The 144,179-nt window shown below is 44.1% G+C and overlaps 2 protein-coding genes across 10 annotated transcripts in view; one reads left to right on the top strand and one right to left on the bottom strand.

Annotated features, from left to right (window-relative positions):
• Window positions 1–56,382, bottom strand: part of NDRG3 (NDRG family member 3) — a 64,737-nt gene extending 8,355 nt beyond the window's left edge. For 2 of the 4 annotated variants that reach the window (XM_074887971.1, XM_074887973.1), the window contains exons 1-10: window positions 56,250–56,382; window positions 26,397–26,502; window positions 21,343–21,378; window positions 5,472–5,577; window positions 4,646–4,766; window positions 4,058–4,120; window positions 3,698–3,758; window positions 1,849–1,935; window positions 1,241–1,297; window positions 1–83 (exon numbers count right to left, since the gene is read on the bottom strand). The exon at window positions 1–83 is cut by the window's left edge and continues 21 nt beyond it. In XM_074887971.1, coding sequence (XP_074744072.1) covers window positions 1–83; window positions 1,241–1,297; window positions 1,849–1,935; window positions 3,698–3,758; window positions 4,058–4,120; window positions 4,646–4,766; window positions 5,472–5,577; window positions 21,343–21,378; window positions 26,397–26,453 — 671 coding nt within the window. In that variant the 5' untranslated portion in view covers window positions 26,454–26,502; window positions 56,250–56,382. The remainder of the gene's footprint in view (window positions 84–1,240; window positions 1,298–1,848; window positions 1,936–3,697; window positions 3,759–4,057; window positions 4,121–4,645; window positions 4,767–5,471; window positions 5,578–21,342; window positions 21,379–26,396; window positions 26,503–56,249) is intronic. The other 2 variants (XM_074887972.1, XM_074887974.1) reach the window with 1 other exon arrangement.
• A 20,470-nt stretch (window positions 56,383–76,852) lies between these two features.
• RALGAPB (Ral GTPase activating protein non-catalytic subunit beta) lies at window positions 76,853–143,938 on the top strand. 6 transcript variants are annotated; one of them, XM_074887825.1, is made up of 31 exons: window positions 76,853–77,043; window positions 83,848–84,060; window positions 84,725–84,927; window positions 89,196–89,359; window positions 90,009–90,195; window positions 93,297–93,428; window positions 94,587–94,765; window positions 97,948–98,096; window positions 98,214–98,430; window positions 103,469–103,504; window positions 105,310–105,511; window positions 106,888–107,055; window positions 108,121–108,235; window positions 108,473–108,620; window positions 111,316–111,380; window positions 111,582–111,714; window positions 113,725–113,846; window positions 116,327–116,509; window positions 119,119–119,270; window positions 120,945–121,132; window positions 123,252–123,358; window positions 124,981–125,133; window positions 125,759–125,968; window positions 126,958–127,116; window positions 129,908–130,073; window positions 133,154–133,276; window positions 134,001–134,137; window positions 134,906–135,014; window positions 137,233–137,311; window positions 137,874–138,022; window positions 139,755–143,938. In XM_074887825.1, exons 2-31 carry the CDS (start codon window positions 83,878–83,880, stop codon window positions 139,946–139,948), a joined length of 4,512 nt encoding a protein of 1,503 aa, XP_074743926.1. In that variant the 5' UTR covers window positions 76,853–77,043; window positions 83,848–83,877; the 3' UTR covers window positions 139,949–143,938. The 6 variants fall into 6 exon arrangements, with proteins under 6 accessions (XP_074743926.1, XP_074743925.1, XP_074743928.1 ...); XM_074887824.1 differs by having other exon boundaries at window positions 113,713–113,846; XM_074887827.1 differs by lacking the exon at window positions 103,469–103,504.
• The last annotated feature ends 241 nt before the right edge of the window (window positions 143,939–144,179 follow it).

Genomic DNA, 144,179 nt, shown 5'->3' with positions numbered 1-144,179 from the left:
AGCTGAAGGTTATCTTGGTTAATGTCCTGTGCAATATGAAGCCTGTATGTTTGGATCAAATCTAGATTTGCCTGCAGTTCCTCCTGTACAAAAGCAGAAAAATTGAAAGACAGGGAACTTCATTTTTTCACAAGCAAAGAAATGATACTCATAAAAATACTGAAGCATTAAACTGTCTCCATACACATCGTTCCCCTGTGAACAGTAACAGAGAGGGCAGCGACTCCAGACTGCATTAGTACCTAGGCTACATGGAGTGTTTCTGTGACATGACTGTCAACGTGCCATACTTTGGTAGTGTGACTACACCTTCACAAATGGCAGCGCACGTGCTGCAGCAGGAGTCCAAAGGTATCTTGAGATGGGATAAGTTAGCTCCCGAGCCTCAGTAATGCTTACACAGATACAAATCACTCTGGTTTAGGAAAGTCTTCTGCTTATCCTTCATATTAAAGAAGCAAAGCTTTATGGGTAAGCCCCAAGACTGGGACCAAAGGAAACTTTAATCCTAACACTCAATCTATGAAGAAGCTGCATTCCAATGAGAGCTAGAGAGACACGGAGAGAAAAGGGAAAGCAAGGAAGCACTACATAGAATGAAGGGGCCTGAAGTGGGGAGAGAACAGCACATGCTCTAAGCAGGAGGAAGCTACGTGACCCCTTCCAGTGCTGATGTGTGCTGTGGCAGGAGGGCTTCAGGTCAGGGACTGATCTGCTGCATGGCATATACAGTGTGCATGAGGCACGGACCCTTCCAGCTGCCCAGTAAGCTTGCTGGTTGGGAGCCAGCAAATCCCAGACAGAAGGCATTGCTGTATCCAAAGTTTTCAGGAGGGGCTGGTTTGCATGTGCTGAAACTGAAGGGAAAGACGAAGAGCAGAATGCAGCAGTTCAACAGCTGGACACATGCAATATCCCACTGCCAACTCCCAGCTGATCTGTGTTCTACCCACAGCCACTTGCAGACAGTTCCCTGGACACCACAAAGACAGGAGTTCTAGCACTAGTGTGTGGGACACTACTTCCTTAACACGTCTGGAGACAGTCTGGGCAAGCGTGAGGATGGACATGCTCCCTGCAGTGTGCAAAGCCCTGATGCGAGCCTGACACACAGAGAAGACAGTACTGTCTGTGGCAACCCTTATTTGATGGATCAGAGCTATTTCAGAGTGGGTGCATTCAGAAGTTATACCTCCATGTACACTTGCATGGGCAACGTTAATACCTGCTGGGTACTTACATGACCAAAATGATGCGCCAAGACAATATCCACTATGTTGGTCGTCCAGCCTGAAAACTGAAGAGTGACCATGAATGAGGAGGGAGAGTAACTGGAAAACGCAGTTTCATTACAAATTTCAAAGCAGCTCCTCAAGAGTAAAAAAAATAACAAAGAAACTATTCAAGCAATATAAGAAACAAACACCCGAAGCTTGGAATGGGCATGCAAGGCTCCAGAGAAGCCTGTGCACACCCAACACACAGCTCTCCTGAAACTTGGAACCCTGAGTAACAGCAAGTGGCCGGAATAACAGAATAATTAAAAGATCCATTCAACCTCAGCCAAATGAAGCCTGCAAGCATGAGTACCAAACCAGGGGAAAGCTGAGTGTTCAACAGCCACCCATCTCCAAGCAGTTTAACAGGATTTCTCATTCACATATGATCACACCCACCCCTGGTCCTATGGTGGAGGCTGTACTACACACAGACTGAGAACACAGTAGGGACAGAAATGAGGTTGTACAGTTTTTGCCATAAAGTGACAAATTCCCTTTTTATTCTTACTCTACACACTGTTCGTTAAGCACTGTGGAGAGGAGATGTGCAGGGGAAGGAGAATCTCACCTTGGATGCTGCCCAGTCAATCCAGCCCTTTGCACATGGATCAACATTAATAAGAACGAGTCCCTCCACCAGGTCTGGGTGGCTGAGCTGTGGGGAGAGAGCACAAGCACACTCAGAAGGATGATTCAGCCCACATGTTGGTCACAGAATCATCTAGGTTGGAAAAGACCTTGAAGATCATCTAGTCCAACCATTAACCTCACACTGACCGTTAAAGGGCAGGCACAGCAGCTGGAAAGCTTCTTGCAACAGGAATAGACAGTAAAATGAAGACTAAGTGGGGAGCTCCTTCTGTGTGGAGCAGCCAGTGGCCTTGGCTCCCAGCCAGACCTTCCTTGTTCAGTTGTCGGCACTGAGGGGTTTGACTGCTCACACGGCACCTGCAGCCTGGGCAGACCTCAGCAATGTCTTCTGGTGAGCCACACATCTGGTGCAGCCACAGATCCTGCTCAGGCTCCCGTGTACTACAGGGCTGTGAGCAGTGACTCTGCTCCAGTCTGACACCTCCAGGAAGGACCTGGACAAACTCCTGTGCCTGGAGAGCACCTCCTTCCACTCCTCAAGGAAGAGGCAGTCTCTTCCCCTCAAGAAAGGGGCAAATGGCAAGATTTGGCAACTGGCACAGGAGTTGGTGCTGAGGCCCCACAAACACCTGCAGCCTGAGCAGAGGCCTGGGACGTCCCAGCCTCAGGGACACCCGGCTCACACATCATGGCACCCCACACTGCCCCCCGCACGCAGACACCCCTTCCCCTGCTCCAGCCTGGCATCACCAGCACCCTGCAGTTTACCTTGGGGGGGGTGTGTGGGGAGCACGGGTACAAAATACTTTGAGAACTGCTTGCAAACACAAACCCAGCGATCTAACACAACCAGAGAACTTTGATCTCTAGGCTCGCTCCAAGGCTGAAATTTTACTCCAGCTCTTCTGCTCCACTGTATAGATTAGCACCGGTTAAGCAGAAGGAAACAACTCTGTCCTCAGCAGGAAACTGTCTGCAATCCAGGTAGCACCGCAAGGGCTTCCTGGGACTTCACTGAGCTGAGATCAAAGGCTTATTTGTGTGATCTTCTCTTTAGCAAGACTGCAAACTATGCAAGGCAAGGAACAGAGCAATCACCAGTGCTCCACGCTGCCCCAGGCTCAACCCTGACTGGAGGAAATGGGAAGCAGAGAACGTTTTGTAGGAGGGGCAACTGCACGGTGAAGTGGCTTTAAGAAGCAATAATGGCCTAAATCATCAGCAACTCTCTGCACTCAACAACATGAAGCAAACTTTACCGAGAATGTCAGATTTCTGTGTTTTTTTAACACTATCTCCGAAAGACTCAGGCAAATTTCTGGGCTGCTAAACTTTGTCCACTGATTTCACATGCTTATAAATGCTCCACTAGAGAGAAATGTAGAAGTACATACCAAGATTAAGCTAGTACTCTCTTGTCAAACCACAGAGTGCAAAATCTACTTCCTTCCAGTGAAAAAGCACATTCTTCATGAGTGGTTCACCGCACATCACCAAATCAATTATTTGGTGTCACAAACACTGGAAACAGCATACAGTAATGCAGCCAGTCTTTGTGAAGACACAAGGCTGGATATTCCTAGCAGCCAGGATGGGCTCTGCTAGCTCAAAGATATCACATTACAATCTTTCCACGTCTGGCATGGCTTCAGAGTAACCTTGGCTGCTCCAATTTAACCATCCGGATGCAAAGTAGCTCTCACAAGGCTCCCTGCAGGCCTACTGTAATTACTGACTGCTACTTTGCTCGTGCCCCACAAATGGTCTGTTTGATCAGTGGAAGACCACAGCTCGTATAAGTCCCAAGGAAATGAAGAGATACTTACTGCACACCTGCTGAGGACATAAGCACCAGCTCCCAGTCCAATCCCAATGAAGCTTTTCAGGCTGAAACACAGGCATTTCACAATCAGCAAGGCTAACTTAAGCTCACAGCCAAAGCACCCCTAGAGGCAAAGCCTTTCCCCTCTCTGCATCCGGCTATTCACTTATGGTTCATTTTCAAAACATTCCAACAACACAGCAGCCATAATGATACAGAACCAGACAGTGCTAGGTAGGATAGGAGATGCTCAGGCCTCTTGGGACAACTCAGTGAGCATATCAGATGTTGCAAGCAGAGAGAGGGGTAGGTGCTGGAATGGCTGTACCCAGCTGGCTCACCCCATTTCCTGTCAGAGACTTACTTCAGGTGTGTCAGAACAGCAGGCAGCATTTCAGCCAGTTCATCCATACTGGGATACTGGTACCTGAAAACCAAGAGAGACTGAAATCAAAGCACCTCCAAATACAGCTCAACAGAGGTTACCTTCCAGTTCTACCCAAGGCAGGAGAGACAAGGAACATCTGACAGGCATGTGCATAGGTGATTATTTTGCAATGATACTGTATATTGCAGCCAACTGCATGGATCTCATCCCTCAGAGCAAGACTAACACAAAGCTGTGTTTTTTTGGGCAGTCAGACTTCAGTGGGAGGATGGACAGATGAAGTAAGGAATGCCAGCTAGACTGCAGTGTGCTGGGCTTATGCTCAAGTCAGAAAGCTGGTACCAGCACCCACCACTAGCGAGGGCTTTACCCATGCCTCAGTAATAACAGAGTTCCCTGAATGCTCCCTGGGAAGCCTCCTCATCTTCCCATTTCCTCCGCTCCTAAAAGCTGCCTCCCACTACACTCAGCCTGGCAGTCCCAGCTGGCTTAAACTGGGTGCCACCCCAGTCTAGACTGCAGTTCAGACCATGTCTGGAACAAGGGTCTCTGCAGAGCTCTTACCCAGATGGGAATGGGGGGGCTCCTTCCTGCTGGCCTGGTGCATCCACATGGCACACAGCAAAATGCTGAGTGATCTCCTGCATGTCTTCGAAGTTAAAGAATGTGTTAAAACAGGATTTGTCTACAACAACAACAACAAAAAAAAGAAATGAGACATTTCCTGAAGTTTTATTGTGATCCACCCTCCAAACACCACGGCACACACCTGCATGAGCCCAACCCCCCTGCTGAGTCTGAGGGGCAGTGGGTGCTGGGTGACACACGCTGCTGTGCCCCGCTGACTGCAACGCCACAGCGAGTCCTAGCAAAGCAACTGCCACGACTGGAGGGCAGGCAGACAAGTGACACCCCAGCACGTGTGCCCAGGAAAACAGGGCCTTGCAGCACTTAGGTACTCACAGTACATACTGAGGAGCACCTGTGTGAACATTAACAGTACATGTTGGGTAGGAAGACATGTGGAAAGAGCATCTGAGCCCGCTAGAAACACTACACTACTTCTGCAGCCTTGTAGAAGGAATCTGCTCACCTGCCCAGCATCCAGGGAACAGATGCCTTGAGGCAGCTCTATCACACAGTGCAAGAAGTCAGTCAGAGCACTCTAGTGTGGTGGGTGGACCTATTTCCACCTTGGCACTACCTTTCAAGGGCTGTTGGAACGGACAGGGGCGTGCCGCATGTTTTCTCTCCTGCAGACCTTTTTATCTTTTTACCCTGGAATGGCCTGTCTCATCTCAGCTCCAGGCCAGTCCTGCTGGTCCCCACACTCAAAAGCAAATACCACGAACAACCACTTTTTCAGGGTCCTGGGAATGCAAGGGCTTACGGTTGAGGCCAATGTCATGGTATGTGAGGATGACAGGTCTGTTCCCCTTGGGTGTGCCCCGCATGGTGACATGGACCACTCCAAAAGCTGTCTCAATGTCATGTTCCTGCAGAGAGAGAAGAAGGAGCCTCAGCGTTACATGCGCTGCCTGCACTCCAGGGAACCCTAACCGAGGGAGAGCAGCAAGGGCCTCATCCACACTTGAACATCGCTCTCCTATCCACAGTTGGTGGCTCAGTACAGCTCTTGCAACCTTGTCAAATCTCTCTCCAACCACTGCCAAAAGCAGGTTGCTTTTGTACAGGTGTGTGAAGGGTTTGGGACTGTGTCTTCCTGTGACCAAGATCTCATTACAATGGCCTTTAGTGATGTTGCTGCACAGCAACAGAAGCTGGGTGTCATGTGTCCATCTGTCTCTGGGGGTTCGTAGCATCATGAATGCAGCTCCACGCCCACAGCCAAGCCCTCGCTCCCCAGCTGGTACCCTTCTCCCTCTGAGAGGGGTGGCTGAGCACTGGGCCTTAACCGAACGCTTTTTTTCCCCTGCTACCAGCTTTGCTAACATGACAGTAAAACACCCTCAGACTCTTCCAGCAGCTGTCACAGATACAGGAGGTTATGCTGGTTTCCAGCTAGGTATCAGGTAGAGCAGTTTCATGACCTGTTTCATGGATTATTTGCCAGCAAATCTATGTGCCTTTTCCCAAGCAAAATATTGAGGGCTTTTTGCACTGCGCTTTGCATAAGAGAACAAGAGAACCACGAGGCCTCTGGGTACTGCTCCAATACTTGTCCAGTGCAGAAACAGAATCCACAACCCCACATGACAAACACAGAAGTGCCCACGAAGTTGTCTGAGTGTAACTAAAATAGCTGATCTGGGATAACTACGGACTTTGGAAAAGCTGTGGAGATGGCAGTGAGGCTGGGTACACAATGTCATCTGTAAGTCCTTTTTCTTATCTACAGAAATCAAAGAGAGACATGCTCTGACTTAGAGACACTGTAAAAAGCACCAATTATTTTCTCGATATTAAAATATCTTCTTAGGGAATAGCTTCATGGTTCAGCCTAAAGACAGGACATTACAACCTCAAAAATCTTTTTTACTAGTTTACCCAAAGTATGTGAATTTTTTTTTTAAACAGTAATTTCCAATAACCTGAAAGTGATAAGAACAAATACAGGACAGGTGAGAGTACGTGGCTTGCAGCACATCAGAAGTTCACCTTGGCCCTCCCTTCTGGGCACTCCCAAGGGCTGGCTGTGAGCCAGACTGATTTAGGTCTTGCAGTGAAAGATCCTCCTCCCCGTACCTGTGCTTCTTTTCGGGGGGGGGCTCCAAAGGCTCTCCCCCTCCCCCTGAAGTGTGGCAAAAGGAGCAAGCTGTCACAGCCAAATCACCCAAGGTAGCCTGAGGCCTTCTCTAACTTGGCTTTCAAGGATAAAAACACACACCTCTGACTGCTCTCGACCTCAGAAAGGGGCTGGGTTTTACTTGCACGCAGCTGTTGCATTGTGCACCAGGAGAAGCTGGAGCACCTACAAAGCAGCAGTGACCTGCCTGCATTAGAGGCAGCAAGAGAATAAGGCAGTGAGGTTGTCGAGCCTGATGCTCCCTTTTCCTTAGGAGGGGGCTGGGGGCCAAGGTAGGAAATGACTAGTCCCTGTGTGCAAAGCGAGTCTGAGTCCGCACAGCAGGACTGCCTGCCCTTACAGCAAGGGTGCACAAGGAAGCCCGGGACATAGCCTCCGTCTCCTGAACCTCCAGAAAACCACCAGGCTCTGCCCCTTGCCCATCTTCTTGGCTCTCTGGACTGCTCCAAGCTGGGCAGTCCTGTTTGGTACTCCAGAGGGACATGGTGTGCAGCCATAGCAGTGGCCCTCACTTCAGTGTTCTCCAAGTTCACAGGTGTTAGTTAAGGAGTCCTTTAACAAAAGTGGCAACTTCTGGATGATGCCAAGGGTGGCCACTGGCAGTGCAGGTGGCTGAAACAGCAAAGTGCAGCACACTCACGGAAGAGCCCAGTGAGTGCCAAAGCAGCCGGAGCTTGCAACCCCTGGCTGTAATTCCCTGTGCATCTGAGCTAATGAAACGGTTCACTGCCATTAAAAGCAGGTGCCTCTGCCAGCTCTGGCAGTTACTGGTCTCTTCCATAAGCAGCTTTAACTCACTGACCTGGCAGGACCAAAACCAGCTGCCTTTTTTTTTTTTTTTTTTAAATCTTCTTCATTAGATTTCTGCCAGGTCAGTGAGTTAAGAGACTCACAGAGAGGTCTCACAAATGCTGATTCTGGCTCAGAGCCTGAGGGGAGTGCATGGGGTGGTACAAGAAATAACCCTGCCCTGAGCACAAGGCCAGTTAAAGTGACTCATGTCTCATGCACCTCTGGAGAACTACGGGGGGGTTTATAAGCAGCAGCAAAAGGTCGACTATCATACAGAAGCACAAAACCCAAACTGAGCCAACAGTGAGAAAAGCACAGAAATTAACAAAAGAGCTGATGATATTTTAAAAAGTCAGCAATAGTGTCTTTACTGGAATTACATTCAAACCTACTGCTAAGGTCACATATGCTTCCACTAGGTAGAATACTGGACAGGGTTCTAGAAACAGAAACACCCACCTCTCCTCAGAGCTTCTGTTCAAGCACCTCAGTGTGCTTCATATTGCAACACCCTGCATTTTTGTTTTCTGACGTTGACCTTGGGTCTTAGCTCTCTAGTGGGGAAGGAAAAGCGTTTCCTTGAGCTAAAAATCAATCCTTGCCCTCCTACTTACTTTGACTTTGCAGATTGTGTAAATTGCGATTTGGGGAAATGAGTTTGTCAAGAAGAAGTTTTTCATGGCACCAGCCTAATTTCAAGGGTACTCACCTCGCTACTCCTTCAATCATATTAGTGATTCAAATACAGGGAACATCCACTGAAGATAGAAGCAACTTGAGAAATCCCATCTTTCACAAATCTCAGTGAGCAGCACTTTAAAAAATTTAAGATGCTAAATCTGCAAACTTCTTACTCTGCCCTGTACAGTGATAAAGCCTTAGACTGGGAGTGCTTAAGGTTATTTCTTTTTTCTCTCGCTAGTTCCCAGGAAAGGTGTAAATCCTCCTTCTGGGAAACAGCTTCCTCCTTCTGCTTCCTCTGGTTAAAGCCTTTCACGTTTTTAAGGCTTTTTCCAAGCTCTACAAAGCAAGTAGCAATCGCTACATTTGAAATAAGGGGTTTCTACATTCCCTTCACTTTTCAAGCTACACATTGCAACATCATGCTGATCTCCTTTTCAAGATTACCTGGAGAGATAAGACTTTTGCCCCTAGCTTCCCTACAGGTAATTCTATCTCCATTTTTCCAGTGAACTTTACTTTCTCTGAAACTTTGCCCTGCAGCTTTAGGGCTTTAATCTTAACCTATGATTGCAAAGAACATTTTCAGGCATCACACAATTACAGCACACATGAACCTCCCTGTCACCTGCTTTCCTCCAAAGCAGCGCTCGCCCACATACCAAAGCCAAAGGACAAGCATGAGGCAGGTGCTTAATGCAGAGCTTAGGTATCATGCTTAAGATGGCAGTGATGGTCTCTACACTTATAAGATACAACTGCTACCTTGAATTGGTCAAAAAAAGGTTATTATTTCATTACATCATTACTGGTTTATTATTCTTCCAAACATGGAGCAGAATAACCCAGTTACGATGGGTACCAGCGTACTCAGTGGGAGGACAGCAGCTTCGCAGGCTGTAGCCTCTGCCTTTGCCAAACATGCTTTCTTCACGTCCTTCTCGTAGATGCACCTTCCCTGCCAGCCACCCAGTGAGATGTCCTGCCCATGTCACACTGTCTCCATAACTGCAATTCTGCATATTCCCTCCTAGTATTTGCCCACTGCTATGTAGAAACGCAGTGTTGGAAAGTATCAGACACTCATCATCTTTACTTCTCAGACACTGGCACACTTTGTTTCTTGTCTCTGTTCAGGCCAGCTTTGACACACTGCAGCAGCGTAGCTTGAACGGAGATTCAAGGATCGTTACCTTGCAGCTAACTCCAGCTATGGTCTGAACACTGATCTGGTCCCTAGTGCAGGGAAGCAATGATAGGAGAAGGCAGGTGGTAAAGACGTGGCCAGGAGACAGCCAGAGTTTAACAGATGCGTGGTCTGCAAAATAAGGGAGATGAATGCAAGAGAAGAGGATGATCTGCAGTTGTGTTTTGAAAAGCTTGATAAAATTTAATTTTCACTTAGGGACTGGAAACTTTATCAGAGGTTTCTCTGAAAAGATTTTATCTACTGCCTTATTTGTACAGTAGCTAAAAAAATAAACAACAGCTGCAGACAACCTGCTGTAAAGGGGAACCCAACAGCAGAGGCAGCCCCGCTCTCGGCAGCCTGCTCTCACTGGCCACAGGCACAAAGCTTGTGACACGCACATGCTGAACAGCAGCGTGCTGCTGGGAGACAGAGCAGAGAGACGAGCCCTGTGCAGGCAGCTACTCTGATCAACCCAAATAAGCTGGGAACCATCGCTTCAAAAACCAGCAGTTCCCTCAGGGCATGGATGAGAAGAGCAGTGATGGAGGAGGATCAGAAGGTATGGGGAGCAGTTGTAGCTGGTCAGACCAAAGGTCAGGCTAGCCTCCTAGTCTGACTTCAAGAGCATGTGCTTGTGGAAAAATAAAATAGAGCAAGTGCGTAGTGATAGTTCCTCAAACACCTGCATCTTGTAACAGTTTCCCTTAATTTTCCCAACCTCCAACAATCTGTAGGTCAAAAGAGACTTTCTGAACTGGAGGTATGTGACTTTGACTTTCTCTTCTGAGAACTGGGCAGTCATACCCTGCGATCTATGCCTTTGGCTTCTGCCTCACCCTTTGAGCAGAAAAGCCAAAGCTTAACAATGCGCAGGGTCAAGAACCACTTCACTCCCCACCTTGTATCTGCTGGTTTTGCATGAGATCCCTCAGTTTGGAAGATGGAGAACAACTGATCCCACCTCCACAACCCCCAGCAGTGATGACCTAACAGCCGGTTGCGATTCCCCTCCGCGTGCCCCTTTCTTGGCTGATGTGCTCTGGACTATCTGGCCAGTCCTGGTACAGCAGCTTTTTTCTGAACATATTGTTGCTCTCCAAAACAGCCCCATCGTGCTCTGTCCTTTCTGAGACAAGGGGGCTGGCAGTACATCAAACACATGTGGGCTTGCTGTGGATTTATACAGAAGCACAATGAGGTTGCTTTGTTCTCTGTTCCTGATAAACAAGAACTGATTTGCTTTGTTGAAAGGCATGCGCCCCGTGCTGACATTTTCACTCATCTTTTGCAATGCTAAGGTCTTATGCCTCTGGGTTATCACCAGCCCTGAGCCTGCCCTTCTATATTCCACTGTAGGATGGTTTTACTTGATGTGCATCACACTTTGTTTGCCCAAAGGCAGATAAAGTTTGCCATTGCACCTTCCATCCCCTTTTCCAGATCATTTAAGAAGCACAGGTTCCAACACAGATGTCTAAGGTGCTCCTCTAGTGATCTCAAAGAAACGGTGAAAATAATTGCTGGGGTTTTAACCAGTATTTCATCCATGAAAGGACCTTTCCTCTGACCGTATGGCCACCAAAGTCCCTTAAGACTTAGGGGTCTTGGGCCGCCTTTGGTAAGGGGTCTTGACTTTCACAAATCCAAGTAGGCTGCATCCACTGAATTGCCTTTATTTATACGGTTACTGACTCCTTCAAAGAATTTCAACAGCTCTGCAGAGCAGGACCTCCTCCCTTTACAAAACCTGCACTGATACTGTCCCAATATTGATCCATGTAATCCATCCACTGTACTCCTTGCTAGCTTTATCGGTCTGTCTGGCACAGCTGGACAGTGAACTCCCAGCACTCCTCTGGGAGCTGTTTGAAAACTGTTACAGGTGAAGCACTGCAGTCCTTGGGCACCACAGCAGCTTCAACAGAGGAGCATAACCTCTCACTGAACAACTCAACTATTGAAGGACTAAACTCATTTCAGTCTCCTAGGTTGATACATCCAGTCCTGGCAACTTCCTCTAAAAGCATGTATTTTATCTTTTTTACAGCCTCTGCACAGGCACTGTGGTTGAAGGCAGGGTCTCTGCTGGCTCCCCACAAAGAGCATTGCAACACTGTTGTAACCTCTCTGAGCTACATTGTGGCAAGTTTGCGTGCAGAAAAAATTAAACTTAGTTTTTCTGCTACGGCTAGGTCTTCCCCGAGTCCTCCTTTCAGAGCCTGAGAAGTCAGTAGCACTCTCCAAACTCTCTCACATGGTTCCATTTCTGATAGGTCTGAAAGAGGACTGTTACTTTTTTCCCCTTTGCAAGTCTTTGTTCCAAATCCCCTTTGGCCTGCTTTGTTCTGTTCATATATTTAATCTGCTAGAGTTTGTAACCTTTTCCATTTTCTCCAGCTTTTTGAAAAATGCTTTATTTCAATAGCCTCCATGCCCTTCTGCTTAGTCACGCTGGCTTCCCTGCACCATTTCTCATGTCTGCTGTGATAGATGGTGGGCATTTGCTCTCTCTTTAGCTTATTTTCAATAAACTTCTCCATTTCTGTCCAGTTCTTGTTCTGAACTTTGAGTGCAAAACCAGTGAAGTTTTCTATGGTTTGGTGTTTTCTTCCTTTTCCCCCAAGGATGTTGATCAGGAGCACATTATAGTTCCCATCACAGAGCGGCTCTTTGAAGACACTGTTCTGAACACATTTCTCTGTCTTTCTCAGAATCACGTCAATGATGGCTTCTCCTCCCTGGGGCTCCATAACCTGTTGCTCCATAGAAGTTTACAGCTAAAATGGAGTATTGGTGTCATGTCCCACAGCCACATCTGAAGCTTTCTACCCCTGTCCTGACTCCTAGCCTTGTAGCTTCTCTGATCACCATCTTGGGCACGCACTCACACAATTACAGACAAAATGTAAGTTTCTTATTTAGGCCTGGGATTTCAGTCTAAGGGGAATCTAAGGTATTCACTGACATCAGTTAGAACCAAATCAGATCAACAAGTTTCCTTTACCACCCACCTGCATCTACCCTCTCCTTCCTGTACACTGTATCCAAGTATTAGTGTTCCACTGTCAGTGTCCACCAAGAGGGACCTCAACTCTCTTCTGTGATCTCACACAAGAATACAATAACCCTTGGCAGAAAGAAAACAAAACTGAGATTTTGGGTGCAACTTCTTGTTACAGATTGGCCGACATGAAGTGCTATCAAAAAGAGTCCCTCTGCCCTGCGCCATGTCCAGTGAGCTGATGGTCTCATGGAACCCTGCAAGCGGGAGCGCAGGGCTGGGTTTGCTGTCCCAATACATCCAGACACCACAGCAACTGACCCTGCAGCCACAGGATCTCTCATTCGGATGGAAGGTAAGCACTGTGAGCGTACACACGGTGGCAGAGGCACTGACTTGCCTTAGCTATACTATACTTAGCTATATGTTAAGATATACTTTCAGGGGTTGGGCAGAAGAACAGATAGTGGCCAGGGAAAGGCCACCAATGCTACCGACCATCACTGAAACCCTGTGATTTTTGCTACATGCTTTATGGTCCCAGCTCCTGAGAACCACTGCCCTTAGTCAAAGAGCCCTACACTTTAGAAAATGAAATGTGGGTGAACCATAAAGGCTCAGACACCAGAAGGTGATGACAGAACCCAACATCAGCTTTAAAACATTTGAGATTAAACACAAGCAGGAACTGCTGGCAGGTATTCCTTGCTGGGGATTTGCAGAAGGTCAGACTAGACTGAGACATCATCCTATTTGGCCTTAACATCTTTGAATGATTCTTAAACTGAGGAGGAACACACACCCCCAACTATGACTGCCAAAGTCTAAATTTACTGTGAGACTGATTATGGGAAGAAGTGGGTGCATGCCCAGGTGTCAGAAGGTTCAAATGGGGGATTCACCTCTGACTGCCACCCTCTGCCTTTGGCCAGAAAGGGAAGCAATGACAGTGCCACTGACAGGTGCCACAGAAAATGTATTAAGAATAAACATTTCTGAGTGAAGGAACAAGGCATCCAGCAGCAGCTCCAGGGGTGCTAAAGCCTTGAGCACCAGAGACTCCCAGGCAGCAGAGGTACCCGAGTGCCAGACTCCAGCAGTGCAAATTCCAGCCACGCTCCATTAGCTTCAGGTCACAGTGTGATCCAGAGCTTAAGTTTTAAGTTATTAAAGTCTTAAGTTTCACAGTGGGAATGATTAGTGATGAGAATTCATATTACCAGTGCTTTTCACGACTAATTTATTAAGATTTTTTTTGGCATTACCAGAAGGAGTTTTACTCCCTACATGAAGCTGCTCAAAGCTAAAAATTAATTCCCTGGAAAAAACTGAGAATTGATTTAATTTGGAGACCGACAACAAAGAACACATCTGTGAAATGCCTTCAATTTATTTTTTTAATATTCAAATCTGGCAGAACACAGAGCAACAAGGTGTCTGTTGCTTACATTCTGCTCAAGCTCGTTCAATGTCTGTACTAGTAGACAGGTAGAAACATCCCAAAAAACCTTCCAGCATAAGGACACTCAGATCCTGGTTCACCTAAGTCAAAGAAAACTGCCACTGCTGCTTTGCTGTGATGTGGAGAAGATGCAGATTACTCAGGTCAGGTCTTCCTTTTTTTCAGTGATACTGTAGCTACAGCTATTACTTACTTTATGTTGTCTCTGCCAGACTCGGCAAAGGTGGAAAACAACTGCAGCATGCTCCTTGGGCAACCTCACAGCTATTAACCACGAAGAAATTAGAGATTCCATTGTCCTGCTTTTTCAACAGCTGCCCTCAAATTTCTACACGTTACTAAAACAACAACACAAACCATGCCTATAAGCTAAGAAAAAAATATTGTAAGACTGTAAAACATCACCATCTGGTAACTCTTATCATTACATTACCACCGACCTTAATGCAGTTGGTAGGTAAGTGCTTACCACCTCCTCTCTCTGCAAAATTATTTTGGAAATAGTAGAGCTGAAGGAGACGGCTGCGTGGGAAGCAAGCCTAAATCAGATTTAAAGCAACATCTTGAACTAAATTATTCATTTCCATACAGAGCAGAAATGTATTAATAGAAAACACAATATCATCTATGCGAGCAGGCAATGGTTTCTACTGCTTTGTGTAACTGGATTAAGTCTTAAATTAGAGAAATGCTGGGTGAGAATCAAGAGCAGCAGAAGAATGGGATATGTAATCTGGTTACACAAACGCAAAAGCATCAGGAGACAAAGGTGCTGCTGGGCTATCCCCAGCCTACTGCTCTATATACAAACACGGGTACCTGTTCCAAAGGCACACGATGCTGGAGGACAGACCCAGTGCCTGTCTATAAGCCCTTCTCACGCTGTGTCAGCCAGAGAGAAATGGCAAGTCACCTCCAAAACAGCGATTCTGCCAGAGAACAGATACTGGCTCTGCAGTCAGATGAAGTCAAGTACTTCTACAGAAGTAGAGCTGACAGGTTGGGTTTGTGCTCCCAAATCAGAGACCCCAAACTCTTACAACCACACAATATTGAGACCAATAAGCAATCAGTGATCACACCTGCATGTCGGAGATGGAGCAAGATGTACTTCATCTCCTGCTCTGCCCTGTGTTATAAGAAGCAGCTAAAGCACAACTTTCTCGCGCTCCAGTCAAGTGTCCAATGTCATAAGCAAGGCACCCAGCCACAGGTCTAGGAATACATGGTGCTTCTTACTCCTGCTCGGAGGGTGAATCCCTCCCTTTCCCAGCTAATGCAGGAAACTGGACTGGCCTAGAGCTGTAATAGTTCAGGGTGAATTAAACCACTTGCAGATCAGTTCTCATCTGCCCAAGTCTGTCAGTGGGTTGGTTTTTTCCAGCACTCTGCACCACTACTTTGAGTATCAGGTTGTAGGCTTCCCCATGGGCTGCAAATATAACAGGTTGATGGCTCTAACATTCTTCCATCCCCTGGACAGTAGGCTCAAGGTGCCACAACCTGCAGACAGACAGCCCTTGTAAACCTGAACACTACACAAGAAGATCCGAATGTGCTAATACACGGGCAAGTCTAAAAATATTTTGCATGACTCCTAGATGCCAGATCATCTTAACCCCTAAAGGCAACCTGTAAGATAAGCCAGGGGCCATGTTTCCAGTCAAGGACAGTCCACCTGCTGGCATGATGTGCCGCACTACATTTCAGTATCTTGCTGAAGCCCACGGGCATCTTAAAATCTCCTGCAGAAGAGAAAGCAGGGCCATGTTCTGCATCTCCAAACCTTCAGTGTCCCTGGGAACTAGAACTGAGTCTAACTGCACTGAGTTATAACTAATATTGCAATTACTCATTAGCTGCTCTGAAATACCATTAATGGGTGTTGCATAACAGATGGAAACAGATCAGCCACTGTTAGTGGAAAGGCACCATTCATTTTTCTGAAGGCAGGAAGAAGGCAAATCCCTTTCCCAACCTGAAGTGCATACATTTGCTGTGCTATAAGAACTCTCTGACAAGAACAAAAAAAGCACAGGAATTTCAAATACCACATCTGCATAATCAGCCTCTTCAGCACACTGTTGTTACAAGCATACAGAAAGCAAAAATAATGTTTAAGTAAATCCCATGGAAGGATTATGCTCATACATTTAAAAATAAAAATCATGTTTCAGTCCAAGTCCAGATAGCAAAAGCTTTCCAGAACTCAACACTGCAGTTTTACAGAAAACACGAGTTTTTAGCTGGAAAGCCAGTGATGGGAAGAATCAGAGGAAAAGCTTCCCAAGAAATAAGAATAATTAAAAATACATTCCAAAATAAAATTCCATTTTAATAATTTTTAGCTTTACAGTATTTGTTGCTGTGATGTCAGCAGAAGTCAAAACCAATACTTTAGTGGTGACACTAGTTTTAATAAGATTAGGGACAGCTCCTAATTTAGCAGGCATTAAAAAAACTTGCTTCCTAGATCAAAACATCTTCTGTGTTGTAACTAATTTCACTCTAGCACTTTGAACAAGATAACAAAAGAACTCATTGTACAAATCAGAAGAACAATGGTCCTCAATATCCTAGACAAAACATTTCAATGCTGGTGAGAACAGCTCCGCTATTACTCATGCAGAGAAAGCAAACCCTTCCTCAAAGTGCTAACGTTTCATGTTATTTCATTACAAAGATGCTTTAAAACATCTTGTATTCAATGCCACTGTGTAGCAACCGCAAACCAGCTTTAATGATTTAATTAAACAATAAACACAATTTTGATTCAACGTCTGTGACATCCTGACACATGATGGGGTATTTCAATAACCTCTCGATAGCAGAATACCATCTCCTACTGCACAGCAAGCAAAAATAAAGCAAAGAGATTGGGCAAGAATGAGCAAACTTAAAAATTCAGATTAAAAAGTTTCAAACAAATGTATTTGTGGAAGAACTTCTCCAAAATTGAATCAGTAAAAACATGGGCTTATTGAAGAGTTATACTTTCAGTGAAAAAGGCGCCAAAACATTCCTCATGGAAGTCTGTTGTTAACTCTTCAAACATTTTGCTGTGTTTTACTCTTGGACACAGGTAACACTGAGTAACTCTATATTTTCAATTAATTCCAGCAAAGCACAGCAAGTTGTTGTAGGGGAAGCTTTAACTTTCCTCCATGGGTTTACGCACGTCTTGTCTTTTCTGTTTCAGCTGAACTCTGCATGTCCTGAACTTCCTTCTTCCCACCTCTTCCATACCTTGTGAGCCTTCTGCAAATAGTCTGCCAAATCCCAGACCCATCTCCACACCCCATGTCCTCTCCTGCACGGTGTGTGCTGGCGAGCAGAACACTCCTCTCCCTTCACATGGGTAGGAGGCAGCAAAGAGGAAGTACTAGCTACAGATCAGATCAAATGCTAGTTTATGTCAGACTGAAACATAATGCAGATTTATTTGGATAGTTTTACAAATGCATCAGTATATTCCTTCATTGGTATTTAAAGCAAATCACCTGGAAGAAGGGGAGAGATTTAGGCTAACACAGAACACCTACTTCTCAAAGCAGCTGAAGAGAGTCTACAGATAATAATAAAAGCCCAAGCACAGCTCTGTTAACTGTGCAGGTCACCACACCATCTGCCCAGCAGGAACCCAGACCATTTAATCCACCATCTGCCTGCAAACATTAGAAGCCACCAAGCCTGGATTTCATTAGGGTTCACCGAGCTTTCAAGTAAAATGTAGGTCTCAGATTTAGGTTAATACATTTTATTTCTGAGAATAACCTAGATTCATATTGATAAAGACCCCTAAGCCAGCACGCGAGCTCTCCTCTTTATGTCTATTGCAAGCAATTATCAGATTACATGGGGGTTGCTTCAACTGATGTCCAGGCAATCTGTTATTTGTCAGGGTTAACTGTGGTTGCTTGTAGATAAACAGTTTAAGAAAACTAGGGCACCTGTATATGAAAGTCAGCTGTATCAGAAAAGCTAAAAGCTTCTTCACACCACATTAACCCAGAGTAACAAATTTCAGAAGCAAGAGGATGCTTGCTCGATTGACTTTGCCCAGATCTGATCCTGGCAAGTTATTCAAAACTAAAACCAAACACACCGGGAAATTAATACAAATTCACAATGGCATCGCCCATTTCTTCCAAAAGAAAGAAAGATCTTACAAACCTTAAATATACATATTACCTTGAAAAGTAACACATGCCAGGCTTTACAGAAAACAGCATGCCTAACCTGTGTGCCTGACACTACACAACTCACAGAGTCAATGACAGTGCTAATGACATGCTCATGAGCTAGGATTAAACTAAACACTTCTCCCAGTCACAAGCAACTGCAGAAAATATTTTGAAACTCCAGCTTCCAGCCAGAAGGAAGTCTAGCGGCACCGCAGGATGAGCAAACGCTGAGGCCAGCGTTATCCAAGGCAGAGCTCTGCAGGGGCATCGGTCAGTCCTGGAAGGAGCTGGAATGGACTTAGAGCAAATCACCTCATGGCCGAGGGCACAGAATAACACAGGTTGAAATAATGCAGGACTCACTCCAGTATGTCAATGTCTTGTACTGGGGAGCTCAAACTGGACCTGCACTGTCAACAGGGTTGCCACCAGTGCTGACGGAGGTCACCCCGCTTCCCTCGCCCTGCTGGCTGCAGCCTTGCAAGCACAGCCCAGGATGCAGTCGGCTCCATGCAAAGCCACAGCTTTATCTCCATATAAAACAGCTTTTTGTGGGCTATTAGAAAAATAAAAAGGTCTGAAATGCAGGTCTTGCATCACTGATGCCATGGTCTCACTGCAAACACTACGCTGTATAATATAATCCACCCCACAAACCCCCTAAATTTTGTCTTAAAAACCCACCAGGACCCTTGCAGATGTTACTGCTACTGGAAGCTGATCGAGAACTTCACTGCACTGGAAACCATCTTATTCTTCACAAATTCATAGCCAGTTTGTGCCTGTTCTTGTAAAATTGAGATCCTCCCCAAGGCTCTTCCTCCCTGTGAAATTCTGGACAAATTAAATCCCCACCTCAGCCTAAGTGCTTTTAAGTGTCTCTTTACACAACAGGATCTCCCTTCCTCTGAAAGCCCTAGCAAACTTCTTCACTTTGAATTCCCCCTTCACAAACACTGGTAAGGAAAGTCACACCAGTTCCGCACAGGCCTGAATGTGGCAGCTGGACATGCTTTGCCAGATTAAAAAGCAGTAATTTTTCACAGGACAACACAAAAGCTCAGCCTCAAGTTTCAAGTACCATTCCTGGTATTAGCAACTGAGGCAGAAAATCCAAGGACCCAGTGCACCATCTATCCTCTCTGACAGATTTCAGAGACCCAATCCAACCCTTGGAGGTACTTTCCAGGTAGGACAGCAGGCCAAGCCAGGTGTGCCCTGATGAAACCACAGCCTGTAGGGAGACACCGGAGAAAGGTGAGGCTGGGACATTTACACAAGAGACACTATGTTAACTTCTTGCTAAAAAAAATATTCTAAATGAATTACCAAGAAGGCTCCCGGAAGGAACATCTTGTCTCCTGCCCAACTGTTGCCATGGCCACCAGCTCACTGCTGATCTAAATCAAAGCACAGAGAAGCAACAAGCACGTCCTTCCCTGGCCCAGCGCTCCCGACAGCCCCTCTCCCTGGCTGCTGGGCAGTGATTGCCACAGCTCAGCCCCGGGGCGGACAGCGAGCCGAGACGTCAGCAGGGCATGCTGAGTGCACAGGAGGTGGTGGTTGCAGCACCATGTTTCTTTGGGGCTCACACAGCCTCAGATTTGGGGCATTTTTTAAAAAGAAGGGTGCAAAGAGGCTTTGCTTGTTGAGGGAAAGCGTTAGAGCGAAGAGGCAGTAGTGATGCACAGCTCTGTTAGAGGGACTCCTTCCTACCTTCCCACTCTGCTCTGGCTCCCAAGACCATACTGCTCACAGACAGGCAGGGCGTGGGCAAACCAAGAGCTCTGCTGGGTCATTAGAGAATGTGCAGTGGAGGCCAATACACTGAGACACTCAGGCACTGTATATTCTTTCCAGTCATGGCAGACAGGTCTCAGTAGTCAGTGTCTGTACTACCTAATACTCTTACTCAAAAGCACTGCACCTATTTTCACCCATTACCCATCTGACATGGGAGCACACTGTACCTCTAGAAGAGATGGAGAAGATGCAGAAAGACAGATGGAGACAAGACAGTACAGGGAAGTGTTTTAAACCCACTATCTACCTTTATTAAAACAGAAAAATCATTGCCTAACACTGTTGCCACTTCTTAGACTAGTCACTAAAATTACAACATGCTTAGTAATTTTTATACTTACAGGCTTTAAGATAATACTAAAACTCACAACGAATCAAGCTAAAGCAGTAGTGACATGTGCCTGCCCAGATGGGGCATACTTTCAGTCTCAGATATCAAGAGAGAGAAAAAATACAAACTATCTTCTTAGACTGTATTTATTATATTCCTGTTCTGCACAGGCTTGCATAAGGTTTTCTGGAATCATCTACATCAACAGACTTTTAATAAAAGCTATGGTGTGTTGTTGACAGCTCTACCCCCTAGCCGCACAACTGGTGTAATACAGCAATAAAAGCCTGTCCTGCGCTAAGCAGAGCGCTACAGACACAGCAGCCTCCTACAGCTGAAGGGAAAGAAAAGCCACTGGCTGCATACCAACATGCTGAGTGGGAAGTCAGCAAGGTAATCTGGCATGGTAAACGAGCCTGTGCTCTACAAAACGCACCCTGCAACCACAGTGCTGTGCTCTGCCAAACAAAGCACGTGTCCTCTCTGTCTTGGATGTTGTGGTGCAACCGCTCCTCTACAAGGATTATTCCTATAGCAACCACAGCAACCAGGCTCATCTCCACACTGCTCTGGCAGGTGAACAGCCTCCCAGAAAATGACCACGGCTTTGTCATGACCCAGGCCCAGCAAAGCAGGGGTGCTGTATCTGGGGCAGCTTGGTGACTTCAGTCTCCTCTCAACACAAATAGACAGAGCATGCAAGCTCCTCCTTTCCTAGCCAGTGAACCAGATGGGATGTGACAGAGCTGCAGCTGTTCAGCATATTGCATGTTTCCAAGAAACTGCTTTTCAGGAGACCAGCCATCCTGTGAGATGTCGTGGAGCCTCGGCAAAGGAGTCCAGGTCTGCACCTCAGAGCTCAGAACAATGTGCTCTGCGTGAAAGGGTGAAGGGCAATTTCTGCCAACTGGACATACTCAAATTCTTATGGATTAAACCTTAACAAGAGCAAAAATTAAGATACAAAGCTTTTTCATCTCTCTCTCAGCATTACTGGCAGGCCATGGGGAGTCTGCCCACAGATTCTTGTCTCCTGCACGTGTCTTACCTGACAGTCGAAGTCCTGGAAGTTGCGAGCCGCATTCTGTTAACAAAAACCAGAAAGAAAAAATAAAAATATAAAAAAAAAAAAAAAGAGTTCAGCATAGTACCCAAAAACATCCCCAGCAACATCGTGAAAGTTCCCCTCAGAGACCCTTGCTTCAGCACAGTCTACCCTGACTACAGTCAGGACAGCAGCAAAATGTGAGACCCATACAAGAAAACTCCATGCAAGTTCTGCCTGTCACTAGTCGGCAAGGCTGCCAGGGGCTGTCCCAAGGCTGTCAGCTAAGGGGTGCACCTGTGAACACAGCTGAGAGTTGAGAGCATTTGAGCAGGGACAGATGCACATGGGAAGGACCCTGACAAAGTCAGGCTGGTTATGAGGTTGGGTTTTGTCTGGTCCTGGTGCCCATTACCAATTTGAAGGCATGACTCTTGAAAGGACTACCACTAGGATCTCATGTAATGAGTGCAAGAAAACAAGCCATGCAGTCAGTTACTCTGCAGTAACTGCAGCGTTCCACAGCAGATGCAGTGACCTGTAAGCTACTGAAACCAGAGCGTGTGGTCACTGGGCTCAGCAATTCACAACGGACTTTTCCCAGAGGGTGACACCACGCACACAGGCAAGCACAGCACACATTTGTGTACCGCAAGTTCGAAGGTCTGCAGTAACTTGTCTGTATGCCCACGTGCTTCGTAAGGCTCTGTCTCTGCCCACAGAGTAGGTTATGTTACTGAGTGCTGTCAAATGCTGCAAAAGGCTGAGCAAATCATCTGAGACAGCATTCTAGCTTGTGTGTTTTAGGCATAGCACCTTAGTGCTAAAATTACAACTAGGACCACACATGCACAACAGAAACACCCTGAACATTTCTTCTGGCTGAGCACCCTAACTCCTCTCCATGTGTAAACAAATGGCCCTGTTCTCCTCCCCCCAGAGCTTTGCCACATTAGTAAGAACACAGGTTACTACCTATGTTCTTCAGACCAAGGCATTTGAGATATCTGCAAATCTGTTTTAAAAATGCCCCTGATTTTAAGTATTGAACTGTGTCTATGTTCTGAACATCATGTGGCACAAAGCACCAAATCCTCAGGACAGAGGAAAAGAAAATAAAAAGCAGCCCCCTCTTATTTCAGTTTGAATTAGTTGAGATTCCTGACAACTCTGTCTATGCCTCTTTCCCTGCTCTGTTAAATGCAGACAGTGGAGCCTTCTCATCTACCAGGTCATAAAGAGGGTCAGTTCAGTCATCCAATACCACAGTGATTAAGGACTACAACAAAGCCTATGAAGAAATGAGAAACTTCTGTATCCAACAATGGACTCAGATGGAGCATGCTAAGTAAAGAAAAGGCTGATCTGAATTTGTACCAAAAATAGCACAAGATTCCCTGAGCAGGGAATAGGGAGGAAATGACACAACACAAGAATGGTCTGCAATTGTGTTGCTTGTTGTCAGGGTATAGCATGATGCACAAGTAGCATTAGTGCTGACATGCCCTGCTCTTGGATACTTGATTTTAACACACCAAAATCTGACCTTAAACCATTAATTTATTAATTGTCTTAAGAAAGTTTAAGATTAAGGCAAGTTTTTCAGGCTTCTGAAGGTGTGATGGCTGCACCTCAAAGACAAATGACCCAAGGCAGAAAGGACAATCCAGGAAACTATAGACCTGTCAGTCTGACCTCGGTGCCAGGGAAGGTCATGGAGCAGGTCATCTCGAGTGCCATTAAAAGTCATAAAATGGACAACCAGGGGATCAGGCCTAATCAGCATGGGTTTATGAAAGGCAGGTCCTGCCTGACAAACCTGATCTCCTTCTGCAACAGGGCAACCTGCTCATTGGATGAGGGAAAGGCTGTGGATGTTGTCTACCCTGACTTCAGTAAGGCCTTTGACACCGTTTCCCACAGCATTCTCCTGGCAAAACTGGCTGCTTGTGGCTTGGATGGGCACACGCTTTGCTGGGTAAAAAACTGGCTGATGGCCGGGCCCAAAGAGTTGTGGTGAACGGAGTTAAATCCAGTTGGTGGCCGGTCACGAGTGCTGTCCCCCAGGGCTCGGGTTTGGGGCCACTCCTGTTTAACATCTTTATTGATGATCTAGACGAGGGGATCGAGTGCACCCTCACTCAGTTTGCAGATGACACCAAGTTGGGTGGGAGTGTTGATCTGCTCGAGGGTAGGGAGGCTCTGCAGAGAGACCTGGACAGGCTGGAGCAATGGGCTGAGGCCAACTGTATGAGCTTCACTAAGGGCAAATGCCGGGTGCTGCCCTTGGGCCACAACAACCCCCAGCAGCGCTACAGGCTTGGGGAGGGGTGGCTGGAGAGCTGCCAGCCAGAGAGGGACCTGGGGGGGTTGATTGACAGCCGGCTGAACAGGAGCCAGCAGTGTGCCCAGGTGGCCAAGAAGGCCAGTGGCATCCTGGTTTGTATCAGCCATAGCGTGGCCAGCAGGGACAGGGAAGGGATCTTGCCCCTGTGCTCAGCACTGGTGAGGCCGCCCCTCGATGAGTGGGTTCAGTTTTGGGCCCCTCACTCCAAAAAGGCCATTGAATGACTCGAGCATGTCCAGAGAAGGGCAACGGAGCTGGTGCAGGGTCTGGAGCACAGGTCTGATGGGGAGCGGCTGAGGGAACTGGGGGGGTTTAGTCTGGAGAAGAGGAGGCTGAGGGGAGACCTCCTGGCCCTCTACAGCTACCTGAAAGGAGGGTGCAGAGAGGGGGGATGAGTCTCTTTAACCAAGTAATAAGCGATAAGACAAGAGGGAATGGCCTCAAGCTGCGCCAGGGCAGGGTCAGACTGGCTCTTAGGAAGTATTTCTTTGCAGAAGGGGTTGTTGGGCGTTGGAATGGGCTGCCCAGGGCAGGGGGGGAGTCCCCATCCCTGGAGGGGTTTAAGAGTAGAGTCGACATAGCGCTGAGGGATCTGGTGTAGTTGGGAACGGTCAATGTTAGGTTAATGGTTGGACTGGAGGAGCTCCAAGGTCTTTTCCAACCTAGACAATTCTGTGATTCTGTGACCCAATCCAGCCTAAGGGCTGCCCACTCAATCTCCAGAATTAAGCTGTCACATTTCAATAACTTTTCACTGAGGCTACATTAATAGGAGTCAAAGGTGCCAGAATATGAACCAGACAGAATAATAAAGTCTCACTGACTTAAGTTTTCTGGTCAGGTTTTTCTCTCTCCTTCAACTAAATGGGAACACTTGAAGTTGTTTTTCTTTCCCAGTATAAAGTCACTGCATTTTAGTGAGCCTGAACATATATAATCTAATGTATTTTACTTCTCTACACTTTCTATTAGGCTTAACATAAAAGTGTTTGTATTCTTTAAAAGTCAGGCTTGCCATTTTTTGCTGACTTAGATTTGAGACAAAACAAAGCCAGGACTCAGTGGTCCCCAGCACCCTACAGTTCAGCCAAGTGAATGAGGTATGACCCATTTTCATTTCCCAGACAATTCCACCAGTTTTAGAGTTTAAGACACCAGAGCTCCTTCTCTCCGTACAGTAGCCTTTGTAACTGAAGAGTTCTTGAGCACTCGCCCATTAGCACCTTAAGAGTTTTACTGTACTATTTCTGGCCCTTAATCCATGCTGGCTCAAACTCCTACATCTAAAGTGGGTTGGTCAGTAAAAATCTTAGTGAACTGCCTGCTCAATACTTTTTGGACTCTGACTTTGCACAGAACAGCACATTATGGCACCACACCCATATGCTCCATACATGTGTATTATTTCAAGCTTGAAAGCATTAATAAGGACCAGACCTCAGAGATGGTAGCACCCTGAGGCATTTCTTTTTGTTTAACAAAGTGTAAAAAGGAGAACCACAGCACACTTCTCTTCCCATGCTATGCTGAGGACGGTTCTGGAGCCACTCTTCATATTTTTTCCTACTAAGATAGAACATACTTCCTGTAACTTCAAAACTGAGTCAAAGAAACCAAAGATCACTTTGTATGTGCCCTTCTGTATGCTGGTTAGCACCACTGGGCTGTTCAGGTGAGCACTCTGCATTTAAACCAGAACTGTCCCAGCTATAAGGTAAGAGAAGTGGCTGTGTAGATGACACCATGGCAAGGACCTGATGGGACTGATCAGGCAATACTTGACAGAGAGCCTGAAAACTTATCAAGTGAAAAACACCTCATTTTGGCATGCTTCAATACCTCCTACTTCAGTCAGCTCACTGAAGCAAGGGAAATCTACTCTCTTGAATCCAAACAGAGAAAATCCTAGGAGAATCATAAGCAAGATCTGGGGCACTGCATTTAGGAAGTTTGCCTTCTGTAAACGTTTATCTCTCATTTTGAAATCATAAACTGTTTTCAAGGCCTTTCTGTATTTTTATCTGCTGGTCTACACCAATTTTGTTCTTCCAAGGCTCACCCTCCCTGGAAACATTTTAAAAATTACGTTTAAACTATGGTGGAAGCCTAGTAGTCAGCATTAGACTGTAAGAACAGGCAGCTGGTCTGCAGATTTCAACTGAATTTTTAGATTTCACAGATACTAAACAGATATGCTAGCACACTAAAGAAAAGAGCAAAAACTAAGCAGCACAGATTAGAACATAGCAGAATTTCAGAGATTTCATCCAGTTAGTGTGGGAGTCTGCACTAGACAGCGCAGTCTTCTGCAAACACACAGTGAGTGGACAAAGTACCATCTCTCTTTGGCAACACAAGCTAGTTCTTGATGTCAGCTATTCAACAGCAAAGCACTGGGAACTGCTTCACACACCAAACTTGGCTGTGAGGTATGGAAAGTGAGCAAACTGCATCATTCATAATGACAATTTGCAGATGCAAGATTCTAGATCTTGTTGGGATGGGACTCCCAACTTACCTGAACTGTGGTGGTCTGCCTTTCCCTGAGACTTTGTAAGAGTATGCGGTGGTGGATTATCAGAGTGGGGAAGCATTTATAAGTACTTAAGTTTACTTCAAGCTGTAAACAGATTGTGGCAATCATGGCTCCTTGCCAGACACAAAGTCAGCCAGCGTACACCTGTGAGAGCGAAGGAGCAGCTAGCATTACCTTATCATTCAGGAGCGGTTTGATCTCTGTCAACTGAACATCCTGCAGTTCGTCCATGGTGCTGTAAGTGGAGCCAATTAATCCTCAGAGCAGCAAATAGGTGATTCTGAAACAAAGGCATATTGTTAGAAACAGTATTACAAGAGATGCTAGCCAAAGAAAGCTTCAAGGTCTTTCATTAGACTTGCATATGCTTAAACTGAAGCCTGAAACAAGCTGGTTCTCGGTGCAACACAAAGCACCTGTAACCACAGAAGGCAAACCCCATGCTTGCACTGTGTCCCTACCTGCACGTGGCCTTGCCCACTGAAAGCTGTCCCTGAAAGCTCAGGCCCTTCTATTGAGAAAGTCTGGATTCACTTCCATGCATTGCTGGTACTTCAGGCATATTCTGCCTGGAAATGGACTGGAAATGACTGGATCAGCAGAGTGAAAAACTGTGTTCAATCTGCAGGAATACTGACATCTCATTGCCGTGCCTGACACCCTCACCACAGCATCCAGCCAGTAAAGACAAAGCTGTGCCTGTAATCCACGAGACATGCAGCCAACACTGCATTTGCACATGGGAGACAGAAGTGTGGAGATTGAAGTACCTTGCTGGCAGAACATAAGACAGTCTGGAACCCAAGACAGCCCTTGTTTTATGAGGTGGGATATAAAAATAGCCACCAGATAGTCCCGTTCCAGCTGAACATGTGCAGGGTAACACTGTTAACTGTGCAGCCCAAACAATCATTCTCCATCAGGTGGTGCAGAGTCATCAAAGGAAAGAAAAAAATGTAATCAACGGTACGTGAGGGTGCCATATGTCTATGGGAAATCATTGCTGCCACAGAGTCAGAGAAGAAAACTTCTACTATAAATACAGCAACGAGGATGAAGATAAAATAAGACAGAGTTTACCATTAACTTATTTTAGAGCCAGAGGCTCTACCTGTGTTTCCAGACAGGAGAATTTCTAGAGCAGGCAGTTGCAGCAAGATGAAGACAGCTCTGGCAATAGGAGATGATCATGCCTGGTGGTGCAGATTATTTGGTTGTTCAGGAAAACTATACATATTACTGTAGATGAAATAAAAGAAGTCATGGACATAAGTAGGGACAGGAATAGGCATGTGGTGGGCTTCCTGGGCGTTAGCTGAGCATGCTAGAAAAAGACTCTCAAATACTGTCACAAATCAAATTCTTTGTCCAAGATAATATATTGCTGCTAACCACGGAAGAAAAAAAAAGTAGAAAAATAATACTGCAACTGTGCTTCTCCAGCCACCTTAATTCCACACAAACATGCACTGCCCCTGGAAGGAGGGGTTCCCCTCACCCCAAATGCTGTGCAAAGCTGTGCATTCTCATCACCCCTCTACACCAGCACTAACATTGGCATGGCTGAAGCCAGCCTGGCACAAAACAAATCACAATGTCTTTTCCCTCTGAAAATCAGCCATAGCAACTCCTTCTCTTTTAGCTCCTTTGCTTTGGGAAACTTGAAATTTTTTTTATTTTTTTTTTTTTTCAGATTTTCTTGCTGTAAAACACGTCAGTTGTGAGAGTTCCAAGAAACCAGTTAATTTGCAGGTAACATCCTCCTTACCCCACGATGAATTTTTATTCAGTAAAGGTCATTATATAATGCACTGTAAGCCCCAGAGGAAGAGCTAGTTACTTGTCACCCAAGAGACCAAGAAGTTGTCCACTCTACTCAAAGGGATTAAAAAAACTGTGCACACACCGGCCACCTCTCTCTGTCAGTTTTTATACACAAGGGAGTGGTAAGTTACACTTGTTTTGTGGTTCATGAGTCTTAGGCTCACACCTACCACTTTTGCCTATAAACCAGTCTACAGTGAAGCAGGGCATCTAATAATCACTCTCTATCAAACTTCGACTGACCAAAGAACAACTCAAGAGTACCAATTGCTCTGCATTAGATTGCTCAAAGATATTTTTGCTAAAGCTTTGCAGACACTCCTCCTAGTTAACCCTGAGCTATATGAAGATCAATAACTTCCAGAAAGCCCTGGGATGCATCCTGCATAAACCTGCCCCAGGACATTGTTTGCTGCTGATATAAGCATGCCAGGCAGTGAAGTGTGGAAAGTCTAGAGAGAGGGAGACATTTTGTAAATCCCATGCACTACTTTGTTAATCATTTGTTATACGAAAATAATAAAAAACTAAGTAGGTGTTCAAAGCAAGGATTATCAAATGCTTTTATCTCATCAACCTCGATTTCATACTTTGTCTCTAGATCCAACTACAGTGCACACAATAAACAACGTCACTCTAAAATTAATCTGGTACTTATCTTCCTGGTCCACTATTCTCCAAATACTGTTTAGGGGAAGGAGGGTCTCTAGGAGCTAAGGCATCCATCTGCTATATTATATCTGCACTGCGTGTTCCTTTTTTATAGCAAGCTGGGCAGCCACAAGAAGAGCTGCTGTTTTGGCTGCTGGACTCAGAATTAGGTGAAACTTCCTTGAAAGAGAAGAAACCACCTTCCTTAACACCAACTGGGCTCACGTAGCTGGGAACACCTCTGTAGGAGAGCACGCAGGAGTAGGAGACATGCTCTGCATGCAGTCTGCAGCACAGTCAGCCTGGGAGACGCTGGCTTGGAGCAGGCCCTCACCCAGGCTGCAGGAGCGACAGCAGGACTTCTGGAGGGGCCAAAGGGGACCGAATGCTGAGATGAGCCAGGAAGCCACTGAAAATTGCTGAACTGAGAGCAAAATCAGACAGAAAGATTAAACCTGTACAGCCACAAATGGCCAGATGGTGGATTTCTTTTCTAAACATTTTGATTCTAATCTGCTCATGCAGCAAATCTGATTTTTTTTCTGCTTTCTTAGAAACTCAAAGCTTTTCAAAGGTTTTTCGAAGGAAAAGGTACAGGGGGTCCCCATCACTGCTTGCGAGCAGCTGTTTTTAGACTGCTGAACCAGCTCTTCTCAATCCACTCACTTGTGAACTCTCCAGAAAATGGCTCACAGCCTCGGGACTTCATTTCAATCCATTCAGAGGATATTCTGTAGGCAGATGCACACACTTTTCTCTTCTCAAGGTCTTAGCAAGCTGAATGTGATTGCCCTGGACCAAATCTGGGTAACTTGTTATTACAGCAGGAGGTCTGACTCCCTCTACTCACCACAACTTCACCCGAGCACCCTGCTATGCTAACAGCAACACAGCTTTCAGCTTGAAACATAGCAAAGGGACACATTTGCCAAAAAAGGCCACAAAAATTTCTCAAAAGAGAATGCTTTGTAGCAGACAGACCTGGTAAAGTACATCTCCAAACACAGAGGCAAAGGGAAGGGTGGGGTATTGGTGAGCTGGGCTAGCCTCTGCTCCAACCATGTTCAAGACTCCTTGTAAAAAGATCTGCAGACATGTCTGCCCAGGAAACAATCAATTCTCTCCCTCCACTCTTCCTATTATTTAAAAGAGACTAATATGTCATTTCATAAGCTGAAAACAAGTTTAAAATACCACAACAAAGCAGCATAAATATTCACAGCACAGAGAAGAGCTCTGTAGAAGACAGGCTACAGGCAAAGCAAAAGGTTTGCCTGGAATGATCCCTGCATAAATTATATATTTTTCTATAAATGTCCCAGTACCACCTGCTTTGCAAGTATTCCTCTTGCCTCCATTTGTATGACTATAAATACACGCAAATACCCCAATTTAAAGCATCCATCCCTTTCCAAGGGCTTCCCAAAGATGGAATAGACTCTATGCTCTTTGAAAACCAGTAAGAATCGAGGAAAAACATTTGGTGAATCATTAGCACGAAGACTAGAACTCAGGGTAGGGCACAGAGGGCTGCAAAAAAACATGGCAGTTGAGCCTCAGAAAGAAACCATTTACCTATAAGATCTGAAATATGTGCTTGCTTTCTTACTTCAAGATAAGGGTGCTCTCAATTCACCTAATTTCAATATACAGAAAAAGAAGCTGTGTTAAGGTAAATTCAGTAAGTCAAGAGCGTGAGTGCTACAGACCTGCACCCACAGAGCCGCAAGCTTCAAGAGCTGGACCCTGAATCCAACCCTCTGGGCACCTCCATAGCAAAACACAATATTCAAGGAGGTGCAACCTCTCCATGCCATTTAGGAACTCAGTGCAACAAAATCTTGTATTCAGAGGCTGAAAATTCTTCTTCATTCATCTCTACACGACTACAGCTTCTAATTTGTTAACTCTGTAGCCCGTTATACTCCTGCTTTGTATGTTAACTGCACTGAGGCAAAATTACACAAGACAGTTATCAAGCTATGCTACAAAATACGGCATTAAATATACTTAAAAATATGGTCCCTGGTTTGGAAGCCAGCAGAGGCCAGCTGAAGAAGCCTCCTCCCTCGGAACTGACTCCAATTACAGCCATGACAATCTGGGTTAGGTTTCCAAGAACTGCTCTCTGACACAGCTATCTGCTTCTTACAAGATGGAAAGAAGAAATGCTGCTCCAGGGTGTGCAAAGGAAGATGGGAACAAACCCAGAATTTGCAGCCAGTGCAAGAACAAGCACACCATCCACAGTCCTCAGGTTTGCAGCTCAGACATTTATTCAGCCGCCTGTGTTGTGTAGCTTTACACCACAGCTTTTTCCTCTCTACAGAAGGGGATTCCTGCTTCCTGTACCTCCTTTGCTTCTCTCTCGCACACACGCTGGAAGACAAGCTGCCTAACAAGGTTCCTCAGCCTGGCTAGGCAGACCACAGTTAAAATAAGATCTATATGCCAGGACTAAGTTTCATTTATGGCCTTTGAGACCCTTGGGCACTCCTGTTACGTTGCTCCTCAGTGCTTGTAAGCCTCTTGATAGCACTGTGCTTCCAAACCACCTGCATCAGCTACTCTGTTTTCTATACTGAAACGCTGGCTAACACAGTAAACTTCCAGCAAAACAGGCAAAGGGTCCAAATTCACTTTCAAAATATTTTCCTAGGTTACTCGCTTTGCGTTCCAGCTCATATATTTTTGGGAATGCACCACATGGCGCTCCACCTCCAAGACAAACTGCGAGCCTGCAGAGAGAAATTACGTTCTGCTTAACCAGCACAGTGCCAGCTACTGCACACGAGCGACAGCAGCTTCCTAACACAGCATGCTTTTACCTCCTCGAAATCTGGGTTACACCCGGGACAGAAATGCCAGCTGCTAAATATACTTTCTAAGGAGTTTAAACAAGACCTACATTTAACAATGGTTTTGTAAGGAAAAGGTCCATGCCCAGCTTTCCATTAATTTTGGAGAAGGAATCCAATTCTAATTACAAGGAGCGTCACACTGCCATGTGTGTAACTGAGCTCAGCCAGCAGGGCACCATCCTTAGTCCCCATGTGAATTAACAGGCATCAACTATAGGGCTGATTAAGCAAGAATAATGTAAAAGTCTTCAAATTGTTTTGGGTTACCCAGACCAATGCCCATGAAAACACTGAACGATGCAGAACTCCCCTGTACTGTACAGCCCAAGAAGTTTTAGAGTAGGGGTATCCAGGATAAAAACTGGAATGGGAAATTTCCCCCATGAAAACAACACAAATTATTGTCTCCAAAAGAGCCTTTTCTGGTCACAGTATCTCTTTCAAATAGCTTTGCAGCACTTCCATTAATAAGCTGTTCTCCCCACTGCAAATGAAATAAGCAGTGGCTATTATTACTGATCATGTTATTCACCTGATTTTTCCATGTCCCCTTCTTGCCCAGTGGCACCACTCTAAAGCAGTACCTGCATCATCCAGCGTCAGCAACTCACACAGCTCCAACTAAACCACAGGGCCATTTTTACCAGTTTTATGGTGAAGGACATGTGGAAATGGATCTGTTCGAAGACGCCTGCCCCTCTGCTGAGCCACCTGCTTCCACAACCCCTGTAGTTCAGAAGGTCCCACCCAGGCATGAGTGAGGGCTCTTGAAGGCTTCAGTTGGACATTTGCCCCAACCAAAACATTCATCGCTCTTCATCAGCACTGTCTACCATCACTGCATCCACCACAGCTTCTCCCCATGCCATCTCCTCCATCCACCCCGTGACAACACCTTCAAGCTCTCACCCACACACATGCAATATGTGCAGCTGAACACAGCTGCTCTGCAAGCACACATCCTTGGTCTGACACAAGCCAAATGGGGAAACTGGTCTCCTCGACAGCAACTTACTCGTAACCAGCTTATGATTAAATCCGAATGCTTTCCACCAGATCCTTCGGTTCCCTCTGCAGTTTGATTTTCGAGCTTGTTTCTGCTTTAACTATGCTTGCTACTAATTGACTGTGTGTTTTTACATTTTAAGTAAAAAAAGTTAATCAAATAAAAATATGTATCCCATTGAGCAAAATAAAGTGTTCCAGAGCAAGATGGATTGGAAATCTGTTTAAATGAGATTTTAACAACGATTTTTATCATCAAGCTGCACATTTCAATTTACTGAAATTTAATGCTGATTTTGCATTTTATCTTATTGAAAAAGTTGCATTTTCACTGGCTACCATACTTTACAATGCATTGATAAATATAACCTTTACACCCAACTGAGCCTTCTTGCTGTGTGGGAGGAATTGACTTTTACGCATGGTATAGCTAAACAAACATTTAGTCAGACATCAGTTTTCATAGTTTGTAATGCAATTGTGATTGATCTTTTCTAACTCATTTGTGTGAATTGCTATTGGGATGGAAGAAAAATATTCAGATCAAATGTACAAGACAAGTGTGTAGAGTCACTTTCATTTTAAAAATAAAGCTACGTTAAACTTCTTGTGTTCACTCATACAAATTGTACAACCTAAACCTGATGTAGTAACATACAATCAGTGGTGAAGGAATTGCACCAAGTATTTTTGTTCATTTTTTTTTGCATGTACAGTTTAATATAGTGTAGCCTGGATAAACCTAGCTTAATGTGGGTACAGAAATCATCACAGACATGTCCAAAGCTCAGGAAGAACAAATATATTCTGCTCCTCAGCAACTAAGACAACACAACTGCTTCTAGTATCAGCTCATTCAGGTTACTAACACCCTTTCATTGTGCTGTGTATATATACAGAATCACAGAATTATCTCGGTTGGAAAGGACTTTGAAGATCATCTAGTCCAACTGTTAACCCAACACTGACAGATCCCAACTCCACCAGATCCCCAAGCGCCATGTCAACCCGCCTCTTGAACACCTCCAGGGATGGGGACTCCACCACCTCCCTGGGCAGCCCATTCCAACGCCCAACAGCCCCTTCTGCAAAGAAATCCTTCCTAATATCTAGTCTAAACCTTCCCTGGTGCAGCTTGAGGCCATTACCTCTTGTCCTATCACTTCTTACTTGGTTAAAGAGACTCATCCCCCCTCTCTGCACCCTCCTTTCAGGTAGCTGTAGAGGGCCAGGAGGTCTCCCCTCAGCCTCCTCTTCTCCAGACTAAACCCCCCCAGTTCCCTCAGCCGCTCCCCATCAGACCTGTGCTCCAGACCCTGCACCAGCTCCGTTGCCCTTCTCTGGACACGCTCGAGTCATTCAATGGCCTTTTTGGAGTGAGGGGCCCAAAACTGAACCCAGAAATTGGAGTGTGGCCTCTCCAGTGCCGAGCACAGGGGTAAGATCCCTTCCCTGTCCCTGCTGGCCACGCTATGGCTGATACAAACCCAGGATGCCACTGGCCTTCTTGGCCACCTGGGCACACTGCTGGCTCCTGTTCAGCCGGCTGTCAATCAACACCCCCAGGTCCCTCTCTGACTGGCAGCTCTCCAGCCACTCCTCCCCAAGCCTGTAGCGCTGCTGGGGGTTGTTGTGGCCCAAGGGCAGCACCCGGCATTTGCCCTTAGTGAAGCTCATACAGTTGGCCTCAGCCCATCGCTCCAGCCTGTCCAGGTCTCTCTGCAGAGCCTCCCTACCCTCGAGCAGATCAACACTCCCACCCAACTTGGTGTCATCTGCAAACTGAGTGAGGGTGCACTCGATCCCCTCTCTAGATCATCAATAAAGATGTTAAACAGGAGTGGCCCCAAACCCGAGCCCTGGGGGACAGCACTCGTGACCGGCCGCCAACTGGATTTAACTCCGTTCACCACAACTCTTTGGGCCCGGCCATCAAATATATGTGTATATATGCACATCTAAACCACTTCTACTAACGTCTTCGTAGAGCAAAACCAAACTTTTCTTTTTACTGCATTCAAGCTTGAATAAATGGATTTTGGCCATCAGAAAATAGTATACTTGCAGGCAAAAGCTGATCAAACATTTCAACATCTCCAATTCCAAGTTATCCACCAGACACGGGAGAGACCTTTTAAACTTTATCACAGCAAATACATATTGTTTACTATTAAACAATTTCATCTATTGAATATAAGATTACAGATGTACACAGAAGACAGATTTAACTCTCAGGATGCAGTTTCACTATTTCAATTTGCTCTAACTGCAGACCGCTTGCAAAAGCAGCATTCACAGAACTGATGTAAATTGTAAGAACACATGTATATTGTATGAAAATCAAATTGCTAAAATTAGATTTTCCTTATATGCTTTTGTCCCCCTTCTTCCTCATTAATTAAATGCATCTTTCCCTTACCCATGTAACACTGTCCCTTGGAGCTTCCCAGAACAAGCTCTTTTAGTTTGGCTTATTGCCCATCCTGCATCATCTGAAGGACAATCTCTTCTCAAGTATCAGTGTCATTACTTTAGAACCATCACAACTGCTGTACTGCTGTCCCTTCCACCATTTCCAGCCTGTGAATTAAAACATCCTTGTGTGTGTCAGGCTGAATTTTATGCCTCTTCTCGGGCAGCTGGCCAGCACAGGAGAGGCATCTCAACACAGCTAAAACCAGCAACAGATATAGGGCAACTCAGAATCATTTCAGGATGTAATTTCATTATTCATTTAATATAATTGTGGGTTGCTGCCAAAAGGGATGCCCCCTATGCCAGCCAGAAATTCTTTCTTCTTCCCTTGCACCAGGTTGATGATTATGCTGTAACGTGGCAAGTCAGATCTGCTTACTGCCTCCTCAATTGTTTTTTCCAGGACTAGTTTTCACTTGGATCAGTGAACTGACTGGTGAAAAGGCTCCTTCAGCTCCTGTGTACCACCTTTTTCCCAAATCTGTTTAGTATAAAGACCTTGCTTTGAGATTTGACTTAAGAAACTGGGGTTTTTGGCAGTGTTAGCTCTTCATTTGAATCACTGAGCAGATAAAGTATGTGCTCACAACACTGCCAGATGATACACAGGGGCCTGCACTTAGCTTCAAGATATGCTAAGTCTAATCAATTTAGATAAAGTGTATACAGAATATAAGACAGATCTCAGTTTGCTTGTCTGCATTGCCTTGTTGTAGGGTATTATTTCAGGATACAGAGAAACTAAAGTTTCACCTCAGCCTCCGAAAAGGAACATCAGACCTTCCAGTTCTCTTCTCTGCTCCTCCATCCCCTTGCAGCCGTGACCCAAACCTTGCCTTAGGCAGTGTCTGGCATGCTTGACTGCAACGTGAGCAGATTTAATGCTGACTTTTTGCCAGGCTAGCTTTCTGCTGTTTTAGTGAACTGAATGAGCCTATCAGACAATCACATGAACATCTTGACTGGCTCATGTAATCAGGACTGGACACATAATGAGAACTGGAGTCAGCTCCAAATCCTGCAGTCTAAGTTGACGTGCACGTACAACATACAGAGTAGGCAAATACACCAATAAAGTAATTAACTCACTAGTCTTCATGGTGCTCCCTCCATACAAGCAACCAGGGCTATAAATTAACATCTAGCACACATCAGCATGGGCATTCATGTTATAAGTTTCTGAAATAGATAGAAGCCTTTTGATAAAATAGGTAATAATGTCTTATTTGAGAGAGGGTGGAAACACAGATATGGAATGCAGCAATTGACCACGTCTTCTTCCAGCCATTGTGATCATCCTCCCTTATGAGTTATGGGAGCAGTTTGTAAATGCCTCCATGAATGCAACAGAGACATAGGATGGAAAATGCCAACTGCTTCAGCAGTAAATCAAGACTGCTCAGTGTGCCTGAAGCTATCAGCTCCCTGCAGGGTACATCTGCCCAGGTTCTGAGATGTTAACTCCACCGAGTTCACTGGGCTGTACTCGTGTCAGACCCCATCTCTTCCCTTAAGTGACACTGGACACACAAGTGCTCCAAGTGACCTGTTTCTCAGAAGAAAACTGAAGCAGGGCCCTTTACAATTGCTCTTTTAGGAAGCATTATCCTGTAGAATAGGTTACACTGGAGTGACCCTTTGAAGGATACTAACGGAAGATCTGCTTTTCAGTAGAAAACAATACAATTAGTCTAAATCTGTAGTGTGACAGAAAGCCACCAAATCTGACTCATAAACACTCAATTTCAAGAAAAAGAACTATATAAAAAAATGAGGCAACTTGTCAAAACAGAATAAACAGAAATAGAAAAAGCAACAAAAAGAAGGAATCCTACAAGGATCCTGGAGAATGTTAAAAATGCTGTATGGGAAGCCCAGGTAATCTGTATGCCACTATGCAAGCATAAAGACAGAGCCACTTTATACACAAAGCTTGCATGACTCAATAGGATGTTTAAGGAGGCTATCCTGGGAACAGCTGGAATTTAAAAGGAGTGAGAACTTTTTCCAGATGAGCAAAACAGGAAATCCCATAAAGCATGGCAAGCCAAATGCAAATGGAAAACTAAGAGTACTAAAAGAAAGAAAGAATTTGAATAGTCCCTTGGCAAACGATGCTCAAACTGATAGTTTGTGTTACTTGTTTAACTTGCTAACTGTGTTACTGAAACATGTCACAACCGAGAAAGCCAGCTACAGAGTGGATGAGATCACCCGACCACCCGATGTACAAGTGGCACTGCAGAGTGGCAGAGCCATCGCAGGCACCCAGTGAATACTTGGCATCAGCCATCACTTCCAAAGCTGCCAGGGAAATCCCACACCAGCATGTTTCACAGTGCAGACAGAGCACAGGAGTTAGAGCAGCCACAAAAACATGGTGGTTCAGTACATGTGAAAATGCCTGAAAGTTAAAACTCATTGAAGAGATTAATTTAAAAACTACATTTTTATTCCTGCTGTATTTGTAAAACTTGGGTGTGGGGGATGTTTTTCCTAAGGCACAGGTCTGCTTTCTGCTGTTTTAGTGAGTTGAAGTAGCTCACCCTGTGATCACAGGAGCAATGGAGCCAGTGCGATGGTGGGAGTGAGGAGAAAGGAGAGGGGGATACAACCCACCATTCAAGAGAACCTGGCTTTGGAGGTAAATAATTTCATGAGATTCAAAAAAAAATGGTTTGATAAATTCAGGAGAACAGGCCCATAAACAGACAGTAGACAGGGAAAAAATAGTAAAATGGATATATCCTCCAGTACCCACAGCCCAACCTTTGTGGATCCTGGGAGAGCAATGGGGAAGAGCAGCAGAAAGCTGCCCAGCTCACAGCTTCTCCCTAAACATGTTCCTTCCAATGCCACTGGTGGAGAACTGGATGACCAGATGCACTGCTGGGCAGGCCAAACAGCATCTCTCTTATGCCTGTCCTTATCTAACAAACTCTACATGAAGCCCTTACCATGCACTTCTCCACACAATGAAACAAGCAAGTAGCAGAGAAGCTCCTTGGCACAGCCCAGGGTGCTCAGCCTGCAAGGAAACTACAGAATTACCTGCCTACCAGCCCAAATTGGTTTTGACTGGGCATGGATTTGGCCAGTTACTCTTCAATTGTGAAACAGCATCTCCTGAGCAGGGAGCCACTGCCCTGTAACCCCCACAACCATATACAGCAAGATGGCAGGTTTTGCACAGCTGAGTCCCTCTCTACCACCAGATTAAGTCACCTTGTGGTGAAAGGCAGAGGTGAGAGAGATGAATTCCACCATCAGCTGTATCAAGAGGAGGCCAAGAGCCCCAAAACAGACGCCTGTCCTCCTTTACTTGCCAGTAAAACCCACCCATCAATGACACAAATGATTTAAACACTCCGTCCACGAGCAGAATCATGCCTGGGATATCATGAGGTATGTTGATCTTTGGCTAAATTCTGCAAGTTTGATGATAAACAGGATGCTTAAATCTAGATGGCAGCTGCCTAGAAATAATGCATTTGTGTGGGTTTCCTCAGTGTTGGTCAGACAATCAGACAAGAAAGAACAAAGAAAGAAAAATTATTTTCCCGCAAAATGCCTTAACTATTTCAGGAAGGACATCAGTGGCTCCTGAGGTTTCAGTAGCAGAACGGGCTCAGAGTCTCTCTCAGATACAGCTGCACAGCTCTGAGCAGCCTGGGTCCCCGAGGAGTGTCGGAGGGGGCACAGGGGAGCCAACGGCTGCTCTTTCCATAAGCTCTCATGACCAAGTGGCACTTTACCCAAAATAAAAAAAAAAGGAGCTCTTTCTGATGATAGGCCCAAGCTCTCTTGATCATTGCCACTCATGGCTGCTCAAGTAATTTGTCGCCCTTGACAGGCTCATGAAGCAGCGTTTAACAATCTCAGCACAGCCTCAGGGAAATCTCTAGGGTCTGATTCCTGGTCATAAGTAACTTATTTCAAATCACTATTCATAAGAATGACTTCTGTTTGAAGTTAATTCTAAAACTACATATAAAGTAGATACCTAAAATATCTTCGGAAGGAAAGCGATGTTTTCTGTCAATTTAGGAATGCCTTTCTGAAAGCAGCTGGAGGCCAAAGGAGAATGGCACTCTGTACCAAATATGCCTTCTCAAATTTTAAGTTTGTCAGAAAAGACCTAAGGAGGAATCTCTCACCTAATTACCAGGTGCCACCCAAACCCAGTTTGCTCTCCACAGATTCCAGTGGCCGCTCTTGCTGTTGGATGCTCGCGAGTTTAGATCTTCCTTCAGCCCTGGCCATTGGTGCCTGCAATCAGCCAAAGTCTGACAAGACACATCCTCTTGAAGGTGCTTCCTGCCCTGGTGAGATCTTGTCCCTCCAAATCACGTTGCCATTTCAGGCAAGAAAGAACTTTTGCTTCTCTTTTTCTCCATCCTTTTTCCCCTCCCTTTCCTCATTCAGCCCCACACTGATTCACATCAAAATCTGTGTGGTTGAAGTTAGAAGCTGAAGCTATCCAGTGAGTGAACTGGACTGGGTAAACAACTTATACCAAGAAGAGAACAGTTTTTACAAAGGTAGGTTGGATCTGCATAGTTCTTGATGCATTATCTCTCAGGTAAAAGTAATCTTTTCTTTTATTCCTCACCCAAACTTCTCCAAAACCAAAGTACATGGTGTAGACCAACTCAGAGTTTAGTTTCCATTAAGAAACAACAGTGTAAGTTAAGTGATTCCTATAAGTGAAATTCAGCTTCGTATACTTGGGATACAGCAAAAACATTCACAAGCTTAAGAGAACTTCACATCATGTACCTTACAGTGGAAATCCATGAAATCACAGACACTTCAACTAGGACACGCAGTTATTGTAAACAAAGCCCTGAAGATGTTAAAGCACAAAGATTTTACTTCTTTCAAAAGTAGCTAAAGATCTCAACACAAGCAATTTAGTTTCAATACTCTAGTTCTGAATGAAGCTCAACCATCACATGGGTTTCACATTTCACCCCTTCACATTCAGAAAGACTTGGTTACAACAGATTAACTCTTGATTTCATTCCCTAGAAACCAGCATGAGACAAGGAGGACATACCACACCAAGACAACAGTGAAGGATAAAGCTGACCACATCAAAGTCTAAAACTAATTCCTTGAGTAAGAAGTACTAAGAGGAAGTTTTTCAGAAGTCTGTTCACAGCCTCTTTTGCAGGTGAAGATGGCACGAGGAGACACTGCAAGGTTTCCATTTGCAGGATCTGAATGCAATCACAGAACAAAGTAGGCTGGAAGGGATCTCTGGAGGTCATCTAGCACAACCTCCTACTCCAAGCAGGAGTAATTGCAAAGCTGGATCCAGCTGCTCAGGGCCCTACAGATTTGAAAATCTCCGAGTACATAGATTCCAGCATTACACACCACCCCCACTGCAAAAATTGTTTGCTTTTATCCGGTGGGATTTCCCTTGCTGCAAGTGGAAGATAAATGTATAAACAATGAGATTTTAAACCTGACCATATCAGACCAGAATAAAAAGAAAAATGAAAATCCAGAAGTAGTGACTGTTACAGCCACACATCAGCACTATTTAAAAATTCCCTTTCTAAAACTGTTGAATAATGAATAAGGAATCAAGTCAGATACATCACATTAGTGGCATAGATGGAGCATGAAATTCATCTCCTGGTAGATTTTTCAGGGCAGATGTTAATATGTCAAAATAACAGGTTTAATACTAAATTGATCCCCATCCCTGAAAAATATTCAATACTTTCCAGAATAAGAACACGTGAAGAACTGCACAGGCTCTGTATATTGTGAGATCCAGTCTGATACTGTTCAAGAGCCTAGGAAACAGCAAAAGAAAGAGCAAAAAGAATGAGCAAAAAACTTTGCTTGTACATCCACTTTAGACAAGTGTCAGTCTCTCTCAGGTCCTGTAGAAGCTTCTTCCCCAGCGCACTGAACGCTGCCGTTCTTTCCGAACACAGAGGTTGTTTATTCTCAGACTCTGTGCTGCAGAAAAACTGGTAAGGCAGCCTTACCCATGAAACCTAGTTAGGTGCCTCTCTCCTTCCTTGGTAGTCACAAAAATTATTAACATCTTTACCTATTATACACAGAATACTCTCTCATCCCAACATGACAAAACAAAACTATTCAATATGAAGTAACCCCATCTGGAGGCTAAATCAAAGACAGCCCATTTCAACAGCTCTGAGCAGCCACAACTTTCCAGACGTCAGCATGTGCTGTCCAGAGAAGGACCTTCCCAATGCAATGCCCTTACAAACAGCAGCGTTAGAACACCACCCCGACCCTACAAGCCTGTTGATAATACCTTCTCTAAAGACAGGCTGGGTTGCCAACACTCACCTGGAGAGATATTATCAAATATTTTACCTGGTTTTAGTATTTCCTTCCTGTAACATTACGTGCACATTTCTCCTGTATTAACCTTTAAGCAGATTTAGTTTAAAGACACTGCTGATGCAGCCATCTCAGAAATAAAATGAGAGTCCTAGTTAGTTCTGGATTGATTTTATTCACCCCAGTATCACTTCTTTCCTCTCCCTCTCCAAGCTTCATTGTCTTATCCTTTTGGAAAAGGATATATTTACCTACCTCATCTCCAATATTGCAATGTTACAGTCGTGAATTCTGAAGAAATCTTCAGAAGAGATTTCAAATGTTCTGAAGAAGGGTAGTCGTACCATAAGATGTAGTTAAGACAGTATTAGTCAGGTGAACTGTGGTACTAACAGGTGCCAAACCCAATTGTAAAGAATATCACATTAGTTTAAGCCACCATCATGGAACCAAAGCTTAGATTCTCTTTTGAGCCTCCACCACAGCAATTTAAGCTAATGAGTTTTAGCTGACTGGTGGAGCGGTCTAAGAGCACTCACAGAGCATAACACAATCAGACATCTGTTAAACCCCAGTAATCCAATTACTCTGGATCTTACATAATACTTTAAAAGTAAAATGAGAATAACCCACCTTACCACAGAATATTCCCTCACCATCTCAAGAGCTTGGTTCAGTCTTGGCACAGCCGTGCCCTGCTCAGAAGTGGGGTGTCCCCGCGCAGACGTCAGCCTCTCCCGGGGAGCGAGGTCCCCGAGGCCACATGCCCACATCGCAGCTCAGCACAGTGCCTGCAATGGAGGGGTTATCTAGGCAACACCAACAGACCCCACCGCTCCTCTCCCTACTCTTTCAACCTCCAAATGTCTCAAAGATTTGCAGATTGAGGTAATATCTTTATTTAACTACCCAGAAATAATGACAAGCTTTTGTGACCAGAAGTTCCTTCTCCAGGTCAGAGGCAGGTTAAACTGAAGCACAACTCAAAGCACAATTCACCTGAGCAGCCTACGAGTTTAAGTAAGCAATATCTGTCTTTACAATTAAGTAAAGAAATGTTCAGCAAGGCGCTCTTAATCGGCCTAAAACGGCAAGAAATTGATTTTGTCAATGAATATGTGAACACAACAAACCACAGGTAATAAATCACAAATAAATAGCACTTGTGCATCAGAACCACGTCCAGTGTCCGTGAAGCCAAAACCTTCTCCTTCAGTCTGTCCTCTTCTACATCCTATGGAGTAATCCCAAAATAACACTACTGCCACTGGCTGGTATTTCATGTTGTATTATTTCTGTAGCAGCTGAAGCTGGAACTACCTAGCACAACTCTAAGAATATGCCACCATCCCAACGTGCTGTCAAAGATGACACATTAGCTCTTGCTGTCACAGAAATTTTAATACTCCAGAACACCAGCCACAAGGCTAGGCTGCACACTGGGATCTGTACCAACTGTATTTGAATTTACCAGGTGTTTCCACCACACACCTTGCTGAGAAGTTGCATGACCAGAGGGGTTGTTTCACCTATCCCTACTCCAACATTTGAAAGGATTTCTCTTATGAACAGAGCTCTAGAGCTAAGCTTTCAAAGCCCTGTGAACAACGTTCTGATGAAGTGTTAACTGCAGAATAAATCAGCCTAAATCCAGGGAATTGTTCCAACAGATTAAAACCTCTGAAGAGAAAGGAGGTCCTGCTCCCACTTTATAAAATAACTCACTTTGTTTTGAGCCTGCCACCCACTACTTTCATTTGGTGTGTTAGTCCTTTTATCGGAGAATAATGGGTTCATATATGCTCCATGCTGCTAAGACTTCATATGCTTCCACCATATCCTCTTCAAAGATAGCTTTTTGAGACCAAAAAGTTTTTATCTATTTATCAGTCTTTACAAGGAACTCATTTCACACCTTGGATCATTTTTGTTGACCTTTTCAGGATCTCTCCCAGTTTCACTGGGTCTTTAAAAGCAATGAGACCAGCACACATGCAGCATTCACAACACAGGTGCACTACGGGTTTACACCGCAGTATGTTTCCTAGTTTGATCACTATTATTTTTTCACGAGCATCTAACTTTCAATTTGCTTTTCCAAACATGACTGTAAAGCCAATTCAGAGCTCATCGCTGTACACATACAGTGTGGGCTGTTCTCCAGGTGTGTTACTTTACTACACTGAATTTTAAATGCTATTTTATCACTCAGTGCCATAGGATTTTTCCATGTTTCCTCAAAGTTAAATTTATCACAGTAAATAGAAGAGTTATTTTTTAATCAAACAAACATTGTCACCCCTCTTCCAGTTACTTTTCTAACTTTGACCTCTCTGTAGTTTTGGCCTCTGCATCTTTCGCTGGCAATGGCTAACACTGTGAAAACACTGTATAAAATAAATCTTGCTTCTGTCCACTTTACACTAAATTTTTACTGGATGTCCCAACAGTCCTCACACTCTCAGAAATGCCAGTTATTCTTTACTCACCTTCTGTGTCAGTCATGCTTTCATAAAGCTTTAATACTTTCTTTTGTCCTCCAAGTGGTTCCTTTCCAAGATGCCAAGTCCTAAACTGTTTACTGTCTCATCTTTCTTCCCATTCCAGCCTTTTCTCTCTCTTGTCACCTTTCTCTCTCTCTTTTCTAGTTCTTTTATACTCAAAGAATTTGCCAGAATAATTATGCTGATAATGAGCTCCAGTGTAGATTATGTCTAAGATTTTACTGCTCTATAGGAACATTTTTCACACTTCCTCAGGGAGATGTATCAGAGATTCTCTTTAGAAACGTGCCATAATACTGCCACATACCTTCATAAATGTGCACGCAACATTTTATATAATGCCCTGTTTCCCCCACCACCCCCAGAACTGGGAATTTTGTTAAAAACAGTTTTTTATGACATCATTTTAAATCTAAGCTGCTCATATTCTTCCCCCTTGACCTCAAGTTCACCTCAATTTAATTTTTTTTTTTTTTAATTAGCCCTTTTATGTACTTTCTCTGCATTTGTGTATAAGCTACACTAGATTAGTAGCTGCAAAGAGAAAAATGTCCATCCACTACAGCAGTGGGTAAGTACTATACTCCTCTACTTGTTCAAGAGCTTCAATCAGCAGGACGACACAGTGGGAATCATTACAGGCTCAGGCATTCATTTCTTTTCAAAACAACGTGTCGATCCAGTTTAGTTTCAGTAGTTCATCCTAACCTATTTTTTGGCTGTACTCTTGGTTTTCTTGGACCCTTCAGGCAATGCTTCCTATGTTGGTATTATTCAACACAGTAAAGTCAGAAGAGATCAGTTTCATTCATCTGTCTGACCCTCCTGTCTAGCACAGGATAATGAATTTCTCTATGCAATTACTTCACCAAGCCACTCACGCTGGGATTGCGTGCTGCTGTTTCTCTTGGGATCTTTTGAGTCAGCACTGAATAACTTTCAGTTTAATGAAGGGACCAACTCTTTCCATTGCAGTCAGACACACTGGCACCTGACATGCTCCTCCTGTTAAATATTCATCTCAGGTAGAGTTTAAATGTCTTGGTTTTCCTTCAAATGAACCTGTAATCAGGAGAGAATCAGGGAAGAGGCAAGAGCTCCAATGCTACCTCCCCTGCAATGACTCTGAATCCAATCTGGAGTAAAACAGAGACTCTCCCCTCGCCACTGCTGCCCTGCAGACAGATTGAAAACTGTTTTCTACCTTTTATTACCCAATCACCAGTAATAAAACTCGTTGCTCTTCATCTAGCCACTGCACAAAAGAGAACGAGCACAGCATTGCTCAACCGAGCTCCTTAACAGGCCAGTGGTGATGGCGATCACCAAATTGTGTCAAACTGCTCAGAGGAAGAGGCAGCAGCTGTCATTTTTGAGATGAGACTGCTCATCCCTTAAAAATGATGAGTATACAGGTGTGCCAGTAAAAAAGGGATGAAATTTTTTAAGAGCTGCACAGAAATCACTGCAGTCCTTGTCTGGCCAGATAAGGCAGAGATCCCCCTCCTGCTGCAACTGCCCTCAGGGGCTCAGAGGCACCAGAGCTCCCGCCCAGCCCCTGGGAACGCCGCACCTCCGCTCCCCACACGCTGGCTTTCCCTGTACCTTTAGTCACACAGATGCTTGAACCATGCTGCAGGGATGCAGAGGTCAAGGGTGATGAACAAGTCCCTTGATTTATGGAAAGGTGAGTGCCAGTCTTGAAAGCTAAGGCTCCAGACTGTGAAAAGCAATTTGGAGTCACTGCTGCTGGGAAGACCTGGGGTTCTCTAAAAATGCAAAAGAAAATTTGAGTCTGGTGATTTATGATAGGATAAAAATACTTCAGACTTCACTAAAGAAAACGATTCAAGATCAGGATTTAAACTCTGTGAGCCTTTCCTTATTGAAAGCTTTGGCAATACTAAGACTGTATTTGCTTAAATCATTTTTAGGCCAGCAAGGTGGCTGATGATGGCTTCTACATAAGCAGTTCATTTTAACGAGGAGACATGATAAAAATAGCAGCATAAGTGCCATGTTCATAATCAGTCCAAAGCCCAGAATGATGTTTGAAGGCTAGAGATCTGAGAAAACATTAATACATCAAAGAAATCAAACCACAGAAAAGCAAGATACCTGCACTGTAACACTTCTCAGTTCAGGCAATTAATGTTTAGGTCACAAATTAGGCTTTCTGGTGCATATGTTTCAAGCCATTTCAATCTTTTTCCCCAACAACTGTTACCTACCAATTACAAAAAGTACAGAGATTTATATTCTGGAGACCTCCCTAAAAGGCTGAATAATATTTCTACCTAAACAGTTCTTATTTTATGAAGTACTGACAGTATTTCTCCTGCCTTTATGTAAAGTCTTAAATTCATATTCCTATTCTACTATGCATTTCTTCAAAGGTTATTATAACACACAAATAACTATATTCTATTTCTTAATTTTTCCTTTTTTCTTTTTTTTTTTTTTGAGCAAGAAAGCACAAGCTTCCCTGGCTGTCTTATTGCATTCATTGTTAAGAAACTGCTATCTTTATTAAAGAATGAAACAATTAAAGTCAAGGGGAGAAAAAGCAGTTATCTTTTGAAAGGCCAAAGGAAAAACCACCACTATCCTTCTACCACCACCACAAAAAAAAAAAATCTACTGCTCAGTAAATGCCTCCTTGATGTTTGAGAAATCCAGTGCAACACAATTTTAAAAGCTGGCGTTTGAAGGCTGTCTTATGCTTGTTTTGCGACCTCAATAAAACATTTTTTAAATGAGGAAAAAAAAAGATGATTTTTTTTCCAGACCAAAACAGCTTCTCAGGATAGAGGAGAAGAGCAGCTCAGCCTCTGTGCTGCAGCATCACCGCGCACACCGTTTCTGCTGGAAGCACGGCAGAATGGCACTGGCAGCAGAGCTGAGGATGTGTTTGCAGCTCAGCCACAAGCAACACGAGCACACAGCCACTGTCCCTTCCAAAGGCATCTTCTGCTCCGCCTCGCAGCATTACAGATACCCAGCCATTCTTCACTATCAAGGTTTAAGCGTCCTCCAGGAATTCTGCTCTGTTTGGGATATCACAGTTAATAAAAAAAAGCAGGATGACAGACTTCTAAGCCTTTAGGGGTCACTGCACTGCCAAGAAAAACTGTGATCAGTGAGAAAATACCATTTTCTAACACCTAAAAACACTGCCAAAAATGGAATGCATTCATGTGGAACAGGCACAAGACCCCCCCCTCCTGAGAAACCAACTGGTGAGCTCTGCAAATTGTTTTAAAGACATTTTCATGCTGGTGAGAGTGGCGGCATACATATTATAGCAGCCTAGAATTACCCTTGAAAACACTTCATTTAGGCAACTACTACCAGGCATAACAATAAAAGCCATTTCTCACAGCTGAATCACTGTCAGAAGGGCTTGCTGGTCTCATTACACTAGTGAAGCTTCTGTAGTACACACATGACCAGTCAGCCCTGGCACTGAAGCGGTTGCTTTCCAGATTTCAAAGAACTGCTGAAATACCCAGGTACAGGAGTTCTTACAAAGCCAATAATCCTCTATAACAGCAACTGTCAGGCTAGTTGAAGTTTGAGCATCATTGTCAACATTCCTATGCATTTGCAAAGAATTCATGAAGACAACGTGGCAGTACATACACACCATACAAAATGTATCAATTCATATTCAACATGCATGAAACAAAAGAGAAAAAAATCAAAACAGTAAAAAACATTTGGTAAGAAGGGTGCAAGAAGTCTCCATCACTGTCTTGGTATGACTGACTCAGGATGAGAGGGGCCAGAAAGGCTGCGTGCATCCACACCCAGTCAGGCGATATTTATTGAAGAACAAATCTTCCATTCACCACCCAAAGTATAGTTATTGCAGAAGTAAGGTGGGTTTTTTTTGGGGGGGTGGGGGGTGGAATGATGTTTCTTATCCCACACCACCACCACCTATGCTCTCCAGCACACCACCCCAGAAGTTCTAAAGAACCAGGATACTCTCCAGGAAACCACATTAGCAATGGTCTCTGACCTCCTTGCAGGTTTGGGGTGGAAATCTGGAAAGCGGCTGAGTGACAGGGAGTGCTGCATCAATACATAATTCTAGCATTTACAAAACACAAGGGCATCAGTAGCAAAATTTGTGAATTTCCAGTTACATATTTTTGAAGTATTTATGATGCAGTTGTTCCTAATAAAACAGAATAAAGTCCATATACAGGATAAAAAGTAGCTACTTAAGGCAAGTAACACCTCTGAGCAAGAATCCCACGTCCGAGACGGCTCCTTCCATTAGAGCATGTCCACAGAAAACTTAGTCAGCAGTTACTCGCACAAAGCAGTATGGTCACATATCCTCTCATCACAAGCAATACATCCAGACAACCGTATATTCAAATACAATGAATAACCTGAGCTAAAGGACAACAAAATCAACCTGACTTTAAGTCCCAGTAGCTCCTTTTTTTAAGGAGCATTCTCCAACTGCAAGCATCACACTCAGCAATTGCACACAAATAACCCTTTTGGGTGTAGAAATCAGAAGAAATGCCAATGCTTTGTACTTTCTAAGATTTGGAATGCTGCTGAAGAGGTCAGAGAGAGCTTTTGTGAGCAAGAGAGATCACACATGCACTGGGTGTTTCCTGAAGCTTGATGGGCAGCAGGACTTAGACTTTGTCTTGTTTGTGGCATTTTAGTGGAAGTTTGGAAAAACTGTGATTCCTTGGAATCAGAGTCAAGTTGCCTCAGCTCCTGCTTCTTCATGCGGTCAGCCCATGACCGAGACCAGGAGCCAAACAGCCATGAGCTCCAAGACCACATAAAACCAGTTACAAATACACAAATTAACTGTCCAAAAGCTAACACACATCTGGGTACCGCCCAGCTGGTTCTGCTCAGTGTGGGTCAGAAGAATTTTTAAATCTTCACTCTCTTACGGCAAGACCCCACATACTGCAAAGTTCCTGCAAAGTCAGTACAACTGAGTCACTACAGCTCCACTCCTCCCTGGGGACAGAGGTTTGGTTTTTGGTTGGGTTTTTTGGTTTTTTTTGTTTGTTTGTTTGTTTGGTTTTTTTTTAATATGCCACTGGGGGAAAAAAAATTACATTAAGTTCTCAAAAACCCCAAATTACTTTAACTTTTTATTGGAGGCAGAGACAATCTGAACTTCTTCATTAACTCATTAGTACAGACAAAGCTACACCCTCCTCTGTGCTTTTGTATTCACTCTGCTGGAAAATTCCAGCCCTTCTTGCAATTTAGACATTTGTATAGAAATCTTCATGATGATGAGCCAGTAACTGAAAAATTGTAGCTGACAGTCCTAGATGACTGTCAACTGTGCTGACTCCTCAGTCATAATCATTCAATTATATGACAGAGAAGTATGAATGAGCATGGCACCAAACACCACAAAGTGACAAATGCAGCAGGGCCAGGGAGATGACGTTACAACCCGACGTTCGCAGACTGACACAGGTGAGCGCAAGGTCTCACCAAGGAGACGTCTTGACAGACAATCTTCTAAATAACTCCTCCTTCCTTCTGCTTCTTCCAACACCGTAACAGCAGCTATAGCACTGGCTTTATATTACACTGTGTAAAATGCTGAAGAATAATATACCTCCTTTTGAAGCAATGTCCTTGCTGCAAACCAGAAGCCAGCAGACCTGTGGCCCCACAGTTCAGATCCCAACTCCAAGGTATTCCCAGACTGCCCATGCACCGACATCTCCCAGCACCACGACTGTGTTCCCCTTTGCAGGGCTGGAACCGAGAGGCCACTCGCTGCCAGCTGACCTGCAAATTGTTTGATTTATTAGCCAAACATGAATTGGATGGAATACCTGCTGGGTGTTCCATCCATCTACTGCTTGAAGTAACCAAAAACATACATACAAGCTGTCTTATTGACTTTTATTTAAAATCGTGAATGTTTCCAATTAACTATTGATCTTAAAAATATCAGGAAGGTATAATTTTGTTCTGTGGCTGAGCTAATCCATGTGCAGATTCTCACCAAGTCCTGTGCCTTTCTCTCTGTCAGCTCATGGATAAAGCTCCATTGCACTGTAAAATGCCTGGATTTCCTGAGGACCATAAGAAATGTATTTAGTAACTTTTGCATCCAAGCTGAAGGAAAAAAGAAGCTGAATTTGTAACAAGGACCATTTTTTTGATGAAAACCATGTCGGAATGAACTACATGAGCAAAACAGTAAAGACAGAGTACTATTCAATGGTTAAAAACACCTCTTTATCAACTGCTGAGCGTGTGCTTGCTCGACACTCCCAACACTGTTGTATTAATTCTCTAGCCACGGCAGAGACAAACCATGCAGCACCTGAACTGGCAGCATAGAAAAGCAAACATAAACCACTCCCCAAGCCCCCACCTTCTACCATCTGGAAAACAAACCACATACAAGCCTTCCTCTTCTGGAAGGAAGTACAGCAATTCAAGTCATATAACCCTATACTTACGTAAATCAAGTTTTTCTTTCTGCCTATACGAAGTTAGACACACCTATACGAACTGAAAAAAAAAACCCATGCCTAATTGGCCACGCCATCCATTTCAAACCTACCACAGCCAAAAGAAACCATTAAAAACAGATGCATCTAACTTCAGTTCTCCACACCAGGACAACCTAGAAAACCCCTCAGCAGAAAACTGTTATTATGTATGACAACAGAACTGGTGAATCTGGATATGAATTTTGAAGAACACACCTGAAAAGCCAATTTAGTGAGCAGAAATTTAAAGACCTATATCCTTTATATTTAGGAAATGTAAACGTACACAAATCCCAAATAATTCTAGCATTTACAAAACACAAGGGCATCAGTAGCAAAATTTGTGAATTTCCAGTTCATATTTTTGAAATATTTATGGTGCAGTTGTTTGTAACAAAATAGAATGAAGTCCATATATAGGATAGAAAGTAATACTAGATCCATATCAATTTACATAAGTGCACTAAAAACCCCTCCTTATTCACGTCTTTGTTTAAGGTATTCCAGATACTAACCCACAGTCAGGTTGCTTTTCTGCATCAGCACAGTGAAAGCACCCAAGAGGCAGTCACAAATTGATCGAATTACTATCTAGGTGCAATTCATACACCAAGTCATACTAATCTAACTACAGCATCAAATTCATGCCAATTTGAAATAAAAAGTGCAAGTCTGTGCACAGACACTTACACTGCCTTCAGTCTAGACTACAGTTGAGCCTGTAAGGTCACAATTTCAATCAGCAGCAGCAATAGAAATATGCACTTAGCTAACTGAATAGATTCTAATTAAATCCACACATTTGTATACTATCAGTACAGCAACACTAAATCAGCATTAATTTATAATTTGTTGGGTTTCTTTCCAGTCAGATCTGTTTCCAGACTGGATTGACTGCACAGCAGCAGGAGTGCTGGAGCATCAGGCAGGGCTGTGCGGACGGGCAGAGCATCTCCGCTAGCGGGGGCATTCACGGGTGTGCGTTTCTAGCAGAGGCAACACTGCAATACAAGGTAACAGTCAGATAGCTACAGAACTTCGGCAGCTCTGCAGCTAGAGGATAAATGGGAAAGCCCTCGCCTGGACAGAAAACAGCTGAAAGCAGACAACAGAGAGTAGGCATAAATGGTCAATTTTCACAGGAAGGGAGACTGCCCAGGAGCTTTTGCAGTGCTCTGCCATACACTCTATTCATAAACAATTGGCAAAAGGGGCAAGGAGCGGAGTGAAAGTCTCCTGAGGATATAAGCCAGTCTGGTAGTAAAGAGAAGGGCTGACTGAAGACCTGCAGAAAAACGCTAGGAGACTGAATAATCGGGAATTAAAATAACTGATGAAATTCAAGGCAAATAAAGTAGCAGTCCGAAGAAAAATGATCCTAATTTCACATATAGTGCTCCAAAATGGTCATTAACATTCAGAAAGTCTTGCTGGACTCATGACAGACTGATAAAAGCATCAGCTCACAGCCATTCAACATATAAAAATATAAACCTAATGTTAGGAAATTATTAGTAATTAAACCACCATATAAAGCTATAGAATGCAGCTTAAATCCTGAATGCAGTGCCTGTTCCTTCATTTCAAGAGGACATAATGGAAGGGGGAAATGTTTTTTAAAAGGAAACAAGGTTTGAAAAGATGAATGATGAGGAATAATCAATTAGGCTAGGGTTCTTCTGCCTGGAAACAGAGATTACTGCAGTGACATATGACAGAAGCCCATAAAATCATCAGTTGCATGGAGAAGGTAAATAGAGATCAATTGTTCACTGTTTCCAAACAATACAAAAGCTAAGAGATATGGAAAAAAAGCTAGCAGCTGTCAAGCTCAAAAGAAAACAAGCAGAGGTAGTTAGCACCTACAACATCATTTCGTGCTCTGGAAGCTCTCCCCTGGGATATGTCAGCGCTATACGTTTAAATGGACTGGAGACAGAAGCAAGTTCACAGAAGAAAGATACATTAACCATTAACAAAATAAATGCAAACAACATCTACCTCTTGACATCCTACAGCTGACAAGAGGGCTATCAGACAAAGGTTTATAAAATTTGCCCTGACCTTACGCTCTTCTCTTTTTGGTCACAGTGGACTAGACTGTTCCATGTGATTCTATGACTGTTCTCACAGCGCAAAAATCAATTACCTGTCTGGTACTCCTCAGCCCTTCTTTGAACTCACTCAGCCTGCTTACCTGGCAAAAGCTGATCTTCTGGGGAGATGGGAACAGAGGGGCTGGATTAGTGCCCCGCTTATTTAGCGAACTGAACTCGTTCAGGAAAACATCCAGTAAATGCTAGAGGTGGTACAAGACAGCGCAAGAACAGGACCAGCCCTTTTGCATGCCAACCAGTCATTAGATCAGTTTAAGATATAACACACAGCTTCATCACCAAAATACAGATGAAAAAGAAGCAGCAGATTGCCTATGTCTTCTGTTCGAACACAGAGAGAAAAGCCACAATTCCATCTCTTGTGGCGGGGAAAAAAAAGGGCCAGTTTCACATTTTTAATCCATCTGGTAATTATGAAGAGAGTCTGGTTTATACATGACTGAATAGTAAAGGTTACCTTAATATGAAACACTGCATTTATAACCTCTACTGTATTTATACTATGTAATAAGGAACACCCCTTCGGCAAACTAAAACTCGTTGTAAATACAGAAATGCATCCAAGTCTGGTAAGGACAATAGCCAAATGAAAACAAAGCTATTCCTTCCTGTGCTTCCCACAGCATCAGTCTGATTACTACGTTAAATGGTGCTAACATCAGTTACAGAAGCGAGGGGGATACGACCAGATAGAAAAAGGTAAATGTTCAATAAGAACATACTATTAAAAATCCAGCAAGTCCCATTTACAATTCAGAATTTACGAGGACAGAACTGAAGACCAAGTCAGATTATTAAAATCTCATCAACTCTGATTTGCACAGCAGAAGGCACAGTCACCCAGTCTCTCATGTCAGGACCATATTACCACTGTTTTGCTTAATAACTGACCTGATCTGGCCAGAATACTGAGAATTTCCAGGGAAAAGCAATACAGAATTTTATTTCTCCTCCCAAACCACGTTCATATGAAAATGAGACCCTTGAGATGCATCAAGACACACATCAGGAACATTTTCTTCAACATTACACAGAGAAACAGTAACAAAACACTCCTCTGTCCTTTAACTATGACGGATTAAACCAGGCTGTAATAATTACGGACGCAAATAGTCTTAACCAGCACTGCACAACTGTCCAACACTAGGCTTAAGAGTCATAAGCAGCAGAGGTGTATTTACTTATATCCAAGACACAGCTGACAAATGATGAGCACAAGATAAACCCTCATAATGGAGGGTTACGGTGTCAGCACTGCCTACAGAAATAGAACTCACCGAGTGTTTGGCTTTACCTTTTTCCAGGAAGCAACAGTGGCAGCAACCTAGCTGAGCTATTATTTGTGAGAATGACAATTAAATAACTAAAAATTAAAATCCCTATTCTGTTACACATGAAAACCAAGCCCCCCCCCCCCAATTTTAAACCTCATTTGCTTTCTCCTATTTACATTTTAGTTTTGTGCTTAGACTATGGTATGACCATAATTTTTTGAGCTTCTTACTGAAAATACCATAGCTATATACATTACTATTTTGCTATAACATTTACCTTGAGCATGCAGCAGAGGAATGTTTAAGAAAACTGTCCTAGAAGAATCTTTAAGAAAATTTCCTAGTATATCTTTAAGGAACCAAAATATATGTTGTACAAAATAAAGCCTCTGAAATCTAAACGTACCATTACACTTATGCTTTCCAATGAAAAACGCTAAAGATCCTGTCGTGTATAACCAATGGGAAATATAAGCTGCAAACAGAAGTACTGGAGGATTTCTGAAGGTGATCTGAGATAAGAAAGATGCAAACTAAACAGGTTTGTTAATTTCAATTAGTTTTTAACCTTAGATACAAAATGAGTAGCTACGAATATAATGACAGACTCCAACAATGTTGCTTCCAGCAGTTAATTTTCATTTTATAACATTTCCAGCTTCTACATTTGCACACATCTCAATACAAACCAAGTACAGCCCACACTAAGTTTCTGCCCTTAGGACGAGTTTCAATGCCTTGGTGTGCCACACCAAGCCAAGCTTCAAAATCCCAAAGAAACAAATGAAATTGGAACAGCCACTGCCAGTCCTGAGCCCTCTCCACAATCCCAGTCCAATGGCCAATAACCCAAATGAATCCCAGTGATTGCCTTGCTTCTTCAGGAGTCTACCCCCAACTCAGTGAGACACATTTGATAAGCTCTGCTCCCCTTGTCCAAGTGAATTATTGTGCTAGAAAAGCTCCACGCTGATATGAAACTCAGCTCTTAGACTTTATATTACCTTTCTACTCTTCACCATAGACTGATACACTGGTGCTAAACACAGTCTGACAAGCTTCAGAATTTGGAAGACTGTTGTTCTCTTGTTTCTAGAGAAAAGGAAAGGCAGATGCTGAAGTAACGAGCCCTCAAGTCCACCCATCTGACACGGGAGACTCGGGACTGTGCCTGACACAGGAAGCAGAAGCAGATTGTTCTCTGCCCCCATCTTCTCATCGCCTCAGTATTCAAGCACAAAAACTCTTCTGGGCTTCCCAGACGCAACCCCCCGACACTCTACCAGACCTTTCCTATTCTCCAGAGCAAACACGCGCGTGACTGAGTTGCTCCGGTTCTGCTACGAACTTTGACTGTGGTTCCCGTGCTGTGACCGCGCTGTATCACAACTTGATCACGCACCAGTTCGACTCCTTGGACTTGAGAGGAATCCAAAGCAGGTCAGAGCCCAGGCTCTCAATCGGCGACGCAGCCCCGCAAGGCGCTACCCGAGCAGCTGAGGGTGCCCCCAACACCTCCTGGGGAGCCAGGGCTACACCCACCACTTGGTTTGTCACACCGCATGTTCTGCGCCAGACATCATAATGAAGATTTTTAAGACAGTAGAAGCATCTGACTTTGCTACAATGTTTTTAATTACTCCCTGTGGCTTACATTAAATATAAAAAAAGAAACGGACATTGACCTAAAGTGATGATGCAAGTCAACAAAAAAAATTTTACAGGCTATTCCCTTCCCATTCACATACTGACAAGAATGTAACAAATTAAAGAAAAATACCCTGTTTTCGTTGTCCAAAGTAAATAACGCAACTGAGAATTTTGAGATCTGCATACCAGAAAGAAAAGCTACAGATGAGCAAGCCAAGAGCACTCCAGTCCGTTATTTACATGAAAAAAAAAAACCATCTCCGCAATAAAACCTGGGGCAGTTTCGAGGCGTTTCTCTTTCTCCCCAACGAAGCCCGGTATGACGAGGGATTATTTCCTCAACTCAGCTCCGGGAGGGAGCGGGACTTTCCTCCGGCGTCTCGTAACGCAGAGGAGAGGGGCAGAGTCTTCCCTCCGCGGCGGACGCCGGCGGCAGAGACCGCCCGGGCCCCTGCGGGCTGCGGCCGCCTCAGCGAGCCCCGCCCGGGGAACCCCTCCGGCCCCGCTCCGGGAACCCTCCCGGCGGAGCCACTCACCGGCGGCGCCTCGGGGCCGGGCAGCGGCGGCCGCGCCCGGGAGCGGGGCTCGGCGCCACAGACGGTGCTCCCGGGCGCGGCCGCCGCTGCCGCTGACCCCGGCCCGCCCGTCCTCCCGCCCGCCGCACCGGCTCCCGCGGAGCCACCGTGCGGCACCTGCTGCCGCGCCGCAGCCAAGCACCTCGGGGCCGCTGCGGCGGCGCCCGGTAGCCGCGGGGGACGCGCGGGGCCGGCCGTGGGGTGTCCCGGGCCGCGGGCGGGCCCGCGGGCGGCGGCGGAGCTCACCTGGGCGGCAGGTACCTCCGCAGCTCCGGCCGCCGCGGCATGTGGGGCGCTCTGCGCCTGCGCGCTGCGCCGCCCCAGCGCCCATGCGCGGGGCGCGCGGGGTCGGGACTACAAACGGGGCGGTGGGGAGCGCCGCCATCTTGGGGGCAGGTCCTCGCACGCAGGGATGGGCCCGCCCGGGCGGGAGATGGCGCCGCTTCCCCCGCCCACCGCCGCACCGGCCCCTCGGCGGCGCCGGCGTCCCCCCGGCTGCGCGACCCGGGCGGGCCCGGTTCTTCCCCGCCGCCTCACAGGCGTCCCTCGAACGCGCGGAGCAGGAGGCGGCTCCTCGGCCGGCTCGGCGCTGCTAGGCCAGGGCGGCGGCTCCCTCAGGGAGCGGGGACTCGGGGCTTCCCGAGGCCGGAGACGGGCAAAGCGCACGCTAAGGGACCTGCCTGCAGCGATCCTTGGAGCTGCGCCAACGCCTGAATCACCGCTTGGGTTTTGGTTTGGTTTTTTCCTCCAGAAGTAAGACTAAATTCTTGGTAGGCCAAATAAATTTGCTCGTTCCTTCCCCCGCTGGCGGTTCTGGCGGTGTGTGAATGTTGGGGGAGCCCTCCCCGAGGTCAGGGTTATCCCTCTGTCCCTGTACCCGCTGCCTGACCCCAGGCCACGCTCCTTCCCTGAGGGTAGCCATCCCAAACGCACAAAGCTCTGGGCAACACCTGGCATTTCCAGCCCCATGTGCTATCCTCGACCTCCTGCTCCCCTTTTTCCCCTCTTCGGGAGCGTCTCCAAGTGGGAATACTTGGTTCCCAGGATAGCGTGGCATCCCCACCGCCTCTCACCTTACCCTTGGTAGAGCCCTGCTCCAAACATTGAAAAACAAGGTATTGCCCAAACTTAATCCATATTCTGGTTTCTGGTGCCACCCAGTGGTTCTACGCGCTGCTGTTAATGGCGGAGAGGAGGCAGAGCTGAGACATCGGCAGGTAAACCATTCCCAAGTGTGTTCCCAGTAGAAAAGGAAGAGCACTGGGCCGTACTGCCACTGGGGTCACGCCAGCCGCACACAGCATCGCCGAGTGCCCAGTGCTCCCCTCTCCTTATCTCTCAGCCCTTCCTCCCATCACCCCCCTGAACTGCCCGTGAAATCCTGCCACCTCCCTCGGCACCAGCTGCTATTTATCACCCTTCCCCACTTACCTGTTGTCTCTAGCAATTTGCCAGTAGATTCCCCCACCCCGTCCAGCTAGCTTAACATCAGGCCAGGGCCTTCTCATTTGCCAGCAGCTCCCCACTTTAAGGGGACATCAGAAGAAGGTGCCTTACTGGGGAAACCCCCACTCATGCAGCCGCGAGTAGCTGCAGTCTGACCTCCCACCACTGAGACCTGGGCAGGACAATATAGGGAACACGGAGGCATTTTAGGTGAATAACACCCCTGTAAGCTGGCAGAAAGTCCAGCTCTTTGGCCTTGTTAGCCACATGATGCTTCCCAGGTGTTGGTAGCAAGGTGGAGTATGTTGGTTGTCTCTCAGGCTCCTGGTGCTGGAGTGAGTCCAATTCTTGCCCAAGTCTCAGGTCTTCAGAGACCACCCTGCAGATCTGGGTGATCCATGTCAATGGGCCTCTTCACTGTAGGTTACAGTTTTGAATGCCAAGTCTGCTTCCTGAGAGTCAGATTCAGTCCAGCACCCCAGAGTTAAGCAGTGTTACACACTCACTCAAGCCTGGACGCAAGCAGTGCTCCATTTTACCACCCCTCCCAGCACACCCATTCACTTATAGTGCACGATTGCCTGGCTTTACCAGGGTTATATACCGAAATTCAGGGAGCTGTGGTGACCATCTCTCCTATACGTTTCCTAGTTCAACCAAGACACCTTCCTCTTCTTTTAAAGAGCTGCCAACAAGAAAATGGGATCCAAGGTGAGTGTGTACCTACCAGAGAACAGCGAGGGCTGGTTGCTCCCTGAGGGATGGGGGAGCTGGCCAAGGCAGGGGTCTTGCCAGCTAGAGCACCATCCCATCACATCATACCCAAGCAAGTTGCACAGAGCAGACCTAGAGATGGCAGCCGGGTTCAGTTGAGAGTCCAGATCATCAGGCAAGATCATGGTGATAAGACAGGTCCAAGTCAATCTGCAGGTTGAGCTCAGGTCTGGTGAGGCTAACCAGGATCAGATGTGGCCCAGTGATTGCTGGGCAAGTACAGGATCAAGCTGGGAAGTCAGTCTGTGGATCAGGATCAGTTTGAGCCAGGTATAGCCAAGATAAAGCTAGAGAATGGTTCTCTTCTAACAGCTCAGACAGAAACCAAAGGCCCAGGTCTGAGCTTAAATGGGACTCCTGGGCCCATGGGTAGGATGTGTGTGGGTAGAAGCCCCAGGTGAGGCTGGTCAGTCTTTAAGGCCTATTAGTGCACTGAGGTCACTGGCAGCATCTCCCAAAAATCTGTGTATGGGATTACCCAGTGCACTGTGCATGGGTCTGATATCCACTCCCTGCTCCTCACACCCAGATCTGGCAGATTCCCCTCTTGCAGCTCTCGCCTGGGGAGCTCAGGTGCCCTCCAGTAAGTCTTGGAGCACTTCAGTTAGACAATACCAGCTGCACCCACTGTACCTTGCCTACAGGATGGTGATTTTCTTTCCGATCCTTCTTAAGATGTGAGAAATGTGCAGTGAGTGATCACTGGGCACCAGCCAGCCCCACCAGCTGGCTCAGATGGCCCTGTGGCGGACCTGAGTGCAGCAACAGAGGCCTTGATCAGCCTCACCCAGGACCCCACCCACACCCCGACCATGGGTCCAGTTCAGCCCTGGGCCTGCCCTCCCTGCCTCTGAGCTATGGTGTGGGGTGTACCTGCCTCCAGCTGTGTCTCTCACCTTGGCCGTTAAGTAGCTTGTCTCTTGGGCAGACCCCTTCAACGTACATTATAGGCCACCAACCTTACCTTGAATCATTCTTTTTCTTTTTTACTTTTGTTTCATATAGATACTTTTTCATTTCAAAGCATTTAAAGAGTAACATGTCTAGTGCTGTCTGCCTCTTCTTGCACAGGCTCAGGCATAACTGCAGCATTTCATGATAGCTTTGTGCTTGCCTGGGCTACCAAGAACAAGGGGGGAAGAAAGAGGAGTAAGTGTGGACCTGTGCAGGCACTATAGGCAGAAACAGTCAGTACCACTGCATACATTTTTAGGTATTGTGTAAACCAGATTGGCTGTTGAACAGAGGGGAATTTCCTGCCACAAGACTGTACAATCATTGCAAGGGTCCTCCAGCCCAGGAAGTTGTTTTTAGGCTCTCTGGTGCGGCTGGTCCCCATGCTGTGCTTGCTGTTGCCAACATGGATTATTCCATCTGTGCACGTGCTGCAGCATAATAGCCCAGGACCCTGCAAAAGACAGCAGCATTTGCCCTAACTAGGCTAACACCGCCTCTTCACCATGTGTTTCTGGCTGACCTATGTCTTTTTTTCTGCAATCCTCACAGAAGAGAGTGTTACTTCCTATTTTTTCTCAGAGAAGACACTAATAAAAAGAACTCCTGCTGGAAATTACAGAACCGTATGCTGTTATGTTGAGGATCCAATGGAGTAATAACCCTTTGGTGGGCATAAGTGAGGGCTGGGAAGCAGGGGGCTGTCTGGCTGTAGAGGCAGTCAGGGTTGGGGTTCCTCGATGCTTTTGTAGTCATTCAGCCACATGTCAGCGTGGATGCCCTGTGCCCTGGCACAGCGTGTTCTGGGCTAAGGCTCCAAGGGGTTGGGGCTGCTGAGGCAGCTGTCAAACGAGCCCTGATGGGCCAGCTGACTTCACACCAGGAGAACATGGGGCGTTGTTTATTTCTGAACAAGCAGGGTATAACTGCACGCTTTCCCACATCAGCCTAAATCCTTCACAAAGTTTTGGCTGAATGTTCGTTCTTGCCAAAATCTACAGCTTACACGTGTTGATCTAGGAGATCAGCAGCAGTGAAGCAACTGCTCTACCCATCCAGGTCTATAGTTCAAAATACTAAGACAGTATTGAAATTATATTGTATTTTAATTCAATTAATTATTTTTCAATCTTTATGGAAAAATGAATTGTTCACTACAAAGTGATAAAACTGTCTTAAGCCAACTTAACCCTCATCTATCACTTGTACAACGTACACATTTAGTGCAGCTAAATGCTTGGAGTGTTTGCATTCAGAGGAAAGCTGTATTTGGAAAATAACGGCTAGAATTCAGTCTACCTCTGTCAACCTCTCTTTTGCCTAATCCAAGTCAGATTTTTCCCGATACTGTTGGTTTTTGTTGCAGTCAGAGATGTTAGAGCATCTTCTCTGCATATTTACATTCAGCTCTCTCCAAGGAGAGTGTGTCTGCCAGAGATACAAGCTTTGACAAAACAGACTCCTGATCAAACCATCTAATTGAGCTAGGAGGCTGCTGTGAGTGGTCTGATTCTGCAAGTAGTTCAAAATCTAACATTTCTCCCTCTGACAGCTTTTGTGACAGCACAGAGAGAAGCATGGAGTGTATGCAGCTGCAGTGCAAGGTAAAGGGAGCCTATTTCATTATTTTTCCTGCAGGAGACTCATCTGAATCATTGAGGGCTGTCCCAGGTGATGGATGGCTTGTTTCCACCAAACACCAGGAAGGGACTGCAGTGATCTGGTAACAGCCTGGGAAGAGCCTGGGGTTGGCCCTCAGCAGGCACCTCTGTCTTCTGTTACAGTAGGCAGGGGAACAGTGGGGTACAAAGATAACTATGCTTCATACGTACAGATGCTTCATGGGGTTCATTCAAATCTACTGGGCCAGTGTGATTTCCCGTGCCTTTCCGATTTTATGTAGAATGCAAATCTCTCTGGATCCAGAGGGCAGAGCTGTCCCAGCAGCCGCAGCTAGAGCCTGCGGCTCTGCCTCACCGCGATGGGGCTCTCCTGCTGGCTGGACTTCCCACGCAGCTTCCCAGGTTACAGGGGTCATGATTGCTCACCTCCAGTCACAGATGGGAAATGAAGAAGGATGCTACGCTGTGAGGCCAGAGATACATGGAGAACAGCAAGCCCCTAAGGTAAGTTGTGCAAAAGGACCTGATGTGAGGGCATGTGTTTCCAACGCAGTGAACTGCTCGAGCCAGGTAAGATCACTGCGTGGTGCGTCAGCAGCAAAAGGCACTCTTGGCTCAGGCCAGCTGCTCAAAGAACTCCTGCAAAGGGCTGCTCCTTCCCTGTAAGACAGAGCAGTAACGCAATGCTCTGAGGGCAGGGCAGCAAAGCTGCTCTCCACAAACCTTGGTTCTTTGTATCACAGCCAATGATTCACTTGTGTCTTTCTGGGGCTTTCATGAAACAGAAGAGTTGAAAGGAGCACTCTTATTTCATTGGCATGCTGAAAAACACTTTCCACATCATCACTGCACCACTGTATTGACCATTTACTGAGAAGTCAAAGTGGGGCAGCACCGCTTACGGTGCAAAAAAGGGTGACACTGAGGTTGGCTGCTCTGTTTTCTCAAGGCAGAAAGCTGCCTTGTGTAGGCTCCATGGTTTATGGTTGAGGGGCACAGACCAGGTGTGAAGGGCCATACACCAGCTCAGCAGCTCCACTGACTGGGAAAGGCTCTGCTCACTTTCAGCACAAACCCCTGTTTCTGCCCAAGCTGTGCCCTGCACCAGGCACAGCAGCAGGGAGTGCTGGCTCTTTGAGGGCAAGTAAGGGTGGCTCCATCTCCTCCAGTCTAGAAAATAGACCACATCAAATTCCTTTTTCTTTTATAAAACCATGTCTTTTCTTCAGTAAATGTTTACTTGTTTAGTATTTACTTTCTCTGTGTTCACTTCTTAGTAAGTATTAATGGAAACTAAAGCAATGAATGCTAAGCATGCCTGAAAGTATAGCTATGTATTAGAGGTGTGCAGTGCAAGTAATGGGAAATGTGAGAATGTAACTGATGGACAGCATTTTTTCACATTTTTTTTCTGAAAAAGCTCTAGGTGGGACAACAACACACTAGGGTTACAATAAAGGATGGAAGAAAATCTTCACAAAACACCTGGGGTATTGTCTTGATGCAGAAAAGCAGGCTGAGGAAGTAGTCAAAATATCCAGATTAGAGCTATACATATATATGTATATGTGCTTAAATGAATGTTATGATTATAGGTATGTTGTATATGACATTGATTATATATTACTTATTTGCATTATATGTATGATATATAGTGAACTGATATAATATGGATATAGAATTAACTGAATGCATGGTCCTGGAGACTACGTAGTCTGGGCTGGAGCTTTGGACTGGAAATAGGCTCAATGTGTGTAAAATAATTAGCAAATTAAAATGTGAATGATAGAAGACAGCTTATAAGAAAATGCACGCTGCAGTCTAATAAGGAACTGATTAAATGCTTATGAAACAGAGCTCTAGCTTATATTTGAGCTCCTGAAGCTCAGATCCCAGCGTACTGCTCAGTGACAGCACAACACTTGCTTGTCTACAGAACACCTGAGTGACAAATCTAGTGTCTAATCAAGCTGGGCAGAAGCAGCCTGGTTCCTCACAGGGTTCGGAGCTGGCTCTGAAGCAGACAGTTGTGGGCATCGGTTGCTTTCTGGGCATACAGAGCAGGACCATGCTCCCAGGCTTTCTGCCCAGCCGGGTGCCAGGAGCGGGCAGGGGGAGAGGCAGAGCCTGGGAGGAGCAGCCTAGGTGTGATGACAAACTTCTCCATGAAGCCCAAGGTCAAGATGACCCCCACCTCTGTCTGTTCACTATCCAAATGCACAGAGGTTCACACCGAGAGAAAATCTGAAAGGTTTTCAAGAAGCCAGCTGAAGCCTTTGAATTGCTGTTTACTACAGAACAGCTTCAGGCTATTCCCTGGCTGAGATTTTTCTTTATGGGGTATGAGTCAGCCAGAAAATTTGTTTCAAACTGAAGTAAGTAGAAGAAATCTTAAGACAAATTGCTCATAAGAAGAAATTGCTAGCACTAGATCATACTCGCTCCTGTGTTGTAGACTAAACAAGAAATTAGTCATCTACCTGCTTATGTAACCATAAGATGAAATGCCCTTGATATGAGAGGCACGGGACATGATAAACGCAATTCCAATTTTTAAAAGGGATTTGGGGAACTACAGACCATCGAGTTTAGTGCCTCTATCAGGCAAATGTATGGAAGCTATACCAAAGAATGTAATTGATAGAAATATGGAAAAAATATGGTAAAATAGTGATGAGTCATGATGATTTTATAGAGGGGAAAGTGCTTCACTGGTGAAGCAGAGAGACTGGAGGTCCCCAACGAGTGGAGACAGGGATCCTCTGTGTCCCAGGAGAGAGAGCAGAGCGCCAGGCTGGGGAGCAGCAAGGCCGGGGCTGAGCTCCATCCCCTCTTGCTGGCTGGGCTGCTGCTCCCTGGCAGCTCTGCTCACCCACCTCTGCAAGGGCGATGGGTGATAGCACCCTGGGGTGCCCTGGCTGTGCTGCTGGGGAGAGGCACGAGGGGGCTGAGGTAGGGTGCAAGGGGTGATGCCCCTCTGCCTGCAGCTCTCACTACCAAGTCACTGGATGGGCAGAAACCAGTGAGTCCAGACCAAACCATCTCAGCTGAGATTTGAAAATGAGCCATAAATTTTGAAAGGAGATTTTCAGAGAAAGAGTTGAAAACTGCATTTTTACTTCTCCGCTGGCAGTTGAGTTTAAGTAATATCTCATCCCAGTTACTGCTGCATGCAACGTAAACCACAACAGGGCTTCTCGGAGAATGTAACTAGTAGACCAGAGTTAATAGCCCAGCTGGTGGATGGATGACATTCTCTAGCATGCAAAAAGGCCTTAAATTTAAAACAAACCTCTTCTTTTTGTTCTTTGAATGCCAGTGGCCTTTTGCTGACATTATCCTCTCTTTGGGAGCTTGGTTCCAAACATGGATGAAGACTGTTTGCTGAGTGCTGCTGTCTTCTACCTGGTCAGCCAGGTTTGTGTTTTGAAAGCACAGCATAAAATCCTCATTGGCTAAAGGGTAAGAAAACATGGGTGGTACTGCAAAACAGTGATTACAAGTGGTTTTAAGCTCAACTGACCACTGTGGGCAAAGGGAACCCCCACCTGATACCAACCCCACTTTTCTGTTTCTAATCTCTTGGCCCAGCCCTCTTTTCTCCCAGCACACGTGGTCTTTTCCCGGAATCCCTTTGGGGTTATTCTCTCCACACAGCATGTGCTCCTGGGAATTTGGTGTTTAGTTCTGGCTTTCCATTTCTGTGGGCGGCGTGCCTGTGTTTTGCATAGCACAAACACCAAAGGCTGCCTCAGTAACAGCGGCTGGACACCCAGCTGGCTTGGAGCCATTCGTGGGAGCCTCCTGGCCAGACACACACAGTCTCTCCTTTGCATGGCTGGGCTCAGGTGGGCATTTCTCAGCCAGCCCCCAGGCCTGGCGCCGAGTCCCGGCCATGTGCGGGCTGTTCGCACCCATGGCATCAGGACTGCCCAGCAGACCGTGGTCCCTGAGCTTGCCTTTATTTCTTGTTTCATTTTCTTTGTTTGCAGTTAAACTTTAATTATTAAGTTCACTTCTTATTAAACAATCTTTTAATGGATACACTTTTATATATGTTTACATTCTGCAAATAAAAAAATACATAAAAATGTATCTGTATAATATACATATTTGTACAGCTTTGCATATGTAGAGATCTGTTTGTATATAAAAATATCTCTCTATATAGCAGGTGATGTAACTGCTACAGTGGAGCCCACCCTGCATGCTCACATGGCCATCGTCCCCTACCGCCCGCCCCAGGCTTGTGCTCCCTGCCCTGGTGCAGGTGCTCAGTATGGCCCTGGGAAGAAAGGTGCTCCAGCTCTGTGAGGAATCGATTAAAGTACCCTTTTACTGGAGAACATGAGAAGGAAAAAGAGGATAGCAGAGACAGCCTTATGCCCCTGCCATTGTGGTCTTCAGGGTCTTACAGGGTTTTTCTCAAAGTAAACAACTCCATCATTTCTGCAGTTAAGCAAAAGGTTGTTTAATGAAAACACGGTGCTGGACTTCAAGATAAAAACAAGAACAGGCCGGTGGTGTCATTGCCAGGTGCCGAGTGGGAGCTCCTTACAGGCTTCTCCAGTGCCATTAGCTGGGGAAGCCCATCCTGTGGCCAGGGGGTGGCACAGGCCTGCTCCTACCGCAGGTCAGCTGTCCCGTGGATCACTGACTCCTCCATCTACAATGGCCTTCTGGTTAGGACCACTACACTCCACCCCATGACCCACATTTGGCTGACCTTCCGTAAGGATACTGCACTCATTACCACAATTAGCAATACAAGAGTAGCAACAAGTGAAAAAATTGTTGGGTGTGAGAACAGGTTGGAGCTAAACCCACGAAAGTTGTCCCACCATCAGGCAGCAGCAGCAGTACCAGCTACTCACCTTGTGGGGTGGATGAGGTGTTGATTCTGATGTAACACTTGTTCTTCTGCAACATCACATTGTAGACGTCTACACCAACAACAGAACGTTGCTGGTGTGCAACATCATGTTGCTGTTCAGTTTCTATCAGCAACTGTACATTATCTTCTAAATTTCTTGTGGACCACGGAGTGCTATTAAGGAAACCACCTGTTCTTAGTCCAAGGAGGGCACATGCTAGGGGCCCCCCATAAGGGCTGCATGACAGACGCTGGGTCAAGTGCGATATGCACAGTTACCAGCTGCTCTCACACCAGCGTTATCAGGACACTCATGAACTGGAAGTGTACTACAAAATCCAGCGTGGTCTATAGGAATAACGCAAAGTCAACCATCCCAGTGGGTGATAATTGTGACCTCTTATAAAGCTGTTGAGGTATGTGTGATGGAAGGGTTAATTGCTGAGCCTAGACTGCCAGATAACAGCCGTGAGAAGGGACATGAGCAGGGGGCCCTAAGAAGATGGACCCAGAGTTCTACAAATGTTGAGTTATTAAAGTCAGCTAATCCAGTACAGAAAGAAATGAAGGGAGGTAAACCTCCTTCCTTAAAACAATACCCATTATCTCAGGAAGCAAGGGAAAGTATAAGACTAATAATATAAGATTTTCTGCAAAAAGGGATTTTAATTCCTTGTGAGTATCCCTGTAATACTCCTATCTTGCTCGTTAAAAAGACTAAACTAGGCCTGGATGGAAAACCAGTTTATAGGTTTGTCCAAGACTTACGAGCAATGAATAAACAGGTAACTGTACCGCATGCAGTAGTTCCTGATCCTTCAACAGTTACAACCATGATGCCAGCTAATGCAAAGTGTTTTACAGCAATTGGTTTGTGTGCAGCTTCTGTTGTATTCCAGTGCATCTGGAATCTCAGTATATTTTTGCCTTCACCTGCCACAGATAACATGGACTAGATTCCAATGTACCTGGTGGTTGTATTATAAAATGTGTGGTCCACACAAAAGAAATTTAGAGCTATCATTTCAGAGGTTCAGCTGTATATAATATTCACTTGTTCTTGATTATCATCCTACATCAAATTTTTTTTAATATGCACAGTCCAATCACCGATTCCCCCCTCTCCTGCTTGGTGCACCCTTGCACCCTTGCTAGCTGTCGAGCTCCACTCCTAGTCGCGTGCCCCACAACTTGGTCATGGTGTAAACTCCACCAAGCAGTCCTCTGTGCTCCAGTAGCCAAGGAGGAGCTCTGAAGTGGCCGGAGGGCAGGGGTATCCAGCACTTCACATTTGCTGATACACAGCACACAGCAAGAGGAAGCTGCCTGTGAAACCTGGGTGAGGCTCCGCACAGGGGTTCTGCATGACATAAACCAAATTATTTTACGTACCGCATACATTGAAGGACGTGGTGAAGGTGGCTGCTTATTCTTCCAAGTGCATCGATCCTATGTGTCTATGTGCCTACATGTCACAATTTCTGCAGGAATGGGTTTTCCTTGCCAAGGGCTAGAAGACTGGAGATGGGCAGGCAGTTGGGAGAGGACACAGCTGGGCCAGCTGATCCAAACTGGCCAAAGGGATATTCCCTTCTATATGACATCATGCTCAGCAATAACAGCTGAAGGAAAGGAGCTGGGGAAGCCCAACAGTTGTCTGTATTGGAGGCTGAAGTGAACTTAGCAGGGGACAAGTGGCAAAAGCAACCTATGGTGACCAGCCCAGAGGCCCCACGTGTCCTTGGCATAGACTAACTCAGGGGAGGGTACTGGTGGGCCTTTGGTGTAGCTGCCGTGGATACAGAGAAGACTAAACAGCTGCCTACCTTGCCTGACCTCTTGAGGGATGCCTCTCTTTTGGGGTTATGTGGCAGGTGCACCTGCCCTGATAAAGACCAAAACTTCTCGACCATTGAAAGGAAAGAGTTAAAACTAGAAGCCGTGATCTGGGGGCCAAGCCGCTCAGCCCACATGTTGACTGTGGTGACCTCATCAGGGATAGGAAAGGCAATGCCCTTCGGTTGACAGACAAGGCCCTCAGCCAGTGATACACCCCAGTGGAGAAGTTTCTAGACTGCTGACCATATATGACCATGGATCAGATTTCGCTAGGGTATAAATGGAGCCCCACTGGAGGGCAGATTGAGCCAGTCCTCCTCAGAGCAGCGGGTCTGCAGTCAGGGACTCTCCCCTTGGATCAGGACACTGCCCGAAGTAACACCTTGAGGTTGAGAGCCCTCGCCTTACTGGGTGAGTGATTGTGCATTTTAGGTCATTATCCCTAAAACTTAAGTCAGCTGTGTAGTGTTAGTTCCATTTGACAGACATCTGAACCTGTAGTTTACTAATGTTTGTTGGAGCGCTAAACAATTTTGATTAGAATAAATCTCATTTTGAGTACCTGCCTCATCTATTTTGAGAGACTCAACGACAGGTTCCTGCAGACTGAAGAACAGCAGGTGCCGATTGCTACTATGACAGTGGACTGGGGGCAATATCGCACCAGCCAAGACTCCCTGGTTCCCATCCATGAGCTGATTCATCATTTGGAGAGCTAAGGAGTGATCAGCAAGACTCAGTCACCCTTCAATAATCCCACATGGCAAGTGTGAAAGTCTGACAGAGGGTGGAGTCTAGCAGTGGACTATTGTGATCTGAACAAAGTCACGCCACCACTGAGTGTTGCCAGTATGAACTGGAGTCCGAGGCAGCCAAGTGGTATGCTACAACTGATGTTGCCAATGCATTTTCTCGGTCCCTGTGGCAGTAGAGTGCAGGCCACAGTTTGCTTTCATGTGGAGGGGTGTCCCATACACCTGGAATCAACTATCCCGGGGTGGAAGCACAGTCCTACCATTTGTCATGGACTTATCCAGACTGCACTGGAACAGGGTGATGTCCCTGAACATCTGCACTACATCAATGACATCATTTTATGGATGCAGAAGAAGGGCTGAGACTACCTCTTCTCCAGATCTTGGCGAAGGGACTTCTGGTCTGAAACCACAAGAGTCCAACAGTGAATACACTGACCAGGGGAAGCGTGTCCCTGACTCTGGCTGGGCGGGTGAAAGGGACAACTGAATTTACTGCACCGTGTGGATTCAGGGGCCCGGCACATTGGATCCATGGGGTATAGGGCTGTGGGGGACAGAGCGTACCCTAATGCCATCAGGGTACAAGGGGATGTGTGTGGTTATGGCGTTCATCTCCCCAAGGACTTGTTAGACATCCTGGTCCCTGCTTTCCAGGGAGAAGCTGGATGTCCACTGGCTGTTGGGAAGTAGTGAAAAAATCCCTTCTTTGCTTTGCTTGCGCATGCAGATTTTGCTTCACCTATTAAACTGACTTCATCACAATCTATGAGTCTTCTCTCTTTCCTTCTATTTTGTCCCCATTTGAGATCACCTCACCGCAGCCTGTGATTCCCCAGAACCAGGGATGCTGAAGGAGACATTTGCCAAACTGGTGGCACCTAGTAAGTTGCTGGTCCTGGCAGGGTGACACTACCAGAGCAGCCACAGCCCCGGGTGGTGCTCACTCCCACTGGCTGACAGCCTGTGGTGGATGCACACAAACCCCTTAATCAAACTTGCAATAGTTTGGTACAGGCTCCAAAGGAGGGAAAGGCCTGAACCATAGCTGGGCCAAGAACTCCTCTAGAACCCTACAAAGGAAGCACGCAGTGAGCATTGATACATATGAGCTTGGATCACCAGTCAGGTGATTAACAAATTTCCAAGACTTATTTATCAAGGAAGAAAGAAAGTTGTATGTAGAAGGAGTCTCGTGCATACCTTTCCTACTGCACACAATTTGACTACAAGCTGTTTTGCTGATTAAGGATACCAATTAAACTCGGACACCAGAGTGAAAAGAGCAGGCGTATTTTACTGGGCATAACTAAATAATGTAACCATAATACAGAAAACATACAGTAAGAAAAGGCAGAATAGTGCACTTAAACAGGAAAACACAGGGTAATGCATCAAATCATTACTACCTGAGAGAGAGAACAGTGATTAAGGAAGATCCATCCCCACTCGCACCCGTTCCCACCATGCAGACCCACAGGCACTGGGCAGCCCCGGGTGCAGCGAGGATTTGTTGAGCCTGTCCCGGTGAGTGGGAAATCCTGCGCGGGGCGTCCACCCGTAGCTGAGGCTTCCAGAGTCCTTGTGAGGGGGTCCAGCATTATGGACCAAAAATCAGCAAGCCAGAATAGCTGGCACCTTTGTTTTAAGCAGAAATATCTGGTTTCAATCTCACATTAGATTCCCCCAGAGCCTGGCCAGGGCTCAAGGGAGAAGCTCAAGGAGTTTCTCTGCTTATCTAATTGGATTATGAGCAAGGTTACACATCGGGTCCCAGGGCCAGACAACGGTCTCCATGGCCCAGTTATTTTATCCACACACAAAGAAAGATAAAGATACATTCAAGATAGCTACATCTTCCATACATATTTCACTAATGGCTACATACTGAGTCAGCAGCTTCAGCTCAGGGCCTGTTGCTCAGGCTTCAATACTTCCACCTTTTACATCAGAATAGGTGGTTTGTTATAACTTAGTATAATACCTGTTAGCACAATGGTTATCAGTTATAAAATATACAGGATTCATCTATAGGTCAACTCTGGCGTGGGCCGGTTGTCCAAGCCTTAGCACTTCATGAGCCAACCACTTTATCCCGCAGACACGACAGCCTAAGTGAGCCTTCGGTGAGCTCTCCCTGTAGGCAGTGTGGCTGCATGGCAGTAATCTCCCCTTGAGCTGGAACACCTCTCCAGGTTGCTCCTCAAGGCAGTGAGACCTTTTACCAATGATGGGTCATTGGATGACCCCAATTTGAGTTCTCCCTGGATTGCAATGGGACTGCATGCCAGGTGACTCTCCCCTGGAGCAGGGACGCCTTTCAAGGTTTGAGATTCCTCACCTGAGACTAAGAGATCCTTCTTGGCCAAGGTGGAGACACTGCTTATTTGCAACGGATCCTCAGTAAGTGACTGAGAGCATGCTGAATATTAATGAAATCCATGTAACTAATTCCATTTGACATGAACCATTGTTCAATCTGGGACTAAGTCTGGGTCCCTCCACACCTAAACTCCTCTCTGAGAGGTTTAGAAAGCAAGGGGGTCCATTCTGAACCTCGTGACTCCATGGGTGGTTTTTCCTACCCTTTGTATCTCTTCCATTAATCATAACCCATTGTCCAGGTCTGAGACTAAGTTTGGACCTAGCTGCATCTAAGCTCCATCAGGAGTTTAGAAAGCAAGAGGGTCCACTCTGAACCTTGTGACTCAACGGGAGGATCTCCCTTACCCGTTTGCATCTCCAATCTCTGTGTAAATCATTATAAATCGATTCTAACTCAATTTTCCTTTGTATGTTTCTTTCATGTAGTAATCGAGTGAACCTTCCCATCAAACCTTGCTAAGTCACAGTTTTACAACACCATATTAAAATCACTTTTGCCAATACCTTTGATGGTGATTCTTTAAGTGATCTAAATCACTCATCCGTGACAAACTGGTGTAGTTGGCAGGATCTTAAATCAGGATTCACGACACAGTCCCACACCAGGACCCAGACAGGGCTATGAGGAGTTGAGTGTGCTGCTCCTAGGCTGGGGGCTTTGCCAGGGGTCAACCCCCATCCACGAATGCTCAGGCCCGGAGTGATCATATACCAAAGGGACATTTTCCCCAGCAGTACTAAAAGTCTGTGCTACTAAGAAATCATCACCGGTGATATGTTCAGAAATCTGGTAATCCACGCTCGAGCAGTAAACAGTAGAGTTTTCTAGTTGCAAAGGTTAGAAAAGTTTCTTGACATGGTTCCTCCCCCTCCCTTGGCTCCCCAGTGTGTTAATATTCATCAGTTGATTCTTGGGGTAACAACATGGATTTCTGTGAATTAGGGTTACCTCAGCCCTGGCATCTATAAGATCCATACCCAGCGCTCATTCTGCCAGCCCTGGGGGCTACAGGCAGAGCAGAGGGGTGATGGTCCCCAGCCCCGGGGCTGCCCATCTCCTATTCTTGCTTCCAGTGGGGCGGGGGACACACACACACACCAGTCAGAGCCAGTAGGACCCGTGCCCCAGCATCCCTCTTTTGCCCCTTCTCCTTTGCTTGTTTACACAAGGCCCACAGGTGAGGCATTGGTTTGCCATTCACCTGCTGCCTGTGCATCCCTGCCTGCACCAACACTGGGAACGTCTCCTCCCAAGTCACCTTCCTCTGCTGCTTTTGCACCTGTAATGATCTAAGGCTCTTCCCTTCCCCTCAGCCGGGCAGCTGCCACGCTGCCGCAGCGGTAAGAGAACATCCCCCACGGCCTTCCCCAGCACAGGGGGGAGCAGGGTCCTCAAAGCAAACAGGTCAGCTGCTAATACCTGTTTTATCATGCCCAGGGGTAAAGGTTCCCCGAGGGGGCTTACTGAGCCACATGGATATCCGCCTTGCTGTGTGGCAAGTTTCCCTACATCCTGGCAAGCCTCACCTATATTTTTCCAAAGTGCTCCTGCAGGGTGAGGGGCAGGGTCCCCGCAGCTGCCGGGCAAGCAGCAGGTTTGGCAAGGTGGCTCCTGAGCACATTAAGTGTTGAAGGTTTGAATGGTCACTGCCTGCCCCAAGGTCCCAGGCGGCAGCAGCCACGGTGACAGCCTTTCTCCAGGTGTCTCTGCCAAATTTCGCAACTCAGTTTGTCTGAAAATGGGGGTGTGCTGGGCTGCTCCCGGGGACCTTTTTACTTCATTAATCACTGATGGCTGGGCATGAAGACAGGGAGGCTCTACAGAGAGACTTGGATAGATTGGATCGGTGGCCAACGTCAATGGGATGAGCTTCAACAGGGCCAAGCGCCAGGTCCTGCACTTGGGCCACAACAACCCCCTGCATGGCTACAGGCGTGGGGAGGTGTGGCTGGAGCTGTCTGAAAGAGAAGGATCTGGGGGTTCTCACTGACAAGCAGCTGAACATGAGCCAGCAGTGTGCCCAGGTGGCCAAGAAAGCCAATGGCATCCTGGCTTGGATTAGAAATAGTGTGACCAGCAGAAGCAGGGAGGTGACAGTCCCCCTGTGCTCTGCACTGGTGGGGCCACACCTGGAGGGTTGTGTCCAGTTTTGGGCACCTCAATACGAGAGAGATCTCGAGGGGCTGGAGCGAGGGCAGAGGAGGGCAACGAGCTGGGGAAGGGCCTGGAGAATAAATCCTGTGAGGAGAGATTGAAGGAGCTGGGACTGTTCAGTGTGAGGAGGAGAAGGGGAGGGGAGACCTCATCACTCTCTACAGCTCCCTGAAAGGACGTTGTAGAGAGGTTGGTGCTGGTCTCTTCTCACAGGTGATTAGTGACAGAACAAGAGGGAACGGCTTTAAACTGCAACAGGGGAGGTTCAGACTGGACATGAGGAAAAAATGTTTCCCAGAAAGAGTGGTCAGAGAGTGGAACAGGCTGCCCAGGGAGGGGGTGGAGTCACCATCCCTGGGTGTGTTTAAGGGCCGTTGGGATGAGCTGTGGGGGGATGTGGGGTAGGGGAGAACTTTGTAGAGTCGGGCTGAGGGTTGGACTCGATGATCCTGAGGGTCTTTTCCAACCTGAATGATTCTGTGATTCTGTGATGCTGCTGCCGTACTCATCCTCCAGCCCTTCTGCCCACTCCTCAGTACCCAGTTTCCAGAGGCACTCATCCCACCACTCACTCCTGTCGTGAGTGGCTTCAGCCTCAGCAGTTCTATATAGGCACCCCCATGGCCCTGCTGCCTTCTGCTGCAGGGCCCCCCTGCACTGCTGTGCCTGCGCTTGCCTTCGCGTGGGATGGCAATGCTCCCACACCCGCTGCAAGCACGCCCGTAACCACCGCACACCATGCAACTCCAGCTGAGCCCTTCCTTTCCCAGCCACTTCTTTTTGGAGACAAGGGAATATTTTGGTAGGAGTAGGACTCACGGGTGACTCCTCCCAGATCCCTGGGGTGGCCAGTGAGGCCAAAGCCCATGCAACGGCTACCCACGGCTGCGTGTGGGGCCAGCTGGGCACACCAGCACTCTTTTCCACACTGCTCTTTTTCCAGAAAGTCATTCCTGGCCAGGATCCTGCTGCCAATGCCAAATATAAAGCACAGGGGCTGATGCTTGTTAGGGATCCCAGCAAGAAAGGCACTCAGACTCTGTGAGGTATTGATTAAGATACCTCTAAATTAAAAGACCTAGAGATAGCAGCAGAAAGAAGAAAAATTATAACTTTATGTCCCTTTGGGTGCTGGGAACCCTGAGTCATGCAACATTGCATGGACCTCCAGCCAGGGCATGGCACAGGGCACAGGGGAGGGTTCCCCAACATTGTGGTCTTTAGGGTTTTTATAGGGTCTTCCTCAAAGTAAACAACTCCATCATTTCTGCAGTTAAGCCAAAGGCTGCTTAGCTGCTTCACTTCAAGATAAAATCAAGGACAGGCTAGTGGTGCTGTTGCCAGGTGCCAAGTGGGAGCTGCCTACAGCTCCTCCGGTGCTGTTAGCTGGGGAGGCCCATCCTGCGGCCAGGGGGTGTCTGCAGCCAGGCACAGGCCTGAAGACTGAGCTCCCCCCGTGGCAGCCTGCGCCCCTCGGGTCAGTGCTCACATGGGTCACTGGCCCCTCCAAGCCCAACAGTCTCCTGTCAGGATCGGTGTGGGCGCCGGGGATGGGGATCTTCTGGCGTTCTCCGGGAGCAGTCCAGCTGTGGCTTGGGTTTGGAGAGGGAACCCTGTGTGGACAGGGAAGGAAGAGACAGCGATCTTAACTTTTTTATACATAAATACAGGTAACATGACAATGGTAAGGTGCATGAACCCTCTGATAAGGCACTGAGAATTCCAAGCAGGGAAAACTGCATCGAGCTGGGGAGGCAGTGCACAGGCAGCAGCAGGCAGCCCTGAGGCCATTCTCAGTGGTTTTGAAAACCACACGTAGTGAGCGCAAAGGAAAAGAGCAGAAAGGTGGCTAGCCACGGGCTGCTGCAGATAAACTCTGAGTTCCCTTCCTCTGCCGCTGTCAAGCTTAATGTAGGAGACTGGAAGGCCTGTTCGCACCTCTGATACAGCAGGCAAGGGGCTGAGAGGAAGATGGCTCAACAAGCAGACTCTGGTTTGGGGGACAGGGGAATCTGTGAGCCAGCTCTGCATGGCTTAATTGCATCATGTCTCTGCATGTGTGGTTGTTGGCTCTCTGAGCCTCTGCATGTGCACCAAACTCCCTTTCCACTCAGCCTTCTCAGTCCTTGCTGCACGTACTACCCCAGCGGCCTCACTAACACCTCTCCAGAGGACTTATTTTTTTTAATTAGGCACCAGAGATTCACAGTACTATGAAGGGTTGTGTCCTGCAAGGGTTCCCCTCTCCCCTCAAGGGCAGAACAAACAGGTGGAACATATTTACCCTAAAAGCACTGAGCAAATCTTTACTGTAAAACTTTCACCCATGCTGTCAGCAGCCTCCCATGCACTGGGTGTGCAGGACAGGGGCCTTGCTGCAGGACAGGGGTACAGTTTGCACTGTGATACATGGTGTTCCTTCAATAGATGGCAATAGAAAGGGTTAAAAATCTCTTTGCATTCTGCTGTTTGTTTGGGCTGATATTTTCCTGCTGCACTGAAGGAGGAGCAGCGCAGGTGAATGCTGCAGAAGGGAGACACGGCCCCTGCGAAGCAGCCGGTAAGCGATCTGTAAGACCGGGCTGACTGTGGCAACTGAGGCACGGAATCTCCATTGAAGTGCAGAAGGAAAATCCTTTATTATTACAATGGTACATACTTATGCTCTTGCTACCTTAGCTCTTACTTCATGATAAGCAAGTCAGCAACTAGACAGTCATCAGCCCTCTCTCCCAGAAACAGTTCCGTACTCTCTCCGAGCTGACTTATCTTTCTTCCAAGGCCTGTTTCTCCTCCAAGCCTTGCTGCTTCTCCGGGCCTGTACAGAGCAGAGCTGGCGCTTCTCCAAGCCAGCACAGGACAGAGCTCCTGCCTGGCTTACCAAGCAGAGTTCTCTTGAGCAGAGCTCTCCACCTTCACTGAGCTCCCTGAACAGAGCTCCTTTGCTGATGTCAATTTGGCTCTTAAGTATTGAACCTCCCCCAGCTGTGCAGGGCTGACAGGCCAATGCCCACTTGCCTCTTAATCATTTACCAGTAACACATGATTTGACTCTTAACATATTGAATCTCCCGGAGCTGCGCAGAGCTGACACTCCCACAGCTGACCTCCGCAGCAACGCACCCGCCAAAGCGGTTTGCAGAGATCAGGGAATATTGCAGACGAGGCGAATGCGACAGGGCACAGGCAGCTAGCTGCACGGTGCCGCTCGCCGCCACGCTGCTGCCCTGCGGCCCATCGCCAGGGTCTTGTCCCTCAATGGTCCCTGTTGCCATCTCACACAACGCGATGCCAGGCTGTGGGGCACAGGGTGCCCTGTGCTGCCTTTTCCGTGTGTGAATGCAGGTAACCTGTGACACTGGCTCAGGACTTTCAGAGCCTGTAGAGAACTTTCATCAATGCCAAGGGGCAGGGGAGGCAGCAAACGGGAGCAGGCCGGGAATAACGCAAGCTTGGAGGGAGAGGCACGGCCTGCAGAAAGGGTAGAGCCAGCTGATGCTGCTCCTTGTTACCTCCCCAGCCACGGCAGCCGCCGCTGGTGGGGTCGGCCAGCAGCGGTGCCTGAGGACAGGGCGAGGGCCAGCGCAGACACCAGCGCCCCACAGAAGCTCCCTCGGCCTCCGCGGAGCCCTCAGCAGGGGCAGTGGAAGAGGCGCCGGGCCCGCAGGAGGGACACGCTGCCCGCCCGCGAGAGCTCAGGCTGGATGAGGCCCGGCTCCATCCTGTGGGGACGGTAGCAGCTCCCCCGGGCCCTGCCGCGGTGCCACGGCTGCTGCCCCAGGCCCCATGGGGGGGTCCCGGTGAGCCCTCGCACGGCCCCGCCCCGAGCCCCGGGGAGCGGCACCTGGCAGGCGGCGAAGGCTCCACAGGGTGGGGGAGGCGCGCGCAGCCCCTTTAAGAGGAAGCGTGCGGCGGCGGCAGGGGCGGGTCTGCGCATGCGTACGGCTCGGCCCCGCGACTTATTCGGCGCTGCCGGCGGGAGGGGGCGCGGCCGCGTGCGGGGCCATGCTGCAGCGGGGCCGTGCGCATGCGCAGAGCGCCGCGGGGCCCGGCCCTGGTCGCGCGTTCTGTGGCGCTGCCGGAAGCGGCGGCGGGGAGCGGGGCCGAGCGGAGCAGGGCAGCGCGGAGTGGCGTCTCCGCTGTGTCGCCTCGGCTGCTGCGGGCAGTATGGAGCCGGCGGCCTGAGGGCGGAGCGGCCGGCCCTGCCCCGACATGCCCGCCGGGCTCTTCGGCGCAGGTAGGGCGGTCTGGGCCCTCCCGCGGCAGCGCTGCCCGCACCCTGGCCCGCTCCTGCCGCTGGCGGGGCCTGTGGCGGCGGGGCGCCGCCCGGGAGTCTCCGCCGCGCCGACCTCTGCGCTGCCCGCCGCGGGGCTGGGCCTGCGGCCACGGCGAGACCGGGCCGGAGCGGGCGGGGGGCGCGCACTTGCCCCTGGGGGACTCTGTGGTGGCCTGGGACCGGTGTCGCGGAGCCGCTGCAGGGTGGGCGGGAGTGGGCCTCGGGGGACCCCCTCGCACTAGCCCGCGGCCCTGAGGTCCTTCCCGGCCTGTGCTCTGGCCCCGTCTTCGGGGGCCGGTTTTGAGCCGCGTTTCGTGTTCCCGAACCTAGGCGTGAGGTGTCACCCGCGATGGGTGAGCTCCTTCCCGCCGTGTGCCGGCTCCCGCAAGCAGGGGCACGGGCATGAGCGAGGGAAAAGTTTTCATCGCCGTTTCCATGCAGACTTTCTTACAAATAATTTGATGGTGCTTTGCGTTCCTGGGTGCAGGCCTCCCGGACCTTGCCATGATGCTGCTTTCCTTTGCTTATTTTTCGTCTCATCTGATCTTCAGGGCCTGCAGGCAGTAGATCAGATTTTTTTTGGAAAGCGGTGAACAGCAGCAAAACCACAGCGAGGTTTGCTCCCTGGGTGAAGGGATAATTGGCTTCAGGAGATCCCTTCCTGGTTGTGCAGTTTGTAGAGTTGCACGAGAAGGTGGACTAAGGAAGAAGTGCAAATGTAAAATAAACTATTCAGTAAAAATTATTCTCAGTCTGGGTCAGGGAGATGCACTGTTTTGTGGTGGAGCTCATTATGACACAAGTAAAGGATGTGAAAACTCCTTAAATTCTCAGATGATCTGCCTGGAAGATAACTTCTCAATCTTGCTTTTAATGATAAGGAGTGCTGGTGTCTGAGTAATGAAGCTTGAAAGCAGAGTAATAGCCAAAACATGCAAAATTAACTGATGGTTTTGCTTTTTTATGTTTCTGTTAATCTTCAGATATTATAGAATGCAATTTTTGGGCAGCTGCCTTTGTGGCAGGTGTCCTGTTTCCTGCTTTGGGAAGGTTGGTGTCCAGCAGTGCTCTCAGGAACCAGAGTGGTGATGGGGTCTCTGAAGTTAGTGAGCAGGAGTGCTGGGGAGAGGGAGACCCAAGCCCTGGGGCTTCAATGGCCCCTTACATTTGAGAGCCTTCCCTGTGTCAGATTCATGTGTTAACTTCTGCTGTAGTTAGGGGATAAAATCAGACTAATTCATATTCCCTGGGCAAGGGGAGCTGTGATTCTCTTCTAGTCTGTAGCACCGGCTGAAGGGCCTGGAAGAGGATGACACGAGTTCCTGTTTTTTCTGTCTGATCTCTTCCTGCCTTGAATCTAGACTTTTTTTTTTTTCCATTTAATAGTAATTCGGACATGCATTTCTGTTTATTCATTAACAAAACACTGACTTAACAAAACACCAACTTTCTGCTAGTGTTTCTCTCAGATGGGTCTTCACTTTGGCTCTTGCCTTTTTTGCCTGCCATCTGCTCTGCCTGTTGTCCTTTACAGGCGGTGTGTGCCTAGGGCAGAGCCTGCCTGTTGGATGGGCCCTAAGGCTGAGCTGCCTAGAGGGGTCTGTGCTGCTTCCCTCCTGGTGGGATTAACGTAAGAGGTGCCGAGTTAGTCTTGCCAAGATCTAAGTCACTCTCCCGCAGAAACTTGGAGGGCAGAGGGCAGCAGTGTCAAGGTGAGGCAAGTGGGCATGTGGCAGTTGTCCATGGTCAGGACATCACAGGCCTCAGCTGGCTTGAAAAGTTGCTCGTAAACCTCTTTAGTACATGATCCAGGGAAGACAGGTTGTGGCAAGATGACTTTCTGGCAATAACTGTGGCCTCGAGAGAGCAGGTGTCAGTACTGCTGGTGTAGTATGGGTAGTGGTAGAGAGGGAGTTACTTGTTTTCTGTGAAATACTTATAAGGTATATCTAATATCCCAGAGCTCTGTGGTGTAGACCCTTTATGTTGATGCTTCTCTGGTCTAGGTTCTATTAGGTCTTCAGCCTTCCTTGAGCATCTCTCTGCTGATGGTCTTTACATCTACTATATTAATAACAATTGCCTCAGCTCTGCTTTTTTGGTTCTGGTAAAACCCAGGCAGTGTTCATTTTTGGGACAGCTTGTTTTTGTGCTTGCATTCCTCTTGCATTGTAGGCAAATATTTAATTTTACGTATGAAGCTGCTGTTCACGTTTGCCCCCAACTCTCAGCGCAGATTTTCTGAGGAACTGCTTTGCACACCAGTATTGGTTCCCTGACCTCTCCCCTGCACATAATCCAAAAACTCCACCTCTGCTTTAGGCTCTGAGCACTTGCATATTCCTTCAAAGGGGTTGCAGAATGTGGGTCTGTTTAGTTAGGTAATTCTCACTGTTGAACTTTACTGATCTGGGAGTTTAAATATTTTGGATGCAGCTGTTCATATTAAGTCTTTGGAGACTAGAAATAGAACTTAAATATCTTTATTTTTGGAGTTTTATGGGCTCATTAGTAAATTCTTTCATGTTCACCAACTTCTACAGTGTTTATGAACTGAGGATCTTTGGTCTAAAATGCTGAAACATCCATTTTCAGTGGTTTATATGGTGATAGCTACTAAAATTCGTAAACTGAAATGGATCTAGAGGGAATATATTGAAACCTGAATTATTTACCACGCTAAGGAATATTGGAATTGCGCTCGGTTTCATAGTAGATGGTAAATATTTTAACTGCACATCTCTCAGTTGTTCTGCCCATGTTAATGCCGATAATTTCTTTCTAGATTGGTCTGTCTGTGAGAATCTGGGGATGTTTTATTTAGTGCAGCCTCCAGGAGCATAAACATGACCCCTTTCCAAGTTCGAGTGTGTAAAAGTGCTTGGAAAACTTTCGGGGTTTATTTACTCTTCTTCCCACCTCTCCTCTTAATTAGGTTACCTGTCATTCAGAGAGTTCTTAGTGGTTTGAACCTCAGTAAGACATATGTTAATGTAAAATACGAATATTCAGCTGCATGAGACCTAGGAGATGTTATTTGGGACAGTGAATGAAGCCAAAATGCAGAAGCATTGCAAAAACAAAAATAAAAATCAAGATGCTGTTTGTGTGGTGTGGCAGTCACATTGTTTTTCCAATTTGCTGTTGCTGTTTAAGTAATATGTGATAAATACAGTCTCTTCTGAGGGAGTGAGTCCTGCTTCTACGAAGCATTAGGTGTCTTTTGTCTAAAACAAGTTATAGAACTGTCAGTGTGTTGAATCTATTGAAACAGAATATTTTAACAGATACAATTGTGTGGGGAGACTTTCCAGCCTTATTTAATTTATGTCCAGTTATAAGAAGCTGCAGAGTAAATGGGTTGAGCTCTACCCCAATCCTAACAGATGGCAGAAATTTTCAATTCAAATGACAGTTGGAGTCTTAAATGAAAAGTAACTTCTAGGCCTTGCAAATAAAAACTTCTTACTGCAAAATGTAGGGGGTCAATACCCTAGGAAATCCCACCTCAAAAGGATTTTAAATCGGAAGCAATTATTGTTTCAGTATTCTTTGTACTTTGTTAAGACTAACAGAAGATTTCTTTTATGGCAAGACCATAGGAAGTCTTGAATATTAATAAGATACAAATTTGATAATTAAGTTTGTGTGAAGGTCAGGCCATGTTTGAGAGATTTAGCAGCAGAACAGGGTGGCACCAGAGGTTTTAGTTACCCCGTTCTGCTGCTAAACCTCTCTTGAACATGGCATGTTATATCTATCCTGTATCTGTTACAAATGCTGCTCCTCTCAGAAGTGTGCGAAGTTCACCCAAAAGAGCTTTGCATCTCTGTTTCAGCACGGCAGGGAGCTGCATGAAGGCAGGTGGTTGTGTCCTACTGTTGCCTTGCCCTAGTGCAATGAGGGTTTTCCAAAATGCAGCACGATTTGGGAATCCTTGTCCTTTCTGACTTTTGTCTTCTTGACGAGAAAGCTCCTACACAGGCACTGCGTACAATTTGCACAATTTGCTTGTGCTGTGCAACACTTCCCTGCTTCTGGGAACCCTGTTCTGGTATAAGGGCAGCCACAGTAAATGTGCTTGCAGTTATCAGCACGCTGATAAGTTCCTGCCATGAGCTGTGAGCTGCCAGTCCTTCAGCTGCAGTGTGGCGATGGAAAGTACATGCTGCTTTATCAGTTTAAATCAGTTTATTTAAACCAACACTCCTCAAATGGTGTTACATGCTTCTGTAATGAACTTGAGTATCAAATGGGAGGGATGGAGAGTGCCTTCACCCTTCCCTTGTGGTGAGCAGCAAAGCAGGGGGAAGGGGCACCCTGCTCTGGGGGCAGAGATGGTGCTGTGGGCCTGAGAGAGGAAGGGGAAATTTTGGAAAGTAGATGATACTCCAATTCTGTTCCTCCTTCTTCCACTCCAAACACAAGCTGGAGACTAAGGCAGTGGTCAGGTGGACAGAAAGGGTAAGATGAAAAGGCCCTGGAGGTATAGGGTATGAAAGGAAAAGAAAGGAGTAGGGAAGCCGATATAATGAAGTTAAGCAGTGACCGAAGCCATCACTAAGGATTGTGAGTCATGTTCATTTTGGTTTTTTGTGTTTGTTTTGTTTTTTGTTGTGATTTCTCTGTGTCACAGAAGCTGGTGTTTTGGAATTGTTTTCCTCTAAGCTTAAGAGTTTTGACCAAAGTGGCATGCGCATTCCCCCTGCCATGGCCCCCAGGGGGAGAAAATGCCTAAAGGATGCAGAGAATATGCTTCCTGTAGGCTGTGGCTGCTCTGATTAATTTGCTATCAGATGAGCACATGTGATTCCTGCCTCAAACCAGAAGGATGTAGTTTGGAAAACCAAGATCTTGCTGCCTCACCTTCCCTCCTCCCTTGAAAGGAGTCATCAGCCTTTCTATGTAGGTTTTGGGTATAAGTAAATTCTTGGGGAGTCAGCTAAATAGGCAACCTGTTCAAATGGTGGCTTGTCCCTAGGAGGGTGTATTTCCAGGTCTGGCTTCTTGTTTGGTTTTGGGCCAAGGAATGTCTAAAGGAGGTGTTCAAAACATTCCCTGTGTAACTAACTGCCTTCCAAAATGTGCCAGCTATGTGTAATTGGCAAACGGTCCTCAGGGTGCTATTTGTGGCAGCTTGAGCTGATCTAAGCTGCGGCTGGTGCACACTCCTTGCTTTTCTCCTGTGCCAATCCTGTTTTCCTTATTTTATTGTTCATGTGGTCGGCTGGCTCAGATAACTGATAAAACACTGACTGTTGGTGGGAGTGGAGGAAAGAGGGAGATAGAGCAGTCCCCATTCTGATGGCTTAGGCTGCCATGGTACCACCTGCCTAAGCAGCATTTTAATGTTGCTGTGAGTGGGTACGAAAGCCTGTTACTGCCAGAAGGGATGCTCCTGCCACCCCTCCCGGCCATGTGTCCTCACTGCTCCTCTGTGTTGGCACAGATGTTCATCTCACCTGAATTAGATCAGATCTTGATCCAGCTAAAAACTGTCTCAGCAGAAAAAAATGTTTGTGCTGGCTTAGCTTTCCGAATGTTTTGATGTGTAGATCAACAGTGGCAGCACATGGCAGATCTCCTTGAGCTGCCCAGCGCTGCCTGGAGAGGCAGGAGGCAGTCCCGTGACTAGTTGCTGGCCTTGTCACACTCTGTGCCTCCCTGCTGCCTGGGGCTGCTTGCTCTGGCCGGGCTCCCGAGCTTGTTGCTGTACAGCAGGTAGGTGTTGGGTATGTGCTGATGGTGCAGCACGATCCGCTGCTCTTGGGGCAGAAGGGCATACCCTACCCTGCTTCTGGTCAAACGCTGGCTGAGAGTGGCTGTGGAAGCACAGCTTCACTTTTCCTGCTTCTAATCTGCTGCTCTCAGTTGTGGTTTCACAACAGTGCCACCCCCTGACCCCGGAAAAAAAAAAACAAACCTGCAAAAACCTGGTTAGTTCACTGTCAGCTTGGCTCCCCGAGCTGGCTCAATCTGCAGTAAGGGAAAACGCACAACTGCAGTTGTGCTGGGAGCGTTGTTGAAAGGAGAACTCTGTTTCTCCTGCCTAGTTCTGAGAGCGCTACCGGACAGATTTTCTAGTGACATTTCTATCTTGAATCTTTGGGACAAATCTAGATTAGGGAGTGACTCTGTGTGTATTGATTTTAGAAGGATTTGAAATGCATTAGGGCATACCTAATGCCTTAGGTTTGGTACCGGTATGTGATGTTATAATGAAACTATAAAGTGATACGGGATTTAAATTAGTGATCCACCAAGGCTCAGTCAGTCCTGAAATCACTTCAGATATAGTGCGCTCTTCATCGTCAGTCACATTTTTCAACTACCAGTTTTAAGTAGTGCATGCTGTAACACACTTCACGAATGTAAAAATACTTGTAGAACTATTCTCTATTTAGCCAAAGATGTCATGTAAGAGCATCTTTCTTGCAAGGATGGCTCAAGCAAGTGTGAGGTGAAGTCACTTCTCAAGTTTAAGTGTCTCAAATGGGCTATTAGCCTAACTGAAACTTACTGTAATCTTTCTTTTTTAAAAAAAAACCAAGCTTGCAGCTGTAGTAAAAAAAAAAACCCAAAACCGAACATACTAAGGTTGAAAACCAGCTATTGGGATCTCTTCCAGGTCTTCAAATATATGATATGGACACGTGTGTTTTGAATTTACAAGGGTCTGTATCGTGGCAAACAGCCCCAGTTTTGGTAACTCATGTCATAGACATTTCTACTAACTATATCTTTTTTTATTTCCTTGCCTCCCAGGTGTTATTTGGATTGTGGCATAGAGGCACTATGTACTCAGAGTGGAGATCCTTGCATCTTGTCATTCAAAATGATCAGGGTAATACCAGTGTACTTCACAGCTATCCTGAAAACGTGGGGAGAGAAGTGGCAAATGCAGTGGTGCGTCCTCTTGGACAAGCTTTAATTACATCATCCGTTGGAAGTGAGAGTCTACTAAAAACAGACAAAGAAGTAAGTGCATTTCCTTAGAGATCATAGTTTCCTTCACGTGAGAGTGGCAGCTTAATGATTTTTTTTATATCCTCTTTTATTTTTCTCTCTTTAATAGTCCAAGTTTTATGAAGTGTGCTATAATTTTAGATTAGTAATCTATATAAGGCTTCTATTAACAGCTAGTTCATAGCAACAGTGTACTTAAACAGTTATTACTGGGTTATGATCTGAGCTACTGTATCAGGAAGTTCAGGCTAAAGCAAAAAAAACCAAAACCACCAACCAAGGGATTTAGCAGGTAACACCATAAAGTCTTTCTAATTATATTCATATTTGAAGCAACAGTATGTGACTTTTAAAAAAAGTCTTTGTATAGTACAAGTATTTACTAGAATTTTAAAATCTTCCATTATGTCAGCTATTGTGTCTTCTGAAGAGTTCTCTCTACAGGTTAGACTACAGAAATTAGATTTAGAGTGATTTGCCATTTATTCATAATCTTTATAATGCCATGATACACAAATTAACGACTTGGTGTTTTCTTTTTCTTGCAGTATATGTTAAATAGAATTGCTCATACCACATAACTACTGTTATTTTGTTGAGGTAGAACCAATGTGCTCTGACCATTGCTTAGTTGCTAATATTTATTTTTAATAACTTTTGCTTTGTGTTTGGCTAGGTAAAATGGACTATGGAGGTGGTTTGTTATGGACTGACCCTCCCTCTGGATGGCGATACTGTGAAATACTGTGTCGACGTATATACAGATTGGATTATGGCTCTTGTATTACCTAAGGACTCCATTCCTTTACCAGTTATTAAGGAACCAAACCTTTATGTTCAAAGCATTCTCAAACATCTCCAAAATCTCTTTGTACCGAGGTGAGTGTTAGGGCTGGGACAAAAGGGAGGCTCAGGAATTTGAAGCTGTAGTCAACAGGTAACCTGTCAAAGAGGCCTGAGGAGCTGTGGAGGCTCTTGATTAAAATAAGACTGCTGTCACTGCAAAGTTAGGAGGAAGGTGCCTCTCCAAAGCTGTTTTGTAATTTTCAGTAGCAAATCGAGTTGTTGCTGTGTTGAGGTAATTAGAATTATAGATGGTTCATAGACTTGAGTGTTTACTGTTCTGAGAACTTCAAGAACTGTCTCTAGGTGAGTGGCAGCAGGGGGCAAGGTTAAATAGCATCACTCTGTGACCATGTGCTTGGTATTGTGCAAAGCAGATAATCTAAGAGCACATCATGGCAATCCCATGCTTTGTTTACTCAAGACTTGACTGCGTTTCTGGTGTGCTGGAGGATCTTGCAGTAAGTGGCTGCTTTGTGACTGCATCTTGCTGCCTGTTAAATGGGCATAATTGTGCCGACTGTCTTTCACTAGTAGTTTTGAAAGAATCCTGCGGAGAAGTGCTTGCTGTCTGACAACCTGATGTTACACGAGACATCCTTGGATGATAATATTGAGATACACATGCTTCTAGGTCATGGGCAAAGTTATATTCTCAGAGTGCTCAAACTTCAGACTTTGTTTATAGTTTGACAAGTTTACCTGCTGCTGTTAAACACACACGTTGGATAAGTAAGAGGAGATTATTTAATGGTGCCCTGTGAAACAGTACTTAAATATTAGCTACCTGAAATGACTTCAGATCAATGTTTAGTATATGTCTGTAAGTACCAGATCATCTGCTTTTGTCAGTATTAATAAAGTATCACTGCAAGTGGCCTTCAGAGTGCTCTGCTGTGCTTGGATCATTAACTTTACCTGAAGGCTTTGTTAGTAAAGAGTTTTGAATAATAACTTACACAAATTCAGATGAGGAGTTCATTGCCATTTATTGATTGCTTCAAAGTCTACCACCTAACCTTGTCACTGCTCTTAACTTGTGCATTTTAATTCCCGTTGAAGGATGGTCAGGGCAACAACACAAATTTGAGGAAAGCATGCTGCTGGATTAGACTTCTGCAGAAGGTTGTGTCTAAGCTTTGGTACATGCAGTATAGAGTCTACTGTCTGGGAACCTTTATTCCCTTGGCACAGTGGAAAATGAATTCTTCACTAGTCAGTTAAATAGTTCTTGCTATGATGCGCTGACTGCTTTGACACCAGGAGCCCTGGTAGCAGGCAGTTCAGTAGTCCTGTTTCTAACATGCTGTTGGCACAAGCTGCCATTCCCCCCTTCTCTCCCAGCTTCATTGTTGGAGCTTGTTGCAGGGTGGTGGACTGCACGTGGTGGCTGTGGAACAAAATAATTAACATCCAGAGACAGGGAGGGCTGGAAAATCATTATTTTAAACACTTCCCCCTCTCCCATCCCCCAGTATAACTATTCTATTGTTTTTCATTCAAAACCCTCTGAGATGTATCTGAAACACTGTTTTTCCATGGCTGTGGCTCTCAACACTTGATGTTCCTTACTCTGTTTTCAAGAAAAACCTTAAAGTTCAAGTTTTGTCCTCCAGGGAGCTGTGTTCAGAATTCACTCCAGCAACAGGAAGACATCCTATAGTGCAAATTAAATGCAGGACTGAGTTGTGCACACCGTGCTTGAGTGAAAGCAAAGGCTCATATTCTTATGTGCCTGTGGAAGGGAAGAGGAGAATAATTTCTGGTTTTACCCAATTGGTGCAGGTTGCTGGTGCTGATAGGCTCATGTAGAATACTTACTCAGGAGCTCTTGTAGCAACCTGCATTGAACTACTCTCTGGAAAAATCTCCTGTTCTTGTGTGGTAAATACTAAGCCTTTATTATAAGCCTATGTCCTATGGATGGTTGTGATTAAAATAGCTTCCTTCCTCATCCTGGTTTCCTGGAAACGATGTAGCAGTTGGTTTGTCTGCCTTAAAACTGGTGGCCCAGAGTTGTGAGGGTTTCAGGTCCTGAGGAGGATCTGTAGTTGAGGTGTGAAATGTAGCAGCCTTAAGTGAGCAGTTCAACTTAAATAGCATCTCAGGAACATGTATACACCAAATATAAAGCAGGTGTGTATAAGTCAATCTAGTTCAAGTGCTTGACTGAATCAAATGTTTACATGCACTGTCCTTGAAATAGTGTGGTGGTGAAAAATAAGGATGGTGAAAGATGGGTGAGTCAAGTTGCCTTTCCTCTGTCTGCGGACTGACTAGAGAGGGTGCTTGCATCCTTCCCCCCAGCACTGACCTTCTGTCAGTGATGAAATGAATGCTTATTTTCTTGATGTATTTGAGCAGTCCCCAGGCAACCCCCAGGCTTTCCATCTCTAGCAGCCTTGCAGATTACTTAAGCACTAGTGGTAGTTACTGCTGTCAGATGAAGTTTCAGTGTCTCAAACTCTTATTGGAAGCACAGAAGGAAAATCGGAGACCTCTCCCCCTGCATCCCCTCCCCAAGAGATTTAAGTGTAGAAACCAGGGTCTTCTGTGTAACTAAAATGGCTGGAATTGCTTGAGTTACTATGGAACATGTGACTGTCCACGTGTAATAGATGCTTTTTTGTAGTAACTTCTGCTCATATGAAATCATGAGAACAGTTCTTGTTGCAAAGGAGTGTGTGAATCAAAAGGTCAGGTTGTGTAGAAATCTAGAGTCTGCAAAATGCTGCAACCAAAGTTTGCTGTTAACTGACATCGTGGACAAGAGGAACTGGTAGGTGGCTGGGGACTTTAGAGCTGGCTTTACCAGGTTGGCTCAGAAGTATCCTGTTAGTCATCTGGCATATGGAGCTCCTACATGTAAACCCCCCTTTTATATAAAGATTCCCTAAATTATTAGGGAAACAAGTCTTGAAACAGGCTTTGAAACTTAAAGCCTTACAAGATTAAGGATTATCTTTTGATTAAAGTATCTGCTCTGTTTTTGCTCAGGGGAAAAAATAGTGTTATAACCAAGGCAGGGCTTACTTGTCGCGAGCTTTGTTGTTCTACAGAGGCTATCTGTTAGGATCTAGCACTAGGATCAAGCAGCCCACTGAAGTCCTGAACTGCGACTAGTAGTCTGCAATTTTGCATTACGTATTATCTTGTCTCTTTGTAATCTTGTTTTCCATACTGTAATACAACATTTATTCTATCAAGATAAGCGTTGATAGTATTTTTAAAGCGTGTCTGTCAATACAACAAGTGATCTCAACGTGAGCTACTACTCTTTAAGAAAAGCAGATCTGTATCTAGTGGATCAGCACGTTCTTGAGATGCTTACCATGCAACATGACTTGTGGGTTATACCCCATTGAAAGTGTTTGGTAGGAATCTGATAATACTACTTAGTAGTCCAGTGAGAGGTAATATTTTTATCATTTTTTTGTCATCCCTTCATTAAGTGGTAGGAGGGAGGAGAAAAATGATGTGCAAGTTGAAATATGGTTTGCATATATTGCACGCCCAAATTTGTAATCTCTCCTTTCACCCTTTAAAATTATAGGCTTCCTCAGCTTTGTTTACCAGTGTCCTCAGATATTGTCCAGAACGTTTCAGATTACTATTTTGTACCAGTTTTGCCTTGTCCAAACTAACTCCTGGGAAGAGAGCATGCTCTTTGTGCTGCTTCTGCAGCACTTGATGTTGAGTGGCTCAGCAGTGACGGTGTGAAACTGGTGGTTACTACAGGGAAAACCTTGATAGTATCAGCTTGTTCCCTTCCTTACTCATCCCCTCTTCCTTTAGTCTGATTTTCCTATTTAATGACCCTCTTCTAGATATTTTTTTTTCCGAAACCCAAGGAATTTCAGGTAAGAGTTGGATCTACATTTGGAAGCAAGAGGAGAACTAGGAAGAATCTAAATTAGCTTGCTAACAATATTTTCTCCTAATTTTGCCACTCTCCTTCTGAATTACATATGTAACAATTAGTGATGTCTCAACTACATTCTCATTGTTTGGTCTAAGATAAATTCATTTTGGGATAATGGGTTTTGCTTCCTCCAGTTAGTGTTTATGGTGGTGAGTTCTGTGCCATGTAGAGAAGAATGTTACGGTACATCTTGTACTCGTTAAGGCAGAGTTAGGATGCTTAGAGACGGAGTTAGGGTGCATAGAAGAATATTAGCTCGTGTTCTTGGCTTTTGTTCAATAATATTGATGTTTCCTCCTGTAATTGCTCAAAGTTCAGATTATTGTATGCATCTCTTCATAGTTCTTGTTTAGAGACTCAAGTATTGTTTCTTCTCTTACAGGCCAGACCCAGGATCTAGCCAGATTAGATTGTGTTTGCAAGTTTTGAAAGCTGTCCAGAAACTGGCTCGTGAATCAACAATTATGGCAAGAGAAACCTGGGAAGTTTTGTTATTGTTTCTTCTTCAGATCAATGACACTCTTCTAGCAGCTCCAACTGTGCAAGGTTTGTGTTCAATTTCCATTTGGTTCAATTACTGGAAAAACCTTTGGCTCTGCTTGATGTTGAGCTGCCAGGGGGATGGGGGGAAACCTGTTAAAAGCTCCTAGTAACCACCAGAGCACAATAGCTCACTCCTAATTCTGCTGCACTACTCCAAAATAAAGCATTGTGAGAAAAAAATGAATGATTTGGAGCTGAGTTCTCCTAAATGTATTTTTGCAGAACAGTGACTCTGTACAGGAACAGTTCATGGTGAAGGGTTTCAGACAATTTTGCTCCCTATTTGTTTCACTGAAACCCCTGTGTGTCTTGCAGTATGGCCTGCCTACTGGAACATATTGTCAGTTTATACCTTTTTTTTTTTTTTTAAAAAAAGGCATCAATATGGATAGAGTGCAATAGAAGACAGCCTAAAATTAGTGAATTCTCAGTGTCCCTTAGTGGCACATGTAAGTGGCTGGGCTTTATATATTATGTTTGGTCTTGTAAAAAGGTTAATTTGCTGTAGGAAGCAATCAGGGATCAAACAGAAAATGATGAAAAAAATGAACTTAAGATACCTTTACACACTTAAACTGAAATCTGCTTGGGGAGATATTTGAAGTTACTTAATTGAATACTTACTAAAGGCATGCTTTGTTTCTGTTATAAGGTGGCATTGCTGAGAATCTGGCTGAAAAATTAATTGGCGTGCTGTTTGAGGTGTGGTTACTAGCTTGTACACGGTGCTTTCCAACACCACCTTACTGGAAAACTGCCAAAGAGATGGTGGCCAACTGGCGACATCACCCTGCAGTTGTTGAGCAGTGGAGCAAGGTCATCTGTGCCCTTACTTCCAGGTAGGAGAAATCCCATGGAAATAAACCTGTGTGTATGTGGATGATCAGGGTTATATATGTTTTTCTCTGGGGTTGCTTCTTTGTGGAATGCACAGCAATCCAAAAGTGAACAAGCAAAACAAAGTGAGAGATGTTGCTAGTATCCTTGGCTTTTACTGTTTGTGTGTGTCTTTGTTCTGCAAGTGAGGATCTGAATTGGATTGTCTCTGTATAATCTTAGCATCTCTCTGATATGTAGCATTTTACAGTGTGTGTATATCAGCCTCCACCACTGTGACTCTTCATCAAGTCCTGTGAAGAATGAGTCATGAATAGCAGCGTAACATTATAGCCTGTATGTTTAATGGTGGTCACCACCAAAATTGTTAGGTGCTTGTTACTACTGCATGTGGCTGTGTTTGAGGTGACTCTTGGACTCTGCCTCTCCTGCCCTGCGCAGCAGGAGCCGTGCTATCGCTGCCTGGCGCTTGTGCCCTTGCAGCAGGGGTGTGATGAGCCAGGGGCAGCTGCAGGCTCTCCTCTGAGTGGTGGCAGCCTCCTCCAGAGAGTGCTGGAGGAGAGTTGTGCCAAGCGTTGCTGGGCATGGCAGGATCTGTGGGCTGCGAGGGAGGTTAGTGGTAGAGGCTGTAGTAGAAGGCCCTGAACAGCGAAGGGAGAGTCAGTACCCTTAATGTGGGGGTCTGTGGTGGGACAAATCTCAGCCTCTTGGATCAAAGAACGGAATTTAATGTTGAGGAGAAGGGGTCTGGGTGTCCTCCTCCCAGTTCTCTTGAGCCATCAATAACCATTTCTGTGAAAGTTCAAAGATGTATTAAAAATGCTGCACTGTGAAAAATTCAGTAGTATGCTTTTTTCCAAGGGTTTATTATAACTCCGAGAACTTTTGATTTTGAATTACCTTTCAAAATTCCAAGCATGGATAGATTTTTCCATGTTATGCAGCTACTTGTTAAACCTGTGGAAAGCAAAGCTGCCATACAAGTTTTCCATGTTTCCCAAACTATTTTTTTAGCTATTTTTATCTCATTAGATGTAGCATTGCATAACAGAAAATATTTTATGATTCACTGATCTGAAAAGAACAGCTGTCTCAAAACATGCGTTGGTGTTCTGCTCCATGCGCTGTGCCCACACTTTATCTTCCACTGTTGACTAACAGTCTTAGTTCTGTTAATGCATAGTAATCCGCAGGTTTTCTGTAATGTTTTAGTGTGCCGTTCAGTAATGTTGGTTTACACCTAATGCATAGAAAGCTGAACTCCTGAGGCTAACTTTAAGTTCAGTGGTGTTTTAAGCTGCACTTTTAATACTTAAATGAAGCTCCAGCTTCAAACAGTTGTTTTAGTAAACAGTTGTCTGAATTGGGTTATTAGCAATAAGCTGAGAGTAAACTTCTCAACTTAAAACTGTATGGAAAATTGTATTTGGAAATCTGCACACATATGAAGTGTTCACCTGTATCCATGGCTACGACTTCATAGCAGGACAAAGCTAGGGTCTTACTTGTGTTGTGGTACCAATAGATACTATGTTTACACATCTAGGGTGCTTTAAGTCTATTTTATTACAATTTATTTCTGTTTTCAGTCATTCTGGAAAATGTCCCACATTTCAGTTAAGATTTGGCTGTGCTCCTTGAAAAACTGATTACTTGCAGCTAGCTCCTAAGGGCAGAATTGTGAAGCAGTGCAGTGTACTGCAGAACAGAGATGTGGGGCATGACTTTGCGTGGGGTGTACCCAGTGCTTCTAGGTTTGTCAGAGCTAGGTAATTCCTCAGCAAAAACCTACTGTGGGGTGATGCCTCTGGGGCACTAAATGTAGCTGGGTGCTGGGGCATCAGTGTGGCATATTGGAAAGCAGTTACTGCCTGGTGCAGGTGTGTGTATTTCTGGCTTGGACCTGAAGAAGGCCTCGTGTCCTAAAGCTCATTTGCTTTTCTATCCAAGCTAGTTACCACGATAGACTGTGATTCCAAACACACGTGGAATGTATTTTGCATTAGGTGGCTGCAAGTTACTGTAGTGCCCCGCGCAGGGGGAAGTGGAAGATGGTAATTCAGTTTAGGAGTCAGCTGTAGACTTCAGCTCTCCTCCCCTTTTTCCTAGTTGTGATGACTTTATCTCTGTCAAACTATGAATGGGACATTTCTTGTCCATTACAAACAACTCTAAGCTTAGAAATAAGGGTATGATAACTCAAGCAAGAAACGTTGCTAAAAGTGAGTTTAGCTGAAGGAAAGATGGAAACTGATTTGTGGGTATGCTAGGGTATTGAGAAGGTGTGACTGATCTCTTCCATCCTTTTAGAGAACACCAGGATTATGTTGATCAGGGAAATTGATCTGTAAATTTGCAAAGCTGGGGGTGGAGCAGAGGCCAGATCAGACAGCAGTGGCGCAGTGAAGCTTATTGGTGACTGGTTGGGTAGTTGTAGCACTTCTAGAGAAAGATCCCCATTTATCTAAGTCATTATCCTCATGATACTGCACTGCTGTGAAGCCCTCTGCGGGTTTGCTCTTCACTGTTCTTCAACTTGCAGCTTCTGCAAAATGTAGTGCGTCTTTTTTGAAGAGCTTGCTACTCTGTGGATTGTAAATCCTGTGCTGCTTGTAGGATGGCATTGAGTGTCGCTCAGTGTGCTGGCGTAAATTGTAAGTCATCAGTAACTCGGAATTTAGACCTGTAACCTAATGTGGCTTGCGGGTGTCATTGGACACTTTAGCTAAAGAGCCTTGAGGGATAAGGGCTTAAATTCCTTCGTTCTCCCCCTCCCCCGCCCCCCCTTCTTAAGTAACATCTCCTCAGTTAGGTATGAGCCTATGCTAATTGGTAACCCCCCACACAGATGGGAGAGCTGCTGTGGGGTTGCCTTAACAGCTCTTTGATTTGGTGGGACCTTTGGACAGGCTCCAAGGTGGGTACCCTTCAAAGCTGTAAGAGGACTAAATTGTGTAAAATGGGGATCTCTAGGAAAACTTGGAATGTTCCGTTGTTGCTTGTGGGCTTACCTGTCGACTGCTGATTCCTTTGAGGCTCAAATTACTGTTAAAGTTTTGAGGAGTATTAACTGAATGACAGATCTGTCTGACTTACTTTCTAGATTGCTGCGTTTTACATATGGACCTTCATTTCCTCCCTTTAAAATTCCCGATGAAGATGCTGGTCTGATTCCTCCTGAAATGGATAATGAGTGCGTTGCACAAACTTGGTTTCGCTTTTTACATATGCTGAGGTATTGTAATTACAGCTGTCTGTTGTTTGTATTCTTGGATCATTTCTATAAATTTGCATGACATAAGAAAATTTTTTCTAGAGATTGCTAAGATTAAGCATCTAAACAGAATGAAGTGTAAGCAATTTGTGATACCAGTGCCCTGCAGCAGTTCAGGGCAAGGTTGTGAGTGGGTTGTTCAACTTTGAACTCTTTGACTCTTTGAAAATGTAAACTGGTTCATTTAATTAAAAAGTTTTTAGCTATTTGGCAGTTTGGAGGATCTGAAAAACAATATAATTTTGTTTCTCTGAGATGGCAAACAGGAGAAGCAGAACAATAGCTGCAAGAGATGTATACTGCTTCCACTTATTCTCCAGGGTGTTAAATTTACCCTACAAAAGATTATTTTTAAAATTGATGTATTTCTTTGTTTTTGTGAAGAAAGTTGTACAATTAATTTTAATATCCATGTTACTCTTCCATAAACACACAACAGAACCAAGTGGCATGCTTGGTTTTAAAGGCTCTTGGGGACAGCATTGCATTAATATTCTGAATGGCCAAAATATTAAACTTTTCATCTAAAACATTATTTACTAATTAAAGCTAGATAAATTTTAGACTGTTTAAAATCTACTTTTTAACTAACTAAAGAAATCTGTTCTTTTTCTTCATTTGTGATGACATCACAAACACTGTACTCTTCAAATCTGGAATTGCTGTTACAGGTTTTGTATCAGTCAGGAAAAATTGCTCAAACTTTTACAACCCGCTCCCCTTCTTGTCACTGTTTACTAGCAATTCATTGCTTACCTTTTGAGAATCATTTTAACAATGTAAGGACCTCTTAAACTGAGTTTGAAAGACCTCATAAGTAATTAATATTACTGCAGTGGTGGTGTTATTCTAGCAAGTGTATGCTCTGGTTCATTGGATCTTAATAAAATTAGTCACTGTATTTGGGGAATGTTTGAAATGAAGACAGTTAAGTACTGCCAACCCAGGAAGTGAAAAATGACTTCCTGTGGTGGAGTGACAGCTAAAAACGTACTGGTATTAGATGCTGTTTTGTGATGTTGTTTAAATGCCTTAAACTATTGTATCTTTAAGTATTGTTAAAATCCTAACAGCTGTTCTTAAACTGACTAAAATATATTTTTCTCTTTTTGTGTGCAGTAATCCTGTGGATTTGAGTAACCCAGCCATTATTAGTTCTACCCCCAAATTTCAGGAGCAGTTTCTGAATGTGAGTGGGATGACTCAAGAACTCAATCAGTACCCCTGCCTTAAACATCTGCCTCAAATATTCTTTCGTGCCATGCGTGGGATCAGCTGTTTGGTGGATGCATTCCTAGGTAATGCTTTTGTCTTACCTGTGAATAGCTAGGAATAGTAACTTAATAATTATTTTATTGTCTCTAAATCTGTCTTCTCCATAAATAAAGCCATAACAATTAATCATTTCTACGTATATCCTGGAATTGATAGGCAAGGGACATCAGGTCACTTTTAAATGACTATCTGTACACACAATAATAATATTTGAATGCCCAAAGTTGTAGATGGCCTTAGTTTCAAATGCAAAACAATTAAATAGATCTGAAGTCTAAAATAAAACCAGCCATCTCTTCCTCAAACAAGGTTTCTTTCTCTTTTTGTCTGAACAACAATGCAAGTGTTATGCTTCTAGCATGTTGTGAGCACTGCCCACTTTGTTTATAAACTTTGTGGCAACAGCTGTATGCAATGCCTGTTTTTATAAGGTACTGAATTTTGACTGTCATCTTCAGATCTTTATACTACAAGTTCCAGTTTCACTTAGTTTATGATTAGCAGGTGATTAGTACTGCTGAGAAAAAAAGCTGTGGTTCTTTGTGTCTGCTGGTAACGGAGTAGCTCAAATTTGACTGAAAGGTAGATGTAAGCACTGGTTGCTAAGTTTTAAGTAACACTACGTGGCACCTAAAATCTAAAGTGTTATTCTTAGTATGCTTCAGGCTTATTAAGAATTCTTCAGAGAAAACGTGCTATTGTAAGCTCTGAAAAGCTGCCTGTCTCCTACTGCTTTTTTTGCTTAAATGTATGCAAACAAATGTTGTCATCTGCCAGAAGTGTGAGCTGATGTGAGACTGCAGAAGACTTGAGCAGATACATAAACCATGTTCAGAAAAAAAATCTGCTGTGGAACTAGACTATCAGCTTTTTACATGTTGTTTGTCTCTCGGGGAAAACCTGAATGGTTTAGTCCTTTCAAGTCCTTAAGATCCTCCTGTCTCAGAGTTGTAAGATCCCTGTTACTAGAAATACATTCTGTGTTTCTGTAAAAATATTGCAAGGAAAAGTTTTATCAGTACTGAATTCCTCACTGCAGAAAAGTTTTTGTCACTGTAGATTTCACTTTTGTAGAAACACCTTTGTTTAAAAAGTGATTTAAAAGAGCAAATGGTCATTTTTCTTAAGTGTAATATTGAATCTTGAAACATGCTGTGTCCAATGTGTTCTTCCAGATGTCTTGCCACCAATTTTAAGGAATTTTAAGGACTGCTTTTTACTAATACTGTGAGATTTAAAATATTCAGTAGTCTGTTAAATAATATCATAATTTATTAAAGGAGGATTATATATAGGCAACATATGGCTTAACCTTATGAAAACAACCTCCTTGTGTTACTCTGTCACACTCTATTTTCCTACCTATGATAATAGGATTTGGCAGTCTGTGCTGAAACAAGAACTTCAAAAAGTCCAGCTGAGCATTGGTAGAAGGTGTTTCTTTGAAATCTTTTACTGGCTGCGTAAACTGAATTAAACTTTTTTTAAAAGCTGTTGTTTTTCCTCGATACATACTATACTTATTATATCCAAGGTTTTTGTGAAAGTGTGGTTAGTAATAAATTTTCAGTGAAGAAAATAGTTTGTAATGTAAGACTTGTGAGGGGGGCATCTTGCAGTAGAGGCAGAGGAGGAAGCTGAGCATCTCTTAGCTTTGCACAGTGCATGTGCCTCTGCTGGCATAGCTGTTGTAGTGAATTCCTCTTGGACCTTAAAAATAGCCTGAGGTTCTTATCTGAGACTTGTAACCCACTAATGGTGTGGCAGGCTTTTTTGTTTTCTGCATCTGGCTGCCTGAGACTCTGTTCCCACTGGGGCGACAATGATCACATAGACAGCTTCTTGTCTGGATGCGGTGGTGGGGGTGTGTGGTGGTATCTGGGGTTGAGGTCTTCCACACTGGCCAGCTGTGGAGTGCTTCTGGGGGCCCCTGGCAGCCCAGACTCCTGTAAGCATGCCAGGAGCTTTGCTGCCTACATGAGCTTTTGATAGGAAGTTGAATCAGAGACTTGAGACTTCTGAAGATCTAATGTGGCAAGATGAGACACCTAGGGCGATGATAGCCCACCTGGACTATGATGCACTTGGGCACAGGAGAGCTTTTAGTGAAATTAACTTCAAGCTGTAGGTGTGGATGTGAGGCTGTGCTCAGGCAGATGTTAGAGCTGTAGTATAGACCCCTTCTGCTACAGCTAATGGGAGATCTCATTGCCTTCTCCTCCAAGTGCCAAAGCACAAGGTTTTTTTCTGGCCCTCCCTGATATGTACCTACATGAGGTATGTGTTTGGCAAAGTACTGCATCCTCTTTTCAAAGAGCATACCAAACCAGTACATTTCATAATGCATACTCTGCCCCCTTTATGGGGTGTAACACTAATGGTTTAGCAGGAGTTAGTTGTTCTGTAATGTGTTACAAAACGTACTTGAATGGTTTAATTAACATGGTCAAAACAATCTGTGTCAAATCTTCACGCACACTGCAATTCCATGCTTAATTTTTGGGGTGGAGTGTGAGGGTGGTGGTGTTCATTAAAATGGGAAGAAGTGGTGTTTGTCACTTCAGATTTTGCAGAGGGCTAGTTGCTTCTGAATCTGACTGGGAAGAGTGGCTTTATACACCACAAGTATTTCCCTGAAGCTGGGTAAAGACTGATCTAATGTCCTGCTGCTGCCAGGAAAACTAGAGCTTGCTCTGCTTGCATCTCCTGTACTGACTTAGTATTTGACTGTTCAGCAAGCTGACTCAGCTCACAAAACCAGCAGAAAACTGCATAGTGGATGGGTTTCATCATAATTTAGTGAGCTAAATCTTTAGTGGCTTTGAAGGGTCAGACATCTTAGAGATGTCTCAGAATGGGACGTGGGAGGTATGGTTGGGAAAAAAACGCAGAGGTGAGAGGCATCTGAATTTTGGCAGGAGTGAGCTGTTAAATTGGCTTTGGCAAATGAACCTTGCCCCTCTTCCTCTGCCTGCTTCTAGACTTTGTCCTCCCATGTGCCATTTCCCACATTCTTAAGGTGTTTTTTAATCATTTGCAGGGTTTTCTTTTGTGCATTTATTTCTGCTAATAGTAAAAGGGGAAAGATGTTTTTCTTACTACTGCTGTTTTGGGGGGCAGGGGGGCCAGATGCTTACTAACTGGGCTGCCGTGTATGAGCCTGTGGAATTCTTGCTGAAAGCTTGCTTTATTTCTTGATCTACAGGCATTTCACGACCCCGGTCAGATAGCGCACCACCCACGCCCGTAAATAGGCTGAGCATGCCCCAGAACACTGCGATCAACACCACTCCACCCCATAACCGAAGGCATCGGGCAGTGACTGTGAATAAAGCGACGATGAAAACCAGCACTGTAAGATTTCATATTCTGATTTTTAAGTAGCTGACCCTTTTGATAAAGTAATTTAGATTAAAGTGGTTAGGTAATTTCCTTACTTCTAGGAGCTGATCTGTTCTTTCGTTCAAATAGGTAACTACTGCACATACTTCAAAAGTGCAGCACCAACCCTCCTCTACTTCTCCACTCTCTAGCCCAAACCAGACAAGTTCTGAGCCACGGCCACTACCGGCTCCTCGCAGGCCAAAGGTTAACAGCATCTTGAACCTCTTCGGATCGTGGTTATTTGACGCAGCATTTGTTCACTGTAAACTTCATAATGGAATAAACAGAGACAGCAGCATGACTGGTAAATATTACTGAAAAATACATGTACACTTTTCCTTGTTTCCTTGACATTTCCTACCTGCAAGATTAATATATGCATAATCAAAAAAAATATCTATTGTGGTTAACCCCTCCCAGCTGAGCCAGCACCTGTTACTAGTTGAGCAGGTGTTTGGGGGGTTAAAAATTAAAAAAAAAAAAAAATATCACTTTTTTACTATTAAACACTCCCTTGCTCTAACAAGCATTGCAGTCCCAATTATGCTAGTGGGGAAAATTTTATGAACTGAAGGAAACAATGTGATGAGTCCAAGCAGATTTCAACTTAGGATGTCTGAGTAATAGCCACTTTTTATAGTGCCTCTTTAATGTTTGAAAAATTGTCAAAAATCACTGCAGATACTGCATGAAGTGGTACTTCTTGGTTTTGGAGAGTGTTATGAAAACAGAAGTCTTTAAAATAGCAAGTGAAGTTGCTGCCGTTCAGTGATGGTTGCTATGTGTTTCCATATATGGCTTAATACCTTGGTTGTCTTCAGTCCTTAACTGATAAATTTATTTTCTCTCCTATACATTGCTCAGCTTCAGAGGTTAGATGTTTTGAGACGTGATAGCAGAATTAGTGCTCTGCTCAGAGAAGCGCTTTAGCACTCTTCTCCCTTTTGGTGATAATATTCAGAAAAGAATAAACTTTCTCCTTGCATTTTTTTCTGTTCTTCATGAGGTATTTTGAATGTCTGCTGAACTCTTCCAAGAGATCGGTCTATCAGGAGCTCACTGGCCAAAGTAAAAATAGGAGCAAGAGGTTTGTTGTAGCAAGTTTGGTTTATAGTGGGACTTGACAGCAGCAGTCAAACTGATGATCTTCCTTGTTTGTTGTGTCACAAATCCCTGTGTGGAGGCGATGGGTTTAGGATTTGGGATCTTTTAAAGGTATTTTTAGGTATGCAGCACATGTTTTTTGGAAGTGTGCAGTCATGGATTTCTGTGGTAAGAGGTTCAAGTCCCTTTATAAAAGGCCCATGACGCATTACTAGAGAAAGAGCTGAGCTTAGGAAGAAGTAAGGCATAATTTGAGGGTGTGTTCAGCTGCACGTGCAGCTAATGTATTCCTGTATTTAATGCTTTGCAGATTGATCGGATCGTTTTAATTTTGACATAATCTGTATCTTGAACAATTTTAATTAAGTGCTTAACCTGAAAAAGATGTCATGAGATGTTGCTTATGCAACAGTGTCAGCTGTAAACAGGTGGTGTGCTTCTAGAAGTACATACTCATCCAAAATCAAAGTCATTGCCTTCCTTGAAGGAGTTCCAGGGCCTTCTGTTCGTATATGCTGTCTTAAGTTGCCTAACAGCAGTCAGAAAATTGTCGTACTGCTAGCCTTACAGAGGGACTTACTAGCTTCCTGAAAACTAGAAACAACTATTTGGAAATCATTTGATTCTGTTCTTCCTCCATGCTCTTCAGAGCTGTCCATAGGCTAGTCTTTGCATGTCACATGTTCTGCCATTTATTAACAGCAGTGGATCCAAGAGAATTATGTTGGTGGAGACCCAGAAAACTGGCTGTGTTATGTCCTGCTTTTCTAGTGATTTGGAAGGCAGAATTAACTTATGGAATTTAGTCAAGGGTTTGCTGCCCTTCCAGGATGCCATGAGTGCTGTGTGAAGTGCTGGTCACAGCAATGTCATGGCAGGCTGTCAAAAGGAGAAGGATCTGAAGATGGACCCATGCTGCTGAAACCGCATGGCGAAACACCAAAGTCTGATTGCCTGATGTATCCTTTTGGATAAATTCTTTTGCTCAGCTTCTGTTTTAGGAGGGAAAATGTAGCAAGACTTGTAAAGGGCTAGGCTCCTGCAGTTCCTGTTGACTTGAAGTGTCAGTGTCTTAAATCAGGTTTAAGTGCAAATTGAAGAGCTTTTGTCCTGAGAGTCTTATCTGTGAAGCCTGATGCTTCCAGGTGGAGTCTTTTCCTCCTCGCAGTGTAAAGCAGGAGGTGTTGTGCTGGGCTGATGAGGTAGGCCAGGAGGATTGTGTACTGTGGGGCCCATCAGTAATAATCAGATCTGCATGTTGTGCTCATCCACCTGCCTCTTCTCATGCTACCCAGTATAGATGTGGCTTGAAGAAAGAAGGCAGCAGAGAAGGGACAGTTAGCTGCCACAATCCCTACCCTTAGGAAAGAGGACAAAAATAAATCTTCTTTTTGGCTGTAGGTTGGCTATACCTGTATATCATGGTCCATCTGCTGTCCTCTGGAGCCTGGTACAGTAATGCTTTTGCCACTAGCTTGAATATTCTTACCATGTTTGACACTGCTGTTGATAATCTTTGCATTAACTTCAGGAAGCACTATTGTTTTTATGGATGCTTTAAATATTTTATGATTGGGAAGTGTCTGCACTTAAAATCAGCTTTGCTATGTAGTATTGTCTTCCACTGGCCCACACACCATTTCTCTTTTAGATCTGGGACTGCAGCTGTGTAAGATCTCAACAGCGTTAAACCCTTCTAATGTTCAGTTTGTTTCAGTGCTATGCAGTTAAGAATTTCTTCTGTCATAGCTCTCTGATATGATTTATCTGTTTTGTTGCTGGCTGGAGGACTGAGGACCGCCTTGAAAAAGAGGTGAAATGTCTTGGTACAGATTGCTCCTCGGTCCGGCAGACAGATCCTCTCCCTGGGACACCTTTCTGGAACACTGCATTTTCTAGTGCATGTTTCTTATTCCTCTTCTGTCATGTGACACATTCGCAATGTGAACCCATAGGAGATGATTCCTAAAGAGGTATTCGTGAGCTAAATGTGAGTGCCTAATGGGGAACCCTGTGGATGAGCTGTGGGCTCAAGTTCTGGGTCAGAATTTAGTTCAGTTAGTTTACTTCAGTTAAATGAATGCTGCTAGTTCACATGGACTGACATGTTGTCCTTCTCCCATCTTAAAACACAAGTGGTTTTGAGCTTTAGGAAGTAAAAAGCAGCTGATCAAGGCTGATGTGAATGAGTACCTATTTACCCTTGATTTTCTTCTTGTCCTGGAGCCTCACATATCTCACTACTTGAACTCTTTAACCTCCAGAAAGGAAGTAGATTAAAAATGACTGGTGGGAAAAATGTGCAGCTTTTTGTAGGTTCTGAGATGAAAAATATCTGAATAGGTGGAAGGGTAGCTGAACTTGCTCTACTTGACCCTGCTTTGGCTGGGCTGGGGCTGACTCTATAATCTCCCGAGGTCCCTTCCAGCCTCAATGCTTCTCTGGTTCTGTCAGTGTAACTGCTGCCCCCTGTTGTTCAGTTTTCTGTCATCTTTGTTGGTAAACTTCTTGCATGATTCAGGATGATCATAGGTATTTCATGTTTGTGGATGCCGTGGTTTTGTCTGTCTCTTCATGGGAAGAGAGAGAATTGTTCTCTCCCACAAGACTGGCTGGAGGTCATCTGTTTATGGCTGAGTACTGGTGGAGTTTGTCACTGGAGAGCAGTCTTCCTGTTTGCTCTTTGAGCCCTGTCCTTCAAGATAGTCTTGTGTTTGGATTCTGAAGCAAATCAGCAGTCTTGCCATCATGAGTATAATGCTTTTGTGCTTTGAGTGTCCTGTATCAGGTTTTAGCTTCTGCACTGAGGCCTTGGTGGTGAAGCTTTATGGCTTTATAGCAGGCAGCTAATGCACATTACTCTGTATTGTGGCAAGAGAGGAAAAATGATCTGTTTGAAAATGCATAGCTGGTTTGAAAGGAGCTGCATCCTGCTGGTGTAGTCTTTAGAATTAGATGGTTGCATGGTATTTATTTAGCTGTTAGCGTGGCATAAATAGCTCCCTATGATTGGTACTTGAGAAAACGCCTTCATGAGAAATTCACTATGAAGCCCTTATGAAGTTAACCCTGAATATGACATCTCTGGGGTGTGTGTAGATGTGCTGAGTACATCCAGCATTTCACTGGCAGGATGTGTTGCAGTTACACAAGCTGGGCCATACAGCGCGTGCTGCTGCAAGTTGCTGTCCTCAGCTTGGGAGAATTGGGAGAAACTTGTGAATACCTTGTACCAGCATTTCAGCCACTGAATTTTCCCATCGGATGGGCTCATTCTTAATCCTTGTACCTAAAGTCGGTCACAAGCCTGCCAGCTGTGTGTTTTATAGCAGCCAAAGGAGTCCTCTAGGTGGGCTGCTGATATCACCCAGGTGCTGTTGGCAGCCAGGGAGTCTTGGGATACAGTTTTATCCTCATTTCTTCTGTCATTAATATTAAGGTCCCAAAGAATGTTTCTGGGGATCTATAACAAACTGTAAGAAGCCTTGATTAAGGACACCTTGAGTGTTGCTGAGGGGCTTTGTCAAGAGTCTTGATCTCACCCTGCACAGTCAAAGCAGCAGCTCGTACAAGGTGATGGCGTTATCTCATGGTACCTGGCTACTGGAGTCTTTCCTCTCTTCTTTCTCTGGAGATTGGTTTTGAGACGTTGATGTTGTGGTAGTGTTATGCCTTTTATTTCTGCTTTGGAAGATTGTTGATTGAGCGGTGGTCAGGGGAGGCATGCCTGGGTATACTGGTTGTTAGCAACTTGGCTTAGGGAAGATGGAGCTGTAATACCATCAGGAACTCATGGTTTGGAAGAAGTATTGCTGTGAGGAGACTCTGCAGGTAAGTAACCTTCCCCTTACAAAACGTACCCCAAGTCCCAGAAGCCGTAGGATAGCCTAGTGTATGCTCCATATACAGTGCAGCACAGGGAAATGTACTTGAGCTGGGAAGGGTTAATATATCCCTTTAAAGAACTGATGTACATTGATATGAACAGCTCTAAATCTTACTAGTGTTTTGTAACTTTTTGTTCATTGTTTTGCATGGTACTTTCAAAACCATAATTTTGGACCTGAATGCCAATTTCCTATGTGTTTAACGAGCTTGCTATATCATAAAGCTTTTAATCTATTTTTTAAAAAAGCTAAAAGCTTCTTAACTTATATTACAATTTCACCATCTTAAAAGTATTTTATAACTACTGCTGTCCTTTGATTTGTTTCCATTTTATTTCTATTATCTTGCAGCATCTTTTATCCAAATTCTTCTTTCTTATAAATCTTGTAAGTAGGAACCAGTAGCTTTTCCTTAATTGCGGTCATGCTTTTCTTTTTCCATAATCCCATGTTTTATTTGTAAATTCATTCTCATTGTCTCTTGTAGCTTTTGCACTTTTACTTGAAAAAGACAAGTAATCTTTTTGTGTGTGTTTTTGAATGGGGAGGATTGTTGGCAAAAGCAAATTAATCTGCCTGAATCAGTCCCATCTTTTCTGTACTTTAGTCTGTGATCATGTCATGAGTTTCAGGACTTTGCACTAACCATGTTTTTTTTTTACTTAAAGCTTATTTTACAGACCTAGTGTTTGATTTGTATGCATTGTGCATGTAGTGTTTTTTTCCAACTACAATATATTGCTGGATAGCTTATTTAGGACAAAAAAACGGCTCATGGGAAGATGCATAAAGATTTGTGCTTATTTGCTACTTATGTCATGAAAATTTGAAAGGTAACAGTAGGTTGAATGATGAATTTAAAGACAAAAAATTAAGAGTAGTCACTTGTCATTAGGACATTTCCTTTAAAAAATAAAAAAACCCAGCTATCTGTAAATTAACAGATATTCCAATGTTGGAAGTGTTAACGGGCCTTTGCTTGCCAGACTGATTGTGAACCTGATGTTCCCCAGCGTCCCACACTTGAGAGAGAGGAAGTTCTCTGCTACTGGTAGAACTACATTGGCGTGATTCCATTAGGAGCACACATTATCTATTGTTTGATTTTGTGGCTTATAAAAGTTTTGAAAATCAATACAGTCTTAACTGAGAATAAGAAGGAATGTACTCTTTCTGCCCTTAGTAATTTGAGTGAAGTTGTCCACAGGAAAAAAAAAAAATTCACTGAGAGCAGTATATTTTTTTTGGTTGCCATACTGGAAGAAAGGATGATGCCAGCAAAATGAGTACCTCCTGCATTGTGTGCATGTGATACTGTGTGAAAGGGGGACCAGAAATCTCTCTAGAAAGACATGAATTTAATTGGCTTGGACTAGCAGAAGTGTCCTGCGGGGCGGGAGCACAAAGCTTGGCAGAACCACATCCTGTTTGAGTAACAGCAGGCTCCCGAGAGACTGCTGTGGAGCATATTGTGGGATAGGGAGTAGGAGAGGACAGCCTCCCTGGTAGCTGCTGTCTGGAGGCTGTCTAACCTCAAAGATATTTGGCAATTTCAGTAGTCATGTGATGAGAGAGAGACCAAATCAGGAGAGTGAGTTACAGCAAACTTCTCTTTCTGATATGGGTCCTTAGAATTTTGTTTTGGTCTTGGTTTTTTCTGTGGGTTTTTTGGGGGGGGGTTGTGTGTTTTGTTATTGTTTTTTTTAATGTTTATACAACAAAATTGGATCAAAGCAGCTCGGTGTTCAGAGCAATGTAAGAGATTGGCCAGCTGAAAATTAAGCATTTGCTTGAAGGTCACAGTAATGGCACCATCTAAATGTTTTTTGATATTTTAAGGAAGCAAGGCAAGGTGTTACTTCATTTTTTTTGGAGATGAGAACTAAGTGAGGGAAGATCCTTGTCCTCCAAAGAGGGTAGGAAGCTAATACTGGATATAAGCATACTCTTCCCAGCAGGAAGTTGGGACAGGCTCTAGAATATGAAGATCAGTTGTTATCACCCTTATAAAGAAAAAAGTTAGTTACACCCAGAAATACTTTCTAAACAGAGGCACTGACTCAAATATAGTGAACTAACAGCTTCATGATAACTACTAAATTTGACTTGATCTTTGTGTCCAGGATCCCATGAGCCTATTATATATGTTAACAAACACAGTGACACACTGTTTTTTTTTTTCCTCTTCCCAGCTATAGCAACTCAAGCTAGCGTGGAGTTTCGCCGGAAAGGATCACAAATGTCCACAGACACAATGGCTTCCAACCCCATGTTTGATGCAAGTGAATTCCCAGACAACTATGAAGCAGGAAGGGCAGAGGCATGCGGGACACTGTGTAGGATATTTTGTAGCAAGAAGACTGGGGAGGAAATATTACCAGCTTACCTATCCCGGTACTAACCTATCTTCCAGTCACTTTGTTGGTATAACCTTATAGTGCACATTAATTCACAGTGAATAGCATTCTGTTATTGTCTGAATCCTGTGTTGCCAATCAAAAAAAACATGGTTAGCCTTCAGATGCTGTAGGTGGGGGTGTCTGGCTAAACTGAGTAGTGATTTCCTTTCATCTTCTCGTGATGCTGGTTTTCATTGTGTTCTCTTCAAGTTCCAGTTGAAGGGAAGTCCTTTACGGTGCCTCCCAGCTGGAAGGAATGTTGTCGTCTTGATACTTTCTTGCCTCTCTTATTCTTGGTGTGTTTTTTAATTTGTCACTGAATATTGTTCCGATGGAAAAAATAAGTGTGCAGACATAGTAAGGCTTTGTACACTTTATCAGACCATGAAGGGTCTTATGCTGTCAAACACTGCAACACTGGGATGGAATGTGTTTGTGGGATTGGTTTTTTTGCCTTTAAATATAGAAATACACTAATATTCTAGTATTTAAAACAGTTGTGTTCTGAACTACCTGTTTTCAGTTTTGTTTCTAATAAATTAAGGCAACTGTCATAGTGCACCTTTTCCCAAATTTTTGTTAGAAAGTAAAATAGCAGAGGCTAGAGGCAGAGAATCAACTTTAAATCATGACTTTTTCAAACTGTTCACAATTGTCCCAGATGGCATCAAAACTTGCTGGAAGACTGAACAATTTTTTTTGCATGTTGTAGTGTTCTGTGTATAGATAGTGTGTGTTTCTCTTACCCAGTCATTGAGATTCCTCTGTGTTTGCAAGCCTTCAAAAAATAAAGGGAATATAAGTATTTTCTGACAAACTGCAAAATAAACCAACTGCTTTAGGATGATGGCCAGCTAGGTTCCTGTCCCCTGCTTTTTCACTTGAACTAGTTATGATGGCTATGTTTGGTATCATTTTCCATATTGCTGATAAGTGTGTCCTGCCCTGCCCTCTGAAAGATTTCACAGTATTTTTCTTGTGTTGAGGAGTTAAAATCAAGGTCTCGCTCCCATCCTTACACAGGGCAGGGAGTGATGGGATCCAGGCACTGTTAGTAACTATCTGGGCTGTATTTGCACAACTCCCAGTCTGTGTTGCAACAAGTCAGAGGTTTCAATATAGCTGTGGTGCACTGCTTTTTCACATGAAATACATGTGATTTGTGAGGGGGGTTTTGTTGAGCTTGTTAGGTGCATTTGCCTGTACTAAAGTAATTTGGGGGGGTTGCTCGGATAAACATTTCTTAGCTCTGATTTTGAGCCTTCCTCTATTTTATATATAAAAGATCAAATAGTTGCTGCACATTCTTGTTCATATGGGATGCTGATGCTTTTTATCTGCAAATAATTTAATCTTATCTTTTTTTGTCAGATTTTACATGCTTTTAATTCAGGGTTTGCAGATAGCAGATTTCGTTTGCCACCCTGTTCTTGCCAGTGTTATACTAAACTCCCCTCCTTTGTTCTGCTGTGACCTGAAAGGGATTGATGTTGTGGTTCCTTATTTCATTTCGGCTCTTGAAACTATTTTACCTGACAGGTAAATTGCTATTTCCGTATGAACATCACCAGAAATGTGGGGAGGTATTTATCTTCTGGGGTTTCTGTCATTCCCGATTAGTTTTCACTGAAGGAACTCTGTAATGTGAGTCTCATAGTGTGTATGTATTTGATGGTGATAATAGTGGCACTTTATTTAATGCAATTTTCTTTAAAGCAAAAATAGTACTTATTTTTAAATGGAATATGTGAATTATCTACATATTCATTGATGGAAAGCAGTACCTGTAAGAATAGGGGAAAAGGAGTGATTTAGCTCAAATATATTGAAAGCCTACAGATTTTTCAATAAAATTGCACAGGATATTCATTAGTGACTGTTGCTGCAGTGAATTCATTGAAAGTAATCTTAGACATCATTTAAATAGAAAAATCAATAATTTAGACAGGCTGGTGAAATTGGAGTAGGTTCTTAAACCAGAAGATATGTCAGAGCTTTATAGATTTCTGGACGTTTTGCTGAGTTAATACTACTCTGTGCATGCCTTCGTCAACATATGGTTTATGTCTTGGTACTGCATTTCATTTTGAAGTTATGCATAAAATGTTATTTATCTTCTGGACTTAAATCTGAGCCACTGCTTCTTTTGGATAGGACTTATAAGTAGAAGAATTTGCTGGTGGCTACTTAAAAAGTTGATCTGTGTGCTAAGCAGCTTGTGTTTTATGCGATATGTGCATGAACATATTCTATGGATCTCTGATAATTCTGGGTGGGTTTGAGTTGTTATGAGCCAGTAGAGGCTCATGACTGAAATGTCCTGCTTTGAAGATTCAGTATATGAATAATACTTTCATCGGCTCATTGCTTTTATATGGGGTACAGAATCCTTAGCAAGTGATAGTTCCTGCATGAATTCACTGTGTTATTACTGCTGTTTAAAAAAAAAAATTTAAAAAATCCTGAGCCTAGAAAGAAACAGCCACATTGTATACTGCAGATTATTTAAGACCACTGGGTGGCTGTGTATTTAACTTTAACTTAATTAAATTTGGTGCCAAATTCCTGTGAGACATTGATTAACTCTTATGCTTTGGTTTGCAGAGAACTCTCAAAGTTTAAAATCTATGTAAACCCCACAGAGCTAAGAAGAGCTTCGATTAACATCTTGCTGTCTTTGTTGCCTCTTCCTCATCATTTTGGAACAATAAAGTCTGAGGTAGTAAGCTTCCCACTTTGTTTTGCGTTTCCATTTTTGTTTTCCTGGTTGTTTTGGAGTGGGATTTGGATGATTTGTGGGTTGTATCTGGTGTTCTGGTTAGCACTTGCCTCTTATAGCAAGTAAGACTGTGCAAGTTGTCAGTAGCAATGTGTGCTGTGGATATTGACTTCTGAAACCAGTACCATGGTGGTGTGATCTGTAATTGATACTGAAATAAATGCATTTTTCCTTCAGGTTGTCCTGGAAGGGAAATTCAGCAATGATGACAGCTCAACGTATGATAAGCCAGTAACCTTCCTTTCCTTGAAGCTGAGGCTTGTGAATATACTTATAGGAGCTTTGCAAACGGAAACCGACCCTAACAACACTCAAATGATACTAGGTTATTTCAACTTTTTTATTTATTTAACTGTGTTATAGTAGTGTCTGTCATAATCTGTCCTGGAATAACGTGGTTTACTAGTAATGTGTTGCTCTGTAAGAAAAAAGATGAAATTCCTGGCAAGTTGTCATCTGTATAATCTCCCTCATACTATGAAAACATCTTGAAAAGCCTCACATTTTTGTTAATATCTCTCTTTTTACAAATGTGGAATAGTACTTGAAAAATAGAAGCAGAAGTAAAATACATTCTAGCCAGAACAGTCATAACTAGGAATGGAAATAGGAAAAAATATTGTTTTAATATTGGGAAGGATTCTTTACTAATGGTTACAGGGAACATTTTAGGTTTTGGTGTGATTAAGCCTAGAAACAAATTGAAGTACGGGGTGACTGGTGGTCCAGCACTGGCAAAATACAGATGACATTTGTTTAGCACTGTGTAAATCCTCAAACAAAAGCTCTGAAATAGAGTCTGGAGATGCATTGTAGTGCAGCAACAAACTGTTCTTTGAGGTAATAAGTGTATTAACATTATTCTGAATATTCAGAAAGTAAGTAGAAGCTGAAAACTGGAATAGTGTGTAATCTGTCAAGTTAAATATATTTTCAGACAAATAAAAAAGGTACCTGCCTTTTATTCTCCTGCCCACCCCTTATGTTTCTCTCTTTAGAAGTGCCTTTTTCCACATGATGGTTGTGTTCTTCAGTAATTACAATACCCCTTTACTTTTGTCTGTTCAAAAAGGAATCAGACTTGCATTGCACTGGGAGGTGTCTGCCTTGTTCTGGCAGACAGAGAGCCTACCTGATTGGTAGGGGAGGGTGAGAAAATGGCATGAGCAATGAAGTGAAGGGAAACAAATCCAGTCTGCAGAGACTTTTGGAAAGTTTCCTTGCAGTGGTTGAAATAGTTCCTTTACTAGTGGAAGAGTAGAGGAGGTAGTATGAAATATTGATTTGCAACCAGTGCTGATGGAGGAATGAGGATACTTAACAGGTTCAAAGTGATCCTCCAAGCGAGACCCACAGCGCGTTGGTGCAGAGGGTTGCACCACCTCCAGAACCACAGGGTGATGCTCTGTTAAATCCTACCCATGTGTTCCATACCCCTCCGCTGCCAGTTGGTGGTTTTATCTGGCTGGGTAGATGCTCTGCCTTGAATATTTCTTCTGCCATTACTATTTCCATGATAGTCTGTAGTAGTCTGTCTCTCCTGTATTTCTGTTGTTAAACCCATATTTCTGTATGTGAAGTTATTTCCTCCTGGATTTGGTTAGAGAGTATTCATGAATCTCCAGTTTAACCAGAGATGCTCACACATGCCACCAGCTTCCCAACAAAAGCAGTGTTTGTTTCTAGCTGCTCACTAAATGACAGTGAGTGGTGCATTTCTCTTCATATAGTAAGCAGTGTTTTCCTAACCATTCATTGCTGGGGGTGGGGATGGGGGGCAGAAAATTAAAATGGATACCGCTGAGTGTGTCAGTGTTAGCCTGTTACAGGTCTGTCCTCACTGCTTCTTTCCTCATCACCTGGGGGTGGTGCTGCCAAGCAGGTACAGACTGTTCGTGCTGGTTTGCCTAAGGCACGCAGATGCATCAGTTTTAATATAAGTGTTTTACACTTGTGTGTAGTTATCTCTCCCAGAATGGAAGGGATAACTACCTGCTGGCTAGTTTGGATGCAGTAGGATTGGCTACCCCTGCACTTAGAGCTTCAGCTTTTTCAATACAGTATTTTGGGCACTGATGGAAAACAAAGCACAGAAAGTGAGAGGCTGAGGATGACTTCCAAGTAGAGAGAATTTCAGTGTATCCCACTTCAGACTGTAAACTGGCCTCCTGATTTAGGAAATTGGTTTTATGTTTTAGCCAAATTGAAACGAAAACAATTTTAATTTGCTCTGCAAACCCACAGATTGTCAGTGGTGCAAATATTAGCCTTGATTTTTTTTTTTTGTGGGGCAGGGGCAGAAATATCTTTATAAAAATAAAACTCCTTGTGTTTTGGGGGTTCGTGTCACTGATAATTATGAGAACAAGTGTGGTCTGTTGCACTGATGTCTTAGGGGTTGCTGAATGGACCAGATGTTACTTGCTTTATCTTCCAGCAGGTTGCTGTGTGTACTGGTAGTTCATTAAGACTTGAAAACATGTTTTTGTTTTCCAGTCACCAGCTGCCTTTTGGCTTGTAATGGCCAAACTGGGGAAGGGGGCCTCTTTGTGCTAGGCAAGAACATGGCCAAGGCCAGCACTGTGTAATCTTTGAGGTGGCTTTGGCTGCCAGCTATGCAGTTCATTTTAGCTCTTTCAATTATCTAACAAATACTGTTATTTTATTCACAGAATCACTAGATATCCTTAAATGTAACCTGAGTTTTTAGATGAGCACAATCTGATGGGGAGACAAAGAATGATTCCAGCCCTTCTGTGAAACCAATGTCCTTCTGAACTGAGGAATTTGAAAAATCTGTGTTCAAAGCATTTTTAAACTAGCTGAAGGCACTCTCTGTCTCAGCTCTCATCAGTTTCAAATGGCTAAGCCTGAAGCAAATCCTGTGTTTTATAAAACTCTAGAGTTATTATAAAACAGGATGGCAATCCTGTATGTTAGACCTTCAGTGCTTCTTTGTAATTTTAGCAGTGAATTTTCTACTGTAGTCTTTAGTTACCTTCTTGTATCTGATTCTTCAGGTGCAATGTTAAATATTGTTCAAGATTCAGCACTCTTAGAAGCCATTGGCTGTCAGATGGAAACGGTAAGTATTTTTTGCTTATGAAGTTACCACTTCAGAAAGAATGCATTACTCATTTTATCTGCTGTTACAAGGTGCTCAGTTAGCATCTTGAGGTTTGATCATCTTTCTTTTTTCTCCGTTGTATGTGAGAGCATCCTCTGGTGCGGGGAACTCTACTCAGAAAAATCTTCTCATGGCTCAAAACTGACTTTCAATTTGCAGAACGGTGGTGAAAATAACCTCTTCAAAAGCCACAGTCGTACTAACAGTGGCATTAGCACTGCGAGTGGTGGCAGTATGGAGCCCACAACACCAGATAGTGAGAGACCAGCACAAGCCCTTCTGAGGGATTATGGTAAGGATAGCTCTTTTGAAAAAACTGTCATATGCCAGGATGATGTTTTTTGGGTTTTTTTCTGTTCCTAGTTCTGGCTAATACATTAATGCACATGGGTGTTTTGAACCCAGGGTGGATAGCCCCTTTGTTTATTGCCAGTTTGTGCTGATATGTGCCCTGTTGGTGGTTGCTCTTTAATCCTACTAAAGGACTCTGTTAACATTTTAAAAATAAGAATGTAAAAACTTATAAAAAAGGTGTGTGCAAACTGCTTTGCTTTACCTTATGTCTTCAGGACACTTTGTTTTCATGAACAACAATGGGGTAAAAGTACACCAAGCGTAAATCAATTGCTTGATTCATTTTGGTAGCATTCCAAATGCTTACCTGACTTTTGCAGCACCTTTTCTTAAACTATATTTAAAGAGCATTTGAAGGATTCCTGTTTATATAGAGCGAGTAAGCAGAATGCTTGTGATGTGTCATTTGTCATAACAAAAGAATTTAGTGATTAACTTCAGTTTGCTATGTCTTGTACTGTGCATTTTTGAGTCTTTGTAATAAAATCCATGTTCTTCTAAATCCTGTTCGGTAAGCTGGCTGAATGTCAAGATCCTGGAATTTCATTTGCTCCTTTGGTCTTCATTGGTTTAACTGATGTTGACCAAGTAAATATGAGAACAGATCACCTTTATGTTGTAGTTTAGGCTGACAACTCTTTCTCTTGCCAACCAAAAAAATTTTTTTTTCTCTAGTTCTATAACTTAAGGAGAGGAGGGAGATTAGCAGGAAAGACTTTAGTATATTCTAGGGATTCATATAAACATTTTGGTGCTTTTCCTACAGGATTTGTTTGTTTGAAATTATTAAAGTGCTAGTTTTCAGCACACCATTTGAATTGGGTGTTTAATTTGTATGGGTTTTCACTGGAAAATGCTTGTAATAATATCAATTTCTAGGTTTAAAAAAAATCTTTCAAATATTTGACTTATTGAATGTTTAAACCATGTCATAACTCAAAAGATAATTGTGTAATATATTCATTTTCTTGGATTTTTAAAATTTCCTATGCACAGAAGGTAAGGTTGTAAAAAATTTATGAAAAGAATTTCTGTGTTTCTGCTGGATGCTTCAAACAAGAGAAAATTGAAAATACAATGGTCTATTTTTACTGTTTGACTGTAGCAAACCCTTTAATCTGCTACTAGTGTAACATTGTAGTTAGCCCCTGAGTGTTAAATATGATGATTTAAGTTTTGGGAAGGATATACCTTAGCTGTCATAGTTCTCATGTCTCTTTAACTAGTCATTTAGCAGGTTTTGTCTCTGAAATTAATTTGCCTGCTTGAGTTTTAACCAGTGTGTATAGTATTTATGTTCCTAATATTTTGAAATGAGAGCAACTATATGGAAAACATTTTCTATTTTTAATTTTGAGATAGAGGTTCAGGGAAATTAAAGGTCTAGAAATATTTTTTTTTTCTCCTTTAGGACTGATTCTTTCATTATCTACATTTCTCTAACTAGTACAATTTTAAGTAACACTAGGTATAGAAAGAATGGGTAACTTCTGGCATAGATACCTGAAGTTACATGCACTATATTAGTTTGTTACTGATGCCTAAATATACAAGTACTAATGTCTAATATACATTACTAATGCCTAAATTTTTCTGTGACTACAAGACGTCACAGCAATTTAAGTACAACAGCCAACAACAGCAAAATCTGAAGCTAGCTGTTCTGCTGCTGAAATGCAGCAGAGTGCTGGGATTATCCAAAATGTCTCTTAAAAAAATTGAGATAAGCTAGTCTGAATGTATTTGTATAATGTCTGGTGGTGAATACAAGGGAGATAACGTGTGCAAAAGTGACCAAACCGATTTTTAGGTTCTGGGTTGTTTGTAATTTTATGTGTGTATTGTGGCTGCTTTGGCTTGTGCCTGTGCTTTGCTTGTCACTAATGCTTAGTTATTTTCCCTCCCTTTGGTATGTGGTATTGGGGTTATATCCTAGCTCTTAATACAGATACAGCTGCCGGACTACTTATACGCAGTATTCACCTGGTAACCCAGAGACTCAACTCACAGTGGAGGCAGGACATGAGTATCTCTCTGGCTGCACTGGAGCTTCTGTCTGGACTGGCAAAGGTGAGAGGTGAAGTTGTGTGTGCTCTGGCCTCCTCCCAAAGAGCGGTTATAGTCCTGTTTAGGTGAATGTCATGCCACCAAACAGATGTCTGTGTCTGAGTTTGTCAGCAAATGTTCTGTTTGGACACAAGGAAAAAAAAAAAAAACAGTACTCCTTTTGTACTCTCCTAATGTAAATGCTCTGTGGCTCGAATGATGTGTGCCCTGTAAATGCCTGTTGGCTGACAGTGAAGCTCAGGGTGGCTCGTTGAGATACACGTGGCTCTACTGCACGATTCTGGCCGTTTTTGTTGAGCTAGCTGGATGGCTCCTAACCTTTCTCATGGATTCCCGTGTGTGTCTGGTTTTGGTTTTTTACACTACAGGGTATGCATCTGCCATATTAGGCTGCACAGTTGAGGAAAAACTTGCCACTGAGCGTGCAGTGGCAAGTGGTAGGGGCTTGCAGCATTAGTTTTCAACCCCACTGTGAACCATTTATCATGGCTTTGCTTGGTTGGGTGGCTGGTCTGTCTGTTCTCTGCGTAACCAGACTTAGAAACAAGAGGTTTTGTTGCTGTCACTTGGTAGATTGCAAATATGCCAGGGTATTAAACAACTCAATTGCCCTTTTTGAAAGGTTGTACTTGCTTTTCCTCTTCCATCTCATCTTGGAAATAGTTTTCTGAGCTTAGAAGATGATAGCGTATTTCTGATGTGAAGGTGTCACTTTCGTCAGAGCTTTATCTGCACACAGTTCCTCGATTCAGCAGCAAATAACTGAACTAAAGGCACTAGCTGGAGGGGCTTTTTTGTTGAGAAGTAGAATGCCCTTTTCTGCTTGAGGGCTCTTGTCCCCAAGCTGGACTTCATGATACTTGTTAAGCAAAAGTTCAGTGGGTTTACAGCAGCCGCAATGACCTGGTGGGACAATTCAGCATCTCCTGTCACATTCCCCCAGGAACTTGACAGATCTCTTTGAAATACGTGTCTCAGGCATTTTTTTTTAGAGTGTGGAGTCAGCACTGAGCCGTGTTGGACTGGGTGCTGATTTTATTACTGCAGGAGCATGAGCTGAAGGATGCATTTGAAAGTGTTCTGCAGTGAATTAATGTATGGTTATTGGGTCTTACAGAACATCATACAGAACCAGGGGTTCCTGCAGCTTGTGTGGTTAAGCCAGTTGGTTTTTTTGCTTGCCTTGCAATGAGATGGAAATATGAAAATATGTTATCTTTTCAAATGCCTACCCAGGTTAATATTTAATATCTTAATCTTTGTGTAATTCTCCTGCAACTGAAGTAATTCTTCCTCTGGGGTATCTTGGATATCTTTTCCCTTTGTAACAAAGAGGGTAGAAAGAAATTACCTCTTACTGCAGAACTGCAGAGTGGAGGAGTGGTTCTGCTTGTGCCGTTGGATGTAACAATTCCCAAAGACCTTCTCAGGTTAGAGACTGCCCTGTCTTGTGTCTGTTCAGCACTAGGTTATTCATGGGACTTGGGAAATTAAAAAATCCTGTTTCCTGCAAAAGTGCTGGTTCACCAACCTGCTTTTCATGAGCTCATCTTGAGGGCTCTATTTGCTGTAGATACTATGCTTCTGCAGGAAATGCCGTCTTCATCCTAGGTCTCTGAATTGTCACCTCTCCCTTTGTGGAGTACAGCTGCCTGGCTCTGGTGGTGTCACCAGTAAGACCATCCACCTTCCTGCTTGGATAAGGGTGCACTTCAATGAGTAAAGCTTTATTTGGCATGGTCAAATGCTACAGAGTAGAAAACTCCAGCTTTAACTGACTGTTCCTGTGCCAAGTCACAGGTTGGAAAGAACAGAAAAGAGAAATTGCGTTCTTTAGTTCTATAATGTAGATCCTCATGTGTCAGTGTACAAGGCTCTTCACTAACCCTCTGGTCCAGAGCCTTGTTCCCTGGAGCCCTGAGTTGGGAGAGAAGCGGAGGGGTTTTTGCAGTAAGCTTTGGGGGAGGGGTTACGGGTTGTTTTGCCAATCTGCTTGCCTGAGGATGGGTTTTCTGTCCCTTTTTCACTGGTGAAACTTACTGTGCTGGCAAAATACACTTCGGGGAAAGTTACGTGAGCAGAAGCCCTGTGGAAGGGAGACTTAGCAGGGAGTGGGCTCTGAGGTACAGAGTGGGTTGCTGTAGCTGAAGGAGAGAGGTATTTGCTGAAAATAAGTTTCAAATACTAATTTATTCATCTTGCAATTAGTTTCTTATCAAATCATATTGGTACCACTCTTGCTCTTGGAAACCAAGCCATACAATGTGGGGGCACCTCAGTGCAGCATTTCTTTCCTTTAAGTTTCAATATCCTGAAATGCTGTTAAATACTTTTACCTACAGCTTTTAAGCTGTAATCATACAAGAGCTCAACCATTTATTCCTGTTTCTTAAAACTGCATTTAAAAAGGCTTTTAAAAACTATTTCTTCTCTGAAAGATTTTTGTGGAGGAATTTTCATCCTCTCCTGCTTGCTTTACCCAGGTGAAAGTGGCGGTGGATTCTTCTGATCGGAAGAGAGCTATTAGCTCAGTGTGCAGCTACATAGTGTACCAGTGCAGCCGCCCAGCCCCGCTCCACTCCCGGGACCTTCACTCCATGATAGTTGCGGCTTTCCAGTGCCTCTGTGTCTGGCTCACTGAGCACCCTGATATGCTGGATGAGAAGGTAAGAGTCTCTGATCTATATATTTTGAGCACTCCCACTTGTAATGCCTTTTGTGCCCCACCTGTTCTTGCTACTTTAAAATAATGTGGTTTTCTTAGTTTTCAACAGTATACTAGGAATTTCAAAACTAGCTTCTGTGCAAAATAGTTTTGAATTTTGATTTCTGCTCTTGATTCAGTAAGAATGTTTTTTGGCTTTAAAATTATCTTTCATACTTCTAAGAATGTCTTGATCGTTCCTCTTGCTTTGTGAAACTGGAAAAAGAGAGAAGAAATGAAAGCCTGAAAAAGCAGAAACTGAAAAGAGAAATATGGGAATTAATGGTGTATAGATATTGCATAGCTACCTGCTGCAGATAAACTCCACTGAAAGCCATATCTCTTAACATTTCTCAGCTCTCACCTGACTAAAGCATCTTCTAGACTTACTGGAATTCATTTGATGCTAATATTTTGATAATCAGAATTTGTTTCACCAAGAAAACTGTGTTCTAGAAACTGAGCAAGGCATAGCTCAATCCAAGATGGAATTTGCTTGGGAAGCTTGGAAGGAGCAGGAAGTGAAAGATGAATGTTTTCAACAGCCTTCTGTCCTGGGGTTTATGAAAAAGTAATTAAAAAATTTGCATATTTTCATTGATAGTCTCCCTGCAGAGACAGCTTGGTGATCTTACTATATTTGTATATAAAATCTGTATTAGTATGTGTTATGTAATATTTTAACAGAGTTCGGTATAGAACATATATTTCATATATATTTTTGTTTATATATTCTATAGCATATATATTTTTTTAATGAAAATTGAAAACCCACAAGCAGGACTTTAAAGATGTTTCCTGCATGCACTTTAGGCTACTGGCATGGTACTAGGTAACTAGGACAAGATGGTTTCCCTGGAGGTGGCACAGCATGGGTATATTCAGTTGTGTAATTCTTTATTTCATAGAATCTTAGAATCATTTAGGTTGGAGAAGACCTTTAAGATCATCAAATCCAACTGTAAACCTGACGCTGCCATGTCCTTCAGCACCACAGTCTACAGGTCTGCTGAATACCTCCAGGGATGGTGACTCAACCACTTCCCTGGGCAGCCTGTTCCAAGGCTTGACAACCCTTTCCATCAAGAAACTTTTCCTAATATTCAATTTAAACCTCCCCTGGCACAACTTGAGGCCATTTCCTCTTGTCCCATCACTTCTTACTTGGGAGAAGAGACCAACACCCTCCTTTCAGGGAGTTGTAGAGAGTGATGAGGTCTCCCCTCAGCCTCCTCTTCTCCAGACCAATCCCCCCAGTCCCCTCAGCTGCTCCTCATAAGACACGTACTCTAAACCTTCACCAGCTTTGTTGCTCTTCTTTGGACAAGCTCCAGCACCTTAATGTCGTTCTTGTAGTGAGAGGCCCAAAACTGAACACAGTACTCGAGGTGTGGCCTCACCAGTGCTGAGCACAGGGTGACAATCACTTCTCTTTCATTTAATTTCCTTTCACTGGGTTCTTTTTTAATTTTAGTTATCACTATGTATCAAGATAGTGTTACAGACTGTGTGCAGTATATACTGGACACTTAGTAGCTCATTCCTGAGTCATGGTAGTCAAGATGGGAACTTTCATGGCATTTGCAAGTATTAGAATTGCAATTTTCCAGGTGCCTCACCTTATATTTGCTTTGAATTTCACCTGTTATTTTACTAACCAACACTGTAAAATCCTCCTGTATTTCTTCATGGCCAGTCTCTGCATCTTGACACTGGTTAACTTTGCTCTGTCAGAAAGCTTTAATCTTAGTCTCTTTTTTTTTTGTCTACATCAATTGTGATTATAAGGAAGGACACCAGCCAAGACCTAGAACCCTGCCTGGTCTTGGGTGGTAAAAACTGACTGCTTACTTGTGTTCAGATTTTATCCAGTTACTTATTTGAGATCGCTTTCCTTGTTATTCTATAGCTCAAGCCATGACGTTTGAACCTTTGTTGTAGCAATGCAAATATCTGCAGCAGATGATTTTGTAATGAGCAACATTTGTGAGTCATACCTGGAGTTCTACTGAGCATTGGTCTCTACTGTAGTAGATTTGTTGAAGCTTTGCTGTGTACTTGTAGTATATTGTTACTGTTGTCTTGATGAATTAGATACCATGATATATTTTACTTATGAAAGCTGTTGGCAATTGAAAGACTCAGAAAAGGTTTTCTTGCAGTCTTCTAGATGAGTTTGTACTTAATGTGCGTATAACTTAACTAAAAGTTCTGCAGTCTCAGAAATGCATTTATTACCTCTTTAAATACATTTTTCAATTGCACTCTTAGTAGTCCTCTTGGTAATTTGGTACATATGTAATTGAATATATTCTGTTTATTTGTTCATTCAGACCACTTTCTACCATTAGAATACAAACATAAGTAGACATCTATAGATGGAGAAAGTATCATTCCTATAGCAAATGTGATCTTATTCCAACACTGTTATAATAATCTTCTGCCTTTATTTCTGAGCTCATATTAGCAGCAGTGCTGTATTTTAATTGATGGTATATCACTGTTTCACTGAAGTCTTGGAAACATTTAATGGAGTGCTTCTGCTTTAAGGTGGTTCCTCTTGTGTTTTAGGATTGTTTAAAAGAGGTACTGGAGATTGTGGAGCTGGGCATTTCAGGAAGTAAATCCAAAAACAGTGAACAAGAGGTCAAGTACAAAGGAGATAAGGAGCCAAACCCCGCATCCATGAGAGTGAAGGATGCTGCTGAAGCTACTTTAACGTGGTATGTAATTTGTCAGAGCATGTTTACTGTTTAGCATTGCCTTGTCTGAGAGTGTGTTAATTGGGAGTTCCCAGCTGGTGAGATCTGTGTGATGTAGCAAGAACATTTCAAAAGCCAGCCAGGAGCTCCTTCTGTTTTGCCCTTTGGGCAGGGTTGTCCTGTGCTCTGCCTTAGCTGTCTTCCCCCTCCCATTATAGGTGTTCAACAGAAAAAAGATCCCAGTGGTTGCTGTCCTCCCCTCCTGCCTGTTCTCTTCCTTGGGGAGGAAAACTCAAGTCCTCCTGTAGCCCCTGGTGTTCTGTTCTTGGCCAGTCCTCTCCACAGATAGCAGTTCCCTCTATCTCCCACTTGCTGACCCTGTCTTTCCATTCCCCCTTCTCCTTATCCTCAGCCTGACAAGATACACATTCCCCACACTGATTGGGAAACTGATAGACACTATCTCATGTGTAACGCAACGGGGAATGACACGTGCAGCAGGTGTAAGCTGGTGCAGGGTGGGATTTCAGTCTGCCCACCACGTTGGGCTCGCTTAATATATTTGAGAGGTTCTGCTGGAAATGCAGTAACAGTTAGTGTGTGGGTTGGAGGGGAAGCACGGAGAGGAAAATTGAGATTTATTCCAGAGAAGCTGAAAACCACTGTTTTACTGGATGAGCAGCATGATGCTAGACAGGGCGGATTGAGGATGGCTAGGATAAATATGTTTTACAAAAGGCAATAGCTGCTTTCTTTTTGTGCTCTGCTTCACAATAAGATTTTATAAACTTTTCTGTTAGTAAAAACATCTGTGTAATTTCCAAGGTCAAAACAACTGCGCACTGGAACTTGTAGACAAACATTTGTTACCTAAAACTGCTTCTTTTCATTTAGAGAGATGAAACTATCTGTTCTCAGAGTAAAGTGGAAAAGTGTGTGGGGAGGACTTCAATAAACTTACTTTTGGTCTGAGTGGTGGTGTTAAAAGTCCTGAGTTGGTTATGATCTTCAGTCTGGCACTGGACAGCTCTCATTATTGGTTCCTGCCGTAGAAATTTTCAGTTTCTAATAGTATTAGGTAGATCCTGCACAACTTCAGATGATTTCAAGTGGTACTTCCAGGAGCCTCCTGTGACCATGGCTCCAAGGAGGTTAGGCACTGTTGGACCACAACTAGAGGCTTTCTCCCAGGGAAGGTTACCATCTATGGTAGCTATGCTTGCATGATGCTGGGCCTTTCTTAAAGGGTTTTAAGTTAATGTAACCTGTACTTGAAGAAAGAAAAGACAATCATAACTAGTGCGTCTACCATGTCTGTCTTGTTTGTTGATATGAGAGGGCTAAGGTATGGATTATTATCTCCAGTCATCCATGATCTTAAAAAAATGAACATTAAAAAAACTGTGGAAGGGTACAGGTTTTTGCACTTTAAGACATATCTTAATATCTTTATAGCCTAGGTTATAAAAAAACCTCATTCTGTAGGTAGAGTATCCTTCCTTGTAGGTTTTCATGCATGTTTTTGTGGAGTTACTGGTTCTGTTTTAAAACAAGCTGATGGGAGAGGGCAGGCTTGCCCTGATAGGGTAAGTGCCATGTCAAGATAGAAATGAAGAATATGAGTGAAGGGCTGTGCTTGGGTGGAACAGTTCATCTTCTTAATCTGTCATCATTTAACTTTTTTCTCACTTGCAGTATTATGCAGTTACTTGGAGCATTTCCTTCTCCCAGTGGCCCTGCTTCTCCTTGCAGCTTGGTGAATGAAACCACTTTAATTAAATATTCTCGTCTACCGACCATAAACAAGCATAGCTTCCGTTACTTCGTTTTGGATAATAGTGTCATCCTGGCGATGTTGGAGCAGCCCCTAGGGAATGAACAGAGTAAGTTCATAGTTCCCATTTCCTTCTTCCTCTGGTCAAAACTCTCTGTATGGAGCTGCAAAACAAAGGCTCTTCATCAGGTGTCTCTTAGATTTCAGGAGCTTACCTGTTCTGTGGGTGTGTGATTGAGCAGAGTGTTGTTCTGAGATGAAGTGGTGGGAGTAACTTTAATGCCACAGATAGTCAAACATGTGCAAGCCCATCTAAATTGTTCATGCAGTTGTCTCTTTCACCCAGTTAAATCAGATACTTGCAGCCGACTGCCATTTCAATTATTGCTGACGGACAAAAGCAATAGTGTTACATTTTGAAAACATCCTTGGTCATAAAAAAATGAAAACACAGAGTATTCCTGTACTTGATATAGTGTGTCCCTTGATAGGGATAAGTATTCAAAAAATGGTTGATGTGACACCTTTATGCTTGCACAGTTTCTTTTGCTTGCTTTGGGTCTTTTGTTACTCAATGTTTCTGTGGCTGCTTTCAGCTCAAATGGTTTTAGCTGCTTAGGAGCTGTTATAACTTTGCTGTGCACCATCCTGTTCTATCGATGACACCTACTGTAAGGGAGAACTATCACAGGGTATTGGCTTTCACAGCTGAAGCTAACTCATTCAGCCTCATACTTTGACCAACAAGAATTTATATTTAAAAAATCTGGTATTAAATTACATGATGCTTTGAACTAACTGATCCCCCTGTAAGTCTTCATGTATGACCTAACAGAACAGATGAAAATTCTCTTATATGCTACCTCAATGTGTGTTAGATCTGCTGCTCTGTCACAGATATGGACAGGATGGAGTCTGGATACAAGTCTTGAAAACAGAAATTGCACAGAACTTCATGAACTAAGAGAAGTTGAGTGGTCCAGAGTGCTTCAAACTCATTGAGAATCACTAAATAGATCTTGCAGAAGTGGTGATGCTGGGAGCCATTGTGGCACATCCACCCACAGTCTGTGTTTGAGCAAGTGTGTTCCTGACTAGAATGGATTAGAGCACACTAGAACGGCTGAGCAGTTCTCATCGTTCCTCTGCCTCTGCTAAATGCATTACTGAGGAATCCTGTAAAGCTATTTGAATCTCAAATTAGATTATCTTTTCTTGCTGTGCATAACTTGCTTACAAATCTCCTTTGAATTACAAGATTAATTGCAGTAATGCACAAGTCTGTCAGATCACTTTTGAGGGAGGTTACTGAAGTGGGTGACTGTGGGGAGCTGGTTTGGTTTGTCTATGTGTGCTTATGTGGCTGTGTCACACTCTACTTCCCATGAAATAGTGGAGAAGGAATATATAATATAATATATACCTGCTAGGTACCTGATGGTGTCAGGTTGTGGTTTATGTGTACAAAAGAATAAATAATATTAAAAAGAATAGCTGTAAAGGTATGATGATCCCTCTTCTAAAGTGGCTAATATGGATGGGCTTTTAAGTCTTGAAGGAAGACTGAAATCCCTGTAACGTTAAAACCATCACTGTGCAAGTTGAAAGGCATCTCAGGAATCTGCAGTCTAACCTCCTGCTCCTAACAAGGTCAATACTGAATTCAGACCAGGGCAATGCAACCTGGCATTGTTCTTGAAGACCTATGAGGACAGCTTCTCTGTGTCCTTATTCCTTGTGGTGAAAAATTTTCCACGTTGTGAAGTCTGCCCCTGTCATAATTTGGCCATTATCTCTTGTCCTTCCACTGTTCTTACTGCTGCTATTTGTGTGGGACCTTTACAGAAAGTCATGGAAGGATCCTGGAAACTGTGTCTCCGTATGTCTCACCTAAACAGGCAGTGGCTGGACAATCTGATTTCATTTCCTGGAGATAATCTGGGGAGAAACAGTGATCTGCATGAATTTGAATGAAAGTTACTTTTAATGATGAAACTGAACTGGCAACTACTTGACAGACCACAAAGTAGACTAGTACTTCCCTGGTGCAGAGGGGAGGATTGCTTGTGTCTCACTAGGAGTTGTGCTCAGGGTCAGGGAGGAGTTAACCTTGAAAACAAAACCTCTGTCATCATGTCTGTGTTTCTTTCTGGTTAAATTATTGCACAGTGAACTGCTTGCAATTTATGATGATGTACTATTTTCTTCTTAACACATGTGCTTTGCAGATGACTCTTTCCCCTCTGTCACGGTTTTGATCCGTGGGACATCTGGAAGATTTGCATGGGCCCAGCAACTCTGTCTTTTACCAAGAGGAGCGAAAGCAAATCAAAAGGTCTCTATCAAAGCCCGTAAAGAAATCTTTAACTTAGAGATGTTCAGCAGAAATTCCACTAATGTGAGACAGCCCCACAGAGCTGGTGATTATACATTAAGGCTGAGCCACGGGGCCTTTAGCTGTAGGTAATGTGACACATCTCTGGTGACTCTTTATGACTTGTGATTAATATTAAATACAGGCTGTGAAATTACTGTTGCCTTCTAGACTTGTTTAAGGGGAGGGGGCAGTCTCCTTGTTTTTTTCTGAAAACATCTTCTGAGGTGATGGGACAATGGACAGTGTATTTAGTGTGTAGGCATGAGTGTTGGTGCTGATTTTAGGATGCCAGGCAAAGCCCTTGCAGCAGAGGGAGCGAAGTCTGGAGGTGTAGAATGAGATGCTGCAGAGAGAACAGTTAGTCAAGCTGCGAGGCCCAATGTTGCAAAGATGGCTGTAAACCTGCTGTAAAACAAATAATCCAGATGAGCTCTGGAATGGCTCTGGAGAGGAATAGTGGAGGAGAAATACCTCAATCTCATTTTACAGTAAAACTTCTAATTGCAGTTGTCTAGTGGAGCATGGCCTTCTGTTACCAAAATTTGTCTGTTTCTGAATTTCTCTAAATCTTCAAATTCTTCACATGCCCCTCAGTAAAATAAAGAAAATAATAATGCAGCGAAATGAGGGCTTGTCAGTCCAGCTGTGATGTTCACATGTAGATGAGTCTGGTCTCCACAAAGCAGGCTTTGGGAAGACCATCTGTGATGCCTTTGGAGCTGTGCTGTCACTGAAGCTGAGCCGTTTTGCTGAATAGTGTCAGTCCAACTGTGGTGCCTCCCACACCAAAGTAGTCAGGTCCTGACTGCTGACCTTCTTACCAGTTTTGAGGGAACTTTTCCAACTTAAAGGCATTCTGTAACTGTGATGTTAATGGTTTTGCCCTTTTGCAGTGTAATTGGTAGTAAATAAATTTATAAAGCAGCACTCAAAATGTAATTAAAGGTCTTGCTTGGACCTTATGCACCTGCAAACCTGCACCTACATCATTTGTTGCTTTCATTGGTAACATCAAGTTTTGAAGGAATTACTAATGATTTAGAGTACAATGTAGTAACAAGGTCAAAATTGCATTATGATACATCATGCAACACCTTTGATATTCTGGCAGTGCCTCTCACTCCTGACCCACAGCGTTGCTGCTGTTCTCGTCCAGGACTTCTCAGCTTGACTCCTCGTGATCGTCATAGTCAGCAGGGTTAAAATGGAGCCTTCTCAAACAGTTGGTAGCTTTCGCTCAGTCAGTTAAAATGGGCTGAAAATAGGATGTTGCCATGTAAACTTGCCAATTTTATTGAGATTTGCAGCTGCTAGAGGTTAGATGGTGAGCAGGGTTCATAGGTTCCAGGAGTCCAGCCACCAGAATGGGCAGATTTGTGTCTCTTAAAATGTACGGCCACAGTTTTAATACAAGTCTATTAGCTTAAAGTACTTTAATGTTTTTTTAATGATACCTCTCACTAATGGATTAGTGTACTTCTGGTGGTGAGGAGGGAGGGAACGTTTTCCATCTATTATAATAAAGTATTGTCTAGTGGCACAATGCCTTGAATGTAAAAACTATCCCCCTTTTATGTCAGACTTTTGTACCAGAACCTCGACCAGCTCCTAAAAATGATGTTGGATTGAAATACAGTGTGAAGCACCGCCCGTTTCCTGAAGAAGTGGACAAGATCCCCTTTGTGAAAGCTGACTTGAGCATTCCTGATTTACATGAAATTGTGAATGAGGAAGTAAGTAACTTAGTCTCTGCCTTAATTTTGTTCTTGGATTTTTTGTCTGTTTATGATTCATATACTAATGTGTTACTGCTTTACTCTTCACCTCGACTCATTTCGTATTAATGGAATAATAACCTCTGCAAGCTAATGATATCTGTGCAGTTCTCCAGGAAGATGAGAACGCCTTGGATGTGAGTCTTTGGGAGGCACTGCTCAGCATGTTTATTACAGATCCTAATATCCTGGTGTTACTAGGAAGCAATGACTTGCATTTTGTTGCTGCTTCTGGGGAAACGGAAGGGACTTTTTTGAGACCTGGAGAAAGGGGCTGTGTGTGTCAAATAGTTTAAAGTTTCACAGTGCCAAATGTGTTTTAGTTTCTGTTTGCTTAGAAGGGAGAAGCTGTAGCTGATACTGGATCTGTAAATTTGCAACAGCTCTCCCATGCAAACAGGGTGTTTGGGTGTTCACTCTGTAACATTGCAGTGCCTTGTTGACAGTGCTTTAGTAAACATCCTGGTGGTGGACTTGCAGCTGCTGCTGTACCTGTGACTTACAGCTTTTCTAAATGATGGGGCTGTTGTTAGTGGATCTTCGCGATCTCGGTGGAATCACCATTTCACACAATGTTTTTCAGCTCGAAGAGCGTCACGAGAAGCTGAGGAATGGCATGGCCCAGCAGATTGTCTTTGAGACTTCCATAGACCAGAAAAGTGAAGAGGAATGGCGGAAGAAGAGCTTTCCTGATCCGATCACGGAGTGTAAGCCCCCACCACCAGCACAGGAGTTCCAGACAGCACGCCTGTTCCTCTCTCACTTTGGGTTTCTCTCACTAGAGGCTTTGAAGGTGACCTGATACTTCTTAGTGTTGTGCAAATGCCCTCAGTACCTATATGGTCTGGCTTGGCAAAAGAAGAAAACTAAGTTTTGTTAGTGTAAGATCTTCTGTGTAATTCCAACTACTGTTAAGCTGTAGTCTAATCAAATGAAGTGATGGATTGCAGTCTTCCAGGATTGAGAGCGTGGTTGTGAAAGGCCATGCCTCAAGTTGAACATGCTCTGAGTAGGTTGCTGTATCTTTATTTTTGCAGTGGGTACATAAGCTATCACATTCACATGTTCATACTTGAAATCATTCCCTCGGCTTGAATTAGGTTTTGGGGTGGTGCTTTAAGAGTTTCTGAAATATGACAAGCTTAGAAGTTCTGCTCCAGAGATGATTGTGCTGAAGTGGTCTAATCATATATAAACACTAGGGAGTACATGTAGTTTGTAGAGTTTTCTTCTTAAAGTTAAAATGACAACAGTTTATAGAGATGATCCATATTCTTAACTTGAAATTTCGCATCTTATCTGCGGATTCTCCCTTTTATTTGTTTCATTTCCTTCTGGAAGACTGTCAACAAAAGTAGCCAATGCAGCTTTTGCAAAAATGATATCTAAAAGTGCTTAGTACTTATATTATTGGTATATAAGTTAACAAATATGAAACTACACATGTGACTCTGTACAGTTGTGATATTTTAAAAGTATCTGCTCCTTTTGTTGGGGTAGCTAGCACTCTTTTTTTTTTAAGGAAAATATTATGTCCATCTTGCTGGCAAAATAATGTCTTTAATGTAAGTAGAATGCAACAAACTGTCAAACTGTTATGCTTGCTGTTACTCGTTTACAGTAACAAGATTATTTTGCATCAGAAAATTGTGTGTGATTTTGCCCTTAAGAAAAAAGGAAAATTGTCTTTTTGTATTTTAATGAATTATTATTGAAGCCATAAAGACCTTTTCAGTTACGAAAGATGTTTTTCTAAGCTGTTGAACTCTGTCTGTTGGATAGGAACCTGCTAACAGTCGTCTACCTCCTCACCTGATTGCACTTGACTCTGCTCTTCCTGGGTTTTTTGATGACCTTGGCTACTTGGATTTACTACCATGTCGTCCTTTTGATACTGTTTTCATTTTCTACATGAAGGCAGGCCAGAAAACGAGCCAGGAGGTAAGTGAAAGTGTAGGGTGCCAACTACCCTATATTCCTTGTTTCTAGTAATCCTTAAGTGAACAAAGCATCACTGCTAATGACTGGAGTGGAGTATCAGAACCAGGAGTTCTGGGCTTTGTGTTTGTTTACAGTGTGAGCTCTAACAAGGCACTGTGTACTTTTTTTCATCTGTAGGTTGAAGTACATTACCCACATTTAGGATTGTTGTAACATCTTTTTAATATATATTATTTTATATATATATAAATGTTTTGGTTATATGTTCTGTCCTTATTATCCTTATTTGTAGGGTTCAAAGGTTCATATCAGAAATTAATTTCAGATTTGTTGGCTTAGCTTGCAGGAAGGGTTGCAGTTTGTTCCAGCAATGTGCAGTGTCCAGGTAGTCTAGTTTGATTCTAATGTTAAACACATGTAAAAGGAATGAAAAACTTTCTACAAGTAAGAAAGTGTTATTGCTTTGTAAGTCTTTACATTATACTATTTACATTCAAATGCAATTAGGTTAATCGGGTTAATTTGTGCAAATCTAAATTGTGACTTTTTTAGACTGTGACCTAGAAACTCACTAAGACGGCTTATGGGTTCATTAGAAAAGGTTGTTTCTGTAGCACCTTCTCATTCCACTCATAATTCTCGTAGTAAAGAGTAGAAATGTAGCTTCCATAATAAATTATTTTGCCATCTCCTCATGTTATGTGCGCGTGCAGTTGCCAGAACACTAACACCTTCTACTTCTGTGTGGAATGCTCTAATTCTTGAAACCAGGATCGTGCTGTTTGTGTGTTTTCAAGTTGAAGTTCAGAGTAGCCAGTACACAGTCTTTCCATCTCCAAAGTCATCTACGAAACAAGATATGCAAGGTTTGCCTTACAGCTGAAATGTGCTCTTGCTAAGCTTTTTTTCCCATCTGATGGTTATATGCACTTATGGATTTAGACAGATGAGATTTCTTAGTACTGCAGAACTTGCCAGCCTTTGGAAACAAAATTAACATGGGTTTTGCCATGTAGATGTAAGTAATTCTTGTATTTGGATGATTCTGGACATATTTAGACACAGTATAAAAGTGCCACTAGTGCTTTAAGATCCCCAGACATCTTGCTGTGATTCCGAAGCCTTTCAGGTTGTGCGAAGTCACAGTGGCAGTCAAGTGAATAACATACTCGTCTCCATGGACCTGAGCTGAGTGAGATACTGATACTGCTCCCATCTTTGCAAAGACCTGTGACTTCTGTCCTGTTTCATTATCAGTATTAACAATCAAGAGATGAGGAGATTAAAGCCAAGCTGTGACATGGTTTCTGCTTTGAGTAGGACTGGCTGCCTGGTCCTACTGAGCCATCTCCATGTGTGTGAGTTCATGCCAGTTCTTGAGCTCAGGACCCCATTCTGTTCTGAGAGGTGACCCACTGTCCTTTCAGAAGGAGTGGTGTCAGCTGTGTTTTACCTGATGCTGCACAGCCCAGAATAGTGGCATCTAGCCTGCTGGTTATTTGCATTAGGCCCAAGTATTTCTCTGTGGTGGTAGGCTTTTGCAGTTGAGAAGGGTCTCATGGCATTTATTTATACAGGGTAATGAAACCGCCTACGCACTTTTTACATCATTATACTTCACATCATTAGATGTCCTTTCAAAGTACTCCCTTGTCCTTGCATTACTGTAAATTTTTGTAATGGGCTCAGATATAAAGCCATATAGTTGTATAAAGCCCGAGCTTGCCTATTTTCTCAAATTTCTTCTAAACTGCACTTAATTCATTCTGAAGCATAGCTATGATTTCAATGCGCTCTGTAATGAGAATAATAGTAATATTTCCATTCAGTGTGTCTAGTCACTGCTGAATATTGTATGAGGCATTAGGATGGGGTGCCAGGACCGTGTGGATACAAGAAGCTGCCTGTCTGGAAGCTCTTCTTCCAGTGCCTATCCCTGTCCCTGCAGTTTCTGCTCTGCTGGAGGCTGTGTCCCAGTGTACTGCCCCTGCACAAGCCAAAATCAAAGATGCTCCTGCCACAAAACAAATTCTCACATGGCCTAGAAAGGATGGATGCATTACACAGTGTTATCTGTTCTGCAGATCCCAATGGTTCTGTTAGACCAAATCACAAATCATCCTTGTCTGCTTGTGTGCTGTTTGGTGAAGGTCTCAACTTTCACTTGGTCACAATAGGATAAAAATTGCCTTTGGATGTGGAAACATCCCAGATCTTACAGAAGTAAGATTAAGGTTTAAAGTGAACAGTACAGTGTGACATCTATTAAACCACATCCTCAATCCTGCAGAAAATTGTTTTGCAAAATCTGTTTCATAATTTAATGTGTGGGGAGGCCTGCCTTCTAAAATACTGTGTCATATACAGGTGAGTAGTGATAAAATTACTTTCTCCTAAAATTTCACCTCAGTTTAGTAATGAAAATTGTCCAGAAAATTCTCATGGTATGTTTGGTGCTAATGCAGATTCTGCCCTGAACAGTTCAGTGGTTTATCCCTGATGAGTGGATAAATCTCAAAATTGCTGTTTCTGGCAGTTAAACTGCTTTACAGGCTTTGGCAATGATGGCAGAAAGACGAGTTTGATCGAATGGAACATTGCCAAGCAGAATGGGAGGATGTTGGGCAGCAGAGAGTAGTATCCACGTAGAAAGTCTGGGGTTCCAGGCTTACTGAATAGCTATATTTGATCAAAACCATGTTGGTGACACAAAATTTTGATTAAAGTGAGGAGGAAGAGAGCTGCTTCCTGGAGTCTCGTGTACTTACCACTGTGCTGCTGGTTGTTTCAGATCCTGAAGAACATGGAGTCTTCCAGAATTGTCCAGCCACACTTCCTGGAGTTCTTGTTGTCTCTTGGCTGGTCCGTTGATGTGGGGAAGCACCCTGGGTGGACTGGCCATGTCTCAACAAGCTGGTCAATCAATAACTGCAGTGATGAAGAAGGAACTGAACAAGGTAAGACATAGTAAATAGTGTGATATTAAATTAAAATGCCTTTTTTATAAATGCAGATGTCTACTAGAAAGGAATGTGTAAATATTGGATTAAGCTTCAAGTCAAAGTAAGGAAAACTAATGTCTGTATATTGTGGGGAGGAGCCTGAGCAAAAATAGAGCCTCTGTGCTGTACTTTAGCAGACTGGATGAGTCTTTAATATATTATCCATAACCAGTATTCAGGTGAAATCAGATTCAGATTGTGCTGCATATTGGCAAATAAACTTGAAATACTGTGCAATTTTTAGTGTTCTGTAAGTAGATTAAAATGAGATGTTAACTAACAAGCTAGAATTGTAATTACGCTTGGTGGGAAGTAATGAAAACAAGCTGCTGTTTGTAGATCATGGTGGTTGGAGCCCACACACAGCTCTTCTGTCCTGCTTAATTTACTCTACTTTTTTCTGCTAGAACAATTCCTCCTCTGGGCTTGTCATATACCATCCTCTTCCTATTCTGTCAACGAAAATGATCCTCAGGGTAGTGAATTGCTATCCCAGGGTGGTGAACTGGAGGTTGGGTTAGTTTTTCTGCCTTGAACAACTTAGTGGGGTTACCTGGGCTTCTGATAGTGTCTGCTTTGGTTTCAGTGCGGTACATGGTCGCTACCCCAAGGGCCAGATCTTTTCCTGGTGATCTTCAGAACCTCAGCCTTCTGCTGTGGGCCACACAAAGGCATCGAACAGGCTGGTCCAACGTGTTCAATGTCTTTGACCTGGCATTTGCATCAGGTGCAACACCATTACTGCTGCAGTTGCTTAAGCAACATTCTTGCTCTGCTTTCCCTTCACTGTGCCTTAGAAATGCTCCTCACCCGTAACTGGACAGTTTTATTGTAGAATAACGCTACAAATGGTAGAAGACTTGAAATGTTGGGGAGAGGTTAAGAGAAGAGAGGCGTGGCTTTCTCTGATCAAGTCAGGAGAGGTTACAAAATGGCCAGGTCTTGGTTTAATTTCCCTTTGAGGACAGGGTCAGACTGTGCTTTACTCAGAGGCAGAGCCCTCTCCCTTCCCTTTGCGGTTGGCTTTGTCAGTATGGCTGTGCAGAAGGCAGTGCCCTGAATTAGCAAGGTAATCTATTTTGATGTGGGCTTTTCAACTTGGATTTTTTTCAGCCATTTGGATTAGATCAGACTGCCGAATAGTTGAATTAATTCAACAAACTGGGGGAAGAAGGAACAGAAAAAGCATTCAGGGATGGGAGGGAGGGTGGGCTACTTCTAGTCTGGTTCTGCTGTTGGACAAATCCATGAGTGGAGTCGTACCTTTAGCAAGCAATGGCTAAAACCCAAAAATGGTAGATTTAAAGGAGACTTGGACCACCTTGTAAAGACTGCTTGCTTTGTATTCTCCAATCTTTGCTGTCACTAAAGCTATTTATTTCATTAAATGTATTTTCTCTTTGTGGATGGCTGGTGATTAAAAACCCATCTAGCATCCTGCCTTATATCAGAACAAGTGTGGCCAGCAGGACTAGGGAAGTGATTGTCCCCCTGTACTCATGAGTACAGGTGTACTGGTGAGGCTGCACCTCGATTACTGTGTTCAGTTTTGGGCCTCTCACTACAAGAACGACATTGAGGTGCTGGAGCTTGTCCAAAGAAGAGCAACAAAGCTGGTGAAGGGTTTAGAGCACAGGTCTTATGAGGAGCAGCTGAGGGGACTGGGGGGATTTAGTCTGGAGAAGAGGAGGCTGAGGGGAGACCTCATCACCCTCTACAGCTACCTGAAAGGAGCTTGTAGCAAGGTGGGTGTCGGTCTCTTCTCCCAAGTAACAAGTGATGGGACAAGAGGAAATGGCCTCATGTTGTACCAGGGGAGGTTTAAGTTGAATATTAGGAGAAGTTTCTTGATGGAAAGGGTTGTCAAGCCTTGGAACAGGCTGCCCAGGGAAGTGGTTTAGTCACCATCCCTGGAGATATTTAAAAGCCATGTAGATGTGGTGCTGAAGGACATGGCTTAGTGGTGGACTTGGCGGTGTTAGGTTAAGGGTTGGACTTGATGATCTTAAGAGTCTTTACCAACCTAAACAATTCTGTGATTCTAGAATAGCTTCCAGTGAGCCATGATTAACTTCACAGGCATAGCTTTAGTTTTGTTTCCCTGCACACCCCCGAAAGCAAAGAAGCTCTTAAACAGTTGGGTTCAGGTTGTAATGCTGCTCCCAGAGAGCTATGGACTGGAGATACAGGAATGCTGCTTCCCTGATGGTGAAGCATGGCCCTGAGGCTCCTGCGTGTCTCTGCCCACCTCTCGGTTAGCGTACTGCGTTTCACTGCTCTATTGGTTTTGCTGAGGCAGCTATCCCAGGAACCCTTCTGCAAACTGGATTGGAGAAATAATTCAGCCTAAAGTCCTTGCTCGTCTTTCTGGAGGCAGTATGGGGAAGGAAAAGACAGGGGGTGTTGTAATTTACTTACAGCATGGCTTGACCAAAGAGCTGTGTTCTCTCTGTACTGTGAAGACCTGACGTACTGGCCAGCTGTGATGAGGTAATAAATGGGGGCTGAGAACAAGGAGCTTTCTTGCATTGGGTTTGATTCAAAAGAGCCTTTTTCTAACTCTCCTTGGCAGAAGAAAAGACTTAGAGGAGAGTCTGTAGAAACTGGCTTAAATTCTGGAATAGTATCAGACTGAAGTTATAAATGTTACAATCTTTTGGAAATGTAATGACTAACTGAATGATGTCTGTTAGAGGGAATGGTTAGAAATAGCTACTAGATGAATTCATGTGGCAGACGTGCTTACTAGACTACTCATTCCAAGGGAAATAGGGTATGCAGTTCCATGGAAACATGTTCAGAATAAATCCTCTCCCAACCCAAAATGCCGTTTCCTTCAAGATAACAAAAGTTTATCTGAGAATGATTGATTTGTTAGCCATGAGATTTGGCTGTGAAGTCTTCTCATTTTAAAATGAGATTTGCATGACTACTTCTCCTTGATTGCACCTTGTAGTTGAAAGTCTTCTCCTGAGGCAGTGCACAAAGAGGTAAAGCTTCCTTTTGACTAAACTTCCCTTTTATGTCCATTTCAGATGATCTAATTATTTCAGAAGATGTTGGGGCGAGTATCTTCAATGGGCAGAAGAAGGTGCTGTATTATGCGGATGCCCTGACAGAAATAGCTTTTGTTGTCCCATCACCAGTGGAGTCCTTAAGTAAGATCATTTTGTACATGCTGTTTACAAAAACTAAAACAACATTTTTTTGAGAGCTTTTTCAGAAGCAGAACCTAAACAAGCAAACTAGTAGTGTGTCTAGCAAGATCCTTGTCAGAAAGCTGCTGATTGTTACAGCAGCCTAAGCATCAGACTCCTGTGTAAGATGATAGATGTTCTGTGCCCCTTTTCTCAGTCTAAGGCTCAATATATGTTCAGGTTTGCCCAGCAGTATTGCTGTTACCGTGGGTGCCATAAGCTGGGCATATGGTTCACCATCAACTGGTGATGCTTTTGTTTTTCCTCTCCATCTTGATGGCATGCTCCTGCAGCACGTGGAGGAGCACATGCACAATTGCTATGTAGGTGAGCAACAGCTTTCATGACATCTTTTTCACACTAAAAACCAGTGTGCAGAAGTTCCCTGGAATAAAAGGGCTGATAGCTATAGGAAGGTGAGGCAGCTGTATTCCATAGGAAATGGACGGGACACTTTTAAATCGATAGGGAGTGCTTTAACTGCAGTCTGTTCTGGAATAACTGGCAGTTGTCCACTGCTGAATCTTCTCCTGCTCCCAGTGCTATATTGACTTGACCATAAATCTGTATACAATTAGTTTCAAAAACCTTAAAACCTTTTTTAATTTCAAAACCTTACATATGATGACAGCTTAATTTTTTTGGCAGAAAAGACAAAACCCACCTTTCTTCTTCTGGCTTACAGCTGATTCACTGGAAAGCAATGTCTCTGACCAAGAGAGCGACTCCAACATGGATCTGCTGCCAGGAATATTGAAGCAGCCGTCTCTGACACTTGAACTCTTCCCCAGTCATACAGACAATCTTAATCCCTCCCAGCGGGTAAGGCAAAACTTGCATTGAAAAATGGCTTTTTTTTTTCCTTTGCAAGAAGCACACTGGCAATGCTACATCATTTTTTGATAATATATGATTTGGTTTTCTAGCACTTGGAGCTACTTGTTCCTAGCCATTAGTCTTCAACATCTGCTTTGGTCCTGCCAGAATTTGCACCTGCAAATAAGAGATTGCAAGACTACGTTTATTAAATATAAACTTAAACATGCTAAGTACTAATGCATACTGAAATCTTGAAATGCCTGCAAGAAATGCAGTATTTACAACGTGATTCAGATTCAAATCAATGCTTGGAAATTTAGGACAGATAGACATGAACACTTTTCATACCTACCCAGTTTAAAATAATGTGTCAGTTGTGTCTGAAGTATCAGATGTGAAGCTGCTTTTGTATGGTAGCAAAGCAGAAAACCATGAACTGCTGTAACAGTTAGCAAAAGGATTTACAACTGCTTACTTCTTGTATAACGTTAACTTCCAAAGGTATATTCTGTTACTGATTTAAGATCTTTGAGAACATTAAGAAAAACTTGAACCAGTATTATAAGATTGAATATATTCATTTATGTTGAATATAAATATTGTGGAGACCTGGATTACTGTTTCTCAGTGGGTAGTTCCACTGCAGCTGCCCCATGTCAGTAGTTGGCAGAGGTTGTACCTGTCTAAGGAGCAACTGTGGAAATGCTTGTTGGATGCATTACTGGACTCAGGATGTTTGCAAATGCTGCTCTTCCCTTTTGTTCAAAACAGCTCAGTCCTACTTCCAGATCCAAGAGGGTGCCTCAGGGCCGGACCATTCCACCAATGGGACCTGAAACCAAAGTGTACGTGGTCTGGGTGGAACGTTATGATGATATAGGTGCGTAGAAGATTTTATCGTTTGCTAAAGTAACAACAGGGCAGGAACTAGAGGAAAAACTCTTCCATTCCTCTATAAAATGCTAAATCCATATTAATGTCTGTAACCGACACTTAAGATTCTAAAACAGTTCTTTGATATTTGAGTGCTGTACATAAATCAGTGGCATGTAGGTCTGGAGATTATTTTAGCTCTGACAGTACGTGTGAAATGCTGTCATGTACCACCTTCTTAAGCTTAACACACAAGACAAGTGTGCACCCCTGTTTTTGAGTTCCCCTCAGCTGCTGTCTCCTCAGAGTGGATCTGTTGTTCTTCCTTTAAAAAAAATTACTTATGACACCTGCTGCTTCTGTGCTGAAGGGATCATCATCCTTCACAGTTTGATGGTACCTTTCAAACTTTCCGTTGTGTTCTGTCTCGTGGGAGGCCTCATTTATTCTCTGCTTGGGGTGCCTGTTTCATGCTATGCAGTCCAGCTTTCTGCACCTCAGTTCAAGCAGGGTCCTGCTCCTCACACAACTTAATGTTTCTTAGTTTGGTATTTCCTCTCTTGACTCTGGGTACTGACTGACCCGGGAGAGACCCAGCTTTGCCCATCCTGTTACAGCCATGGCATGGACAATGGTGGGCAGCTGGCTGCTAGACTTGAGGAGTCCTTGTCCTCAAGAGCTTCTTGTGTGTTGGTTCTAAGCCATGGCCTGAGTTTAGTGCTGTGCGAGAGCCTCTCTGTACTGGCCTGGCCCAGCAGAGTCTGTAACACTGGCTAGTAACCAATACTATATTTTAGCTTTGATTTCTAATCCTGGTTCCCAGTCTGGCAGTAAGGGTGAGCCTTAATTAAGCCCTAGGTCCTCCCAGAGGAAAGCAACCAAGAGAATGGGAGCAATCAAGAGGAAGCTTCCTGTAAAGTGTAGGTGTAAATTCTCAGGACAACAATTTTGTCCACAGCACATCCCTTGGAACTTATCTGGGATCAGGAGGCAGACACCAAGTCCTGCTGCAGCATTTCCTTATCCAGACACTGGCCCAGAGGGTGTTCCCTCAGCTGCTTCAGTTCCAAAACTGGTGTCCCTGACTCACTTCTTTCTTGGGTGGCAGCTAAAGCCAGCTCACTGCAGAGGCAGCAACTGTGCCACACATGCTTGTTTCTGCTTGGATGCTTCTTTCAGCAGCTGTAGGAATCTCCCAGAGCTCTGGGCCTGAAGCTGAAGAAATGAGTTTGTGAGGTTCAGTAAGCATGGCAGTCGGATTGGTGGGGGCAGGAATCTTGAAAGTGGCTCCTAGCCCAGAGGCTTTGCCTTGTGCTCCTTACGTTCTTGGCTTTTGCCTTATGCTTCTGCTGTATCTTTGCTGGCACTTTGTAGTCTAGGCTAGTGCCCCTGTGCCAACTGCCTGCCCTCCCTCTGGCTCTATCTCAAGAGTACTCCCACAGCCCTCCATGCTCTCCTGCTAGCTGCAGTTTTTGTGTACTCTTAGTATCCCAGCTCTGATGACAGAAGGTGTTTGCAGGCTTTATACTCTTCCTGCTGGAAGAGGTGGCAGCACTGTCCTGTCTGAACTCTACTTTTGTGAACGACTCAACATCTCTCAGTGCCTGCCCCTAAACAAGGTAACAGGAAGTGCCACATCCCCTTCCAGGGATCAGAGTTCTTAGTAACTCCTTCTGCACCTCCATTATCCACTCACTCGTTACCAAGTGCATGGCAGCAGAGTTGTACGTTATGGCGAGGATCTACAGAGCTTGGATTTGAGGAACGATAGATGCCGTGTTGGGCAGGGCTGAAGGGAACTGCAGATGTGAGCGGTGGTATCGTTTGAAATTCCTAGCACCATTTTTGAGGCTGATTACTTGTGGATAGGTGAAGATGCTGTTGGATAATAATTTGAAAGCTCTTTTTCTGATTGAAATACTTCACCTCCTTCCTGCTTTCGCTGTTCCTCTAGAGATTTTGACCTTTGGGATGGAGAGAATTGAGGGTCTGGGGCATGTGTTACCTAATCTGTTGAGCACAGGATGGCTGAGGTGTGTCTATATGCTCCATGAATGCTTAAGCTTAAAAACAAAGACTTTGTACTGCTATCAAGAATATCCATGGTATAAATGGTTGAGGACTGTGTGGTTTTGACTGATGATAAATAATCCTTCTTTGTACAAAAACAAAACCCCAAAACCTAAGGTAGATAAACTTTTATTCGGTTCATCCTCCTCTTACAGAAAACTTCCCCCTCCCTGATCTGGTGTCTGAGACTAGCACTGGCGTGGAAACTACAGCCAATAGTAGCACTTCCCTAAGGTAAGACTGCTTTTATTTTCATTATTTTTCTTGATTCTTGTGGACAACAGTTTAGGCTGCACTTTACAAGTCACAACTGAGACTATTTGCATTCTTCAGCTTTCGCAGACAACCCTGAAAACTCTAGGCAGTCATGTTAAAAAGACAGATGAGTTTCTTCAGTGGATTTTTTTGTTGAAAAAATGAAAGAGCTTTTCATATCACCACTGCAGTTTAAACATAAATTAAGGAACAGAAAATGTGTAGCTTTTATCTAAAGTCTATGATTAGCCTCCCTCCTGATTTACTCCCTTGTGAGGCGGTTAATGCTGCATACATGTTGTGAGGCTTAAAGCCCTGTCTGCAGGACTCTCAAAATCTGTGGTGAAAGAAGATCATAGAAACAGTACAGTTGATATAACCCTTCTAAAGTCCAGAGGATGCTCACAGGAGTCCCGCTGGTTTAGCCACAAGAGATTTTTTTTTAACATTCTTTTAACACTTAAAGTGGTCATTTTTCATGTATAGATTAATTGAAACAGTGCTATAAAACTAATTTAACAGTTGTGGTTTTTCCCTTAAGATCTACTGTTCCTGAGAAGGAAGTTCCTGTGATCTTCATCCATCCTTTAAACACTGGTTTATTCAGGATAAAACTACAAGGAGCAACTGGGAAATTCAATATGGTTATCCCACTGGTGGATGGAATGATAGTCAGTAGGAGAGCTCTTGGTAAGCTAAAGACTTTTAGGAGCACTCATGTTTTGATATTTTGGTTTTAATAGTAATTCCAGACCATGTATTTTACAGATATATAATTTTTCATTGGAAAAAGTATTGGGCATGGCAGAACAAAATAAAAGCATGCTTTTTGCAGCAACAGTGGTAGTGGGAACAGCAGAGGGAGCAGGTGGTCAGCACTTAGCTGACAGCATAGCAGGGCTCCACTGCACCTGTAGTAGGAGAGAAGTGAAGGGTTGGAACTAGTAGTGGTGGAGGGAAAAGGTAAATGCCTGTTCTTTAGATAAGAGATCAGAAATGTGACCCTAACATTCAGCATCGAGAGCCGAGGTGCTGGTGCTAGTTGACTCCCAGAAGGTACTGCTGACTTTCTGGACTGTGCTGGCATGCTGGGTTTGTTCCTTCTGTTTTAGAAGCTGGATGGCGATTAAAAGCCACAGCAATTAAGAATTTTTCTAATGTGTTCAATGAAAATACCTAACCTGCTCTGCAGACGTGTTAACGGGGTCTGTGTGTGCCATCTGCCTTTTCCTGTGTTCCTGAATGGATTAATGGGTCGGCCTTGGTATCTGTGCAGCTATAGCTTCAGTAACTGGAAATCTCGCTCCGGGGAGAGCAATTCACAAGACAGAGAAAAACGAACAAACGAACAGTAGGATACTTGTGCGTAACCATAAAACTAATATTGTAGGTGTCTGCTGGGGGTGACTTTCAGGTTCTGGTTTTTGCTTGCTTGATTCACTGATTGGGAAATGGAAGCCAGACTGGGCCTTTAAATAACATTTGTGAATTCAGCTGATGACAATGGCTTGTACTGAAAAGGAATCAGGTGTGTTTTCCTAGAGTTGGGTTGATTTTTCAGCTGCATCATGACTATTAATATAATGAAATTTGTCTTGTCTCTAAGTTCAACAGATGTGGGTTTTATGCAGTTAGGAATCAAGTCCTTTAAATAAGGAAGACACTGTTTCTGCCTGTAAGAGAGTGCTTGTGAAACAGCAGAGGGGTTAACAGGCATGTTATTAGAGGCATGCGAACTTCATTTCAGAATAAAACAGGATAAAGTCCACTGCCAGCTTTGACCAAATATTACTGCTTGGTTCCCAAACCTCTTCTCCCTCCCATAAACAGCAGTATGAGTTACAGAGAGGTAACAGTGGCAGAGCAGCGTGGGGAAGAGAAACCTGTTTCCAGCACAAGCCATCAAGTCTTTCGTCATCCCCTGTTCCAAGGGGAAAGCTCTGCAATTCCTGCTGGAAAAAAGTACTGATGGGTACTGTTTTCATCCTGAAAGCTCCCCTGACATTACCCAGGCCAACCTCAGGGCCCGCCAATCTCTGCATGTCCTGGTGCAGCATGGCCAGGGGCTGTAGCACTGCAATTCTCGTATTAGCTGCCTGGATTCTTTCCCCTCTTGGTCCTGAGGGTGCTGTTATGGGCAGTTGCTTGGCTCTGGCAAAGCAGAGAAACCTTCATCCTCCTCCAACCAGCTTAGGGTACCACTGACTTAATCCCTTTCTTATTCAGTTTTCACAGTAAAATGTCATTACAAGCCTGGGGACCATGGTTATCTGTCATCAACTACTATCTGTTATCAACTACTCATTGACTAGATGGGTTTCTAGATGGGACAGAACCCAGAAGTGTCTGTAATTGTGAAGCCAGCAAAGGGACACAGACTTGAATTTGTTTAAATTTGATTCAAATACTGTTTCTTTTTCAGGTTTTTTAGTGAGGCAGACGGTAATAAATATCTGTCGGAGAAAGAGGCTGGAAAACGATTCGTACAACCCCCCACATGTCCGCCGAAAACAGAAAATAGCAGACATTGTCAATAAATACCGGAACAGGCAGCTGGAGCCAGAATTTTATACCTCACTTTTCCAGGAGGTTGGGCTCAAGAACTGCAACCCTTAGGTCATTATCCTTCCAGGACAATTAGATCAGAGCTTGGTGGCTACAGTAATGAAAACAGTTAAATAACAACAACAATTTTCCTCAGCACTCTGGAATTCAGGAAATCATATTCTAGCACAAGTCAGCAGATACCATGTGGGAGGAATGAGAGATGAATCCAAAACATGGCAGTTTGGGATATTGACTTAATTCACCTACCCTCAAAAGATGACTTAATTCCAGTCTTCCTGGATGCTAGCAACATAATCTCTTCACGCAATCATCTATTCCAGGCTAATTAGGAACTGTAAGTGTCTCATTCTGTGAGAGGGAAAACAATCAAAATGAAGCCATCTCTGCATATAAGGATGAAACCAAAATACAAACAAACCTGCCTTCAGACATCTCGCTACACCCACATGTTAAAGGAGAAAGGGAGCAGGATCTCTCCTTTGAGGAGAGAGTCTGTTCCAGAGCATTAACTATCCCTGCAAGAACTTAAAGACATTTTCAGCCCCCCTTCAGAGCTCAACAGAAGATCCTTCACTGCTTGTAACCAATTTGTGTACCAAAAGCAAGAGGAGGAAGATTGCTTGGAAACATCAGGTCATGAAATTCATAGCCAAGATGCTGCATTTTACAGTTCCCTCTGTGTTTGGGAGTGAGTCCATCTACGTACGAGATTTGTCATGCTGACAACAAACAACACCTGAAATTACTTGACTTTCCAACATAATCTGTTACTAGATAAGAGCTCTTGGTTATATAAAAACAAGGTTATGACTTTCAGGTCTGTTGCAAAATGTCACGTTTAATTTTAGTAGCTTGATTTTTTTTTTAAAAAAAAAAATTTTTTTATGCAGCTACTTAATTTATTTTGAAGTATCTGTATCACCTACTCACCATTTCCATAAAAAGCGTAAACATCACTTGCTTTCCTTCCATTGGATTGAAATCTGAGATTCTGGGGCTGTCTCCTGCCTGATATTTATAGCATAGGCAGTTTTCACAGCTTCTACAACACTTTTCAGAAGCTCCTGTTAAACAGACTAAAATGACTCAAAAAGAAAATTCAAAAATTCTTCTTTCTTCCCATTAACTTGCCATTTCATGAAAGCCCCTTTGGAGTTATAACTTAAAACTGTTTTGAATCCACTGTGCTTTCTCATGCTCAGCAGTGGTGGTTCCCTTTCACCTAGGTCAGAAGTTTTCATTTTCAGACTGTGGATTTCATGTGTTCGGGACTTGAAGGATGTGCTGGGAAAAGATGTTTACAACTACAAATTTAATATTGGGAATATAAAAGCTGCAGTGGGCGCTGGCAGCCTTGGGAGCGCTCTCAGGCTCCCAGCACAATCTTAACTCGTGTTGCAGTAATGAATCATCGCTGGCGCTCCCGGGTAGATGCAGTTTGTGATCACTGGCAGCAGCACGTGTCCTTTTCCTACCAGTGAGCAGGTAATGTAAGAGTTATGAGTGTGTGCAGGAATTTGGGGAGCTCCTCATGTTATTCCAGAAGTGGTTTTATTAGCTTTTTAATACGCCTTGCAGTAATACCTCTTAGTCATTTAATTTTGGTATTTGAGTTACTTCTTGCAACAGTTCTGGCCCGAAACAGTCTTAATTGTTTTGTTACAACCTACCTGCCAAGGGCATACCCTGCTCCTGTCTTTTCTTGTGGTTTTTCACAAAGAGTTAATGGAAATACAGGCCCGTAAAAATATGTGTGAAAGGACTTTCAGGATGTTAACCAAAGGGGTTCTGGGTGACGTGCCAGTTGCAGGGGACAAGCACACTGGCCTCTCAACTCAGGAGCTCTGGATTTTCATCCAGATGAATCACAAGTGGAAAAATGAAACCACATAAAGACAACTCCAGCAGAAGTAAGCATGATGGCTGGCCCACGCTGCGTGGTGCCCAGGTTGCAGAGGGCAGGAGGAGCCGCAAGGCAGCGTTTGGGTATGTTGGGAAACCTGGACAGCTTCATTCCTCTGCCAAACTCTTGCCAGCATCAATTTAATGCACGGACACTAAATTTACCCACATTCTGTATGTACCTATTGGATCTAATTAATGGCCAAACACACTTTAGTCCACTGATTTAAAAGGCATGACCAATGCATGTGTAACAAACGTACTGAGCAATCAAATGTCTGCACATCTTCAATAACGTAACAACAAAACCCACATACCGTAGCTAAGCGTATGTTATATGCGAAGTCGTTGGTTTAGAGAGTCATGAGCTGCACAAGATACTGCCTTCAGGCGTTCGGGTACAGCCAGTAACATAAAGATGTGTTTGGGGAAACCCTGGATCTTTTCTGCAGACTCCAAGATAGCCAAATGGACTGCCTGAAAATTTACTTTTTCGGAAGGCCTGTGCTTGGCTGAAGAATAGTCCTGGGTCTGTTTCCATGTTCATCTAAAACATGGGTATGGCACCCAGTTGAGCAGTAGCAGCTGTGAACGCAATGCAGCTTCTCAGAAGTCTTGAAAGAAGGTAACTTCTGCAGACACTGCTGGGGCAGTAGGTGTTTATAACGTGCTTCATCTGATTTGTAAAACCGGCTGGTTAACGCGTTGCACTCCAGTGGTGTGACCTGGCCGTAAGTGTTGGGTGTTGCTATCTGGAAAGGTGAACCTTCAAGAAAGTTGCAGTTTAGCATAAAAATGTTGCGATTACAGAAACGTGTTGCCATCCCACTTGGTTTGGATGCCGGTTGCAGCAGCAAGTGCCTCTGGCAGACCTGTGCCAGTGGAAGGTGTCTTCAAGGAGTGTCCCTTCTTCCCCTGTGCACAGAGAGGTCTCAAACTTCATAATAAAATGTAAAACACCAATTTGGGAATTAAATTCTTGTCCTGTCGAAGTCAGTGGCCAAACTCTGATGGCTCTGATGTACCGAAGGATACAGTCTTAAGCTTTTTTCCCCCAAAAGGGTTAGAGCAAACAAGATCTATTTCAGTTGTGATTGTGAGAATGCTAGTCAAGAATCCAGACCTTTTTTTATCACAAACTGCTGTATTGAGTTTTCAGCTTGACAGCTTGTGTGGCCTGGGTTTGTGTCCCTGTTCATCGGGGGTTACAAGTACCGACCGCTTGCTTGTGCGTAGCCTGACGTTAGTCTGGACTCGGCAGGTAACACAGTGCTGCAAAAGCTCAGCTGCGAGTGTTGCAGGATATCTAAACTGAGACTTTCTCCATAAGACCTTTCTGTTTGGGTTCATAATTCTGCTTTAAATGATGGCATCCTTTTAATGGTGCAGAAAGAGGGGGGACCATTGTCACCTTGTTAAACACAGTGTTGAAATTACAGAAATTTTAGTACCTTAAGACTCTTTTAACAAAAAGCATTTTTCTTAAAGGTACTTTAAAAAGGCATTACAACCTTAGAGCAAACGGGAGAGGGGGAGGATGGTGCCTGTGGAACTTAAGGTGTCTATATGGATAGCAACGTGTGCGTGAGGCCACAGGGCAGAGCAGCCCCTCGCTGCCCGCTGGCTCCATGTGCAGGGCTCTCTGGAGGGGACTGCATTTCTTCCCTGCAAGGTTCTGCGTGCCCAGAGAGATGAGAGAACTAAATTTCAATCTAACAGACAAATTCGGTGTGATTTAATGGTTGTGTAATTGAGTGATGTCTTTGAAGGCAAACACAGACCTTTTTCCACATGGATTTTAGCAGGAGCAATTAGAAATCAGAATGCCAGATATCACGTGCTTCAAGTCATATACGATTTGTATGAATTCCTGTATGTTGCCAAGACATGATCTTTTTGTTCTTATTGTATTTTTCTGTAAATATTCCTGGCGCTAAGTTGTAAAGTAAAGGCAAAATGTAAATACGAAGATGTGAACTATGTTCCCTTGTCTCTAGTACTTTACCTCTTACTTGTTTAGGGAAGGCACACAAAGGCTTGTTTGTATTTATGCCAATTCTTTGTCCAGAAGAAACACATCAAATATTGAATGTAACACAATTAGTCCAATAAATTTTAAAGATTCTTATCTAGTAACTTTGCGGTTGTTAATTTCTAATATTTTCCAATGATTTTGGCTGAAATTATCAGCCAATAGAGATGTTTCCCAGGGAAGTAGCAGTAGTAAAATTGTGCACCTTCTGCTACACAGCAGCTATGGTAACAGTGCACCAACTTGTATTTAAGGAAATCACGTTGCATCTCAACGGTGTGGGGAATGAAAACATGGAAACAGCTTTTAAAGGGAGACCTGATGCTCCTGCAGTGCAAAACGTTC

This window comes from Strix uralensis, chromosome 18 (assembly GCF_047716275.1).
Source record: "Strix uralensis isolate ZFMK-TIS-50842 chromosome 18, bStrUra1, whole genome shotgun sequence".
Classification (NCBI taxonomy): domain Eukaryota; kingdom Metazoa; phylum Chordata; class Aves; order Strigiformes; family Strigidae; genus Strix; species Strix uralensis.
The sequence above is the reverse complement of the archived record's forward strand: the minus strand, read 5'-3'. Positions and strand labels throughout refer to the sequence as shown.

Coding starts and splice junctions, on each gene's coding strand:
- RALGAPB (XM_074887824.1), top strand. CDS start 83,878: ATGTACTCAGAGTGGAGATCCTTGCATCTTGTCATTCAAAATGATCAG. Junction 116,510..119,118: donor CTGATATGCTGGATGAGAAG/GTAAGAGTCTCT, acceptor CTTGTGTTTTAG/GATTGTTTAAAAGAGGTACT. Junction 121,133..123,251: donor GCCCCTAGGGAATGAACAGA/GTAAGTTCATAG, acceptor TGTGCTTTGCAG/ATGACTCTTTCCCCTCTGTC.